Genomic DNA, 132,965 nt, shown 5'->3' with positions numbered 1-132,965 from the left:
CAAATAACTTGTCATGGAGGTGGCGTCTAATTGTAGTTTTGGAGACTTTCTGACCCCAAGATGTGACCAACTTATGCAATTCTCCAACTGTGATCATTGGAGGGTTTTTTTGCCACTTGAACCCTCCTTCTGACTGCGTGGGTGCAAAATACCGTTGCGTCCTCTTCCAGGCAGGTTCATCAGAGCTCCGGTTTTACATTTCTTAATTATTACCCTAATAGTGATGGGTATTTTCAGGGATGTAGCTAGCTAACTTTTTATAGCCATTACCTTATTTGTGAAGGTCAACAACCATTTGTCTAATTTCTTGTGTGTTCTCTTGCCTTTCACATGTTGATGGATGACTGAGTTTAGCCTGGCGTCACCTCATATTTATACTCCAGTGAAACAGGAAGCCATGGATGACCATTTAAGAGTTCCCAAAGACTCAGGTGAACTTTGTATTTTTTAATCTTAATCAGAATATACATCAATAAGATTTTATTCATAGGAATGTCTAGGTGTGCCAATAATTGACATGTGTGTTTTTGAATAAAATAATTTATTGACGTTAGAGGTTGTTGAGTGTAACATACTTTTTTTCTTCATATTTACCTAGGTTGCCAATAATTCAAGTCACTGTACATTAAAATGGAGTGTAGTTTAATAATACAGTAGATACCAGAGGCACAAATACCATATGTAGTACTGAAGTTACTCGACGTAACAGAGGGAGAGCGAGCGAGAGAGAGACGCAAAGAGAGTACTTGGAAAGACTTGTGAGCTCCAGTATTTCAACTAATTTCAGTTCTACTGTAAACACTGAGCTATGCTGAAGATAAACACTTCATGTCTCCGTAACCGTCTGTCTTATGTAATGTGGCCAATGTCCCTACTTTGGCATCAGCTAGCTATCTGTCCATCAGAATAAACACGATGTGAGGAGTCTTTTGGGAGAGCTTCAAACCCCACAAAACATGACAAATGCCGGGCTTCTGTGAGGTATATATATATAATATCTAATTGTCACTGAATCAGGTCGTATTGGCCTTAGATCCATTCAGCTTGAGAGTTATAACTTCTAAGGTCTAAACAAATCCATATTTACTTGTAAAGCTCAGAGGAAGCTAAAAGTGCTGTATCTGGAAAGCATTGGCTGTGTGGTTCCTCTCCCTCCACATGCACGTTCCCATGGTGTAATTCATCAACAGGATCAGATAGGAATGCAGCTCATTCACTTGATGTGGAGGATGCCTGTCACCCCATTGTGCTTATGGAGCCCACTGTCATTTGGGCTTGGTTCCAATTAGTTTCTAAAACCAGGCCTCACTCAATTGTTCACTCACTCATTCCATCTCTCCTTTCTTCAGTGCATTCCTGTCCTCCCCTTCCATACGGTACCAACCTGTTGTTTCTGACAGCTGGGATTTGTAGTGTCTTATTGGATGGGTGCCTGTAAAACCTGGGGTTAAGCACTCTACATACTAGGGTACTAAAAATTGGCATGTCAGTTATTCCCTATCCACCTTTGGAACATTGCCGCTTGAAAGATGCAGCTGAACTTGAAAGATGGAAGAAAATAAAAAATCTATATATATGTATCTCAATGTATGATCTTTGAAATGGTTCCATTTCTAAAATGTCTGGTGAAATACATAATGTAATTGTGTGTAAACATTGTTTGAATGATAGAGGTTAAATAGAAACTCTTTCTATGTTCAGTATCAGAGGACATTTCTGAGAGGCAACCAAATTCCATTCCGATATGCCTGTCACTACGACAACACTTGATTTTGGGCTTTATTTGATCCTTGCACCATTAGCAAATAAGACTTAAGTTTAGATTCCTTTATTGTGCAATGTGAGAATGCAAGAATAGCAAGGCTAGAGGAGCATCATGCCCCATCTTGTGTGTTTTGTTTGGTTTTGTTTATTCAACCCCCTGTATACAGAGACTTGTGCCCTGAAAGTTGGAAGCAGTTTTGTTTGGGAGGATTCTGGGAAAGAAAGCCATAATGATCATCCAAATGTTTAGCTAGTTCTTGTTGGGAGGAGCTGTGCTCTTAGACTCATGAGAATGAGATTGAGAATAAAGAGTGACCATGACCCCCCCCCAACTCTTGGGAAAGGAAACTACATTACTATTGAATAAGAATTTAAAGAAAGGCTGTCCATCAGTGGAAAAAGCACGAATGCATATGGTATTTTTGGTATTGTTGAGGACACATTGAGCGTCCATTGCCCTGTAGTTAATATGACAGAGGGAATCTATCCTTAGGAGTTTGTTTACATCCAGTATGAGCAGCCAAGGTCTGATAGTGGCTGAGATCCATCTTTGAGATATGTGGTTATAGACCCATGCAATACACTAAATCTCTACCTTCTTAGAGTTGTGTACATAAAACTGGATATGAAAACCAAACAGATGGCTTTAGGTTTGAGAAACATGTCAGCCCCACCAAACATGGCTAAAAGACGAGGAAATTAGTCAAATGGGATGACACCGGACACAACCTCTCCCTTGGAGTACCTTTCACCAAAAAAATCCCATTCTAATAGTTAATTCCACTCCATTTCCAATCTGTGATTTGACTGCTTAGATAAAGTAAAACATCATCCAAGAGCCCTCAAACATACAGTATATCCAAAATATTCACATATACAGTACCAATCAAACGTTTGGACACACCTACTCATTCAAGGGTTTTTCTTTATTTTGACTATTTTCTACATTGTAGAATAATAGTGAAGACATCAAAACTATGAAATAACTCATGGAATCATGTAGTAACCAAAAAAAGTGTTAACCAAATCAAAATATATTTGAGATTCTTCAAAGTAGCCACCCTTTGCCGTGATGATAGCTTTGCACACTCTTGGCATTCTCAACCAGCTTCATGAGGTAGTCACCTGGAATGCATTTCAATTAACAGGTATGCCTTGTTAAAAGTTAATTTGTGGAATTTCTTTCCTTAATGCGTTTGAGCCAATCAGTTGTGTTGTGACAAGGTGGGGGTGGTATACAGAAGATAGTCCTAAGTAGAGTTGCAATTCAACAGCTCAGACACGAGAGGTATGTGGCAGGGTCTACAGTCAATCACGGATTACAAAAAGAAAACCAGCCCCGTCGCGGACCAGGATGTCTTGCTCCCAGACAGACTAAATAACTTTTTTGCTCGCTTTGAGGACAATACAGTGCCACTGACACGGCCCGCTACCAAAACCTGCGGGCTCTCCTTCACTGCAGCCGAGGTGAGGAAACACATAAACGTGTTAACCCTCGCAAGGCTGCAGGCCCAGACGGCATTCCCAGCCGCGTCCTCAGAGCATGCGCAGACCACCTGGCTGGTGTGTTTAAGGACATATTCAATCAATTCTTATCCCAATCTGCTGTTCCCACATGCTTCAAGAGGGCCACCATTGTTCCTGTTCCCAAGAAAGCTAAGGTAACTGAGCTAAACGACTACCGCCCCGTAGCACTCACTTCCGTCATCATGAAGTGCTTTGAGAGACTAGTCAAGGACCATATCACCTCCACCCTACCTGACACCCTAGACCCACTCCAATTTGCTTACCGACCCAATAGGTCCACAGACGACGCAATCGCAACCACACTGCACACTGCCCTAACCCATCTGGACAAGAGGAATACCTATGTGAGAATGATGTTCATCGACTACAGCTCAGCATTTAACACCATAGTACCCTCCAAACTCGTCATCAAGCTCGAGACCCTGGGTCTCGACCCCGCCCTGTGCAACTGGGTCCTGGACTTCCTGACGGGCCGCCCCCAGGTGGTGAGGGTAGGTAACAACATCTCCACCCCGCTGATCCTCAACATTGGGGCCCCACAAGGGTGCGTTCTGAGCCCTCTCCTGTACTCCCTGTTCACCCACGACTGCGTGGCCATGCACGCCTCCAACTCAATCATCAAGTTTGCGGACGACACTACAGTGGTAGGCTTGATTACCAACAACGACGAGACAGCCTACAGGGAGGAGGTGAGGGCCCTCGGAGTGTGGTGTCAGGAAAACAACCTCTCACTTAACGTCAACAAAACAAAGGAGATGATTGTGGACTTCAGGAAACAGCAGAGGGAGCACCCCCCTATCCACATCGACGGGACAGTAGTGGAGAAGGTGGAAAGTTTTAAGTTCCTCGGTGTACATATCACGGACAAACTGAATTGGTCCACCTACACAGACAGCGTTGTGAAGAAGGCGCAGCAGCGCCTCTTCAACCTCAGGAGGCTGAAGAAATTTGGCTTGTCACCAAGAGCACTCACAAACTTCTACAGATGCACAATCGAGAGCATCCTGTCGGGCTGTATCACCGCCTGGTACGGCAACTGCTCTGCCCACAACCGTAAGGCTCTCCAGAGGGTAGTGAGGTCTGCACAACGCATCACCGGGGGCAAACTACCTGCCCTCCAGGACACCTACACCACCCGATGTCACAGGAAGGCCATAAAGATCATCAAGGACAACAACCACCCGAACCACTGCCTGTTCACCCCGCTATCATCCAGAAGGCGAGGTCAGTACAGGTGCATCAAAGCAGGAACCGAGAGACTGAAAAACAGCTTCTATCTCAAGGCCATCAGACTGTTAAACAGCCACCACTAACATTTAGTGGCCGCTGCCAACATACTGACTCAACTCCAGCCACTTTAATAATGGGAATTGATGGAAATTATGTAAAAATGTATCACTAGCCACTTTAAACAATGCCACTTAATATAATGTTTACATACCCTACATTACTCATCTCATATGTATAGACTGTACACTATACCATCTACTGCATCTTGCCTATGCCGTTCTGTACCATCACTCATTCATATATCTTTATGTACATATTCTTGATCCCTTTACACTTGTGTGTATAAGGTAGTAGTTGTGGAATTGTTAGGTTAGATTACTTGTTGGTTATTACTGCATTGTCGGAACTAGAAGCACAAGCATTTCGCTACACTCGCATTAACATCTGCTAACCATGTGTATGAGACAAATAAAATTTGATTTGATTTAGATTTATTTGGTGAAAGACCAAGTCCATATTATGGTAAGAACAGCTCAAATAAGCAAATAGAAACAACAGTCCATCATTACTTTAAGACATGAAGGTCAGTCAATCTGGAACATGTCAAGAACTTTTAAAGTTTCTTCAAGTGCAGTCGCAAAAACCATCAAACGCTATGATAAAACTGGCTCTCATGAGGACCGCCACAGGAAAGGAAGACCTAGAGTTAACTTATACTCTGCAGCAGAGGTAATTACAGTTACCAGCCTCAGAAATTGCAGCCCAAATAAATGCTTCACAGAGTTCAAGTAACAGACAAACCTCAACATCAACTGTTCAGAAGAGACTGTGTGAATCAGGCCTTCATAGTCGAATTGCTGCAAAGAAACCACTACTAAAGGACACCAAAAAGAAGAGATTTGCTTGGGCCAAGAAACACGAGCAATGGACATTAGACAGGTGGACATCTGTCCTTTGGTCTGATGAGATATTTGGTTCCAAACGCTGTGTCTTTGTGAGTCGCAGAGTAGGTGAACGGATGATCTCTGCATGTCTGGTTGCCACAGTGAAGCAGGAGGAGGTGGTGTGGGGGTGCTTTGCTGGTGACACTGTGACTTATTTAGAATTCAAGGCACACATAGCTGTCATTAAGGCAAAGGGTGGCTACTTTGAAGAATCTAAAATATAAAACATATTTTGGTTTAACAACCTTTTGGTGACTACATGGTTCCATGTGTTATTTCATAGTTTTGATGTCTTCACTATTATTCTACAATGTAGAAAATAGTAAAAATAAAGAAAATCACTTGAATGAGAGTAGATGTGTCAACTTTTGACTGCTTCTCTCTCTCTCGCTCTCTCTCTCTCTCTCTCTCTCTGTATATATATATATATTTCACTGTAATTAGAGCAATGTAATAATTTGATATCGAAGTTGTACATTATCGGTGACTGTGCAACCTGATTCCCTGGTTGAACATGCACATTAAAGTATAGCATACATACTTCTACTAACCTCTGAAAAACAAAAACACAGCTATCAGGGCAGACTTTCTTTGGTATTTTTTGGTCATCATTGTTAGAGGATGTTTTCCCTAAATTCCTGCCGAGTGTCTGAGGATAAGTGACTGATGCAGACAGGAAACAGGAAAGACCAGCTCAGCTGTCCCAAACATCAGGCCAGAGCAGGCTGTATAGCCGGAGATCCCCTCTCAGGAACAATAGGAGCTGCTCGCAGGAGCTGCTATCCCGCTCGCTCTACTTCTCCTCCCTCTTTCTGTTTCTTTCACATTGATACACTCTGCCCCTACTCCTCCTCTCTCTCTTTCCCTCTCCCTTTCTCTCTCAGAGCAGCTGGCAACATGTTTTAGTAGTGTCCATAGCAACCGCATGAAAAGTGCCACACCAGCGGGCAGTGAGACAAACAGGTCAGTCGTGGGAGTGCCCCTCTGCCACTGTGAGAAAAGAGACAAGGCTTCCTTTTCCTCAACAACTTGGTCTCAACTTCATAAAATGGTCCCATGTGGCTCAGTCGGTAGAGCATAGCACTTGCAACTCCAAGGGTTGTGTGTTCGATTCCAGCTGGGGCCACCCATATGTAAAATGTATGCACGCATGACTGTAAGTTGCTTTGGATAAAAGTGTCTCCTAAATGGCATATATTAGATAGCCGTGATACAATCATCTGACGGGTCAAGTCTGGACTAAATACAACAGGGGAGTGCCTTTTGATCTTGAAGAGAGAGGAAAAACAAAGAGAATGTCTGCTTTGTCATTTAGACCCAGGTGAAGTTGTTCCTCCAAGCATCAAATAATTGGAAAAATTCCAACTTATCAGGCATACATGAAGAGTAAATCTAATTTAGCCTTGCCAAAAATGTATATTCATGAGATTTCCAAACATATTTTCTTCTGCACGCTACTGGTAAGAATGATCATAGTCTTTTTATGTGGAATGTATACAGCTTCCATATGATTTTGCACACATCATTATTCGTTCTTGTATGACTTGCGTTTTTCTTTCTCTTCCCCTTTTGGCAGCTACTAAAACACTGACCACAATATGAAGATCATGAAAAGAAAATAACTTCCTGGACGTACATCCAGAACACCAAAAACCCTCGATACATCTCATCCAGTGTGCTACTCTCTGAAATTACATGGGTGGTGTAATTATAGCTGAGTTAATATGACATAATGGCCAAGCCATCCGCAGATGTGCCGAGGTTTCCTAAAGACAGCATGAGTTAAACCAAGTCTGTATATTATGTCGTTAGAAAGCATTAACTCATTACCAGCCAATGGCAAAAGGAGACTTGCAGCCCTAGGAGGCTGAAAGTTTGAACATTGAGCAAGAGGGAAAGTGTGTTGAAACAATGAGTTGTTACTGTGAAGATGCACAAATCATGGCACTCCAGTTGAGAGGATGCCATGATCCTCTGAGGGGTAATTATGAGGTGGCTGGATGAATAGAACCAGAACCAGAGAATAGAGGCAGGGATCCAGACATGCTGCTGGGATCCAAACACAGACAGTCTCTATTGATTGATGTCCTTGAGGTGCTTACTGCTCCACACTCCTGCCATGGAACCCAATACAGACCCTTGAGGAGCACCCAGCCCAGCTCCACCTGCTACTGCAGGTGTTCCATACATTGGAGGTTCTAATAGCTCTTGATCTTTTTTCCTTTACTTCTTTAATAATTTTGCAGATCCTGGTCAATGGCATACTACAGTTTCTTCTACACATTTGCAATAAGGCTGAGTGAAAATGTTGCTGTTTTAAAGCTATTTTTCTGCAATTCTACACACATTGCCATGGGGCAGAGAGAATATTATGCAGTTTTATCACTAACCTCATGCAATTCTACGCATTTTTAAATGATGCTGAGAGAATTTTGAATTTTTTTACTAATTTCCTGCAATTCTAGATATATTGCCATGGTGCTGAGAGATTGTTACAGTTTTACAGCTAATAGACATTATTTATTTTGTGGGTTGGGGCCCCCAGAGCCCGTGGTCCCCTCCTCCTTGTGGGGGCTGTAGGGGTGTGTGGTACGCCAATGATGCTGGTGCCATATGTTCATATCTGCTACGAATCAACTTCCTGCCCAGGAAGGGCATTGCTGAGAGACATGATGAGATGCTACTTATACCATCACCCCCCTCCAGCCCCATCTCCTCCCAATGCTGTTTGTGTAGCCTTGCTGCTTACAGTGGTAAAGACATATGCTTCTATTGAAACAATAACAAAGTAGGAACCCTGCCTCTGTTTTTGTAAAAAGCTGAGGGATGGGCCTGGAGAAATGTAACCACTCTCAAATTCATAGACAGCGTTGTGGATGCAAGGACTGACCATCCATGATATCAACATTATCATCAGGACCATGTTTTGGGGCTATACTGTGTTTGTTTACATTTACAATGTTTACAAACATTGAAGTAACACAAACTTTGGGTTCTGATGGAGTGTTATAGTTGAACTAAGATCACGCAGCATTTCTAAGTTACATTCTTCAAGAATCAATGGTGTATCATTCATTTATAAGTCCAAAAATGGATGTAGCAACGGCAGATTGCCCTGTTGAGGACAGAGGGCGCTGTTTTCACTTTGGGGGAAAATCGTGTCCAATTTAAACGGCCTCGTACTCAATTCTTACTTGTACAATATGCATATTATTATTACTATTGGATAGAAAACACTCTCTAGTTTCTAAAACCGTTTGAATTATATCTGTGAGTAAAACAGAACTCCTTTTGCAGCAAACTTCCTGACAGGAAGTGGAAAATCTGAAATTGATGCACTGTTCTAGGGCCTGCCTATTAAAGTCCTTGATATTTATTAGTTTAGATGCACTTCATACGTCTTCCACTAGATGTCGACAGGCAGTGAGAGAAGAAATGGAGTGTGTAACTTGATCTGGGCTCGAATAATAGCTCTCGGCATGACGTGTCACCAGTTTCCTGTTTTCTGGAGAGCGTGTGAAGGGACCTGGATTTGCCTTCTGATAAGCTGTCGTTATGGACGACTAATATCTCTGGCTTTGATTTTATTTGATACATGTGACAATATCATCGTAAAGTATGTTTTTTCAATATAGTTTAATCAGATTATTGAAACATTTTTGGGAGTTTTGCCGTGTTCCGTTCTCTGAGTTTGTTGACGATGGAGAGATTCGCACCACTTGGCAAGTGTGCTTGCTAAATCGAGAGGGAAAAAGGCCGTTCTAAAATCAAACAACGATTGTTTTGGACAAAGGACCCCTTGTACAACATTCTGATGGAAGATCAGCAAAAGTAGGACCCATTTTATGATGTTATTTCATATATCTGTCGTACATGTGAACTAGTAGTTTGCGGCCAGGTTTTGGGATGGCTCTCGCCATAACGTAAACTGCATATCGTAATGAAGTTATTTTTAGAATTCTAACATGGCGATTGCATTAAGAACTAGTGTATCTATCATTTCCTATACAACATGTATTTTTTAGTTATGTTTATGAATAGTTATTTGGTCAGAATATGTGTGTCAGAAAAAGTGTCAGAAAAATATCCGGACGTTGTGGGAAAAAGATGCTACGTTAGCACAATGTATAACCACTGATTTCAGCTCTGAATATGCACATTTTCGAACAAAACATAAGTGTATGTATAACCTGATGTTATAGGACTGTCATCTGATGAAGCTTATCAAGGTTAGTCAAAAATTATATATCTTGCTGGTTTATTCGCTATCGCTAACGTGCCTATTGCTATCGCTAACGTGCCTTGATGAATGAATGCGGTAGTGTGGTAGGCTATTGTTGTAAGCTAATATAATGCTATATTGTGTTTTCGCTGTAAAACACTTAAAAAATCGGAAATATTGTCTAGATTCACAAGATGTTTGTCTTTAATTTGCTGTACACCATCGATTTTTCAGAAATGTTTTATGATGAGTATTTAGGTATTTGACGTTGGTGCCTGTAATTACTCTGGCCGCTTCGGTTCTATTTCTGACGGTAGCTGTGATTGTAGCTGCAATGTAAAACTGATTTATACCTCAAATATGCAAATTTTTCGAACAAAACATAGATTTATTGTATAACATGTTATAAGACTGTCATCTGATGAAGTTGTTTCTTGGTTAGTTTGGTTGGTTCTTGGTTAGTTAGGTTGGCTTTGTGCATGCTACCTGTGCTGTGAAAAATGTATGTCCTTTTTTGTATTTGGTGGTGAGCTAACATAAATATACGTGCTGTTTTCGCTGTAAAACATTTTAAAAATCGGACATGTTGACTGGATTCACAAGATGTGTATCTTTCATTTTCTGTATTGGACTTGTTAATGTGTGAAAGTTAAATATTTCTAAAAAATATCTTTTGAATTTCGCGCTCTGCCTTTTCAGTGGAATGTGGGAGGAGTTCCGCTAGCGGAACGCCAGAGCCAGACAGGTTAAAGAAATGGTTCTAAAATCAATAAACTTCATTCATCTCTGTCATGTTGTCCTGTGCAATGAAATGAAAACAACATCAGGGCCTGCCGATGTTTCCCCTTTGGATGGTCAAGCAATGTGTTAGCTAGGCTACAATTTGCTTGTGGAGATGAATCTTCAAGTATGGAAAAAAGTAATATCTAATCATCACATAGTGCTATCTGCACTAAAGACAGCTGCTGCTCAGCTCTATACACAAGTATTTAGCGGAATTCAGAATACATTTCTCTTCTCTTTCATGGATCACGTTATGAAAAGCCCCCCACTTCAACTGTGCTGAGTCAGACATCTCTGGCAGCAGGATCACAGGACACATCCTATTTTCAAGGGGGGACGGACGGGACGTTTTCCTTGGGTCTTGATGTGGGGGGGACATCTAAAAATACATTTTGTGTGTTGTATATAAAAAAGCCGGTCTCTCCCATCAATCTCCCCACAGTGAGCCTGCCTCGTCTGGGCCTGTCTGGCAGACAACCCAGCAATATGGTCTGACTCTGGGGTCTGCTCCTGCAGTCATGAGAGGAGAGCTGTAGTTCTGTAAACAGTGGTAGAACTCACAGTCCCGAGCAGCTGCTGCTGCAGCCAAACCCATATACCACACAACTGCTTTAATTAAGGGGATGCCTGGCCTAAGGCTCTAAGCAGTGAACGGAATGCTTTCACATATTGACATACTGTATCATGGTTGGAAGACATGGAAATGTTTTGTGTCCATGTTGCAATCATACAATGCATAGTAAATGAACAGCAGAACAGGGATTATAGATCAAGAGTTTCTGGGGGATTCATTCATTGGCGACCCGTCGTTCAGGGCAGGTGGGGCAGAGCAAAAGTACCAGTCAAACGTTTGGACACACCTAATCAAGTTCATTTTTTGTGGGGACTATTTTCTACATTGGAGAAAAATAGTGAAGACATCAACTATGAATTAACACATATGAATCATGCCGTAACCAAAAAAGTGTTAAACAAATCAAAATCTATTTTAGATTTTAGATTCTTCAAAGTAGCCACCCTTTGCCTTGATGACAGCTTTGCACACTCTTGGCATTCACTCAACCAGCTTCATGAGGTAGTCAACTGGAATGCATTTCAATTAACAGGTGTGCCTTGTTAAAAGTTAAATAGTGGAATTTCTTTCCTTCTTAATGCGTTTGAGCCAATCAGTTATGTTGTGACAAGGTGGGGGTGGTATACAGAAGATAGTCCTATTTGGTAAAAGACCAAGTCCATATTATGGCAAGAACAGCTCACAAATAAAGAGAAATGACAGACCATCATTACTTTAAGACATGAAGGTCAGTCAATGCAGAAAATGTCAATAACTTTGAAAGTTTCTTCAGGTGCATTTGCAAAAACCATCAAGCGCTATGATGAAATTGGCTCTCATGAGGACCGCCACAGGAAAGGAAGAACCAGAGTTACCTCTGCTGCAGAGGATAAGTTAATTACAGTTACCAGCCACATAAATTGCAGCCCAAATAAATGCTTCACAGAGTTCAAGTAACAGACACATCTCAACATCAACTGTTCAGAGGAGACTGCGTGAATCAGGCATTCATGGTCGAATTGCTGCAAAGAAACCACTACTAAAGGACACCAATAATGAGAAGAGACTTTCTTGGGCCAAGAAACACAAGCAATGGACATTAGACCAGTGGAAATCTGTCGTTTGGTCTGATGAGTCCAAATTAATGATTTTTGGTTCCAACCGCCGTGTCTTTGTGAGACGCAGAGTAGGTGAATGGATGATCTCCGCATGTGTGGTTCCCACCGTGAAGCACGGAGGAGGAGGTGTGATGGTGTGGGTGTGCTTTGCTGGTGACACTGTCTGTGATTTATTTAGAATTCAAGGTACACTTAACCAGCATGGCCACCACAGCATTCTGCAGCGATACGCCATCCCATCTGGTTAGTGCTTAGTGGGACTATCATTTGTTTTCCAACAGGACAATGACCCAAAACACACCTCCAGGATTCCTCATGAAGCTGGTTGAGAGAATGCCAAGAGTGTGCAAAGATGTCATCAAGGCAAAGGGTGGCTACTTTGAAGAATCCAGAATATATTTCGATTTAACACTTTTTTAGTTACTACATGATTCCATATGTGTTGTTTCTTAGTTTTGATGTCTTCACTATTTTTCTACAATGTAGAAAATAGTAAAAATAAAGAAAAACCATTGAATGAGTAGATGTGTCCAAACTTTTGACTGGTACTGTATGTGTATATATTTATTTATTTTTTGGGGTTGTCTCTTTTGCATGTTATTTTGGCATTAGTACGTGTCACATATCAGTTTGCAAACAATGTAGAAATAATAATAATTATCATTGAGTTAATAAAGTCTCATGGTCTGTTTTTTGGTTTTCTTGAGTAAGGCAGCTCCAACATGCAGGGTTTTCAGTCTAGCTCAGTGCTTTCTGTGGTGGTGGGGCAGCCAGCGGAAAATATGGAGCGTAGGGGTCGGTAATGTTCTCTAGTTGTGCTGTGATTGGCTCAGTGTTCTGTCACTCAGGGGACTGCTATAGAGTTACATTAGAAGTGCCCATCCAAGAAGGCTCAAGGTCATTGGCCACCGATAGTATGATGTAAAATCACGTTATACCGTATCTACGGTAGCTTTGATTGGACTGATCATGTCAACATCATACTTTCAAAATCTTAGCTAGCAGTCATCATCATGAATCAAGTCGACAATCTACTGGTAAATCTTTTTTAATCCTTGTCATATGAAGAGTAATTATAGATTAAACCTATCGGTGCTCATCATCCATTGGACATAAACAAGTTGGAAATTCAACAATGAGTGGTTTGGAAGGAATCAGTGACTTAACTGCAAGCATTGCAAAGCAATCACGAGCCTGCTATTCAGTGGAGTGGGTGTGTGGTCCCAATTCTTGGTTTAAGGTTCTCTTTTCCAAGCTTAAAATTATAAACATTCAAACATTGGCCATGCTGTCAATCCAGTATGATTTCTGTTACGCTCAAAACAACTGTTAACTCAGAACTGAGAAATCTGACTTCAGTGAGTTCAAGACAGCTGAGAACTCAGGAAAAAAACTAGCTCAGACTGGGAAAATACGCTTTGAACGGTCATCCAACTCGGAATTGTAAGTCGGGCCTCTTTTTAGAGCTATGACCTGAAGATCACTGACGTCATCATGATTCAAACTTGTTTTGTTTTTTTGTTGTTTTTTTTACACCCTTTTTCTCCCCAATTTCGTGGTATTCAATTGTTAGTAGTTACTGTCTTGTTTCATCGCTACAACTCCCGTACGGGCTCGGGAGAGACGAAGGTCAAGAGCCATGCGTCCTCCAAAACACAACCCAACCAAGCCGCACTACTTCTTAACACAGCGCGCCTCCAACCCGGAAGCCAGCCGCACCAATGTGTCGGCGGAAACACCGTGCACCTAGCAACCTGGTCAGCGTGCACTGCACCCGGCCTGCCACAGGAGTCGCTAGTGCACGATGAGACAAGGATATCCCTACCGGCCAAACCCTCCCTAACCCGGACGCTAGGCCAATTGTGCGTCGCCCCGTGGACCTCCCGGTCGCGGCCGGCTCTGACAGAGCCTGGGCTCGAACCCAAAGTCTCTGGTGGCACAGCTAGCACTGCGATGCAGTGCCTTAGACCACTGCGCCACCCGGGAGGCCCAAACTAGTTTTTTTTTTGAGTTCCCAGCTGCCTTGAAAGCACCATAAATCCAGAGAATGCCAGACTTTGATGATAAAGTTTGATTTAAAAAATTGCCCTTGAAGGACCACCGCGCCACCTTCCTGTTCAAGTGAGCACAGCACAACAAGGTGCATAAATGATGTAATATGTAAGGGAGATATGTACAGTGGCAAGAAAAAGTATGTGAACCCTTTGGAATTACCTGGATTTCTGCATAAATTGGTCATCAAATTTGATCTGAACTTCACAACAATGGTGTGCTTAAACTAATAACACACAAATTATTGTATTTATCTGTCTATATTGAATACATAATTTAAATATTCACAGTGTAGGTTGGAAAAAGTATGTGAACCACTAGGCTAATGACTTAGGAGTCAACATACCTGGAGTCCAATCAATGAGACGAGATTGGCGATGTTGGTTAGCGCTGCCTTGTCATATAAAAAATATTAACAAAATTTGAGTTTGCTATTCACAAGATGCATTGCCTGATGTGAACCATGCCTCGAACAAAAGATCTCAGAAGTCCTAAGATTAAGAATTGTTGACTTGCATAAAGCTGGAAAGAGTTACAAAAGTATCTCTGAAAGCCTTGATCTTCATCAGTCCACAGTAAGACAACTTGTCTATAAATGGAGAAAGTTCAGCACTGTTGCTACTCTCCCTAGGAGTGGCCGTCCTGCAAAGACTGCAAGAGCACAGCGCAGAATGTGAAGAAGAATTCTAGTGTCAGCGAAAGACTTACAGAAATCTCTGGAACATACTAACATCTCTGTTGACGAGTCTACGATACGTAAAACACTAAACAAGAATGGGGTTCATGGGAGGACACCACAGAAGAAGCCACTGCTGTCCAAAATAAATATTGCTGCACGTCTAAAGTTTGCAAAAGTGCACCTGGATGTTCCACAATGCTACTGGCAAAATATTCTGTGGACAGATGAAAAAAAGGCAAAGCACAGCACACCAACATCAAACCTCATCTCAACTGTAAAGTATGGTGGAGGGAGCATCGTGGTTTGGGGCTGCTTTGCTGCCTCGGCCTGAACAGCTTGCTATCATCGACAGAAAAATTAATTCCCAAATGAATCAAGACATTTTGCAGGAGAATGTAAGGCTATCTGTCCGCCAAATGAAGCTCAACATAAGTTGGGTGATGCAACAGGACAGCGACCCAAAACATAGAAGTAAATCAACAACAGAATGGCTTCAACAGAAGAAAACACGCCTTCTGGAGTGGCCCAGTCAGAGTCCTGACCATTGAGATGCTGTGGCATGACCTCAAGAGAGCAGTTCACACCAGACATCCCAAGAATATTGCTGAACTGAAACAGTTTTGTAAAGAGGAATGGTCTAAAATTCCTCCTGACCATTGTGCAGGTCTGATCCATAACTACAGAAAACATTTGGTTGAGGTTATTGCTGCCAAGGAAGGGTCAATCAGTTATTTAATCCAAGGGTTCACATACTTTTTCAACCCAGCACTGTGAATGTTTACAGTGTGTTCAATAAAGACATGAAAATGTATAATTGTTTGTGTTATTAGTTTAAGCAGATTGCGTTTGTCTATTGTTGTGACCTAGATGAAGATCAGATCAAATTTGATGACTAAATTTATGCAGAAATCCAGGTATTCCAAAGGGTTCACATACTTTTTCTTGACACTATAGCTAAGAAAGTAATACTAGGTGTATGTTGTGTAGTAGGCTGTTAGTGGCCCATGTGACTCACCCTAATAATTTGGTCTATTTTATTTTATTTTTCTCTCCTTAATTTTGCCTACTGCTCTGACTTGTTGGTGCACATGTAGCCTATAACCTGTTTTAGAGAAATGTAATCATATAATATTGTAAGAGCTTTCATTGTCTGGTTATATGCCCCCTTAATTTATCTTACGGTTCTGACTTGATGTACAGGGAGAACACAAAGAACGGCCCATGTTCTGAATTCTGTTGCTGCCCATGTTCTGAATTCTGTTGCTATACATTTCAAATGTCTCAATCGAAATTACGGATTGCCACTTATCAAATAAAAGTTTATTTGTCACGTGCGCTGAATACAACAGCTGTAGTAGACCTAACAGTGAAATGCTTATTTACAGGCTCAAACCAATAGTGCAAAAAAAGGTATTATGTGAACAATAGGTAAGTAAAGAAATAAAAACAACAGTAAAAAGACAGTGAAAAATAACAGTAGTGAGGCTACATACAGACACCGATTAGTCAGGCTGATTGAGGTAGTATGTGCATGTAGATATGGTTAAAGTGACTATGCATATATGATGAACAGTAGCAGTAGCGTAAAAGAGGGGTTGGCGGGTGGTGGGTGGCGGGACACAATGCAGATAGCCCGGTTAGCCAATGTGCCGGAGCACTGGTTGGTCGGGCCAATTGAGATGGTATATACATGAATGTATAGATAAAGTGACTATGCATATATGATAAACAGAGAGAGCAGCAGCGTAAAAGAGGGGTTGGGGGGAGGGCACACAATGCAAATAGTCCGGGAAGCCATTTAATGACCTGTTCAGGAGTCATATGGCTTGTGGGTAAAACTGTTGAGAAGCCTTTTTGTACTAGACTGGGCACTCCGACAACACAGGTATCTTTTGGTTATCACTACGGCAACAGCTTCCAGGAACAACACAATATTTACATCTTACAGTTATTCAGAAAATAAGCAAAAGGAATAAAATAACAATATGTACATAACAACTGCCAAGTGGTACAGTATTTGGAATTTCAAGTACAGAAGAAAGATATTTGGTATTGTGGTAAACATTGGTCAGATATAGAGCTATGGGTAAACAGAGTTAGAATCCTTTGGAAGGTTAGTGATCATTTATTATCCAATGATTGCACGTTGGCGACCCGCCTTCTGCGGGTCCTCACGAGACATCTGGCTCTGTGTCCTCTGTCCCTGCGCGTCTTCCTCTTGCAAATAACGGGGATGTCGGCCCTGTCGGGTTTTTGGAGAATGTCTTGTGTGTCCTGCTTGCTGTAAAAAAATGTTTGTCTAATCCGAGGTGAGTGATCGCTGTCCTGATATCCAGAAGCTCTCAGTCTAATCCGAGGTGAGTGATCGCTGTCCTGATATCCAGAAGCTCTGTCTAATCCGAGGTGAGTGATCGCTGTCCTGATATCCAGAAGCTCTGTCTAATCCGAGGTGAGTGATCGCTGTCCTGACATCCAGAAGCTCTCAGTCTAATCCGAAGTGAGTGATCGCTGTCCTGATATCCAGAAGCTCTCAGTCTAATCCGAGGTGAGTGATCGCTGTCCTGACATCCAGAAGCTCTCAGTCTAATCCGAGGTGAGTGATCGCTGTCCTGATATCCAGAAGCTCTCAGTCTAATCCGAGGTGATTGATCGCTGTCCTGATATCCAGAAGCTCTCAGTCTAATCCGAAGTGAGTGATCGCTGTCCTGATATCCAGAAGCTCTCAGTCTAATCCGAGGTGAGTGATCGCTGTCCTGACATCCAGAAGCTCTCAGTCTAATCCGAGGTGAGTGATCGCTGTCCTGATATCCAGAAGCTCTCAGTCTAATCCGAGGTGAGTGATCGCTGTCCTGACATCCAGAAGCTCTCAGTCTAATCCGAGGTGAGTGATCGCTGTCCTGATATCCAGAAGCTCTCAGTCTAATCCGAGGTGAGTGATCGCTGTCCTGATATCCAGAAGCTCTCAGTCTAATCCGAGGTGAGTGATCGCTGTCCTGATATCCAGAAGCTCTCAGTCTAATCCGAGGTGAGTGATCGCTGTCCTGATATCCAGAAGCTCTCAGTCTAGTCCGAGGTGAGTGATCGCTGTCCTGATATCCAGAAGCTCTCAGTCTAATCCGAGGTGAGTGATCGCTGTCCTGATATCCAGAAGCTCTCAGTCTAATCCGAGGTGAGTGTTCGCTGTCCTGATATCCAGAAGCTCTCAGTCTAATCCGAGGTGAGTGATCGCTGTCCTGATATCCAGAAGCTCTCAGTCTAATCCGAGGTGAGTGATCGCTGTCCTGATATCCAGAAGCTCTCAGTCTAATCCGAGGTGAGTGATCGCTGTCCTGATATCCAGAAGCTCTCAGTCTAATCCGAGGTGAGTGATCGCTGTCCTGATATCCAGAAGCTCTCAGTCTAATCCGAGGTGAGTGATCGCTGTCCTGATATCCAGAAGCTCTCAGTCTTATCCGAGGTGAGTGATCGCTGTCCTGATATCCAGAAGCTCTCAGTCTAATCCGAGGTGAGTGATCGCTGTCCTGATATCCAGAAGCTCTCAGTCTAATCCGAGGTGAGTGATCGCTGTCCTGATATCCAGAAGCTCTCAGTCTAATCCGAGGTGAGTGATCGCTGTCCTGATATCCAGAAGCTCTCAGTCTTATCCGAGGTGAGTGATCGCTGTCCTGATATCCAGAAGCTCTCAGTCTAATCCGAGGTGAGTGATCGCTGTCCTGATATCCAGAAGCTCTCAGTCTAATCCGAGGTGAGTGATCGCTGTCCTGATATCCAGAAGCTCTCAGTCTAATCCGAGGTGAGTGATCGCTGTCCTGATATCCAGAAGCTCTCAGTCTAATCCGAGGTGAGTGATCGCTGTCCTGATATCCAGAAGCTCTCAGTCTAATCCGAGGTGAGTGATCGCTGTCCTGATATCCAGAAGCTCTCAGTCTAATCCGAGGTGAGTGATCGCTGTCCTGATATCCAGAAGCTATTTTTTGCTGTAAGATATGGTGGTAGAAACATTATGTAAAAAATAAGTTACAAATAACACCAAAAAAAACAATTAATAGCACCATTGGTTGGGAGCCCGTAAAACTGCTGCCATTTCTTCCGGCGCCATTTTTTTTATCCGCTCGTAGTCCCCTTATGCCATAGTTTGTGCATCTCAATTGTCAGTAGAAACGACATTTGTTTAAGCAAGTCAGCCATATCAGCTTAGCTTTTTTTGAAGGCAGTAAATGAGGCTGAAGGAACTGTTTCGCTGCCAGACAAGGTTCCACTGATAGCAGGTGTAGCAGTGGTAGGTAAGGTGTTAGGACTCTGCAGTTGGGACAGCTTTATTTATGCCCTAACAGTTTGTGGGCACCGTTTGTCACTGTTATAGTACAATTAATGTATTGTTTAGTGTTGTGTAGTGGCTTTGCTTGCATGCATCACCTTCAAAAAAATCGCCACTGGATTTATTACACCATGACACACTTAAATACTGTATGCCAGTACAAGGCATAGGGCTTTGCTAAGCATTTCAGCTTTGTGTGTGTTTCTCATAAATCATGTGTGGATAACCAACATCCACACCCTATCTACCTCCCTCCCACACCCACTTTAACCATGTTGATTGAAGTTCCCTGCCTCAAAATATAACCATCCGTGGGCCAAAAAGGAATCCACCAATGTCTAATACCCGACTTGTCTTTGGTCATCTGAACGTTGTGCTCTAATGAACGGTTTGAAGTTACTTTGGTGTTTTCCCCATGAACACTGACACAGCAGCAGACCATAGAAGCCAATGCCAGAGAGAAGAAACCTGCCAATGTGGGCACTACTTGTTTTCTAGTCAACTCCATGGTTTCAGAGGAGAGAGGCAGCTCCACTGCTCTCTGCCAGTTGGCTATTAGCTCTGTATCCATGGTGACACAAGACCATTTGGATGTTGATTCAGTCAAAGGCCTTTCCTACAAAGGTTGTGTCACAAATGGCTCCCTATTCTCTACCTAGTTCACTACTTTTGAACAGTGCACTACATAAGCAATAGGGTGTCAGTTGGGACTTAGTGACGTAATGCGACTGCTTCTAAGGTCTAATTATGCATTCAAGGGGTCAATTTGGGTGGCCACCGTACACTGGCTCCTCTGTTTTCCCAGACACTGCTGTGTGAATAAGTTATTGACTGGGACACGTTTGGAGACATGACTTGAAACACATTGCTGGCCGTGGTGAAATGAGTGAGCATGACAACACTTAACAAAGAACTGCAGTTAGTTTCGGAATTGGTAGCAAGGAATAAGTTAGTCCTAAATAGTCCTAAATATTTCCAAAACTAAAAGCACTGTATTTGGGACAAATCATTCACTAAACCCTAAACCTCAACTACATCTCGTAATGAATAATGTGGAAATTGAGCAAGTTGAGGTGACTTAACTGCTTGGAGTAACCCTGGATTGTAAACTGTCATGGTCAAAACATATTGATACATCATTAGCTAAGATGGGTCATCTGTCCATAATAAAGCACTGCTCTGCATTCTTAACAACACAATCAACAAGGCAGGTCCTACAGGCCCTGGTTTTGTCGCACCTAGACTACTGTTTAGTTGTGTGGTCAGGTGCCACAAACAGGGACTTGGGAAAATTGCAGTTGGCTAAGAACAAATCAAATCAAATTATATTTGTCACATGCGCCGAATAAAACAGGTATAGACCTTACAGGGGAATGCTTACTTACAAGCCCTAAACCAACAACACTTTAATAAAATAAAATAAAAAAGTGTTAAGTAAAAAATAGATAAGTAAAAAAAAATGAAAATAAAAGTAACAAATAATTCAACAGCAGCAGTAAAATGACAAGCGAGGCTATGTACACTGGCTACCGGTACAGAGTCAATGTGCGGGGGAACCGGTTAGTCGAGGTAATTGAGGTTATATGTACATGTAGGTAGAGTTAAAGTGGCTATGCATAGATTATAAACAGAGAGTAGCAGCGGCGTAAAAGAAGGGTCTAGGTAGCCTTTTGATTAGCTGTTCAGGAGTCTTATGTCTTGGGGGTAGAAGCTGTTAACACCTGTTATGGCTGCAGGGGGCGTATTGAGTAGCCAGATAAAATGTGCCCATTTCAAACGGCCTCGTACTCAATTCTTGCTCGTACAATATGCATATTATTATTACTATTGGATAGAAAACACTCTCTAGTTTCTAAAACCGTTTGAATTATTTCTCTGAGTGAAACAGAACTCCTTCTGCAGCACTTTTCCTGACCAGGAAGTGGAATGTCAGAAATCGATGCTCTGATCAACTGCATGCCTATACATGGGAGTGATACGTAAGAGTCTACATACACTTCATACGCCTTCCCCTGGTTGTCAAGATGCGGTGAGAGAAGAAATTTTGTGTCTATCTTGGTCTGAGGTGGAATAAAAGGTCTCTGTTTGACGTGACCGTCCATATCCTGTTTCTGGAGCGCGCGAAAGAGGACATGGATATGCCTTCTGTTTAGCTGTCGTTATGAACGACGAACATCTCCGTCTTAGATTTTATTTGATACATGTGACCATATCATCGTAACGTATGTTTATTCAATATAGTTTAATCAGATTATTGAAATTTTTTCGGGAGTTTTGCCGTGTTCCGTTCTCTGACTTTGTTGACGTTGGAGTGATCCGTGCCACTTGGCAAGTGCCCATGCTAAATGAAGAGGGATATTTGCCGTTCCAGATCAAAACAACGACTGTTCTGGACAAAGGACACCTTGTCCAACATTCTGACGGAAGATCACCCAAAGTAAGAAATATTTTATGATGCTATTTCTAATATCTGTCGTGCATGTGAACTGGTCGTGGGCGCCCAAGTGTTTCTGGCTATTGTGGCTACGCTAATATCACACTACATTTTGTTTGCGCTGTAAAACATTTAATAAATCGGAAATATTGTCTAGAATCACAAGATGCCTGTCTTTCAATTGCTGTACACTATGTATTTTTCAGAAATGTTTTATGATGAGTAATTAGGTATTTGACGTTGGTGTCTGTAAATATTATGGCTGCTTTCGGTGCAATTTCTGATTGTAGCTGAAATGTAAACTATGATTTATACCTGAAATATGCACATTTTTCGAAAAAAACATATGCTATACAATAAATATATTATCAGACTGTCATCTGATAAGGTTGTTTCTTGGTTAGTGGCTATTTTTATCTTTATTTGGCCGAATTTGTGATAGCTACTGATGGAGTCAAAAACTGATGGAGTAAGAATATTGATGTCTTTTGCTAACGTGGTTAGCTAATAAATTTACATATTGTGTCTTCCCTGTAAAACATTTTAAAAATCGGACATGTTGGCTTGATTCACAAGATGTGCACCTTTCATCTGGTGTCTTGGACTTGTTAAATATTTAAAAAAAAATATCTTTTGAATTTCACGCCATGCACTTGAGCTGGATGTTGTCATAAGTGTACCGGTGTCGGGCTGCATCCCAAACAGGTTAAGAAGCCTTTTGGAGCTAGACTTGGTGCTCCGGTACCGCTTGCCGTGTGGTAGCAGAGAGAACAGTCTATGACTAGGGTGGCTGGAGTCTCAATTTTTAGGGCTTTCCTCTGACACCGTCTGGTATAGAGGTCCTGGATGGCAGGAAGCTTGGCCCCAGTGATGTACTGGGCCGTACGCACTACCCTCTATAGTGCCTTGAGGTCAGAGGCCAAGTAGTTGCCATACCAGGCAGTGATGCAACCAGTCAGGATGCTCTCTATGGTGCAGCTGTAGAACCTTTTGAGGATCTGATGACCCATGACAAATCTTTTCAGTCTCCTGAGGGGGAATATGCTTTGTCATACCCTCTTCACGACTGTCTTAATGTGTTTGGACCAAGATAGTTTGTTGGTGATGTGGACACCAAGGAACTTGAAGCTCTCAACCTGTTCCACTACAGCCCTGTCAATGCGAATGGGGGCATGCTCAGTCCTCCTTTTCCTGTAGTCCACAATCATCTCTTTTGTCTTGCTCACATTGAGGGAGAGGTTGTTGTCCTGGCACCACACTGTGAGGTCTCTGACCTCCTCCCTATAGGCTGTCTCATCGTTGTCGGTGATCAGGCCTACCACTGTTGTGTTATCGGCAAACTTGATGATGGTGTTGGAGTCATGCCTGGCCATGCAGTCATGAGTGAACAGGGAGTACAGGATGGGACTGAGCACGCACCCCTGAGGGGCCCCTGTGTTGAGGATCAGCGTGGCAGATGTGTTGTTACCTACCCTTACCACCTGGGGGCGGCCCGTCAGGAAGTCCAGGATCCAGCTGCGGAGAGAGGTGTTTAGTCCCAGGGTCCTTAGCTTAGTGATGAGCTTTGAGGGCACTATGTTGTTGAACGCTAAGCTGTAGTCAATGTATAGCATTCTCACATAGGTATTCCTCTTGTCCAGGTGGGAAAGGGCAGTGTTAGGTGCAATATAGATTGCGTAATCTGTGGAATTGTTGGGGCGGTATGCAAATGTAAGTGGGTCTAGGGTTTCTGGGATAATGGTGTTGATGTGAGCCATGACCAGCCTTTCAAAGCACTTCATGGCTACACACATGAGTGCTACGGGTCGGTCGTCATTTAGGCAGGTTAACTTTGTGTTTTTGGGCAGAGGGACTATGGTGGTCTGCTTGAAACATGTTGGTATTACAACCTCAGTCAGGGACTGGTTTAAAATGTCAGTGAAGACACTTGCCAGTTGGTCAGTGCATGCTCACAGTACACGTCCTGGTAATCCGTCTGGCTCTGCGGCCTTGTGAACGTTGACCTGTTTAAAGGTCTTACTCACATTGGCTCGGAGAGCATGATCACACAGTCGTCCGGAACAGCTGGTGCTCTCATGCATGTTTTAGTGATTCTTGCCTCGAAGCGAGCATAGAAGTAATTTAGCTCGTTTGGTAGGTTTGTGTCACTGGCCAGCTCACGGCTGTGTTTCCCTTTGTAGTCTGTAATAGTTTGCAAGCTCCGCCACATCCGACGAGTGTCGGAGCCGGTGTAGCTTTGCCTGTTTGATGGTTCGTCGTAGGGTATAGCGGGATTTCTTATAAGCTTCCGGGTTAGAGTCCTGCTCCTTGAAAGCGTCAGCTCTACCCTTTAGCTCGGTGTGGATGCTGCCTGTAATCCATGGCTTCTGGTTGGGGTATGTACATACTTCACTGCGGGGATGCTGTCATCGATGCACTTATTGATGAAGACAGTGTACTCCTCAATGACATCGGAAGAATCCCAGAAAATATTCCAGTCTGTGCTAGCAAAACAGTCCTGTAGCTTAGCATCTGCTTCATCTGTGATCTTGATCTTATTGATAGTGATCTTATTGATGAGTCACTGGTGCTTCCTGCTTTAGATTTTGCTTGTAAGCAGGAATCAGGAGGATAGAATTATGGTCAGATTTGCCAAATGGAGGGCGAGAGAGAGCTTTGTACGTGTCTCTGTGTGTGGAGTAAAGGTGGTCTTGAGTTTTTTCCCCCTCTGGTTACACATTTAACATGCTGGTAGAGATTAGGTAGAACGGATTTGAGTTTCCCAGCATTGAAGTTCTCGGCCACTAGGAGCGCCTCTTCTGGATGTTTTCCTGTTTGCTTATGGCGGTATACAGCTCATTGAGTGCGGTCTTAGTGCTAGCATCGGTCTGCGGTGGTGTATAGACAGCTATAAAAAATATAGATGTAAACTCTCTTGGTAAATAGTGTGGTCTACAGCTTATCATGAGATACTCTACCTCAGGCAAGCAAAACCTTGAGACTTCCTTAGATTTCGTGCATCAGATGTTATTTACAAATATACATAGGCTGCCGCCCCTTGTCTTGCCAGAGGCCGCTGTTCTATCCTGCCGAAAAAGCTTAAAACCCTCCAACTGTATGTTAATCATGTCGTCGTTCAGCCATGCCTCGGTGAAACATAAGATATTACAGTTTTTAATGTCCCATATGTGCTTGTAGTTAATCTATTTTTATTATCGATTGATTGTGCATTGGCTAGTAGGAGAGTTGGTAAATGTAGATTACCCTCTAGGCGACGGATCCTTACAAGGCACCCGGACCGTCGTCCACGATATTTCCTCCTGCGAATGACGGGGATGAGGACCCTGTCAGGAGTCCAAAGTAAATCCTTCCCGTCCGACTCGTTGAAGAAGAAGAATTCCTCCAGTATGGGGTGAGTAATCATTGCAATGATATCAAGAAGCTCTTTTCAGGTCATAAGACACGGTAGAAGAAACATTATGTACAAAATAAGTTACAAATAACGCGGAAAAACATACACAATAGCACAATTGTTACGGGATCGTAAAACGGCAGCCATCTCCTTCGGCGCCATTATAACAGCTCAGCAGGGCAGCATGGCTGGCCCATAAAAGTACATGGAGAGCTAACATTAATGACTTACATGTCAATCTCTCATGGCTCAAAGTGGAAGAGAGAGTGACTTCCTCATTACTTGTTTTTGTAAGGTGTTGACAAGCTGAAAGTACTGAACTGTCTGTTTTAAATAAGAAGCACAAAGCTCAGACACCCATGCATACCCCACAAGACATGCCACCAGAAGTCCCTTCACAGTCCCCAAGTCCAGAATAGACTGTGGGAGGCGTACAGTACTACATAGAGCCATGACTACATGTAACCCTATTCCACATCAGGTAACTGATGCAGCAGTAGAATCAGATTTTAAAAGCAGTTAAAAATACACCTTATGGAACAGCGGGGACTGTGAAGTAACACAAACATAGGCACAGACACATGCATACACACACATGATAAGATACGCACTTTACACACACGTACACATGGGTTTTGCGTTGTAGATATGTGGTAGTTGTGTATGGGCCTGAGTGCACACACTTAGTGCACACACTTAGAAATCTGTAATGAAATTGTAATGTTTTTAAAATTGTATAACTGCCTTAATTTTGCCGGACCCCAGGAAGAGTAGGCAGCAGCTAATGAGGATCCATAATAAATACAAATATAAATGTCAGGAGCATAATACTGCATCCCAAATAGCACCCTATTCCCTTTATAGTACTGGTCAAAGGTAGTGGTCAAAGGTAGTGGACTATAAAGGGAATATGATACCATTTGGGAGGCAGACTAACTTAAAGGTGAAGTAAGGTTGTTCTGCTGCTCGTACTGTATGTGGCAGTCTGGTGAAGTCAACCTTTTTCCCCCACATGATTTTCCCCAAGCCTCTCCTGCTCTTTATGGATGGGTGGTGGGGAAACTGTAAAGACTTCAGTGATCAACTACCCTTTGTTGGTGATAACATTTACATTACATTTAAGTCATTTAGCAGACGCTCTTATCCAGAGCGACTTACAAATTGGTGCATTCACCTTATGACATCCAGTGGAACAGCCACTTTACAATAGTGCATCTAGATCTTTTAAGGGGGGGGGGGGGGGGCAGAAGGATTGCTTTATCCTATCCTAGGTACTCCTTGATAAGAGGCCTCGTTGTCTCAATGGCCCTGAGAAGTGGTGAGTTAGTCTGGCCACTGGCTACTTACTTCAGTATGTGCATGGCCACGTCCATTACAATGCCTCTGGACCTTGATCCCACTATCTACTTACAGCTAAGGAGACAGACTCCAAACAAATAATATGTCCAGTGGGAAGGGCGAGGGAGGGAGGGCTGGGACCGGCAGCAGGCCTGTTTAAATTGATGGAGGAGATTGTGATAAGGAAGACGTATGACAGGAAGGCGCTCTTGGCGTGTTCTTGGAATGGAACACAAGCATTGTTGACCAACGATGAGTGGACAGGATTGGCTGATATATGCTGACCAACCACCGCCCTCTGACACTGAAGTCAATATGAACTCCATCAGGAGACAGACTGCTCCCATAAAGAAGACAAAACAGACGGCCCAGAAGAATGACAGGTTTAACTGTGGAGACGACCCAGAAGATTGACAGGTTTAACTGTGGAGATGACCCAGAAGAATGACAGGTTTAACTGTGGAGACAACCCAGAAGAATGACAGGTTTATCTGTGGAGATGACCCAGAAGAATGACAGGTTTAACTGTGGAGATGACCCAGAAGAATGACAGGTTTAACTGTGGAGACGACCCAGAAGAATGACAGGTTTAACTGTGGAGACGACCCAGAAGAATGACAGGTTTAACTGTGGAGACGACCCAGAAGAATGACAGGTTTAACTGTGGAGACGACCCAGAAGAATGACAGGTTTAACTGTGGAGACGACCCAGAAGTAGCCAGATCCAGTATGGATCCCAAATGGCACTTTATTCTCTATTATACTCTGGGTGGTTTGAGCGCTGAATGCTGATTGGCTGACAGCTGTAGTATATCAGACCGTATACCACGGGTATAACAAAACAGTTATTTTTACTGCTCTAATTATGTTGGTAACAAGTTCATAATAGCAATAAGGCACCTCTGGGTTTGTGGTATATGGCCAATATACTCCGCGTTGTGTCGTTCCTAAGAACAACCCTTAGCCGTGGTATATTGGCCATGTACCACACATCCTCGGGCCTTATTGCTAATTATACAGTATATAGTGCACTACTTCTGACAAGAACTCTACGTGCCTTGGTCAAAATGAGGTGCACTATAAAGGGAATAGATTTAGAACACATACCTAGTCATTTCTCTCAACCATGATCCTAAAATGGAAAGAATGAATATCATTTTCCATCAAATGTATATAAAATGAGTATTACTCTAGCTAGCCAGACATTGTTAAGAGGGTTCCAGGAGTACAGTCCCAGCCAGGCGAAGAGAGGGCCATACTCTATTTGTAGCTGCTGAATGTGGGTTAGTACGTTAACACTCCTATCACGTTCCACTTTCTCATCTGGATGTCCTTCAGAGCCTTATTGTGATGCTGAGCCCTAGATGGATGGGGCAAAAGCAGCAGCAGCAGCAGCAGGAGAACAAGAGAGAGCAGCTAAATGGAGTCATTGCCTTTACTGAGCCCAACTGATTTGATTATTTAGAGCTGTAACCCAATTATTCCCAGGCCACATGTTTTCAGAACAGAGGCGTCGCCGGGGGAAAGCCCTTCTGGTCTCCGCAGCGGTCGTCTTTAATAAAAGAAGAAGAAAAAAGGTTCTGTAAGTGTTATTCCATATGACTCATGTCTAGTGTTGCCTCCAAATGTAGGGACCATGAATGAGGGAGCCCATAAACGGGGGTTATTACTAAAGTTTGAGAATAGACGCAACGGGAATTCTCTTAAGAACTGAGCAACGAGCTGAGCATTGGCTTCTCCAGGTGGAATAAAAATCGTCTGACTGGCTTTCATCAAGAAACTCTGCAAGGTCCCTCCCATGAGACAAAGAGAGAGCGGGGGGAGAGTGAAAGGGAGAGAGAGAGAGAGAAAGAAAGGGAGAGAGAGAGAGGGAGAGAAAGAAAGAGGGAGAGAGACAAAGGGAGAGAGACAAAGGAAGGGATATAGAGAGATGTTGGTCAGGGGAGGGAGCATGTGGTTAATGTACAGGGATGAGGCAATTAATGATGTGAAGCTGAGTAGACATTACAGAGAACTACACACACAGGTCATCATATCTCTCTCTATACTCCCCTTTTCCTTTTCACTCTCCTTCTTCATCCCACCTCCCTCCTTCCTTCTTCCCTAGGAGTCCTGCCACCACAACAACATAGTCTCTTCCCATTTAACCATGCCAGAAACACTCTGTCAAATGTCTGAGCATAGATGGCATTGGATAAGTCAGTATATAGTCCATCCTGGTTCATTCTAACTGTTTAACTAGTACTTGCTCAGGGGGACGTTGTTGAGAAATAGTGATGTATTGTTGAGATACTCTTCGTTTCACAATAAGGGTGTCATGATATCTTTATTTGTAATTTTGGCAAGTTGTTCCAAATGTGATCTCAAAAGAAAATAAACAGTAACCAGGAGATGGTTTAGGAGATGTGCAGGTGTTGGAACGGATTTGAATCCATTCTTACAGTATGTTGTGATTGTGATCATTGTCTCATGTTCTGGTGCCATAGGCTACTAGTCACCTCCCTAATCACTTCTGGATCAGGAGTACCCTCTAGTGGATAATGTGTGCTGTTACACATGTCATCTAACTTATCAGTCTCGCTAAGAAGCCAATTGTCTTGTTATCTATGGACATGGTTCAACAGCAAATATCCAAACAAGGAAAGTAGGTCACCATGGCAGTAAGTGTTGTCTTGTCCATGGATTCACCCTGGCCATAGGTGTGTTTATGATATGTTGGGGAAAACAAGTGTATATTTTTAACTGTTCTCTTTCACACATTTTTAAAATGTATTTCACTTTTATTTAACCAGGTAGGCTAGTTGAGAACAAGTTCTCATTTACAACTGTGACATGGCCAAGATAAAGCAAAGCAGTGTGAACACAAACAACAACAACAACAGAGTTACACATGGAATAAACAAACATACAGTCAATAATGCAATAAAAAAAGTCTATTTACAATGTGTGCAAATGAGGTAGGATAAGGGAGGTAAGGCAATAAATAGGCCATAGTGGCGAAATAATTACAATATAGCAATTAAACACTGGAATGATAAATGTGCAGAAGATGAGTGTGCAAGTAGAGATACTGGGGTGCAAAGGAGCAAAATAAATAACAGTATGGGGATGAGGTAGTTGGGTGGGTTATTTACAGATGAGCTATGTACAGGTGCAGTGATCTGTGAGCTGCTCTGACAGCTGGTGCTTAAAGCTAGTCAGGGAGATATGAGTCTCCAGCTTCAGTGATTTTTGCAGTTCGTTCCAGTCATTGGCAGCAGAGAACTGGAAGGAAAGGCGGCCGAAGTAGGAATTGGCTTTGGGGGTGACCAGTGAAACATACCTGCTGGAGCACGTGCTACAGGTGGGTGCTGCTATGGTGACCAGTAAGCTGATATAAGGCGGGGCTTTACCTAGCAAAAAACTTGTAGATGACCTGGAGGCAGTGGGTTTGGCAACAAATATGAAGCGAGGGCCAGCCAACGAGAGCATACAGGTCGCAGTGGTGGGTAGTATGTGGGGCTTTGGTGACAAAACGGATGGCACTGTGATAGACTGCATCCAATTTGCTGAGTAGAGTGTTGGAGACTATTTTGTAAATGATATCGCCGAAGTCAAGGATCGGTAGGATAGTCAGTTTTAACGAGGGTATGTTTGGCAGCATGAGTGAAGGATGCTTTGTTGCGAAATAGGAAGCCAATTTTAGATTTAATTTTGGATTGGAGATGCTTAATGTGAGTCTGGAAGGAGAGTTTACAGTCTAACCAGACACCTAGGTATTTGTGTTTGTCCACATATTCTAAGTCAGAGTAGTGATGCTGGATGGGTGGGCAGGTGTGGGCAGCGATCGGTTGAAGAGCATGCATTTAGTTTGACTTGCATTTAAGAGCAGTTGGAGGCCACGGAAGGAGAGTTGTATGGCATTGAAGCTCGTCTGGAGGTTAGTTAACACAGTGTCCAAAGAAGGGCCAGAAGTATACAGAATGGTGTCGTCTGCGTAGAGGTGGATCAGAGAATCACCAGCGGCAAGAGCGACATTGATGTCGGCCTGAGAATTGAACCCTGTTGCACCCCCATAGACTCTCAGAGGTCCGGACAACAGGCCCTCCGATTTGACACACTGAACTCTGTCTGAGAAGTAGTTGGTGAACCAGTCGAGGCAGTAATTTGATAAATCAAGGCTGTTGAGTCTGCCGATAAGAATGTGGTGATTGACAGAGTCGAATGCCTTGGCCAGGTCGATGAATACAGCTGCACAGTGTTGTCTCTTATTGATGGCGGTTATGATATCGTTTAGGACCTTGAGCGTGGCTGAGAAGGTACCGTGGGATTCGAAATGGTTGGTGATCTGTTTGTTAACTTGGCTTTCGAAGACCTTAGAAAGGCAAGGTAGGATAGATATAGGTCTGTAGCAGTTTGGGCCTAGAGTGTCTTGACCGCGGCAGCGCACATATGACACAGCAGCAGTGGCGTGTATTCATGGATGCCAATAGAAGCCAGGCTTCCCCAAATATTTGACCAATAACACAAATTATAAAATAATTTATCTTTGTTTCTCTGTGTTTTCATACTTTTATGTCAATTCACAAGTGGCTGAATCTCACCGGAGAAATCATCCAATCGAGGGAAACAGCGCCCCCGCTGTCTCAGTATATGTTGTGGCGGTAGCATTTGATTGATTAATAGCAGAAAGCATGTGGCCTTTCTTGATAAAAACAATTATAAAATAAATAGCCACTCAGTGATGAGCTGAGCAACTGTGGGTTGTCCTGGTGAACGAAGTCGGCGATTTGGACTTGTGGTTTTGACCTAATTCTCTGTACAGGCCAATGTTTATGATGGCAATTCTGATCAATCGTCTCAGGTCAGTGGCACAACATATTAATTTATGGTTAGAAGTTCAATATGTCGCCTATCCCTTATGGGCTCACTTTAACTAGCTAGCTAACTTAGCCGGTTTATTGTTGCCCGTGCAAGGAAGTTAGACTAACAAGCATTATAGCTATGTAGCCTATGACAACAAAAACTAAAAGCACACTTTATGACAGAGCCATGGACCGTGCTGCCAACATGAAAGGGAGGAGGATGGCATTGGCGTTCAACTAGTCTACAATTACATGCTGACCACACCGCTCGCGCGCATCACCGTGCGTCTGCGTAGCCAGGCGCTAAAATAGAACTTGGTTCTATTTGTGATGCTTGACACGCTGCAAGTCCCATCTCTCCCTACTCCTCATTGGTTTTTAGGAGCATATTACCACGTGGGGGATTGAAAGATGAACTGAGGTCCACACTCCAGTCCAGTTGGTTGTGGTAATGGACCTTAAAGTTGGTTGCCAACCGCCATATAAAGTCCAAAGAAGAAGAAGAAGAAGCCTAAAGGAGGAGAGATTACTAGAAACAAACTCTGTTTACCCTTTTATCTGTGAATTAATTGTCGGAGTAGAGGACCTTGTGCATTTCAGGTAAAATAACAACCCAATGTTTATATCCCAGGACAAATTAGCTAGCAACAGCAAGCTAGCTAGCTAAATTGCCATAAATGTTTAATGTTTTTCGACCTTAATATTGTTGGTTCAGGGTTCGTTTTGATATTTCAACCTGTGTGTCCTGATCATATCTGGTGTGGGTGGCCAAAATCAACATGCGCTCGCCCGGTTTAGTCAGCATGTTAGGTTGAGAACAAAAAATGGTATCATTTAGGCAGGTTGCCTTAGTGTTTGTGGGCACAGGGGCTTTGAGATACTCTACCTCAGGCGAGCAAAACCTTGAGACTTCCTTAGATATTTTGCACCAGCTGTTGTTTACAAATATACATAGACCGACACCCCTTGTCTAACCAGAGGCTGCGGTTCTATCCTGCCGATAGAGTGTATAACCCGCTAGCTGTATGTTATTAATGTCGTCGTTCAGCCACAACTCGGTGAAACATAAGATACTACAGTTTTTAATGTCCCCGTTGGTAGGATATTTGTGCTTTTAGTTCATCCCATTTATTTTTCAGCGATTTTACGTTGGCTAACAGTACGAATGGCAAAGGCAGATTAGCCACTCGTCGCCTGATTCTCACAAGGCACCCCGATTTCCTTCAGCGAAATCTCCATCTCTTTCTCCTGCAAATGACGGGAATGAGGGCCTGTCTCTCGAGTAAATCCCTCTCGTCCAACTCATTAAAGAAAAATTCTTCGTCCAATTCAAGGTGAGTAATCGCTGTTCTGATGTCCAGAATCTCTTTTCGGTCATAAGAGACGGTAGCGGCAACATTATGTGCAAATTAAGTTACAAACAATGCGAAAAAACGAACAAAATATCACAGTTGGTTAATAGCCAATAAAACGTCAGCCATGAAACTGGCTCTCATGAGGACCGCCACAGGAAAGGAAGACCCAGAGTCACCTCTGCTGCAGAGGATAAGTTACCAGCCTCAGAAATTGAAGCCCAAATAAATGCTTCACAGAGTTCAAGTAACAGACACATCTCAACATCAACTGCTCAGAGGAGACTGTGAGAATCAGGCCTTCATGGTCGAATTGCTGCAAAGAAACCACTACTAAAGGACACCAATAAGAAGAAGAGACTTGCTTGGGCCAAGAAACACGAGCCGGTGGAAATCTGTCCTTTGGTCTGATGAGACGAAGTTTGAGATTTTTGGTTCCAACCACTGTGTCTTTGTGAGACGCAGAGTAAGTGAACGGATGATCTCCACATTTGTGGTTTCCACCATGAAGAAAGGGAGGAGGAGGTGTGATGGTGTGGGGGTGCTTTGCTGGGGACACTGTCAGTGATCTATTTAGAATTCAAGGTACACTTAACCAGCATGGCTACCACAGCATTCTGCAGCAATACTCCATCCCATCTGGTTTGCGCTTAGTGGGACTATCATTTGTTTTTCAACAGGACAATGACCAAACACACATCCAAGCTGTGTAAGGGCTATATGACCAAGGAGGAGAGTGATGGAGTGCTGCATCAGATGACCTGGCCTCCACAATCACCGGACCTCAACCCAATTGAGATGGTTTGGGATGAGTTGGACCGCAGAATGAAGGAAAAGCAGCCAACACGTGCTCAACATATGAGGGAACTCCTTCAAGACTGTTGGAAAAGCATTCCAGTGAAGCTAGTTGAGATTATGCAAAGAGTCATTATGGGGTATTGTGTGTAGATTGATGAGGGATTTTTATTTATTTAATACATGTTAGAATACGGCTGTAACATAATAAAAAAGGGGTCTGAATTCTTTCCGAATGCAGTGTATTAGAATGCTGAGTAAGTAACCTCTTACCTACTCATTTGAGCACTTACCCCTTTGTGATAAACCCATGCTTTCTTTATCCAACAGGGAGCTGATGTTAGGGAAGCTGTAGATGCAAGGCTGAGAGAGAAGATAGAGCAGCTGACTCTGTCTGTGAAAGATGACTGAAATGAAGCATCATCTCAACACCTTTGTAGTGGAAGAGCTTTTCTATGGAGAGCAGACCCTTCCACTTACTTGCAGGCGGTATTGCCTGACTGACAGTGACATAAGAAATGTCATGTTTAAGATCAAGGAGGGCACAAGAGAGTTCAACATTGACCAGGAAACTTGAAGGTGCAACAATAGATATTTATGTGACAGGACAGGTCGATGTTAGGGGATGTTAGTCTGTTCCGTTAGTAATTCAGAATGAATAGTCATTATTTTGTATGTCTATGCACCGGGTCATTACCTGTTCCACAGGCCTTGGTTGAGAAATGGCCTTCCGAGCTGGGCTACTCTGTCCACTACAGCTAAATACATGTATGCAACCAATAAGATTTGATTTAATTTGATTTACAGGCCATACCAGGTCAACGAGGGGCCATGAAACAAAGCTTCTGCCGTGCATGCAGCCTGCCTGGCAAAAGAAAATACTACACCTATATGCCCAACAAATATGTCTTTAAGACGCAAACTACACTCTGTAACACTGTGTTTTCTGTGTGTCCGAACTAATGTTTGTTATGCAGTTGTCACACAGACAAAGACGACATCGGACGTAAGAGAGGCTCTCCGTGTGTTCAAGATGTCACGCCCTGACCATAGAGAGCTTTTTATTCTCTATGTTGGTTGGGTCGGGGTGTGACTAGGGTGGGTCATCTAGGTGTTTGTGTGTCTATGTTGGCCTGTTATGGTTCCCAATCAGAGGCAGCTGTTGATCGTTGTCTCTGATTGGGGATCATATTTAGGCAGCCATTTCCTCTTTGTGCTTTGTGGGATCTTGTCTATGGATAGTTGCATGTCAGCACTATTATTAGCTTCACGTTTCGTTTGGTATTTTATTGTTTTTGTTCGGTGTTCATTTAATAAAGGAAAATGTACGCCTATCACGCTGCACCTTGGTCCATTCCTTTTGAAGCGCGTGACAGAAGATCCCACCACAAACGGACCAAGCAGCATGGCCAGGAGGAGCAGACATCCTGGACATGGGAGGAGATCCTGGACGGTAAGGGATCCTGGACATGGGAGGAGATCCTGGCTGGAAAGGATCGCCTTCCATGGGAGCAGATGGAGGCAGCAAGGGAGGAACAACGATGACACCGGGGTTTGCAACCAAGACGCAAGCACGAGAGGCAGCCCCAAACATTTTTTGAGGGGGGGGGGCACACGGGGTGGTTGGCGGAGCCAGGTTTCAGACCAGAGCCAACTCCCCGCACTCACTTTAAGGAGCGTGTGACCGTTCAGGCACCATGTTATGCGGTGATACGCACTGTGTCTCCAGTGCGCATTCACAGCCCGGTGCGCTCGGTGTCAGCTCTCCGCACTTGCTGTGCGAAAATGAGCATCCAGCCAGGACGGGTTGTGCCGGCTCAGCGTTCCTGGTCTCCAGTACGCCTCCTCGGACCAGGATATCCTGCACCGGTTCTACGCGCTGTATCTCCAGTGCATCTCCACAGTCCAGTACGTCCTGTGCCTCCTCCCCGCACTCGCCCTGAGGTGCGTGTCATCAGCCTGGTGCCACCTGTACCGGTTGGTCCCACGCATCAGGCTTCCAGTGTGCCTCCACAGTCCAGTACATCCTGTGCCTCCTCTCCGCCCTCGCCCTGAGGTGTGTGTCATTAGCCCGGTGCCATCTGTACCGGTTCCACACATCAGGCCTCCAGTGCGCCTCCACAGTCCAGAGCTTTCGGCGACAGTTCCCAGTCCAGAGCTTCCGGCGACAGTTCCCAGTCCAGAGCTTCCGGCGACAGTTCCCAGTCCGGAACCTCCGACGACGGTCCACAGTCCGGAACCTCCTACGACGGTCCACAGTTCGGAACCTCCTGAGACGGTGTGACTATGTCCAGTCTCTTGACAACAAGGTAGACGACATCCGAGCAAGGGTTGCCTTCCAGAGAGACATCAGACATTGTAACATTCTGTTTCACAGAAACATGTCTCACTTGGGATACGTTATCAGAGTCGATACAGCCACCTGGTTTCTTCAAGCATCGCACCGACAGAAACAAACATCTCTCTGGTAAGAAGGGTGGGGGTGTATGCCTTATGATTAACGAGTCGTGGTTTGATCCTAACAACATACAGGAACTCAAGTCCTTTTGTTCACCTGACCTAGAATTCCTTACAATCAAATGCCGACCGCAATATCTACCAAGAGAATTCTCTTCGATTATAATCCCAGTCATGTATACCCCCCCCCCCAAGCAGACACCTCGACGGCCCTGAAAGAACTTCATTGGACTCTATGTAAACTGGAAAACACACATCCTGAGGCTGCGTTTAATGTAGCTGGGGATTTTAACAAGGCTAATCTGAAAACAAGGCTCCCTAAATTTTATCAGCATATCAAATGCGCGACCCAGGCTGGCAAAATTCTTGTTACTCTAACTTCCGCGATGCATACAAAGTCCCTCCCCCTCGCCCTCCTTTCAGGTAAATCTGACCACGACTCCATTTTGTTGCTCCCAGCCTATAGACAGAAACTAAAACAGGAAACACCCATACTCAGGTCTGTTCAACGCTGGTCCGACCAATCTGATTCCACGCTTCAAGATTGCTTCGATCACTTGGACTGGGATATGTTCCGGATAGCGCCGAACAACAACCTTGATGTATACGCTGATTCGGTGAGCGAGTTTATTTAACATGTGCATCGGTGATGTTGTACCCACGGCGAATATTAAAACCTTCCCTAACCAGAAACCGTGGATTGATGGCAGCATTCGTGCAAAACTGAAGGTGCGAACCACTGCTTTTAATCAGGGCAAGGCGAACAGAAACATGACCGAATACAAACAGTGTAGCTATTCCTTACGCAAGGCAATCAAACAAGCTAAGCGTCAGTATAGAGACAAAGTAGAGTTGTTATTCAACGGCTCAGACACGAGAGGTATGTGGCAGGGTCTACAGTCAATCACGGACTACAAAAAGAAAACCAGCCCCATCGCGGACCCTGATGTCTTGCTCCCAGACAAACTAAACAACTTCTTTGCTCGCTTTGAGGACAATACAGTGCCACCGACACGACCCGCTACCAAAACCTGCAGGCTCTCCTTCACCGCAGCCAACATGAGTAAAACATTTAAATGTGTTACCCCTCGCAAGGCTGCCAGCCCAGACGGCATCCCTAGCCGTGTCCTCAGAGCATGCGCAGACCAGCTGGCTGGTGTGTTTACGGACATATTCAATCAATCCCTATCCCAGTCTGCTGTTCCCACATGCTTCAAGAGGGCCACCATTGTTCCTGTTCCCAAGAAAGCTAAGGTAACTGAGCTAAACGACTATCGCCCCGTAGTACTCACTTCCGTCATCATGAAGTGTTTTGAGAGACAAGTCAAGGATCATATCACCTCCACCCTACCTGACACCCTAGACCCACTCTAATCTGCTTACCGCCCCAATAGGTCCACAGACGACGCAATCACAATCACACTGCACACTGCCCTAACCCATCTGGACACGAGGAATACATATGTAAGAATGCTGTTCATTGACTACAGATCAGCATTTATCACCATAGTACCCTCCAAACTCGTCATTAAGCTCGAGAACCCGCCCTGTGCAACTGGGTCCTGGACTTTCTGACGGGACGCCCCCAGGTGGTGAGAGTTGAAAACAACATCTCCACGCCGCTGATCCTCAACACTGGGGCCACACAAGGGTGCGTTCTCAGCCCTCTCCTGTACTCCTTGTTCACCCATGACTGCGTGGCCATGCACTCCTGCAAACTTGATGATTGAGTTGGAGACGACACTACAGTGGTAGGCTTGATTACCAACAACGACGAGACGGCCTACAGGGAGGAGGTGAGGGCCCTTGGAGTGTGGTGTCAGGAAAATAACCTCACACTCAATATCAACAAAACAAAGGAGATGATCGTGGACTTCAGGAAACAGTAGAGGGAGCACCCCCTTATCCACATCGACGGGACAGTAGTGGAGGCGCAACCTCAGGAGGCTGAAGAAATTTGGCTTGTCACCAAAAACACTCAAACTTTTACAGATGCACAATCGAGAGCATCCTGTCGGGCTGTATCACCACCTGGTATGGCAACTGCTCCGCCCACAACTGTAAGGCTCTCCAGAGGGTAGTGAGGTCTGCACAACGCATCACCGGGGGCAAACTACCTGCCCTCCAGGACACGTACACCACCCGATGTCACAGGAAGCCCAAAAAGATCATCAAGGACAACAACCACCCAAGCCACTGCTTGTTCACCCCGCTACCATCCAGAAGGCGAGGTCAGTACAGGTGCATCAAAGCTGGGACCAAAAGACTGAAAACAGCTTCTATATCAAGGCCATAAAACTGTTAAACAGCCATCACTAACATTGAGTGGCTGCTGCCAACCTACTGATTCAAATCTCTAACCACTTTAATAATTACAAATTGGATGTAATAAATGTAACACTAGTCACTTTAAACAATGCCACTTTATATAATGTTTACATACCCTACATTATTCATCTAATATGTATATACTGGACTCTATACCATCTACTGCTTCTTGCCTATGCCGTTCGGCCATCGCTCATCCATATATTTAGATGTACATATTTTTATTCATTCCTTTTTTGTTGTGAAATTGTTAGATTACTTGTTAGATATTACTGCATGGGCGGAACTAGAAGCACAAGCATTTCGCTATACTCGCATTAACATCTGCTAACGATGTGTATGTGACCAATAAAATTTGATTGTATGTTTGTTTATTCCATGTGTAACTGTGTTGTTGTTTGTGTCGCACTGCTTTGCTTTATCTCGGCCAGGTCGCAGTTGTAAATGAGAACTTGTTCTCAACTAGCCTACCTGGTTAAATAAAGGTGAAATAAATTAAAAATAAGAAATTAGATATTTCTGTATTTCATGTTTAATAAATGTGCAAACATTTCTAAAAACATGTTTTCACTTTGTAATTATGGGCTATTGTGAATAGATGGGTGAGACATATTTTTTTTAAATAAATGTTGAATTCCGGCTGTAACACAACAAAATGTGGAATAAGTATAAGGGGTATGAATACTTTCTGAAGGCACTGTATGTTTGCCAAACTGAGTGTGGCTTGAGATGGCAGGGAGCCTAGGGCGGAAGGGAAGAGGAATGAGTGCAGGTCATTCCACCAACTGAGTCGTGTAACATTTATTTAACTTAATTTTAACATTCTGTCATAAAAAGTTCAACGTAATAAAAACATGTCTCCTCCTCAAGATGTTAAATAAATAAATTGCTATAGTAAGTTCCAAATAAAGAAACAGGGTTGAAGTTACACTAGATGATCAAAAGAATGTGGACACATGCTCATCGAACATCTCATTCCAAAATGATGGGCACTAATATGCTGCTATAACTGCCTCCACTATTCTGGTAAGACTTTCCACTAGATGTTGGAACATTGCTGCGGGGACTTGCTTCCATTCAGCCAGAAGAGCATTAGTGAGGTCGGGCACTGATGTTGGGTGATTCCAATTCATCCCAAAGGTGTTCGATGGGGTTGAGGTCAGGGCTCTGTGCAGGCTAGTCAAGTTCTTCAACACCAATCTCGGCAAACCATTTCTGTATGGACCTTGCTTTGCACGGGGGCATTGTCATGCTGAAACAGGAAAGGGCCTTCCCCAAACTGTTGCCACAAAGTTGAAAGCACAGAATCTTCTAGAATGTCATTGTATGCCATAGCGTTAAGATTTCCCTTGACTGGAACTAAGGGGCCTGAACCATGAAAAACAGCCCGAGACAATTATTCCCCTCCACCAAGCTTTACAGTTGGCACTATGCATTGGGGCAGGTAGCGTTCGCCTGGCATCCGCCAAACCCAGATTCGTCCGTCAGACTGCCAGTTCACTCCAGGGAATGCGTTTCCACTGCTCCAGAGTCCAACGGCGACGAGCTTTACACCACTCCAGCCGACGCATTGCATTGCACATGGTGATACTAGGCTTGCGGCCATGGAAACCCATTTCATGAAGCTCCCGACGAACAGTTATTGTGCTAATAGACGTTTCCACTTCACAATAACAGCACTTCCAGTTGACGGGCAGCTCTAGCAGGTCAGAAATTTGACGGACTGACTTGTTGGAAAGGTGGCATTCTGTGACGATGCCACGTTGAAAGTCACTGAGCTCCTCAGTAAGGCCAGTCTACTACCAATGTTTGTCTATGGAGTTTGCATGGCTGTGTGCTCGATTTTTTACACCTGTCAGCAACGAGTGTGGCTGAAATGTCCAGACAATTTCAAAATGTGAAATTTCTGTGAACATTTTTGTGAAACTGTGTATGTTTTACTTGTGGATTTTGAAATAAAAATGTATCTCAAGATGTGTCAATGTGTTTGTCTACATTACATTTTAAAAACAATGCAGCTATTGGAGTAAACCTATTTTGGGTTAAGACAAGTAACTATGAGTAAGGGCAAACATCATGAGAAGATTGCAAGCTAAGTTCGAAAAAGACAACCCATTACCACAATATTTTTTCTTATTTTTATTAATATAAAATGTATAATTATAATACAATAACAAAAAATATATAGGACGTTACGACACGTAACGTTATATATATTCTCTGAAGAAACATAACATAACATTAAAAGTAAAAATAAATAAAACACACAAGAATTGATTTTCAAAAGTTAAAGTACCTAAAATAAAGGCCAGAGGTGACAGTTGTACAAACCTATGATAGAGTTGTAAGAATGTCGTTTTTTTTCTTCTCGGTAATATATGCATTCCAGAAGAATTTCCCTCTAGGAGAGATCTTGTTGTTGGTTATCTTATTCATAAATTATCTTATGAATGTATTATTGCATCCAGCGGGAGGCAGTATTTCCACGTATGCGCTTAGCTAGCCAAGGTCGCCATGACATCGCCTACAAGCGTGATTGGGGATTTCTATTGGAGCAGTTTTAGCCTGTCTTTGACTTTGTGGCTGTGGTGACGACCCATCTCTGCTGATCAAGTCTGCCAATCACGTTCTCCTTATCCAAGGTATTAAACACACACCGTTTTTGAAAGCTGGAGAGGGTTCTCCATCCGACAAACGTTAACAGGTAAAGTATTTATTGTATTTGTAATCTAACTATTTAGTTATAGAAACGTGATACCATCAATGCAAGCTGTAACATGAATCCCAACGCAGCAACCTTAGTATTAAAATACCAATAGTAATGTAGCTAGCGAGGAGTAGTTAGTTACAATTAGCATTGACATGAAATTGGTCAAAACAAGACATGGTATCAATAACAAGATGAAACGAGCCACATTGCAGTTTCTTGTCCTTCTTGCCAGAAATCTGACCATCCAGAATCACAACAGGCTGTCCCATGGAAGTACATATATCGTTTTCGTGACGTTGTCAGCCAACCCATCTACTAGCCTCATACCATGAATACACATAGCCATCTCCGATATAAAGTGTTTTTTTTCTCAAAGTTGCCGGGATGTCACGTGTTCTACTTATATAATTACACATGCAACGAATTAAGCATGACAAAACATATATCCGAACTTCAAGTAGAAAGTAAGCCAATCGTTTTTTTGTTGACCAAATTCAACACTCATTGACCTCTGTACAAAACTCCTTGCTCATTGGGCGAAACAACCCAAAAAATGCCACCTGCTGGAGGGAGACTGATTTTCCGCCGAGTTGAGCCTCTCTTCCTCTCTGGATTTAATCACTAGCAAACAAGTCGTCATTCCCGGGACAAGGAGCGTTTTAGCTATCAGTTTATTCCAAGTAATAATTTAAGACTACAAAAATCTATAGAACAAGTAGTGTAAAGCTAATAGTCATCAAGGCAGGAACCAGTAATTTCCTTCACACTAACAAATAAGAAATGACATATTTCCTGTCAATAGTTGGGGTAGGATGATTGCAGAGCACCCTGCCTCAGACTGTCAGGATGTTCATTTTCTAGCTCAAACTAAATTACATGTTTTGCTGTGATTTATTTGATTAATTGTCTCGCATTGCGTTTTCAGCTCTCCTGTGTCCAGCTCCCCACCAAGCATGAGCTGATTCATTCACCTGTGAGGAGAACCATCCTACAGCAGGTTGAACTAGACCTGCTGTCCCTATTTAGACATTGAGACCACATATGAATTTTCCTGTTGTCTTTTGTTGTGTGGATTGTCTTAGTCTAGAGCATTTTAGAGTTGAAGAACACCAACTACAGATACACATCCTTGTTTGAGCATCTCAAAGACTATATTCAATGTAGAATCAGTTTAACAGGTAACAAACATATAACAAACACATTGTCCCCATCAGGAGCACAGGCTTTTGCCATAGATGGTAGAGTTATTGTCTCTGGACCACACAAGCATTCTGCTAAGGCACTTGTCTCTCACAACATTGGTCAGCTACATTGGTGACCAGGGTGGGATCCTTTCAGGATGACTATGGGGCCGGGGTACACACACTCCTAGAAGAGGAGGAATACTGAAGCATGTGTTATGACAGTTTTACAGTCTCCATCAGAGGCCCAGGCTTTTGACATAGATGGTAAAGCTCTCATTTCTGGATTGCAGCATTGTAAGATTGTGCCCTCCACTGCACTTGATATACATTGATTGTTAGGTTACACTATATTTATATGCTTCAAATACTGCCTGAGAGACACCTTTGCTATTTGTCTCTGTACTCAAATGGTGAAACACTATTTGTGATGGTGTTCTTTGTTTGAATGTATGTGCATGGACTGTACATTATGGAAAACATGTCTCACACTTGGTCATACTTAGTAGAAATCCCGTAGTTAGTAGGTTATGTGTCGCTCAGTTGGTAGAGCATGGAGCTTGCAACGCCAGGGTTGTGGGTTCAATTCCCATGGGGGGCCAGTTCAGATTTAACAAATAATGTAATGTATGCACTCGCTACTGTAAGTTGCTCTGGATAAGAACAAAATAAATTGGCAAGATTTTGGCACCGTCCACTTTTAGGTTAGTAGGAAAGTTAATCATTTAAACCACCTAAATATACTCATTCACTGAACATTTAGTATTTGAAACTGAAACAATAATTTCCCAACTGCTATTTCTATAATGCCACAGGCTCTTTATCATTATCCATACCTTATATTCCAATGACTCCAACATTATGCGTGCCCACCATGGTATTGGGCAGCTGCTTTCTGAGAACTCATCTGGTTCTCATTGCAGAGCATATTATTTTTTAGAGAAGATCGTATTGCAAGGTATTCAATATATATTGGCTAATATGAATATGCAGCTCCATTCTAGCATACGACACACACACCGTTACATCTACATGCTTTTATTCGGGGTTTTATGCAAATTATATGATTGAATGTTACTTTAAGCCTGCAGCTAGTTACTTGAAATACGACGATCATGCCAAAACATGATTCAACATTGAATTCACTGACAGATATAACTAATGAAACGCTAGTTTCCTGAGCATGCACATTACGTTTAACTTACAGTATTAACTAGCTCGTTAAGCTTGTCAACTGTAACTTTGCCTAGCTTTCAATAAATTGGCTAAATGGTCAACGGAGTTACCTCTTCGTGTTTTTGTTCACCTTTATTTAACCAGGTAGGCTATGTGATCAAGACCATTCCTATTGCATCCTGCATATTTCAACTACACTGAATTAAAAAAATTATAATAATCGTATTTCTGTCGTTGGGGGCTAACGTTAGTTCCTATTAACACACTGCCAGGAGATCAGAGGCTGTGTTTACATGGTAGATAGAAGCAGCCATGGTATATACCTGGAACCAATCAGAACACGTACGGGATTTCCGATTGGTTCCAAGTTTAGCAGTTCGCAAATTTGCCTGAGCAGACAGTTTTGAAATGTACTTTTTCTGAGAAAATATGTAATAATTGAAGCTGTAACAAAACATTTACAGTAATCATAAGAATATTTCATTGTCATTATACAAAAAAAATCTGCTCCTCCCTCGACGTAGTTCGATCACCTTCACTTTATTTCGGCGTCCGGCCACCACCTATTTTCTTACAAAACAAAAACTGCTTTTAGAGAGACAAGTGAGCCAACACCAAATATTATGGATATTGCCATGTCTCTCCGCCTTAACAGTCGTCCACAAATCGGCACCGAGGGCTGTCTAGCTCCCGTGTACCATTTGGATTGGTGGATACCTCTCATTATTGTAATCTATAAAAAATATTCTGTGAGGTTTGATGACGTCAACCTCGTGTATTCAATGGAGAGAAATGCTACGCTCACTGGCCTCATGTCATGAATATGCATAGGCACTCGAGACAACACCGAGATATAGTTTTTTCTCAAAGTTGTCGGGATGTCACGTGTTCTACTTATATCAGTACACTCGTAACAATTTACGCATTACGAAACTTCTATTTGATCAAATAAACCTCACGTAACAAATAAGCCATTCATTTTTTGTTGTTGTTGACCAAACCCTATACTCTCTCATTGACCTCCATACAAAAACGAATTGCTTGGTGGGCGAAACAACGAAAAGAACACCACTTGCTGGGGATACAGATTTTCAGCAGATTTGGTTCCCTCCTCTATACCGACACACCCAAAACGCGGTCAAGCCATACACTCTTCAATTTCCTCCTGAATTCGTGTGCGTGAATGCTCAACACTTTACGGTATCGCGTGTTTTATGTTTGTGAAACAGTCGGATGTACTGTCATGCACAGATAGACAGACGATAGCTACAAATCATTGCAAGCAAACAGTTTGAAGCACACTTATTTCATCTTTCATAACCAAATTATACCAAATCTTTATTTCATTCATTTTCGCCCCTTATCAAAAAATACTTTGATATCACGGTTAGGGTGAGGCTGCATAGGCTGCAGTAGCCTAACCGGGGTGCTGTTTAGCAAATGTTAAATTATTAAATCAAGATGTGTGTACAGTCATGACATACAAGCAGTACACAAACACACACAACAACATCTAAGTGTTTTTTGTACTTCTTCTATTGTATTTCATTAAAGACAGATTTAAAATGTTAAAACTTGTTAAATAAATACTCTTGGTCTATCTCAACATTCTTTATATATTTTTTAAGTAGTTATATTACAGTGAACTTTTATGACCTCTATGTTAAAACAAATATATATACAGTCGTGGCCAAAAGTTTTGAGAATGACACACATATTAATTTCCACAAAGTCTGCTGCCTCAGTGTCTTTAGATATTTTTGTCAGATGTTACTATGGAATACTAAAGTATAATTACAAGCATTTCATAAGTGTCAAAGGCTTTTATTGACAATTACATGAAGTTGATCCAAAGAGTCAATGTTTGCAGTGTTGACCCTTCTTTTTCAAGACCTCTGCAATCCGCCCTGGCATGCTGTCAATTAACTTCTGGGCCACATCCTGACTGATGGGAGCCCATTCTAGCATAATCAATGCTTGGAGTTTGTCAGAATTTGTAGGTTTTTGTTTGTCCACCTGCCTCTTGAGGATTGACCACAAGTTCTCAATGGGATTAAGGTCTGGGGAGTTTCCTGGCCATGGACCCAAAATATCAATGTTTTGTTCCCCGAGCCACTTAGTTATCACTTTTGCTCCATCATGCTGGAAAAGGCATTGTTCGTCACCAAACTGTTCCTGGACGGTTGGGAGAAGTTGCTCTCGGAGGATGGGTTGGTACCATTCTTTATTCATGGCTGTGTTCTTAGGCAAAATTGTGAGTGAGACCACTCCCTTGGCTGAGAAGCAACCCCACACATGAATGGTCTCAGGATGCTTTACTGTTGGCATGACACAGGACTGATGGTAGCACTCACCTTGTCTTCTCCGGACAAGATTTTTTCCGGATGCCCCAAACAATCAGAAAGGGGATTCATCAGAGAAAATGATTTTACCCCAGTCCTCAGCAGTCCAATCCCTGTACCTTTTGCAGAATATCAGTCTGTCCCTGATGTTTTTCCTGGAGAGAAGTGGCTTCTTTGCTGCCCTTCTTGACACCAGGCCAAGAGTCTTCAAAAGTCTTCGCCTCACTGTGCGTGCAGATGCACTCACACCTGCTTGCTGCCATTCCTGAGCGAGCTCTGTACTGGTGGTTCCCCGATCCCGCAGCTGAATCAACTTTAGGAGACGGTCCTGGCTCTTGCTGGACTTTCTTGGGCGCCTTCTTCACAACAATTGAACCGCTCTCCTTGAAGTTCTTGATGATCCGATAAATGGTTGATTTAGGTGCAATCTTACTGGCAGCAATATCCTTGCCTGTGAAGCCCTTTTAGTGCAAAGCAATGATGCCGGCACGTGTTTCCTTGCAGGTAACCATGGTTGACAGAGGAAGAACAATGATTCCAAGCACCAGCCTCCTTTTGAAGCTTCCAGTCTGTTATTCGAACTCAATCAGCATGACAGAGTGATCTCCAGCCTTGTCCTCGTCAACACTCACACCTGTGTTAACGAGAGAATCACTGACATGTCAGCTGGTCCTTTTGTGGCAGGGCTTAAATGCAGTGTAAATGTTTTTTGGGGATTCAGTTCATTTGCATGGCAAAGAGGGACTTTGCAATTCATCTGATCACTCTTCATAACATTCTGGAGTATATGAAAATTGCTATCATACAAACTAAGGCAGCAGAATTTGTGAAAATTTATATTTGTGTCATTCTCAAAACTTTTGGCCACGACTGTATATAATCACTGTTAAAATGGCTGGTATACTTTGTTTAATGTGTGCCACTAGCAGATCAATAATCCATTGTCATTAACATTGCAAAACATAACATTCCCGTATTATGCCAGCTCCAACATTGGAAAAACACTAGTTTACTGTATATTACAGTGAAATGTTAGGAAACCTAATTCAATTTTAAGAGGTTTGAACACAGTAAAAATGGATGGTAAACATTTTGTCACATGTGCCACTAGTAGATCACTTATCCATTTCATTAACATTGTAAAGCATAACATGCTCATATAATGTGAGCTTCAACAATAAAAAAACACTCGTTTACTGTATATCACTGTGAACTTTAAGGTAACATAATTCAATTTTAACACAGTAAAAATGGATGGTAAACATTTTGTCATGTGTGACACTAGTAGATCAATAATACACTCCTCCTTTGTGATCTCGGGGGAGAAGTTGAAGATGAGAAGAGTGGAGAATATACACCATTGAAGCCAACAGACAGAAGAGGAGAAGAGACTCCAACCTCTTACAGGTCTCCTTGGGGAACTATGAGGTACAGACAGAATAGTGAGGCATCAGGCACATGACAGGAGAAAAGAGAGGGAGAGGACAAACAGAGAAGAAGTGTTGCCTAGGGGCTGAAGACACACGCCGGAACCAGCCCCCTGCACTCCTGATCTGAGGACACATGCTAGAGTCAGCTATACCCTTCCTGTGACATTAGAGGCTTGCTTTCTATCCAAATACATAATCATGTAAGAAAGAAGATATACATGTTTGCTGTGTGTGAATATTATATCATATGATCTGTTTTTTGACTGACTTAATTTCAGTCTTTTTAAAGAATTGTAATACATTTGTTATAGCTAGAAAAAAAATGGAGCCCTGTTCAGTAGGAATATTGGAGGTGAAAACTAAATGTCTTTTTTTCCCACCAGAAATGAGTATAGGTGATTTCAAAAGACTTTAGGTTTTTATGCCTATATTTGTATAAGTAAGTATATTGCATTGAAAAATATATTTTAACTTTGTACTTGGATAAGGGCAGGGAGGGGTGGGATATGTGCTAATAACCATGATTCTTGCTCCTTTCCAAATGGATGACGGATGTTAAGGATCTGGAAAGATCCGGTATGAAGAAATAGTCTAAGATCCTTTCCAATATGTTCTCCAACCTGATAAAGCGTTTTATAAAAAGCTGTGCTGTTATCCTTGCAAGTGGAGGGTGCCGGAGTATTAAAAACAGGTGGCAATACTTTTGCTCCATATCTTTTTATAGATAAAATAATAATACATGTATTAGTATAAAATAATATAATACAATATAGCTCAGTATTTTTATGATTTATTTAATAGTCTCTTCTTTATCAAGGGTGCCAATAATTTCTCAGGTGACAGTATCTACAGTACACTAGGGTTTGGTTTGGAACTGGGCATATCTTTTATTACTCAAGTCAAGTGCACTGGGTTTGTGACTATGTAATAGGCCATATAATAATGATGTTTTATATTATAATGATGTTAACATACCTTTGGGATGTGTACGTACAGTTGAAGTCGGAAGTTTACATACACTTAAGTTGGAGTCATTAAAACTGAATATTCAACCACTCCGCAAATTTCTTGTTAACAAACTATGGTTTTGGCAAGTCGGTTAGGACATCTACTTTGAACATGACACAAGTCATTATTCCAACAATTGTTTACAGACAGATTATTTCACTTGTAATTCACTGTATCACAATTCCAGTGGGTCAGAAAATTCCAGAAAATGTCATGGCTTTAGAAGCTTCTGATAGGCTAATTGACATCATTTGACTCAATTGGCGGTGTATCTGTGGATGTATTTCAAGGCCTACCTTCAACCTCAGTGCCTCTTTGCTTGACATCATGGGAAAATCAAAATAAATCAGCCAAGACCTCAGAAAAAAATTCTAGACCTCCACAAGTCTGGTTCATCCTTGGGAGCAATTTCCAAACGCCTGAAGGTACCACGTTCATCTGTACAAACAATAGTAAGTATAATAGTAAATATAAATACCATGGAACCACGCAGCCGCCATACCGCTCAGGAAGGAGACACGTTCTGTCTCCTAGAGATGAACGTACTTTGGTGCAAAAAGTGCTAATCAATCCCAGAACAGCAAAGGACCTTGTGAAAATGCTGGAGGAAAAAGGTACAAAAGTATCTATATCCACAGTAAAACGAGTCCTATATCAACATAACCTGAAAGGCCGCGCAGCAAGGAAGAAGTCATTGCTCCAAAACCCCCATAAAAAAAGCCAGACTACGGTTTGCAACTGCACATGGGGACAAAGAACTGTTTGAACTATAGAACTGTTTGGTCATAATGACCATCATTATGTTTGGAGGAAAAAGGGGGATGCTTGCAAGCCAAAGAACACCATCCCAATCGTGAAGCACGGGGGTGGCAGCATCATGTTGTGGGGGTACTTTGCTGCAGGAGGGACTGGTGCACATCACAAAATAGATGGCACCATGAGAGAGGAAAAGTATGTGGATATATTGAAGCAACATGGCATACATCATCCAAGATGGCGTAGCAGTCAGACGTCTTTGTCCTTCGTCTTGTCATGTATAAATCTTTTTATATATTTTTCTTCGCAAATCTTTTTTATATTTTTCTAAACCTCAACTTCAAAATACTCTCCTACAAACCGCCTCACCCAATGTGGTGTGGATCTGTTTTTTCTAAAGTGTTTTTATTTACCTCGGAACCGGAATCCCCCAACAGAAGCTAGCCAGCTCACTAGCTACTAGCTAGTAGTCAGCTAACCACTGCTAGCGGTCATCAGTGAACCTTTAGCTCAGAAAGCTCTCGCCAGTTTGTACAACGCGACTCAAACCAGAGCACACCGGAACTATTTTCTCTCCATTTCCCCGGATTACTATCGCAAGATCTGAACCTTTTCACCTGGATCATCGCAGATAGCTAGCTGCAATCCGAGTGACTACTCCTGGCTAACGTCTGTCCCGAAGCAAGCACCAATTAGCCTGGAGCTATCCCATGCTAGGCCCATTCTCCCGGCTAGCTGAAGAAGCCCATCAGCCACTCCTGGGCTACAATACCCGGACCCATTCTTCTGCCGGTACGGGGCACGGAACCCCGCCGATCCTTCACGACTGGACTACCGAAGTAACCTGCTCGAGGGGGTACTCAACTGGCCCCTATGTCGTGACGTTCCCTGAATGTCCATCTGCTAGCCTGCTAGCCGTGGCCAGCTATTTGCTAGCCGTGGCCAGCTAGCTGCTAGCCGTGGCCCGCTAGCTGCTAGCCGTGGCCAGCTAGCTGCTAGCCGTGGCCCGCTAGCATCTAGCTGCGGCCCTCTAGCTGTCTAGAGCATATTGGACTGTTAGCTGAATAGATCCATATGCAAATTTCTTGGGCTACTATACCTATTTTGCCAATTGAACTTGGACCCCTCTGCTACTCGCAACCCTACTAATCCATCACAACTGGTCTATCGACGTCACCGCACGCGGAAGCTAAAACAGACTTTCCTCCATCCTCCATCCATCTTCCGTCCTTTTAAGGCCCTTCTGCCAGCTTGCTAGCTCCGGCCTGCTGGCTGTCTGAATCGCTGTGTCTCCAGCCAGCCCAACCACTCACTGGACCCCTATGATCACTCGGCTACGCATGCCTTTCCCTAATATCATTATGCCTTGTCCACTACTGTCCTGGTTAGTGATTATTGTCTTATTTCACTGTAGAGCCTCTAGCCTTGCTCAATATGCCTTAACCAACCATTTAGTTCCACCTCCCACATATGTGGTGACATCACCTGGTTTAAACGTCTCTAGAGACAATATTTCTCTCATCATTACTCAATGCCTAGGTTACCTCCAATGTATTCACATCCTACCATATCTTTGTCTATACATTATGCCTTGAATCTATTCTACCGTGGCCAGAAACCTGTTCCTTTTACTCTCTGTTCCGAACGTACTAGACGACCAGTTCTGATAGCCTTTAGCCGTACCCTTATCTTACTCCTCCTCTGTTCCTCTGGTGATGGAGAGGTTAATCCAGGCCCTGCAGTGCCTAGCTCCACTCCTACTCCCCAGGTGCTCTCAATTGTTGACTTCTGTAACCGTAAAAGTCTTGGTTTCATGCATGTTAACATTAGAAGCCAAATCCCTAAGTTTGTTTTATTCACTGCTTTAGCACACTCTGCCAACCCGGGTGTCCTAGCCGTGTCTGAATCCTGGCTTAGGAAGACCACCAAAAAAACGGTGTTGCAATTTACTGCAGAGATAGCCTGCACAATTCTGTTCTACTATCCAGGTGTGAATGTTGACGTGTTTAATGGTCTTGCTCACATCTTCTATGGAGAGCGTGATCACACAGTCATCCGGAACAGCTTGGGCTCTCAAGCATGTTTCAGTGTTACTTGACTCAAAGCGAGCATAAAATGCATTTAGCTCGTCTGGTAGGCTCGCGTCACTGGGCAGCTCGCGGCTGGGTCTCCCTTTGTAGTCCGTAATAGTTTGCAAGCCCTGTCACATCCAAAGAGCATCAGAGCCGGTGTAGTAGGATTCAATCTTAGTCCTGTATTGACGCTTTGCCTGTTTGATGGTTCGTCTGAGGGCGTAGCGGGATTTCTTTTAAGCGTCCGGTTTAGAGTCCCGCTCCTTGAAAGCAGCAGTTCCAATATTTAGCTCGTTGCGGATGTTGCCTATAATCCATGGCTTCTGGTTGGAATATGTAAGTACGGTCACTGTGGGGACAACGTCGTCGGTCCACTTATTGATGAAACCAGTGACTGAGGTGGTATTCTCCTCAATGCCATTGGATGAATCCCGGGAACATATTCCAGTCTGTGCTAGCAAAACAGTCCTGTAGCGTAGCATCCGCGTCATCTGACCACTTCCGTATTGAGTGGGTCACTGGTACTACCTGCTTTAGTTTTTGCTATTAAGCAGGAATCAGAAGGATAGAAGGATATGGGAAACACATATTCTCTGTTTGTCCTCCCCTCTATCCCCTCCCTCTCTTTTCTCCTGTCATCTGCTTGAAAACTTTTAAGAGAGAGGGAAATAGAGAGACATGAGAGGTTAAAATCTTAGGGACAATTCTAAGGGGTAATTATTGAAATGAACACCATGCAAGAGGCTACAAAGAATGTGTGTGTGTCCTGTCCCCACGAGTTGGTTTTCTCTTCCAGCAGTCTGGTTGGAGTCTCTTCTTTTCTATTCGTTGGCTTCAGTGGTGTACATCCCCCTCTCCTTTCCTCTTTTTCAACTTCTCCCCCACGTTCACAAGGAAGCAATTGTGTGCCATGTTAATCACACTGTATTATTGATCTACTAGTGTCACAAGTGACAAAATGTTTACCATTCATTTTTACTGTGTTAAAATTGAATTAGGTTCCCTAACATTTCTGTGTAATATACAATAAACTAGAGTTGTTCCAATATTGTGCTTTGCAATGTTAATGAAATGGATTAGTGATCCACCAGTAGCAAACATGACAATGTTTACCATACATTTTTACTGTGTTAAAATTGAATAAGGTTCCCTAACATTTCATTTTAATATACAGTACACATTTATTTTCCAATGTTGGAGCTGGCATAATATGGAAATGTTATGTTTTTCAATGTTAATGACAATGGATTATTGATCTGCTAATGGCACACATATAAAAAATAACTATACCAGTCATTTTTACAGTGATATTTTTCTCACACAGGGGTCATCAAAGTTCACTAATATAAATACTTAAAATGACGAATATTGGGATGGACCAAGAAAACATTGTTATTTAACACTTTTTAAAATGTGTAATCTTTCTTTAATGAAATCCTCCACCCCCCTTTGATATGTATCATATCAAGCTCTCTTAGATCTTGCTGTGAAGTTGTGAGTGTGTGTTTGCAAAATATTACCACGTTAGTCTACTGCCTCACTACCCGTGATATCAAAGGAATTTTTAATTAAGCGTGAAAATGTATTTGGTATAATTTTGATTAAGGAACATTGAATAAGTGTGCCTCAAACTGTTTGCTTGGAATGATTAACAGCTATCATGCATGAGAGTGCATCTGACTCAGTTTCTAAAACAGAAAACACTCTGTACCGTAAAGTGTTGTGTATTCACGCACAAACATTCACTGCAAACTGAAGAACAGTGTCGGCTCACTTGACTGTAGTCTCACTGTGGGAAGGTCTAGGCCAGCTAGGTACAGTAATAAGACTCTGATTCGGCTATATTAAACAACCTATCTTACATCTGGGCGCAGCTTACACTTCTAAAAATGGGTAATTCTAGTTGAGGAAGTTTTTAGATACAGGCCAAGTTGGTTTAAGGTTGGGTGTTTTGGTCCCAGTCTGATAGTGTCTGAGGGAGTGCCAGTCAGTCACACAGATGTGGACAGTTAGTCGATGCTAGAGGCTGTAAATCATTAGTGTGATGGGGTTATGTAGACAAAGGTCAGAGCAGAGAATGAAAAGAGTGTTCCCTGGCTGACTTAGATTCCTGGCTGCCATTGACTCATTATTATCCTAGAAATCAACAGTGTTGAGGGGAGGAAGCCAGGCAGCGGTTAAAGTTTACAGGTTACAGCTGCAGCTTTACTCCACAACAACACCCAGCCACGAGAGGAGGCCGTGGCTCAGCATGAGAGGCTATGAGGATAACACAGCCTTCCTGGGGGAGTGGGGACCCTTTCAACAGACTGTCTTCTTTCTGCTCTGTGCCAGCACCATTCCCAACGGATTCAGTGCCTTCTCCGTCATCTTTCTAGGGGACAGCCCCCCGCACCACTGTTTTGTCCCAGACTCGGGCAACCTGAGCGAGGCATGGAGGAAGGCCATCATTCCCATAGAGGTGGTGAACGGACAGGAGGAGGAGAGCAAGTGCAGCAGATACAGGCTGGATGTGGTCAGAAACCTGTCTGCTCTGGGCTACATCCCCGGCCTGGACGTCAACCTCACTGGGGTGGAGCAGGAGGGCTGTGTGGATGGATGGAGCTACAGCAAAGATATATACCAGTCCACCATAGTCACTGAGGTCAGTATACACACATTATCTCTCTATAAGCTGCTCCTGAAAATGCCCAGGGCAGTTGGTGGCTGATTCTGACCCGAGTGAAGCGTGCTTAGATGGAAGGTAATTCCCATTTTGTGCACTTTTCTCTCCATGCTATTCTGACCATGAACATAAAGGGATACTTTGGGATTTTGGCAATCAAGCCCTTTATCTACTTTCTCAGAGTCAGATTAACTTGTGGATTCCATTTTTATGTACCTGTGTGCAGTTTGAAGGAAGTAACAAGCCCCCTACCTGTACTTCCCACAGAAACCACCGTTTTTTCTCGCAACCCTGTCCCTGGTTGCCACTACTCTTGCTTAAAAAAAGGTTATATTTTAACAAACCTAACACAATGGTAAATCTAAGCGCAGGCGGTAGCGCTATAGGTTCAGGAGTGCGTCAGGAATATTTTTGCTATTTTCATTATCACAATTATCGGCACATTTGCTGGCATTCGTGCAAAATGGATGAGATTTGATGAATAAACAACTTGTCGAGGCTTGGCCCCTCACTGGCCAATCAGAATGTGCTCTATGGAGAAATATGTAGTTGCTTCAGGTTGTGTATTTACAGTCTTATGTATTGCATTGGAATCAAGTACAATTCCAATGTTAGTCCATTATAGTTTGTTAAATGGCTTACAGAAACAAAATAACAAAATGTAGACCTATCCCATCTTTGCTACATTATATATACAAAAGTATGTGGACACCACTTCAAATTAGTGGATTCGGATATTTCAGCCACACCCGTTACTGACAAGTGTATAAAATCGAGCACACAGCCATGCAATCTCCATAGACAAACATTGGCAGTAGAATGGCCTTACTGAAGAGCTCAGTGACTTTCAACGTGGTACCGTCATAGGATGCCACCTTTCCAACAACTCAGTTCATCAAATTTCTGCCCTGTTACAGCTGCCCCGGTCAACTGTAAGTGCTGTTATTGTGAAGTGGAAACAGCTAGGAGCAACAACGGCTCATCCGCAAAGTGGTAGGCCACAAAAGCTCAAAGAACGCGACCGCCGAGTGCTGAAGCGCGTAATACGTAAAAATCGTCTGTCCTCACTACCAAGTTCCAAACTGCCTCTGGAAGCAAAGTCAGCACAAGAACGGTTTGTCGGGAACTTCATGAAATTGGTTTTCGTAGCCGAATAGCCGCAGATCACCATGCACAATGCCAAGCGTCGCCGGAGTGGTGTAAAGCTCTGGAGCAGTGGAAACGAGTTCACCGAAGTGATGAATCCCGCTTCACCATCAGGCAGTCCGATGGACGAATCTGGGTTTGGCGGATGCCAGAAGAATGCTACCTGCCCCAATGAAAAGTGCGAGGGCTTACATGTCTTACATATATATACTGTATGTTACAGGAGAAGGTCAATTTGGGAAATATATACGTTCCCCATAACAAATTTGAAACAGGACAGGAGCCAGCATATATTACAAGTTAAATCAGTTGACAGACAGTGAGCTGGTATGGGTCGTATCAGGACAACTTATCTGGGAAACAAATAACACAAAATGATTCAAGATAGACTGGGGCTGTTTTTCATGGATTGGGATAGGCCCCTTAGTTCCAGTGAAGGGAAATCTTACCGCCACAACATACAATGACATTCTAGACGAACTGTGTGACAACAGTTTGGGGAAGGCCCTTTCCTGTTTCAGCATGACAATGGTCCCTTGCACAAAGCGAGGTCCATACAGAAAGGGTGTCGGGGATCAGTGTGGAAGTACTTTACTGGCCTTACACAGAGCCCTTTGTAATGTGCTCAATTTGGCTGGGCAGCCAGCTAGCTCATGGAAGAGTTTTGGTGGTTCCAAACTTCTTTGATTTAAGAATGATGGAGGCCACTGTGTTCTTTGGGACCTTCAATGCTGCAGAAAGGTTTTGGTACTAAGAAAAGTCAGCCAAAACGTAAAACCTTAATGTCAATATGGAGTCAACATACAAGTGTAAGTAAAACGAATGTAAATAAGTTCGTAATTGTGTTACTAACGCACAAAACGCCTCGTAAAAGTAATGATGTTTTTGTTTGATTAGCTTTTGGAAATTGTAGAAATAAAACATTTTCCTTCTTCAGAAGTAGCTAGGCAGGCTAACGTTAGTTAGCTAATCAATTTGCTAGCTATCATACAGTAGGCGTATATTAATAATTATATAGTTTATATAAGTAGACATGGAATCATAATTGACTGTAGCGTATATAAAGCACCAACAGTCTACCGGTGGCTGAAAAAACAATCGTCGCGGGATGGACGAGTGACGTATTTTCCGGCCATGGCGGTCCATTTAAAAATCATTCCTTCGTCCATCGCCCCTTGCCCTGCAAGTTTATACTCGTCAGACGTCATAATACTTTATCAGAAGTGTCCACTTAATTTGAGGGCTGAGGGGATAAGGTGTGTCTTTTAAGTGTTTGAAATACAGCCAAGGTCTCTGGAGTCTGATGCCCTGGCCAAACGGCAAAAACAATGTTTTTAGACATGTTAAAATTGTGAGATAGGCTTACACTTGGACATGCACAAATGACTATTAAGCTTGGTTGAATAATGATTTATAAATCCACGTAAAATTGTCATAAGACAAACTCGTATTCCATCATGCAAGAGTTTCACGAACATTCCAAATTTTGGATGGGATGTAATGGTGAAATTATTTATTTATCCAAGGAATTAAGGCATCATGTCTAGATCTGCCCATCTGCGCAACAAGCTCGCAGAAGCTCGCACCAGAAGCTCGCAACAAGCTCCCATCTTCCCAGAACCCTGTTCTCTTGGTAACGTTATCCATTACCGAAGGGTATTACTTGAGACACACCCAACATGTTAACGTTAGCCAGTCAACACACTTTGAGTAACGTTAGTTCTTTTTCAATGTAGCTAACTAATTAGTGTTAGCAAACTATTGTAACGACCCTGTGTTTATAAGCGCGGAAATCGACTCTGCCGCTCGAGCATGCTTTTGCGGCACAGTCGATAGCGCGCCGGACCTCGGGCTAGGAGGTCGAGGGTTCGAGACCTGCTCCCTGCTGTTTCATTACATTGGTGTCGGAAGTGATCGGACCTCGCATCCACGACAGTGCGTGTGCTTGGCCGATGAGCGCGTTCCTGTAAGACGTAAAGTCGCAAGCTAGCGCGAGGACGCGTTCTTTGAAAGGAGGGAGTAGTGTAACGACCCTGTGTTTATAAGCGCGGAAATCGACTCTGCCGCTCGAGCATGCTTTTGCGGCACAGTCGATAGCGCGCCGGACCTCGGGCTAGGAGGTCGAGGGTTCGAGACCTGCTCCCTGCTGTTTCATTACACTATATTATTTCTATCTGGATAACCCAACAACTAGCTAGGTAACGTTAGCTAGCTAGGCCTAGCTAGCTATATGCCTAAACTATAGTAATCATGATGATAACTTTGTAGAGTGTTTATGTTAAAGAGTCATATTATTATTCTTCTCTACCTCATATTCACACAAAGTTTCAGACTCCAGGATGGGAAAATGCTTACAAGAAAGAAACGGACAATGAAAGTTGGCGATTTCCATTGTTACTTGTAATGTTAAAAATGGACGATAAAGACAATCACATTTTTCTAAATTAGCAATCTAGGCTACTCACCATACTATAGGCTACAGATTTGAGTAATCCCTTAGAATAGTTATTTTTATGTTTTTGAGTAGCCTGAAAGATTTGTTTAATCTAACAATACAAATCTTTATTATTTTGTAAGAAATGTAAGGTATTTTTACATGTTGCAATAAACTTGACAAAGGTAGAAGCTCAATGAAAATGGCGCCGAAGAGGATGGCTGACGTTTTCATGCCTGTAATCAATTGTGCGATTTTGTTCGTTTTTTTTGCGCTTGTAACTTATTTTTAAACTTATTTTATTATTATTTTGTTGCTGCTACCGTCTCTTATGACTGAAAACTTCAGGACATCAGAACTGGGATGACTCACCACAAACTGGAAGAAGCTTTTTCCTTTAACAAGTCCAACAAGAAAGATATACTGCTCTCTCGGGAACAGGCCCAGATCCCCGTCACTTGTGTGAAGAAAAGACAGAGGAAAAGAGGAAGCAGATCAGGCTGCGTTTTGAGAATCCGTAAGGCGAGCGAGTAAACTCCCATTATCATGAATTCTACTTGCTAACATGCAATCATTGGAAAATAAAATGGATGACCTTCGATTACGATTATCCTACCAACGAGACATTAAGAACTGTAATATCCTATGATTCACCGAGTCGTGGCTGAACGATGACACGGACAATATAGAGCTGTAGGGATTTTCAATGCACCGGCAGAACAGAGAAGCTATGTCTGGTAAGACGAGGGGTGGGGGTGTGTGTCTTTTTGTCAATAGCAGCTGGTGCGCGATGTCTAATATTAAAGAAGTCTTGAGATATTGCTCGCCTGAGGTAGAGTACCTTATGATAAACTGTAGACCACACTGTCTACCAAGAGAGTTCTCATCTATAATATTCATAGCCGTCTATTCACCAACACAGACCGATGCTGGCACTAAGACCGCACTCAACCAACTCTATAAGGACATAAGCAAACAAGAAAATGCTCATCCAGAAGCGGCGCTCCTAGTGGACGTTAATGCAGGCAAACTTAAATCAGTTTTACCACATTTTTACCAGCATGTCACATGTGCAACCAGAGGGGAAAAAACTCTAGACCACCTTCACTCCACACACAGAGATGCATGCAAAGCTCTCCCCCGCCCTCCATTTGGCAAATCCGACCATAATTCTTTCCTCCTGATTCCTGCTTACAAGCCAACATCCGCATCGAGCTAAAGGCTAGAGCTGCCGCTTTCAAGGAGAGGGACACTAATCCGGACGCCTATAAGAAATCTCACTATGCCCTCAGACGAACCATCAAACAAGCAAAGCATCAATACAGGATTAAGATTTAATCCTACTGCTCCGGCTCTGACACTCGGATGTGGCGGGGCCAGATGGATTACCAGGACGTGTACTCAAAGCATGCTCGGACCAACTGGCAAGTGTCTTCACTGACATTTTCAACCTCTCCCTGACTGAGTCTGTAATACCTACATGTTTCAAGCAGACCACCATAGTCCCTGTGCAATCTCAATCGCACTCCACACTGCCCTTTCCCACCTGGACAAAAGGAACACCTATGTGAGAATGCTGTTCATTGACTACAGCTCAGCATTCAACACCATATTGCCCACAAAGCTCATCATTAGGCTAAGGACCCTGGGACTAAACACCTCCCTCTGCAACTGGATCCTGGACATCCTGGCGGGCCGCCCCCAGGTGGTAAGGGTAGGCAACAACACATCTGCCACGCTGATCCTCAACACTGGGGACCCTCAGGGGTGTGTACTTAGTCCACTCCTGTACTCCCTGTTCACCCACGACTGCTTGGCCAAACATGACTCCAACACCATCATTAAGTTTGCTGACGACACAACAATGGTAGGCCTGATCACCGGCAACGATGAGACAGCCTATAGGGAGGAGGTCAGAGACCTGGCAGTGTGGTGCCAGGACAACAACCTCTCCCTCAATGTGAGCAAGACAAATGAGCTGACAGTGGACTACAGGAAAAAGCGGGCCAAACAGGCCCCCATTAACATCAACAGGGCTGTAGTGGAGCAGGTCGAGAATTTCAAGTTCCTTGGTGTCCACATCACCAATGATCTTTCATGATCCAAACACACCATGGCAGTCATGAAGAGGGCACGACAACACCTTTTACCCCTCAGGAGACTGAAAAGATTTGGCATGGGTCCCGAGATCCTCAAAAAGTCCTACAGCTGCACCATCGAGAGCATCCTGACCGGTTGCATCACCCCCTGGTATGGCAACTGCTCGGAATCTGACCGCAAGACGCTACCGAGGGTAGTGCATACTGCCCAGTACATCACTGGGGCCAAGCTTCCTGACATCCAGGACCTATATAATAGGCGGTGTCAGAGGAAAGCCCATAAAATTGTCAGACTCCAGTCACCCAAGTCATAGACTTTTTTCTCTGCTACTGGACGGCAAGCGGTATCAAAGCGCCAAGTCTAGGACCAAAAGGCTCCCATAAACCTCAAAAGCTCCCCTTCTACCCCAAAGCCATAAGACTGCTGAACAATTAATTAAATGGCCACCGGACTACATTACATTGACCACCCCCCCACCCATACATTTGTTTTGCACACTGCTGCTACTCGCTGTTTATTATCTATGCATAGTCACTTCACCCTTTAGTCACTTTAGTTTATTTGGTAAATATTTTCTTAACTCTTCTTGAACTGCACTGTTGGTTAAGGGTTTGTAAGTAAGAATTTCATGGTAAGGTCTACTCTTGTCGTATTCGGCGCATGTGACAAATAAAGTTTGATTTGATCAATTTGTTTGCAGGTATTTTCACTTGATAACGAGTAATAAGTAAATATATAGAAATTGCTATAGGTTTTTTGTAACAACTAGCGACAACCTTGTACTTATGCAGATATTACAGATATGTACTCTGTGCTGTATTAGTGTGTTTAATTTCTCACTTGGATGGTGCTTTCAGAATTTGACGATTAGATTGTCAGAATGGGTAACATACTTTTTGGTACACAATAATTACAAGTAAGTACACTTCAAGATACACTTCATTTTAACTATAAAAATTCTGTGCAACACCTAGTAATTTTGCAGGTATTACATGTACTCTGTGGTGTACTAGTGTGTTTTTCCTCCCACTTGGATGGTGCTTCCTGAATCCTTCAAATAAGGGTCAGGTTGTCAGGTGGGTAATGTACTATATAAGTACACATTAATTACAAGTAAGTATCCCTTAAGATACACTTAATTGTAACTAGCTAAATACTGTGTAACATATAGTAATGACGTTGTACTTATGCATATAATACATGTACTCTGTGTTGTACTTGAGGGGTTATCCTCTCACTTGGATGGTAACGAGGTTCAGGTTGTCATAATGGGTAATGTACACATTAATTATAAATTATTATTTAAATTATAATCTGGGATGACAGCCGTATGGTAGACCCCAGTCAGTGAGATTGACCTACTGTATATCTGATCTGTTTTTGTAAACTCAACCAAGTTAAACCAGATAGTTCACTTTTTGGGGGCAAGTGCTAGCAACAACATTGAGTAGAGATTTTGACTGTAATAAGGACCCATGAAAATGAAGTGTTACCGAAAGGGGTGAATTCCTAAGTGGGAATTGTCCCGTACGATTCTTTGAGGATTTGGAAATACAATATATTATGCTTTAAAAGATCAGGATGACCTCAGGTAAATGAGTGACTTTACTACTCTAGTATCTCATTCTACTCACAGGATGATTATCTATGTTCAAAACCATGTGACCATAACATCAGCGTGAGGTGTGAAGAGTTTCCTCAACAGACCAAAGTCAGTTAGGTCATCACATGACAAAGAGAAATGCAAGCCTGAGTAACAACACCTAGACAGACAACATGGAATGCCCCCCCCCCCCACCCCCCCTCACTCCATAGAAGCCTTTAGTAGAACCAGCATGTCTGAACTTGATTTGTCTGATGGGAATTTTCTGTTGTATGTTGATGCACTGAAGTTTGCACCATTGACTGTTCACCCAATATGTATAACAATCAATATTTTTTTTCTCACTATTCCCTGAATGCTGTTGTGTTTCAGTTTGACTTAGTGTGCAATGACAAATGGAAGCAGCCATTCACTTCCTCTGTGTACTTCCTTGGGGTGCTGTGTGGCTCCTTCTTCTCTGGACAGCTCTCTGACCGGTACTCCACCTCATGATGATCACTAAACAGTAAGGATGCATCCCAAATGGAACACTTTTACCTTTATAGTGCACTATAGTTCATAGTGCACTAGTTCATAGTGCACTATAAAGGAATAAAGTGGGATGGGGTGCAGCCTAATCTTTGTTGATCTGTATGGATGGACTGACTAGACTTATTGGCAGCTTCATAAAATCCACAATAACATCTTTGGAATACTAACTCTTTGACTGAAGAAAGTCCCCTCTCTTCTGATCTCTAAGTCCCTTGTGTGTTTAATAGGTTTGGGCGAAAGCCTGTCCTTTTTGTGACCATGGCAGTCCAGACACTCTTTACCTTTGTTCAAGTCTTTTCTCAGTCCTGGGAAATGTTCTCAGTCCTCTTCTTCATTGTGGGACTGGGGCAAATATCCAACTATGTGGCAGCGTTCGTATTGGGTGAGTCATGCAAATCACAGGTTTAAGTGATGCCATTCTTACAATCTTGGGTGAAATATAGTAAAACTGTAATAAAGCCTCATGTCTGGATTTCTTTGTTTATTTATTGCTTTATTCAGGCACAGAAATCTTGACGGCCAAAGTGCGTGTCCTATACGTTACACTGGGGGTGTGTCTGTTCTTTGCCTTCGGCTACATGATGCTGCCTCTCCTGGCATTCTTCATCCGGGACTGGAGGTCGCTCCTTCTGGTTATGTCCGTGCCTGGCCTGGTATACATCCCCCTCTGGTGGTAGGTCATGGGTAACACACCTTAGACATCAACCAATGGTCACAGGCAACAGTCTTCATTCATAAACGGTCACAAAATGCATAGACATTTTTACATGAGAAATAAACTGTACATGAGAAAATAGTTCTGAAATAGGCTGTAGATCCTTCCTCATTCTTGGCTTATTTTAATCATGTTTATGAAACCTAGTGTATTGTTTTGAACATTTACTTCAAAAAGTCATTGTGCAACAGGTTCATCCCAGAGTCCCCCAGATGGCTGCTCTCTCAGGGAAGACGGGAGGAGGCTGAGGCCATACTGAGAGATGCTGCCAGGAGGAACAGAGTAACAGCACCCGAGGTCATCTTTGAGGAGTCAGAGGTACCTCCTTATTAAAGTACTAAGCAGGTGCATCTGACTGACATCATAATCTCTATGAGATGGAATAAATTATTCATTTTGTGGAATTTTTTAAAATCCTTCACATTTGGAAAGGTATGCAGTCTGACTGAGTTAACATAGAATTCATCTCGGCAAAGCAGATGAATGTGTGCTACTAACACTATGATTTACAGGGTGAAGAGAAACCTAAACCTGAGGAACATCACAGTCCTCTGGACCTCCTGAAGACTAGCAACATTCGTAAAATCACCCTCATATTGGCTCTAGTGTGGTGAGCATCCATGAAAGTTCACACAGGGACACTCCCGAAGTCCAATTTTTTAAACCCTATCTTGTGATCATGGCATGCCATTCAGACATATGTAAAGCATTATTTACAGGGAAGTTATACCTGCAGCGACAGTTAGGATCCGCTTCTAACTGACTGGCCTATTGCCATGATCTCCAGTCTGTGAATATCTTTGACCACAGCCATAGTAGCCATGGTTACGGTAGCATGATGTAATAGTAGAAGCTGTTCTTGGTTTCTCGCAGTCATAGACTGAATTGTACACCAACTTACAATAATACATGATAGTAACATGATTGTAACATTATGTATTTACTTTACACAACCAGCTCATCCCAGGACAGATGTTTGACAACAGGGGGGTTGCATGTGGAAGTGCATATGTTGAGAGACACTTAACTACACAGGTCAATGTTTGACGAGGTTAACAGATAGTAACAATGTTAATGTGTCAACAGTTCGAAAGATCAGGTTGAAGGGGCAACTAAGAAACAAAACAATGTTATCCAAAACGTTATGCAAAACCTGGTTAACGAAGCAACCTTGACCATACCACTTCACTCTGCCTCTCCACAATACTATGTACTGTAGGCCTACAGTGGCTTTACCTGGCTGTCCTCACCTATTGTGAAAAGTCTCACTTCAGACGGCTGATATTTGCATTGTTTTCGTGTTTCATACTTTCAATGTGCTATCCAGGTTCACCCTGAGTATGGGCTACTTCGCCATATCCCTGAACACATCCCGTCTCCATGGAGACCCCTACGTGAACTGTTTCATCTCTGCTGCCATCGAGGTGCCTGCTTACGCCATCAGCTGGCTCTTCTTGCGCTACCTACCCAGGAGGATATCTGCCTCTGCTAGCATGCTGCTAGGAGGGGGAGCGCTCTACTTCATCCAGCTGGTACCGCCAAGTAAGACTGTGTACCAAATGGCAGCCTATTTCCCAATAGGGCTCTGGTCAAATGGAGTGCTCTATAAAGGGAATAGGGTGTCATTTGGGATGCACACAGAAACTAGCCTGACTCGCAGTTCTTGGTCCCACAATACAGTATCATAACCTTGAAAATGATCACCAATCGTGCACAAATAACAAAAAGGCACACAAAAAAAGATTTAGGCTTTGATTAACAATACTATATGTATCTCTCTGGCCCAGATCTACCTAGCCTATCCATAGCCCTGGAGATGTTGGGTAAATTTGGCATGGCCATTGGTACTGCACTGATGTATGCCTACACTGGAGAGCTGTATCCCACAGTGATCAGGAACACTGCGTTAGGCTCCTGTGCCATGATCTCTCGGGTAGGCAGTATCATCGCTCCCTACATCATGACCTTGAGTGAGTGTTTATTTTAAATGCAACAATTGACCACACGGTGGTGCTTAAAAGAGCCACATTCATATTCTGCTTTTCTGGCTATATATTATGTCAAGTCCCTTGCAATGTTTGAAATACATGAATAATTGTGTTCTCTTTCTCTCTCTCTGAAGGTACCTATTATAAGTATTTGCCATACATTGTACTGGGGAGTCTTCTTGTGCTGTCAGCTATGGCCATTCCCCTTTTACCAGAGAGCTTTGGCCATCCTCTACCAGAGACCATTAAGCAGATGCGCAAACGAGAGTGGTGAGCAATACGCATCACCTCATACTGTAGTTTAGTTTATTGGTCTTTCAGCATTATTACACGTTATTTATGAAACAGTTGTTATTAAAAACACTGAATGACTCAGCTGATGTTGATTATGAGTGAAAACAATCCTTTAATAGTGTGTTAATATTTCCTACAGGCTAAAGTGCCCATCTCTGAAGAGGATGAGACCTGAACAGCCCAATGATGAAGCCAAATGACACTAGATTGTGATTACTTTATAACTGCTTTGAAAATACACTAAAAGTATGTGGACACCGTTTCAAATGAGTGGATATGGCTTTTTCAGCCACACCGGTTTCTGACACGTGTATACAACTGAGCACACATCCATGCAATCTCCATAAACCTACATTGGCAGTAGAATGGCCGTTACTGAAGTGCTCAATTACTTTCAACGTACCACCTTTCGCCCAGGATACCACAAGTCAGTTCGTCAAATTTCTGCCCTGCTAGAGCTGCCCTGTTCAACTGTAAGTGCTGTTATTGTGACGTGGAAATGTCTAGGAGCAACAACGGCTCAGCCGCGAAGTGGTAAGCCACACAAGAATTGTTCGTCGGGAGCTTAATGAAATGGGTTTCCATGGCCAAGCAGCTCTACACAAGCCTGAGATCACCATGTTTAATGCCAAACGTCGGCTGGAGTGGTGTAAAGCTCGCCGCCAGTGGACTCTGGCGCAGTGGAAACGCGTTCTCTGGAGTGATGAATCACGCTTCACCATCTGGCAGTCCGACAGAAGAATCTGGGTTTGGCGGATGCCAGGAGAACGCTACCTACCCCAATGCATAGTGCCAACTGTAAAGTGGTCTGGTTGAGGAGTAATAATGGTCTGGAGCTGTTTTTCATGGTTCGCGCTAGGCCCCTTAGTTCCAGTGAAGGGAAATCTTAATGCTACAGCATAAAATGACATTCTAGACGATTCTGTGCTTCCAACTTTGTGTCAACAGTTTGGGGAAGGCCTTTTCCTGTTTCAGCATGACAATGTCCCTGTGCACAAAGCAAGGTCCATACAGAAATGGTTTGTTGAGATCGTGTTGACTGGCCTGCACAGTGCCCTGACATCAACCCCATCGAACACCTTTGAGATTAATTGGACTGCCGACTGCGACCATGGCCTAATCGCCCAACATCAGTGCCCGACCTCATTAATGCTCTTGTGGCTGAATGGAAGCAAGTCCCTGCAGCAATGTTTCAACATCTAGTGGAAAGCTTCCCCAGAAGAGTGGAGGCTGTTATACCTGCAAAGGGGGACCAACTCCCTATTAATGCCCATGATTTTGGAATGAGATGTTCAATGAGCAGGTGTCCACATACTTTTTGCCATACAGTGTATTTTATTTGGTGTTTTGTCCAGTGAAAATATACATTATTTTTCTTACATTTTGTATTGCATTGATCATGCCATAGATTGTATAAGACAAGTGTTTATTGTTGGCTTTCATATGAATGTCTTCATAGCGTGCTAATTGAAAAAATGTGACACTTTGCTTAACCTAGATGAAGGGAAAAGAGTCATTTTAAATTAAATGTAGGACGTCTTTCGAGGAGAGGCTTTGATACCAAGAGCCTGCCAATGCAATTTTGAATTTGTTATTTGGTTATCAAGAAGCCAAGAAAACACTCCTGGCCTCCCGAGTGGTGGTCTAAGACACTGCATCGCTGTGCTAGCTGTGCCACTAGAGATACTGGTTTAAGTCCAGGCTCTGTCGCAGCTGGCCACAACTGGGAGACCCATGGGGCGGTGCATAATTGGCCCATCTTCATAAGGGTTTGGCCGGCAGGGATGTTCTTGTCCCATCGCGCACTAGCGACTCCTGTGGCGGGCCGGGCGCAATGCACACTGACACGGTCGCCAGGTGTTTACTCCGACACGTTGGTGCGGCTGGCTTCCGGATTAAGCGGGCATTGTATCAAGAAGCAGTGCGGCTTGGCTGGGTTGTGTTTCAGAGGACGCACGGCTCTCGACCTTCGCCTCTCCCGAGTCCGTACAGGAGTTGCAGCGATGGGACAAGACTGTAACTACCAATTGGATACCACAACATTTTTTAAGACACTTATACCAATTCTCAATGTAAGAACAAAAACTCTGTTCAAACTCTAATATATACAGTACCAGTCAAAGGTTTGGACAAACCTACTCATTCAAGGGTTTTTCTGTATTTTTACTATTTTCTACATGTTTTGGTTACTACATGATTCCATGTGTGTTCTTTCATAGTTTTGATGTTTTCACTATTCTACAATGTAGAAAATAGTGAAAATAAATAAAAACCCTTGAATGAGTAGGTGTCCAACCTTTTGACTGGTACTTGTATATATATATTACAAATATCTATTTGCTGTCTTTATGTTGATCAAAAAACAAAAAAAACATGAGCTGGCACACACCCAGAATAATAGTTTGTGTGGAGGTGCTGACTAACTGCGAATAAACTATAAACTATCAAAATAAAGAAAGTCGCACACTCCAGGTGTAATCTCCCAGCAATTTAATGGGTATTTACCAACGTTTCGGCATCACTGTGCCTTCCTCAGGGTAATGTCATGAATACTTGAACCAGGTTATGTAGACAAACAGTGCAATTAGTGTAACCAATGACAATAGTGAGGGGTGTGTCATAATGGTTAAGTTAATTAAAATTAATGAAACTGTTAAAAAATAGTAAATGGCATATTAAATATATTATGCTATTGTTATCATATAGAAACATAATGGAATATTGTACATCATATTAGCATCAACATACATTATTGTTTCATTTAATTACACATAATAATTTTGTATATCATTTTTTTTACATGTAATCTTTTGGTTCAACCTTAATATATAAATGTTTATGTTGATATTTTTATGAGAAGTTGTGAAAGGGCTAATCTCTGCATTTTACTATGAATTCATTATTTTGTTAGGACATTCGTTGTTGTCCTCTAGCTCTGTGAGGTAAAAATCCTAGCAAGAGTCTATATAAAAATAAAACATGTGCAGTTATAAAATCAGTGAGTACAAATAAAGTACAGTTGAAGTCGGAAGTTTACATACACTTAGATTGGAGTCATTAAACTTGTTTTTCAACCACTCCACATATTTCTTGTTAACAAACTATAGTTTTGGCAAGTCGGTTGGACATCTACTTCTGCATGACACAAGTCATTTTTCCAACAATTGTTTACAGACAGATTATTTCACTTTATAATTCACTGTATCACAATTCCAGTGGGTCAGAAGTTTACATACACTAAGTTGATTGTGCCTTTAAACAACTTGGAAAATTCCAGAAAATGATGTCATGGCTTTAGAAGCTTCTGATAGTCTTATTGACATCATCTGAGTCAATTGGAGGTGTACCTGTGGATGTATTTCAAGGCCTACCTTCAAACTCAGTGCCTCTTTGCTTGACATCATGGGAAAATCAAATGACTTCAATCCTATAGAAAATTGGTGGGCATATGTCACGTTCCTGACCTGTTTTCCTTTGTTTTTGTATTTGTTTAGTATGGTCAGGGTGTGAGTTGGGGTGGGCATTCTATGTTATGTGTTTCTATGTTGGGTTCTTTTCTATTAGCCTTATATGGTTCTCAAGCAGGGACAGGTGTTTGACGTTTCCTCTGATTGAGAACCATATTAAGGTAGGCTGTTCTCACTGTTTGTGGGTGATTGTTCCTGTGTCTGTGTCTGTCGCACCACACGGGACTGTTTCGTTTTTCGTTTGTGTATGTGTTCGTTCCTGTTAGTGCGTTATGTTCTCTAGTTCAGGTTTGTTCACATCGTTTATTGTTTTGTAGTTATTCAAGTGTTCTTCGTGTTCGTCGTCTTGTTTAAATAAATTTCATCATGTATTCCACCTACGCTGCATTTTGGTCCGATCCTTCTTGCCTCTCCTCATCCGAAGAGGAGGAAGAAATAGATGAACGTTACAGCATAACTGGAAAAAGCGTGTGCGAGCAAGATGGCCTACAAACCTGACTCAGTTACACCAGCTCTGTCAGGAGGAATGGGCCAAAATTCACCCAACTTATTGTGGGAAGCTTGTGGAAGGCTACCCGAAACGTTTGAGCCAAGTTAAACAATTTAAAAGGCAATGCTACCAAATATTAACTGAGTGTATGTAAACTTCTGACCCACTGTGAATGTGATGAAAGAAATAAAAGCTAAAATAAATCATTCTCTCTACTATTATTCAGACATTTCACATTCTTACAATAAAATTGTGATCCTAACTGACCTAAGACAGGTAATTTTTACAAGGATTAAAAGTCAGGAATTGTGAAAAACTGAGTTTAAATGTATTTGGCTAAGGTGTATGTAAACTTTCGACTTCAACTGTAAGTACAAAATATGCTAATCAATACTGATACTTCGCACATATAAAATGCATAGAAAAAGCTTTATAAGCATCTTGGTTAGTTACACAACGTGGTAATACAAATCCATGTTGAAAGAACAACTGCAGTGTCCAGTAGCTGTCACAAAGTATCGGACACATCTTCCTCTCCTGTAGTTTGGCTCAGTTTATACACTGGTCTCTTTTTCCATCTAAGGGAAAGGCAAAAAATAGACCATTGACATATCAGACATGCATCATCATCTCAGAAACATCCTCTCTGTAAGTGTGTGATTCTGGTTTCAAGTAAGCTTCAAATAATGGTTGGTTATTGATAAACTAAGTTGATAAAAATGCTTTTCACATTCTCAAAGTTTTGGGTTCAAACTTCTTGAATATAAACTGTTAAATATGAAACATGAAATATTTCCACCTGTACAATTGTAGAGCTCATGTATTATAACTCCAGTGCCCCGTGCCTTTTTGACCAGCTGGGTTGTGTCCCTAGAAACCAACAAAAGAAAACGGACCAAAACATGGAGGGACTACCTGAACTTGTCAATTAAGACTCTTTTTTTCCATTGCAAAAGGTTTTGCTACGGTGTGCACTAAGGAATATGACCCTGTTGTGGCACTGTTACAATACCCTGCCAGCAGAGAGCATCACATATACAGCAGCCTTGGTATTATATGGCCTTACCCTGGGAAGGTCTGCATGTGAGTGATGGCGTCTGGAAGAGGCATACGATGGCTCTCAGGCAGCAGGAGGCTAAGCAACCCAGACAGAGCTGTAAGACTCCCCATTAGAATGTATGGCAGCGACTTGGAACAGCCTCCTGTGTCAAAGACAGCAGCAATACATTGTTTTCAATTAGATCAGCTCAGAACAATGCTATGAACAAAAGGTGAAGAGACTTATGAGTGTTTTATGCTCTGCTTCTGCCTCTATGTCTGGCAGAGGTGGCTGGTGGGAGGAGCTATAGGAGGACGTGCTCATTGTAATGAAATGTAATAAATATAACGGTATCAAACAGATCAAACATATGGAAACAACATGTTTGACTCCGTTACATTAACTGCATTCCAGCCATTACAATGAGCTCGTCCTCCTATAGCTCCTCCCACCAACCTCCTCTGATGTCTGGATGCATAAATCACCAGGTTTGACTGCATTTAACAAGTTTGACCAGGACTGGATACAGTAAAGAGTAAGTGTAAGAAGGTAAAAGGAAGCCGCAGTTGCCAGAAGGAGAGGGGGATGGAGGGGTTCCAAACTCATACAGATTAGACAGGACAGGAGATGGCAGAGTGGACAGAGCCATCACACACATCTGACTAACGAGGGAGAGGGAGGGGGATGTGTGTCTACCCAACAAACAGAGAGGACAGAGGAGAGAGGAGGGGGAGGAGGATGTGTGTCTACCCAACAGACAGAGAGGACAGAGGAGAGAGGAGGGGGAGGAGGATGTGTGTCTACCCAACAGACAGAGAGGACAGAGGAGAGAGGAGGGGGAGGAGGATGTGTGTCTACCCAACAGACAGAGAGGACAGAGGAGAGAGGAGGGGGAGGAGGATGTGTGTCTACCCAACAGACAGAGAGGACAGAGGAGAGAGGAGGGGGAGGAGGATGTGTGTCTACCCAACAGACAGAGAGGACAGAGGAGAGAGGAGGGGGAGGAGGATGTGTGTCTACCCAACAGACAGAGAGGACAGAGGAGAGAGGAGGGGGAGGAGGATGTGTGTCTACCCAACAGACAGAGAGGACAGAGGAGAGAGGAGAGGGAGGAGGATGTGTGTCTACCCAACAGACAGAGAGGACAGAGGAGAAAGGAGGGGGAGGGGGATGTGTGTCTACCCAACAAACAGAGAGGACAGAGGAGAGAGGAGAGGGAGGAGGATGTGTGTCTACCCAACAAACAGAGAGGACAGAGGAGAGAGGAGAGGGAGGAGGATGTGTGTCTACCCAACAAACAGAGAGGACAGAGGAGAGAGGAGAGGGAGGAGGATGTGTGTCTACCCAACAAACAGAGAGGACAGAGGAGAGGGGAGAGGGAGGGGGATGTGTGTCTACCCAACAGACAGAGAGGACAGAGGAGAGAGGAGGGGGAGGGGGATGTGTGTCTACCCAACAGACAGAGAGGACAGAGGAGAGGGGAGAGGGAGGGGGATGTGTGTCTACCCAACAGACAGAGAGGACAGAGGAGAGAGGAGGGGGAGGGGGATGTGTGTCTACCCAACAGACAGAGAGGTCAGAGGAGAGAGGAGGGGGAGGAGGATGTGTGTCTACCCAACAGACAGAGAGGACAGAGGAGAGAGGAGAGGGAGGGGGATGTGTGTCTACCCAACAGACAGAGAGGACAGAGGAGAGAGGAGAGGGAGGAGGATGTGTGTCTACCCAACAGACAGAGAGGACAGAGGAGAGAGGAGAGGGAGGGGGATGTGTGTCTACCCAACAGACAGAGAGGACAGAGGAGAGAGGAGAGGGAGGAGGATGTGTGTCTACCCAACAGACAGAGAGGACAGAGGAGAGAGGAGGGGGAGGGTGATGTGTGTCTACCCAACAGACAGAGAGGACAGAGGAGAGAGGAGAGGGAGGAGGATGTGTGTCTACCCAACAGACAGAGAGGACAGAGGAGAGAGGAGAGGGAGGAGGATGTGTGTCTACCCAACAGACAGAGAGGACAGAGGAGAGAGGAGGGGGATGTGTGTCTACGCCACCGGACAGAGAGGACAGAGGAGAGAGGAGGGGGATGTGTGTCTACGCCACCGGACAGAGAGGACAGAGGAGAGAGGAGGGGGAGGGGGATGTGTGTCTACCCAACAGACAGAGAGGACAGAGGAGAGAGGAGGGGGAGGAGGATGTGTGTCTACCCAACAGACAGAGAGGACAGAGGACAGAGGAGAGGGAGGGGGATGTGTGTCTACCCAACAGACAGAAAGGACAGAGGAGAGAGGAGAGGGAGGGGGATGTGTGTCTACCCAACAGACAGAGAGGACAGAGGAGAGAGGAGAGGGAGGAGGATGTGTGTCTACCCAACAGACAGAGGACAGAGGAGAGATGAGGGGGAGGGGGATGTGTGTCTACCCAACAGACAGAGAGGACAGAGGAGAGAGGAGAGGGAGGGGGATGTGTGTCTACCCAACAAACAGAGAGGACAGAGGAGAGGGGAGAGGGAGGGGGATGTGTGTCTACCCAACAGACAGAGAGGACAGAGGAGAGAGGAGAGGGAGGAGGATGTGTGTCTACCCAACAGACAGAGAGGACAGAGGAGAGAGGAGAGGGAGGAGGATGTGTGTCTACCCAACAGACAGAGAGGACAGAGGAGAGAGGAGGGGGAGGGGGATGTGTGTCTACCCAACAAACAGAGAGGACAGAGGAGAGAGGAGAGGGAGGGGGATGTGTGTCTACCCAACAGACAGAGAGGACAGAGGAGAGAGGAGGGGGAGGGGGATGTGTGTCTACCCAACAGACAGAGAGGACAGAGGAGAGAGGAGGGGGAGGGGGATGTGTGTCTACCCAACAAACAGAGAGGACAGAGGTGAGGGGAGAGGGAGGGGTATGTGTGTCTACCCAACAGACAGAGAGGACAGAGGAGAGAGGAGGGGGAGGGGGATGTGTGTCTACCCAACAGACAGAGAGGACAGAGGAGAGAGGAGGGGGAGGAGGATGTGTGTCTACCCAACAGACAGAGAGGACAGAGGAGAGAGGAGGGGGAGGGGGATGTGTGTCTACCCAACAGACAGAGAGGAGAGAGGAGAGGTGTTGATAGGATAGCACTATATTTTTTACTACTAAATATTTTGTATTTATTGAGAAACTATATGGTAACAAGCAATACTTGCAGTTCGTTATTCATTTTCCTATTTATCGAGAAACTACACGGTAACAAGCAGTATGGAAAAATCAATTTGTTTAAGTGGTGGGGATTGTGTACACTTGCTCTTAAACTCGCTGTTGTTTATTACACAAGACTCAACACCATAGTTAATTTCTAGTTACTGTATGTAATTACACATTTTTCCATGTAGTTTCTGAGAAAATACAAAGTAAAAAGTACTTAACTTCACATCCTAATCTTCAGAATGACAGTGATAGTGTCACGATCGTGTGGAGGATTGACGGACCAATACGCAGCACTTGGAAAATAAGCCATCTCCTTTTTTATTTACGAAGACGGCACACGAAACAAAAACACTTAAACACTAAACAAAACAAGAAAACGATCATGAAGCTAAAACAACGATGTGCACACACTGGCTACAAACGTATCACATAGACAATTACCCACAACCAATGAGAGCCTATGGCTACCCTAAATAAGGCTCCCAATCAGAGACAACCGAAATCAGCTGTCTCTAATTGGGAACTCATTCAGGTAACCATAGACTCTCCTAGATAACTAACCAACATAGACAACACTAGACATATACACTCAACACAAAACCATCTACTACACCCCATAACCCCTTTACCAAATAAACACCCAAAACCAACAAAACATAAACATTACCCATGTCACACCCTGACCTAACTAAAATAATAAAGAAAACAAAGAATAATAAGGCCAGGGCGTGACATAACCCCCCCCTTGAGGCGCGAACTCCGGGCGCACCATACACAGTCTAGGGGAGGGTCTGGGTGGGCTCCCCTCCACGGTGGCGGCTCCGGCTCTGGTCGTAGTCCCCACGTCACCACAGTACCTAACCACCTCCTAGGCTTCCTCCAAACGACCCCCCTCCACATTAACCCCATTGCATTAAGGGGGAGTTCCGGACTAAGGGACAGCTCCGGACTAAGGACCAGTACCAGGGTAAGGGGCAGTACCAGGGTCAGGGGCAGTACCAGGATAAGGGGCAGTACCAGGGTAAGGGGCAGCACCAGGGTAAGGGGCAGCACCAGGGTAAGGGGCAGCACCAGGGTAAGGGGCAGCTCCGGACTGAGGAATGGCAGCTCCGGACTGAGGAATGGCAGCTCCGGACTGAGGAATGGCAGCTCCGGACTGAGGGACTGCAGCTCCGGACTGAGGGACTGCAGCTCCGGACTGAGGGACTGCAGCTCCGGACTGAGGGACGGCCCATGGCTGGCTGACAGATCTGGCTGCTCATGGCTGGCTAACGGATCTGGCTGCTCATGGCTGGCTAACTGATCTGGCTGCTCATGGCTGGCTAACGGATCTGGCTGCTCATGGCTGGCTAACTGATCTGGCTGCTCATGGCTGGCTGACGGATCTGGCTGCTCATGGCTGGCTGACGGATCTGGCTGCTCATGGCTAGCTGACGGATCTGGCTGCTCATGGCTAGCTGACGGATCTGGCTGCTCATGGCTAGCTGACGGATCTGGCTGCTCATGGCTAGCTGACGGATCTGGCTGCTCATGGCTAGCTGACGGATCTGGCTGCTCATGGCTAGCTGACGGATCTGGCTGCTCATGGCTAGCTGACGGATCTGGCTGCTCATGGCTAGCTGACGGATCTGGCTGCTCATGGCTAGCTGACGGATCTGGCTGCTCATGGCTAGCTGACGGATCTGGCTGCTCATGGCTAGCTGACGGATCTGGCTGCTCATGGCTGGCTGACTGATCTGGCTGCTCCTGTCTGGTTGGCGGCTCTGGCAGATCCTGTCTGGTTGGCGGCTCTGGCAGATCCTGTCTGGTTGGCGGCTCTGGCAGATCCTGTCTGACGGACGGCTCTAGCGGCTCCTGTCTGGCTGGCGGCTCTAGCGGCTCCTGTCTGGCGGACGGCTCAGTGGGCTCATGGCAGACGGGCGGCTTTGCAGGCTCATGGCAGACGGGCGGCTTTGCAGGCTCATTGCAGACGGATGGCTCAGATGGCGCTGGGGAGACGGATGGCTCAGATGGCGCTGGGGAGACGGATGGCTCAGATGGCGCTGGGGAGACGAGCAGTTCAGTCAACGCTGTGCAGACGGCAGACTCCTGCCGGCTGAGGCGCACTGTAGGCCTGGTGCGTGGTGCCGGGACTGGTGGCACCGGGCTGGAGACACGCATCTCAGGGCTAGTGCGGGGAGCAGCAACAGGACGCACAGGACTCTGGGGACACACAGGAGGCTTGGTGCGTGGTTTAGACACTGGTAGTAAAGGGCTGGAGACACGCACCATATAGCTAGTGCGTGGAGGAGGCACTGGTGGTACTGGATTGGGGCGGGGAGGTGGCGCCGGAAATACCGGACCGTGCAGGCGTACTGGCTCCCTTGAACGCCGAGCCTGCCCAACCTTACCTGGTTCTATGCTCCCCGTCGCCTGACCAGTGCGGGGAGGTGGAATAACCCGCACCGGCCTATGTAGGCGAACCGGGGACACCATGCGTAAGGCTGGTGCCATGTACGCCGGCCCGAGGAGACGCACTGGTGACCAGATGCGTTGGGCCGGCTTCATGACATACGGCTCAACGCTCAGTCTAGCCCGGCCGATACGTGGAGCTGAAATGTACCGAACCGGGCTATGCACACGTACAGGAGACACCGTGCGCTCTACTGCGTAACGCGGTGTCTGCCCGTACTCCCGCTCTCCACGGTAAGTACAGGGAGTAGGCGCAGGTTTCCTACCTGACTTCGCCACACTCCCTTTAAGGCCCCCCCCAAGAAATTTTTGGGGTGTACTCACGGGTTTCCAGCCTTGTCTCCGTGCTGCCTCCTCATATCGCCTCCTCTCGGCTTTCGCTGCCTCCAGCTCTTCACGAGGGAGGCGATATTCTCCAGGTTGATCCCAAGGTCCATCTCTTTCCAATTCGTCCTCCCAACTCCAGAGATCCTGTGTAGGTAGGTCCTGTTGCCGCCTTCCATGCCGCTTGGTCCTATGGTGGGTAATTCTGTCACGATCGTGTACTGGAGAGAATGAGGACCAAGGCGCAGCTGGATATGAATACATCTTCTCTTTTTTTATTTAAAAAGACGACGAAGATGAACACGAAACAAAAACACTTAAACACTAAACAAAACAAGAAAACGATCGTGAAGCTAAAACAACGATGTGCACACACTGGCTACAAACGTATCACATAGACAATTACCCACAACCAATGAGAGCCTATGGCTACCCTAAATAAGGCTCCCAATCAGAGACAACCGAAATCAGCTGTCTCTAATTGGGAACTCATTCAGGTAACCATAGACTCTCCTAGATAACTAACCAACATAGACAACACTAGACATATACACTCAACACAAAACCATCTACTACACCCCATAACCCCTTTACCAAATAAACACCCAAAACCAACAAAACATAAACATTACCCATGTCACACCCTGACCTAACTAAAATAATAAAGAAAACAAAGAATAATAAGGCCAGGGCGTGACAGATAGGCTAAACAATAACAAAGGGGTGATATTACTGCTCTGCAGTGCTTCCATGTGCAGATCAGTCTTTCCTTTAGCTTCGCTTTGAGTCCTACTCACCCAGATAGATGAAGTATGGGGCAGAGATGCTGCCCACTCTGGAGGCCATGGAACAGGCTCCTATGGCTGTGTTCCTCACGACAGTGGGGTAGAGCTCAGCCGTGTAGGCGTACACGATGGAAAAAGCTGCAGTCACACCAAACTTCCCCAGCATCTCTAGTGCAGTGGACACGGAGCTCAGATCTGCCATGGACACAGCAATGAGGGGCCAATGAAGGTCATGTCATAGATTCTTATAGAAGGGTTCATTTGTTTTTGTAATATACTATTCTATACCTGAAATCTTGTCACCATTCTATGCCATCAATTTTCCATTTTCAAACTCAATATTGTTGATTCAATCTGATTTTTATCTGCATGTCTATTTCTCTCTGTTATTAAGGGTGATGTGATAACAAAATGCCTTTATGAATACATCTATCTTTGTTTGAGTCTTACTTGGTGGTATGAGGTTTATGCAGAGCAGCACCACCCCACCCAGAAACAGAGTGGAGAAGAGACACAGGCGCCGGGGGCAGCAGCGGAACATGAGCCAGGCCATGGTATAGGCAGGGACCTCAATGGCAGCTGACAGAAAACAGTTCAGATAGGAGCTCCCCGCCAGGTTGGACGTGTTCAGTGACAAGGCAAAGTACCCGATGGACAGAATGGTCCTGAAGAGACAAACATGGGTTGCGTCCATCATTGTTTGCGTCCCACCTAATTTCCTATACAGTGCACTACCCATGACCAGGGCCTGTAGACATGGCCTTTTGAAGTGACAATCAACACACATTACTGGACCATGCTGGTGCAGGGAATGAAACCCTCTGTCATAACGGTGCAGGGAATGAAACCCTCTGTCATAATGGTGCAGGGAATGAAACCCTCTGTCATAATGGTGCAGGGAATGAAACCCTCTGTCAAAACGGTGCAGGGAATGAAACCCTCTGTCATAATGGTGCAGGGAATGAAACCCTCTGTCATAACAGTGCAGGGAATGAAACCCTTTGTCATAATGTTGCAGGGAATGAAACCCTCTGTCATAATGGTGCAGGGAATGAAACCCTCTGTCATAACGGTGCAGGGAAGGAAACCCTCTGTCATAATGGTGCAGGGAATGAAACCCTCTGTCATAACGGTGCAGGGAAGGAAACCCTCTGTCATAATGGTGCAGGGAATGAAACCCTCTGTCATAATGGTGCAGGGAATGAAACCCTCTGTCATAATGGTGCAGGGAATGAAACCCTATGTCATAATGGTGCAGGGAAAGAAACCCTCTATCATAATGGTGCAGGGAATGAAACCCTCTGTCATAATGGTGCAGGGAAAGAAACCCTCTGACATAATGATGCAGGGAAAGGAACCCTCTGTCATAATGGTGCAGGGAAAGAAACCCTCTGTCATAATGGTGCAGGGAATGAAACCCTCTGTCATAATGTTGCAGGGAATGAAACCCTCTGTCATAATGGTGCAGGGAATGAAACCCTCTGTCATAATGGTGCAGGGAATGAAACCCTCTGTCATAATGGTGCAGGGAATGAAACCCTCTGTCATAATGGTGCAGGGAAAGAAACCCTCTGTCATAATGGTGCAGGGAATGAAACCCTCTGTCATAACGGTGCAGGGAATGAAACCCTCTGTCATAATGGTGCAGGGAAAGAAACCCTCTGTCATAATGGTGCAGGGAATGAAACCCTCTGTCATAATGGTGCAGGGAAAGAAACCATCTGTCATAATGGTGCAGGGAATGAAACCCTCTGTCATAATGGTGCAGGGAATGAAACCCTCTGTCATAATGGTGCAGGGAAAGAAACCCTCTGTCATAATGGTGCAGGGAATGAAACCCTCTGTCATAACGGTGCAGGGAATGAAACCCTCTGTCATAATGGTGCAGGGAAAGAAACCCTCTGTCATAATGGTGCAGGGAATGAAACCCTTTGTCATAATGGTGCAGGGAAAGAAACCATCTGTCATAATGGTGCAGGGAATGAAACCCTCTGTCATAATGGTGCAGGGAAGGAAACCCGCTTCATAATGGTGCAGGGAATGAAACCCTCTGTCATAATGGTGCAGGGAAGGAAACCCTCTGTCATAATGGTGCAGGGAAGGAAAGCAACAATTCAAGCACCATTACTTAGCTCCTCATACAAGAAGTCAGACTGAAAAAGGCATTTATTTAGTCGACTGAAACATCAACCAAATAGATTACCCCTAGCTAACAGAATCTGTGTGGGAACCCCTAGATAACATTATCTGTGTGGGAGTAATTCTTGTATGAGGTTGGAAACCAAGATGGGGATAATAAAATCAGTTATTTAAGCATTTTTGACCACGTATCTGGGTTTATGGGGCAGAGGAGTTTTGTTTGTTTGTTATTGGCGATGCAGGGTGTCAGGGGAACGGACAAGACTCACCAGACCAGCCACAGCGTGATGGACACCCAACGGATGTTGCTGGACCTCACCAGATCACAGATGTTGTGGGCCACCAACTTCCCAGCCTTGGGCTCTAACTGCAGTACAGTAAAGCACACTTGTCACAACAGGCATGCTTGATTAAACTTGTGCAATGGGTTGACCTACAGGCTCAGCCATGAGTTTCAAAGGACAGTTATACAAATTATGTCAACAATCTACCATCTGTGTGGACAGAGATGGAGTAGGATGGGGATGAGAAATACAAAGGGCCTTTTCTGTTACGGAACAAGTTGACAGCTCATATGTCAGGTAGACTAACCTGGCTTGGATAAAGCAATATATGCTGAGCAAAAATATAAACGCAACATGTAAAGTGTTGGTCCCATGTTTCATGAGCTGAAATAAAAGATCCCAGAAATGTTCCATATGGACAAAAAGCTTATTTCTCACAAATGTGTTTACATCTCTGTTAGTTAGCAATCTCCTTTGCCATCCACATGACAGGTGTGGCATCAAGAAGCTTATTAAACAGCATTATCATTAGACAGGTGCACCTTGTGCTGGGGACAATAAAGGCGACTCTAAAATGTTCAGTTTTGTCAAAGAACACAATGCCACAGATGTCTCAAGTTTTGAGGGAGCGTGCACTTGGAATGCTGACTACAGGAATGGCCACCAGAGCTGTTGCCAGAGAATCCAATGTCGTTTTAGAAAATTTGGCAGTATGTCCAACCGGCCTCACAACCGCAAACCATGTGTAACCATACCAGGCCAGGACCTCCACATCCGGCATCTTCACCTGTGGGATCGTCTAAGGAAGGGGGGTGCTGAGGAATATTTCTGTCTGTAATAAAGCACTTTTGTGGGGGAAAACTCATTCTGATTGGCTGGGCCTGGCTCCCAAGTGGGTGGGCCTATGGCCCCCTGCCCAGTCATGTGAAATCCATAGATTAGTGCCTAATGAATATATTTCAATTGACTGATTTCCTTATATGAACTGTAACTCAGTAAAATCGTTGAACTTGTTGCATGTTGTGTTTATATTTTTGTTCAGTACACAAAACAAATGAATTATATTTCTATCTCAAAGCAAGTGACAACCAATGTGCTCATCTTATGGACTACAACCACAAGTTTTTTTTTATTTTTTTATTTTCACCTTTATATAACCAGGTAGGCAAGTTGAGAACAAGTTCTCATTTACAACTGCGACCTGGTCAAGATAAAGCAAAGCAGTTACAAATGGAGTAAAACAAACATACAGTCAATAACACAGTAGAAAAATAAGTATATATACAATGTGAGCAAGTGAGGTGAGATAAGGGAGGTGAAGGCAACAAAAGAAAGGCCATGGTGGCAAAGTAAATACAATATAGCAAGTAAAACACTGGAATGGTTGATTTGCAGTGGAAGAATGTGCCAAGTAGAGATAGAAATAATGGGGTGCAAAGGAGCAAAATAAATAAATAAATAAATAAATACAGTAGGGAAAGAGGTAGTTGTTTGGGCTAAATTATAGATGGGCGATGTACAGGTGCAGTAATCTGTGAGCTGCTCTGACAGCTGGTGCTTGAAGCTAGTGAGGGAGATACGTGTTTCCAGTTTCAGAGATTTTTGTAGTTCGTTCCAGTCATTGGCAGCAGAGAACTGGAAGGAGAGGCGGCCAAAGGAAGAATTGGTTTTGGGGGTGACCAGAGAGATATACCTGCTGGAGCATGTGCTACAGGTGGGTGCTGCTATGGTGACCAGTGAGCTGAGATAAGGAGGGACTTTACCTAGCAGGGTCTGTAGATGACCTGGAGCCAGTGGGTTTGGCGACGAGTATGAAGCGAGGGCCAGCCAACGAGAGCGTACAGGTCGCAGTGGTGGGTAGTATATGGGGCTTTGGTGACAAAACGGATGGCACTGTGATAGGATGCTTTGTTGCGGAATAGGAAGGAAATTCTAGATTTAACTTTGGATCGGAGATGTTTGATATGAGTCTGGAAGGAGAGTTTACAGTCTAACCAGACACCTAGGTATTTGTAGTTGTCCACATATTCTAAGTCAGAACCGTCCAGAGTAGTGATGCTGAGGGTGCCTGTGTTTACGGCTTTGGGGTGGTACCTGGTAGGTTCATTGATAATTTGTGTGAGATTGAGGGCATCAAGCTTAGATTGTAGGATGGCTGGGGTGTTAAGCATGTTCCAGTTTAGGTCGCCTAGCAGTACGAGCTCTGAAGATAGATGGCGGGCAATCAGTTCACATATGGTGTCCAGAGCACAGCTGGGGGCAGAGGGAGGTCTATAGCAGGCGGCAACGGTGAGAGACTTGTTTTTAGAGAGGTGGATTTTTAAGAGTAGAAGTTCAAATTGTTTGGGTACAGACCTGGATAGTAGGACAGAACTCTGCAGGTTATCTTTGCAGTAGATTGCAACACCGCCCCCTTTGGCCGTTCTATCTTGTCTGAAAATGTTGTAGTTAGGGATGAAAATTTCAGAATTTTTGGTGGTCTTCCTAAGCCAGGATTCAGACACGGCTAGGACATCTGGGTTGGCAGAGTGTGCTAAAGCAGTGAATAAAACAAAGTTAGGGAGGAGGCTTCTAATGTTAACATGCATGAAACCAAGGCTATTACGGTTACAGAAGTCATCAAAAGAGAGCGCCTGGGGAATAGGAGTGGAGCTAGGCACTGCAGGGCCTGGATTCACCTCTACATCACCAGAGGAACAGAGGAGGAGTAGGATAAGGGTATGGCTAAAAGCTATGAGAATTGGTCATCTAGAACGTCTAGAACAGAGAGTAAAAGGAAGTTTTTGGGGGAGATAAAAAAGTTTCAAGGTATAATGTACAGACAAAGGTATGGTAGGATGTGAATACAGTGGAGTTAAACCTAGGTATTGAGTGATGATGAGAGAGATATTGTCTCTAGAAACATCATTGAAACCAGGTGATGTCATCGCATGTGTGGGTGGTGGAACTGAAAGGTTGGATAAGGTATAGTGAGCAGGGCTAGAGGCTCTACAGTGAAATAAGCCAATAAACACTAACCAGAACAGCAATGGACAAGGCATATTGACATTAAGGAGAGGCATGCTTAGTCGAGTGATCATAAGGGTCCAGTGAGTAGAGGTTGGTTGGGGTCACGGCGATTCAGACAGCTAGCCGGGCCGAGCCATCGGTAGCAAGGTAGCATAGGATGGAAGTCTGTTTTTAGCCACCTTGTGCGTTTCCGTCGGTAGATTAGTGGGGTTCCGTGTGGTAGAGGGGATCAATCCAATTGGCAAAATAGATATAGTTATAGTGACCCAAGAAAAATTGTCCGATAGACTTATTCAGATAGCAGCCGATAAGACAGCTAACGATTAGCGGGCCGCAGATGGGCGTCCAGGTAACGTCGTGACGGAGGTGCCAGTTGGATAACTACCTCGGGCAGATAACGTCGGTAGTCTAGTCGTGAAGGCCCGGTGAGGCTCCGCATTGGCAGTAAAACGGGTCCGGATAGGTGATTGTAGCCCAGGAGGGGCTGATGGAACTCTTCAGTTGGCTAGCTCCGGAATAATTGATGTTTGCTCCGGCGTAAGCCAATAGTCACATGGGTAGCAGCTAGCTAGCTGCGAAATCCAGGTGTAAATGTCCAGAGCTTGCGGTTGAAATCCGGGGATATGGAGACAAATAGGTCCGATATGTTCTGGTCTGAGTCGCGTTGTACAAAAGTGCCGATAGATTTTAGAGCTAAAGGAATAGCTGATGACCACAAACTGTGGTTAGATTGAAATACTAACGTTAGCCAGTAAACTGGCTAGCTTCTGGGTAGCTTCTGGGTAGCTTCTGGTTAGCTTCTGGCTAGCTTAGCAAGTAAGGGTATGTCATAATGTTATAGGCTTAAATGACAGCATGCAACATTGAGAAGTGAAGGAGATAAGCAAATACACATGACACAAGTTAGCCTGGAGGTAATTTTACGGGTCATGTACACCACAGCAGGTCAAACACACTGGATTGTATTCCTTAATAATCTTAGAGTAGGAGTGCTGATCTAGGATCAGGTCCCCGTGTCCATTAAATATCCTAGATCAGTACCTGTACTCTGAGATGCTTTAAGAATAAAGGCCAAGGTGACAAGGTAAAAATCTGTCATTCTGCCTCTGAGCAAGGCAGTTACGCCACTGTTCCCCGGTTGCCGATGACGTGGATGTCGATTAAGGCAGCCCCCAGCACCTCTCTGATTCAGAGGAGTTGGGTTAAATGCGGAAGACACATTTCAGTTGAATGCATTCAGTTGTGCAATTGACTAGGTATCCCCCTTTCCTTTCCTTTGTCTTACAACTCCATAGACTAAAACTTCAGAGGAAAGTAGTAGCTACCTGTAGGCCTGCAATGCCATGCATGATACCTCCAGAAAAGGTTAGAAACTCAGAAACAAAAGCTTGAGAAACCTTGACTGGACTAGTCGAGTTCAAAGTGAGAAGCCTTGACTGGACTAGTTGAGTTCACAGTGAGAAGCCTTGACTGGACTAGTCGAGTTCACAGTGAGAAACCTTGACTGGACTAGTCGAGTTCACAGTGAGAAACCTTGACTGGACTAGTTGAGTTCACAGTGAGAAACCTTGACTGGACTAGTCGAGTTCACAGTGAGAAGCCTTGACTGGACTAGTCGAGTTCACAGTGAGAAGCCTTGACTGGACTAGTCGAGTTCACAGTGAGAAACCTTGACTGGACTAGTTGAGTTCACAGTGAGAAACCTTGACTGGACTAGTCGAGTTCACAGTGAGAAACCTTGACTGGACTAGTTGAGTTCACAGTGAGAAACCTTGACTGGACTAGTCGAGTTCACAGTAAGAAACCTTGACTGGACTAGTTGAGTTCACAGTGAGAAACCTTGACTGGACTAGTCGAGTTCACAGTGAGAAGCCTTGACTGGACTAGTTGAGTTCACAGTGAGAAACCTTGACTGGACTAGTTGAGTTCACAGTGAGAAACCTTGACTGGACTAGTTGAGTTCACAGTGAGAAACCTTGACTGGACTAGTCGAGTTCACAGTAAGAAACCTTGACTGGACTAGTTGAGTTCACAGTGAGATTAGTAAACAGCCAGCCAGACATTCCAAACACCATGGTGTACTTTTATTTGTTTGTTCCTATCAGTAGGCTGCTAATAATCATAAATCACACAAATGGAGAGAGATGAATGAACAAATAGCGGAACAATTCCAATGACATAAGAGTGTTTTGAAACTTGACCAGGTCCATAGGCTGTCATTGTGGCAATAACTCTCATGCAGCCTGATCCAATCAGACTGAACTGATTACTGTCCAGCCAATCATAATGAAGATGACTGCGGTGTGTAAATCAATGACAAAAGTTTCCCCAGGAGATGTTCTGACCCACACTCTAAAATCCCAAACACAAATTGATCTATTTCACATTCACTGATGTGAAATAGAGTTCACATGTACAGTAAGTTCACATGTAAGTGTTCTGAAGTGACCTGTGAAGTTTAGTGTTTGAAGTCCTTTTTGATAATTTAATTACTTGTTTTTACCTCCACAGGATGCTGAAAAACTCAAGATTGTAAGAATTAAAGCTAAAGGGGAAAAACCACAGAAGGATACCAGTGAAATAGAAGCTAGACAAACATCTTTAGAGTAATACAAACAAACAACTTGTCCAAAAACAAAATTACTTTTGTGTGACTGAGAGGATTCTATGTGATCAATTTGGTAAGAATTCCACATCATCTAGAGAGCATGGCTATAGCCATATTGTTATTACCTTCACAATCTTTTCAGAGCTCCAGTATGTGCATAACGGTAAAAGCTAAAGGTTGATCTGGGATTGGGAGTGAAGAAATCACCTGTACAGGCCGGAAGATGACCTCGGGTGCTGTGACTCTGTTCCTCCTGGCAGCATCTCTCAGTATGGCCTCAGCCTCCTCCACTCTTCCCTGAGAGAGCAGCCATCTGGGGGACTCTGGGATGAACCTGCAACATCACAAAAAATAACCAGGTTCATATCAAAGCTAGCCTGGTCCCAGATCTCTTTCTGCTCTTGCAAACTCCCTTGCCGTTACTGTCAAGCCAAAAACAATTGGCATGACAATGAGTGACATGGAGTTAGGATGATAGCACAGACAGACTGACACTCATGCTATATCAGAGTCAAGTAATTGAATGGGCTTTAGGGAAGGATTGAATACCCGGCATACAATATATTACACACACCTACCACCAAAAAGGGACATAGAGGAAGCCTGGGAGGCTGAGGGCTAGCATCAGCATCCTCCAGTCTCTGATGAATAAGGCCACTGCTGGAAGGAGCGTGTAGCCAATGGTGTAGAACATACAAACTCCAAGAGTGGAGTAGATTATCCGTTTGGATGGAGATAAAATTTCAGTTCCTGTAGATGAGAAGAATTTCTAAATGTATGAGAAGTTAAATGGTGCATCGGGCTGAAAGAAAACATTGTGCACATAAACACCAGTAACAACTGTGTAATAATGCCATTGGATAAATTCATGAATGAATGATCAAGATAAATAAAGATACCTAGCACAAATGCAGCCACATAATTTGAGATTTGCCCCATCCCGACAACAAAGGATAAGGCACAGAATACAACCCAGGATGGAGAGAAGACCTGGATAAATGTGAACACAGTCTGAACTCCCATGGTGGCAAAGAGAACATTTTTCCTCCCAAACCTGAGAGAAATAAAAGTTAGGTTGAAATCATCCACATGCAGATTTTGAGTAGGCTATTCCTAAACATCTTCAATCAGGTGAAGAATTATAAATGATCCTCCAATAAAGTAAGGATATAAAATGTTTTTATGGGACACTGTGTAACAGTTCTCTGTGCTTACTGCTAAAACTAATCTCTAAGGAAATTATGAAAAACAGAAAACGCATAGCCATGCATTGGGGAGGAAGTGTCCAAACTAAAGATGACAGCAAAGCTAAACATGTGACATAGGGTTTGTTCCAAATGGCACCCTTTTCCCTATATGGAGTACTCTTATTGAACAGAGACCTATTGAACCTGGTCAAAATAGTGCATACTATGTAGGGAAAAGTGTGCCATTTGGGACTCACAGAGGCCATCCATTACCTGTCAGAGAGCTGGCCAGAGAGGAAGGAGCCAGTGAGGACACCACAGAAGAACACAGAAGAGGTCAATGGGTTCTTCCACTTATCAGCACACACCAGGTCCCACTACACTCATACAAACAATCACACACACACACACACACACACACACACACACACACACACACACACACACACACACACACACACACACACACACACACACACACACACACAGAGAGAGAGCATTAGGCCGATAAAATGAACGCATTAAGGGATAATGAATGATGGGCAAAATAATTGGACATACAGTGGACATAGTAGTTGGGCAATATGAACAATCATTGGGCTAAATCATAAAAAATAACATTTAGGTGAGAAGTTTGGGAAGATCAGATGAATAGGTTTAGTTTAAAAAAAAAGTAATTTGTCGTTATGGATTATTGGTAGGTTGTACAATTACATTCTTCATCTAGGCCTACTGTGGACCACATGTAGGATGTCTGTTCATCTGAGATCAATAGCCTTTTGTGAAGCAGCCAACCGCAAACATTTCAGAACGTGAGTTCATCGTATAGCCTATGCAATATGCAGTTGGAACCCGTATGGTGAATAGCCTACATTCCCAAACGTTGATGATGGAATATGCTAACAACTGTGCAGTGATGCATAACTTAATACTTTGTTCAATGCATGTGATGTCAAAGATGCCAAATACTTAATTAATTTGCCACGGAATAGCTACAAAATGACAGCGAAAGCAACGCAACAAAGTTTCACTTGCTGCAACAACATTTTACTCCCATAAAAATGTGTCACAGTATAGCTACAAAGTGAGTGGGAGCAATGCAACACTGTTTCACTCGCTGCAACAATGTTTCACTCCCATAGAAATGTGTCACAGTAGAGCTACAAAGTGAGTGGGAGCAATGCAACACTGTTTCAATGCAACACTGTTTCACTCGCTGCAACAATGTTTCACTCCCATAAAAAAAACATCGTATCCAGACAGACAACCGAAATAAAACAAAACCCCCACCCGTTGTAACCGTCGCAAAAAGTGGATGCGTACCATCTCTCATCTCATCATACCTCGGACACAATAGTTGAGATGTACGTCCCCCGATCGTATTCCCAGCCATCCAAACAGGTCTCGTGTTGTATTTCGGAAACGTTGACATCGATCCCTGGGACATAACCTCTTTCTGAGAAACTCTTTATGACATCGAGTTTGTATCTGGCGCATTTACTGAGCACAATAGTCCCGCTTTCCTCCTCCAAAGGAATACTGTGATTTCTCCATTCGCCAGTAATGTTCGCATTTGCGGGTATGAGGCAATGGTGGGATGGTGTATCACCGATGAACACAATAGACATACCTGTAAAGCCGTTGGGGATGATACTCAAACATAAGAGAAAGAACACCATCTGTTGGAAAGGTCCCCATTCTCCAAGAAAGGCAGTGTTATCCTCATAGCCAGTCTCAGTCATTATAAAGATTGGAAGTGGGTTATTAGTGCGGCCCAGCGGAGAGAACAGCTTGTCCTTTATAGGGGGAGTCATTTGGGGTTGGAGTACCTCGCATGTGAACCTCAACGTCAAAAGAGTGACATATGACCCCGTTATTTCTCAAGGCTCACTTGTTCTCTCACCCTGGTATTTAGCTGTTGGTTTCATTTTGCATCAGCTAAATCCATCATCTTTAAGAGGGTAGGTAAATCTAGAGAACACACACAGTCTAATACTACAGGCAAATGTGTATTTACACATGATGCATTTTCAGTTATCATTGCATTCATAACTCTAAATAGCTATGATAAGACCTTCCCAGGTTGTGAAAATAAATAGCATTCTTTTGGAGACTGTAAGAGCTGTTGTATGGTGTATCTCGAACCTAATCTGAGTACAATGATAGATTAAAGGGAAATGCTTGTTTTATGCTTGGCTAATATATCCAGCATGCTGCTCTAAAGAACTGTTGGTGACTGAAGTGATGCGTTCACCTTTTCCTATGCATTTATTTGAGTGGTATCAAAAACATATGTAGATGTTGTGTTAAATTCAAATGTTCTCCTCTCTCTTTACCAAGCACACTGACAGAGGAATGAGAGATTACACTGAAGTCATTGCTTTCCTGCAGCCTGAAGGGACTTTACTTCTGGAGGGTTTTCTTCCTTCTGAACAGTTGACCACTGTCTGTCTTCATGATGACCATGTGGTCAGCATGATATCTGACACGGAATCATTAAAGAGGTGCAGAAAGTTCCTAATGCCTCCTCGACATTGTACTTTGAATTTCTGGTTGGTTCCCTGGTCTGAGGCCAGCTGTCGGACAGTTATATATACGGCATTGTAACGGCTTTCTTCCTGGGATGAAGGAGAGGACCAAAATGCAGCGCAGTTAGTGTTCAACATGTTTAATAAAGAATGACAATAACGTGAACACTATACAAACTACAAAATAACAAACGTGAAAACCGAGACAGTCCTATCTGGTGCAGAACACAAACACAGAGACAGGAAACACGAAGAACACTTGAATTGATTACAAAATAACAAACGACGTAGACTGACCTGAACAAGAACTTACATAAACACGAAGAACGCATGAAACAGGAACAGACTACCTAAACGAACGAACGAACGAACGAAACAGTCCCGTGTGGTGCAAACAGACACAGACACAGGAACAATCACCCACAAACAAACAGTGAGAACAGCCTACCTTAATATGGTTCTCAATCAGAGGAAACGTCAAACACCTGCCTCTAATTGAGAACCATATCAGGCAACACATTCATCCCAACATAGAAACACATAACATAGACTACCCACCCAGCTCACGTCCTGACCAACTAAACAAAGTAAAACAAAGGCAAATAAGGTCAGGAATGTGACAGGCATTATGTCTGTTATGCACAGTCATTTGAGATAAAAATCAGGATTAGATTACGCTGCTCAAGGGTAGATCATATAATATTTAAAATAACCTTAAGTATCTATTGTACTGTATCAGACTGTTGTTTTTTTGTCCACTTTGGAAGTCCTCTTCGCCCCTCTTTCTGCTGTGTTTTTCCTCATTCTTCTCTAGTCCTTATCTCCCTCGTGGGAGGTCTTCTGTGTTATTTTTTTCTCTGTTGGTGCCTCTGTGATATCCCATAATGCCACTACATGTGTACTGGGTAAGCAAAGGAATGAAGTAGAGAACCTCTACTAAAGATGTTACTGAGGTAACAGCTGGCTTCTTTACTTTGCTTATCAGGAACTCACTCCAACTGCCAATTAGGGGCCATACTGTCAACGAGGGTTTTGTCCTAGCATATCTAGTATCTACATGGCTTTTCAGAAGGAGACCCTTCTGTCAACCTTTCGTCTCTTGTGAACCTCTTTCTGTTGGAGATGTTCCGCAAAGAGCTAGCAGAGCAGATGCAGTCAAAAGGGTATGTCCTGACATTCAAGGTCACAACACCTTTATGAGTTCATCCTAATATAACTTGATCGTGTCCCCAGGTTGTGCCAAAGGGAGAAAAGATTAGGACTACATAAGACCTGAACAAACAGGAAAGATAAAACCCTGATTGTATCATTTATTTGTAAGTGAACATTCTAATAAAGGCCCCGTAATGACCTAATCCACATATCTGATTAGATATGACAAAGGAAAAACACTTCTTCTATTATGTATAGCGTTATGTAATATTTGTAGTGAGGCAGGTAGCCTAGTGGTTAAGAGCATTGGGCCAGTAACCGTAAGGTTCCTGGTTTGAATCCCTGAGCCGACTGACTAGGTGAAATGTCTGCAGATGTGCCCTTGAGCAAGGCACTTAACCCTAATTGCTCTTGTTAGTCACTCTGGATAAGAACATCTGCTAAATGACTCAAATGTAATAATGATGTGCAAGATTCTAAGATGTTGGGGAGGGAGGTGCTAAGCTGACATATGGTATTGTTTTAAGATGGTCATACTACATATGGATCATTTAGCTATTTGATTTAGACATTTAGGACCCCTTTAGGTATCAAAAAATATATAAATATTGATAAAATGGAGAACACCATCATGTTCGTGAGAATTTTTTGTTACAGCATGTAACTTTGATAACCGGTGCATCAATGGACTCTAGGGGGATAGCTTGAGGGGATCTAACAAACTGAACTGTCAATGTAATATAACATGACTTTATGTAATCCGGGATCCTCATCTCTCCCAAGTGGTCATTCTCTCTTTCTCCCCTTACCCATCTGTCTATCGCCTCCTTTGAATTCCACGCTGTCACAGTTACCAGCCCTTTCAAGCTTAACATCCTTATCATTTATCGCCCTCCAGGTTCCCTCGGAGAGTTCATCAATGAGCTTGATGCCTTGATAAGCTCCTTTCCTGAGGACGGCTCACCTCTCACAGTTCTGGGTGACTTTAACCTCCCCACGTCTACCTTTGACTCATTCCTCTCTGCCTCCTTCTTTCCACTCCTCTCCTCTTTTGACCTCACCCTCTCACCTTCCCCCCCTACTCACAAGGCAGGCAATACGCTTGACCTCATCTTTACTAGATGCTGTTCTTCCACTAACCTCATTGCAACTCCCCTCCAAGTCTCCGACCACTACCTTGTATCCTTTTCCCTCTCGCTCTCATCCAACACTTCCCACACTGCCCCTACTCGGATGGTATCGCGCCGTCCCAACCTTCGCTCTCTCTCCCCCGCTACTCTCTCCTCTTCCATCCTATCATCTCTTCCCTCTGCCCAAACCTTCTCCAACCTATCTCCTGATTCTGCCTCCTCAACCCTCCTCTCCTCCCTTTCTGCATCCTTTGACTCTCTATGTCCCCTATCCTCCAGGCCGGCTCGGTCCTCCCCTCCCGCTCCGTGGCTCGACGACTCATTGCGAGCTCACAGAACAGGGCTCCGGGCAGCCGAGCGGAAATGGAGGAAAATTCGCCTCCCTGCGGACCTGGCATCCTTTCACTCCCTCCTCTCTACATTTTCCTCTTCTGTCTCTGCTGCTAAAGCCACTTTCTACCACTCTAAATTCCAAGCATCTGCCTCTAACCCTAGGAAGCTCTTTGCCACCTTCTCCTCCCTCCTGAATCCTCCTCCCCCTCCCCCCCCCTCCTCCCTCTCTGCAGACGACTTCGTCAACCATTTCGAAAGAAGGTCGACGACATCCGATCCTCGTTTGCTAAGTCAAACGACACCGCTGGTTCTGCTCACACTGCCCTACCCTGTGCTCTGACCTCTTTCTCCCTTCTCTCTCCAGATGAAATCTCGCGTCTTGTGACGGCCGGCCGCCCAACAACCTGCACGCTTGACCCTATCCCCTCCTCTCTTCTCCAGACCATTTCCGGAGACCTTCTCCCTTACCTCACCTCGCTCATCAACTCATCGTTGACCGCTGGCTACGTCCCTTCCGTCTTCAAGAGAGCGAGAGTTGCACCCCTTCTGAAAAAACCTACACTCGATCCCTCCGATGTCAACAACTACAGACCAGTATCCCTTCTTTCTTTTCTCTCCAAAACTCTTGAACGTGCCGTCCTTGGCCAGCTCTCCTGCTATCTCTCTCAGAATGACCTTCTTGATCCAAATCAGTCAGGTTTCAAGACTAGTCACTCAACTGAGACTGCTCTTCTCTGTATCACGGAGGCGCTCCGCACTGCTAAAGCTAACTCTCTCTCCTCTGCTCTCATCCTTCTAGACCTATCGGCTGCCTTTGATACTGTGAACCATCAGATCCTCCTCTCCACCCTCTCCGAGTTGGGCATCTCCGGAGCGGCCCACGCTTGGATTGCGTCCTACCTGACAGGTCGCTCCTACCAGGTGGCGTGGCGAGAATCTGTCTCCTCACCACGCGCTCTCACCACTGGTGTCCCCCAGGGCTCTGTTCTAGGCCCTCTCCTATTCTCGCTATACACCAAGTCACTTGGCTCTGTCATAACCTCACATGGTCTCTCCTATCATTGCTATGCAGACGACACACAATTAATCTTCTCCTTTCCCCCTTCTGATGACCAGGTGGCGAATCGCATCTCTGCATGTCTGGCAGACATATCAGTGTGGATGACGGATCACCACCTCAAGCTGAACCTCGGCAAGACGGAGCTGCTCTTCCTCCCGGGGAAGGACTGCCCGTTCCATGATCTCGCCATCACGGTTGACAACTCCATTGTGTCCTCCTCCCAGAGCGCTAAGAACCTTGGCGTGATCCTGGACAACACCCTGTCGTTCTCAACTAACATCAAGGCGGTGGCCCGTTCCTGTAGGTTCATGCTCTACAACATCCGCAGAGTACGACCCTGCCTCACACAGGAAGCGGCGCAGGTCCTAATCCAGGCACTTGTCATCTCCCGTCTGGATTACTGCAACTCGCTGTTGGCTGGGCTCCCTGCCTGTGCCATTAAACCCCTACAACTCATCCAGAACGCCGCAGCCCGTCTGGTGTTCAACCTTCCCAAGTTCTCTCACGTCACCCCGCTCCTCCGCTCTCTCCACTGGCTTCCAGTTGAAGCTCGCATCCGCTACAAGACCATGGTGCTTGCCTACGGAGCTGTGAGGGGAACGGCACCTCAGTACCTTCAGGCTCTGATCAGGCCCTACACCCAAACAAGGGCACTGCGTTCATCCACCTCTGGCCTGCTCGCCTCCCTACCACTGAGGAAGTACAGTTCCCGCTCAGCCCAGTCAAAACTGTTCGCTGCTCTGGCACCCCAATGGTGGAACAAACTCCCTCACGACGCCAGGACAGCGGAGTCAATCACCACCTTCCGGAGACACCTGAAACCCCACCTCTTCAAGGAATACCTAGGATAGGATAAAGCAATCCTTCTGCCCCCCCCCCTTAAAAGATTTAGATGCACTATTGTAAAGTGGCTGTTCCACTGGATGTCATAAGGTGAATGCACCAATTTGTAAGTCGCTCTGGATAAGAGCGTCTGCTAAATGACTTAAATGTAAATGTAAATGTAAATGTAATGTACTATGACAAGTGATATGTTTTTAGATGTCTTTTTGTTTGTATTTTTCAAAATGTCGAAAAGCAAATGACAGGATTCCAATACAAGTAGAATAACTTAAAGGGAAGTATCTCTAAATGACCCCAAAAAAACATTAAATAACTAACATTTGGCATTATATAACGAAACAGTCTCTTCTTGTTTTGAAGACCAATAGATACAGGGGTATGCAAATGCTGATGTGGCACAATACAAAAACAAAGTCCATCAAAATCAATGATCAACCAAGCAGTTAAACTAGTCATATTACCACTCAAGGAAGTCCATTATCTGCCCTCTCATTGGTGTTGATTAAACCAGTCAACAGTCAAAAGTATTACTTCCACATGTCAAAGATAGCTACCATGTATCTACTATATGTTGTGTCTATTGGATATAGAAATAAACATAATTCAAGGAACAATTATATCTGGTGCTAAGAACATGGGTCTTTACATTCCATCAGCAGGAGTCACCTAAATGTAGAGAAACATTTGAGGAGTTGTTTAAACAGATGACAATTAGGCTCCTTCCCAGCACTCTGTCCCCCCCCCCCCGCCCCCCCCGCCGCCCCGCCCCAACCCGACAAAGGGTTTCCACAATCAACTCAAATCTGTTGAGTCAGGGGACAACTCTAATGATGTTGTTGTACTTCAACAATTGATTACCCAGGAAAATAATATTGTCAGCTATTAATTAATTGAATCACTGATTGTAAGAGAGAATAAAAATCCCCAAACTCCAGCGAGGGAGGTTAAATCAGGTCTGAAACCCGACTGAGCACATCTGGTTGAGTACGATCTCAAAAAAAGACAAGAAGCAAGAATGTAAGTACAGTTGAAATTCCTTGATATCAAAGCTTGGTGCCCTAACCCTAACCCTAACCCTAACACTAACCCTAACTCTAACTCTAACCCTAACCCTAACCCTAACCCTAACACTAACCCTAACCCTAACCCTAACCCTAACACTAACCCTAACCCTAACCCTAACCCTAACCCTAACCCTAACCCTAACTCTAACTCTAACCCTAACTATAGATGTGCCTTTTCCAATGGCAACTTCAAAACCACCTTGTTTATGAAAGTATTAGCTATTTGAATAGACAAAAACTTTCAGTATGCTACCAACCGTTCATTATGTATGTATTTTACTGAAGTACATTATTGTGCCATGAATTACATATGTTGACATACAGTGAATTACATTTCAACTTGTCACCTTTAGAAAAGTCTGTACATTTTTAATGCTATCTAAGCCGTTCACAGTATAATCCCATGCAATTTCTAAGGGTATTTGTGAGAGAAAGGAATGATGTTTAGAGAAAATTATACAAGGTATTTAGTACCAGAACTAACTTTGTATACATATTAATATGCCAGTTAAAACCCCCTTGCAGTCTTTAACATTTTATTTTGATATCATCACTGTATGTATAATAAATCACTGTGTTTGTTAATTTAATGAAAATAACTCCAAATATATTTTTGATCATTTATTTCCCTGAGCCTCCTTTGCCATTGAAATGCTCAGTCTGATCATGCAGGCTTATCAATACACATTTAAAATATATTTACATACACAGCCCTGAGTGGCGGATAGGATCGCCTAGAGCAGGGGTACTCAACTCTTACCCTACGAGGTCCAGAGCCTGCTGCTTTTCTGTTCTACCTGATAATTCATGGCAAATACCTGGTGTCCCAGGTTAAAAAGCGCAGTGGCAATGGCTTCGAGGTCCAGAGTTGAGTTTGAGCGGTCTAGACTCTAGAACATGTGTCAAACTCATTCCATGGAGGGCCGAGTGTCTGCAGGTTTTCACTCCTCACTTGTACTTGATAGATTAATGAAGGTCACTAATTAGTAAAGACCTCCACTCACCTGGTTGTCTAGGTCTTAATTAAAAGGAAAAAAACAAAAACCTGCAGATTCTAGAGCCGCCATGGAATGAGTTTGACACCCCTGCACTAGGGCCTACCCCACTTACCCCATCAAAGTAGGAGGATACATATGCAAATAAAAGATGAATAATAATAATCAGAATAATCAGATCAGATTGTCATGATCTGGGCCAAAAACTCTGAAATTCCAGGCATTTTTTCCCAAACAGCTCTTACACAAAAAGGGCATTATCATAATTTTCACAATTTCAGACTGTTATTTCGACCTCATCAAAAATCCAATTTTTAACTGAACTGCCACTTTAATATGGTCAGTATGTCTTTGATGATCGACTATATATTTCAGCTCAATCAGAAATATGAGTTAGAAGTCTTTCACTGATGTTTAACAGGTTATGTTCTCTACCATTTTTTGAACAGAGAAAGGTGGATACAACCGTTCCCTGCTGGGGATTAACACTGGGATCAACTCTCTGGGACGGGGGGAGCGGAACAGCTGTGCTCTGTGGCTTGTTGTTAAGGGGCCCTGGACTTACCCAGGTCTGTACACTGCAGCTTGGAAGTTGTAATTCTGTCCTGTTGAGCATTTGCTAGAAGAGAACTTAACTCTTCACTACCCTCCACATCTCTGAGACACATGTATCAAACCGTTTCAGGTGCTCCACTTTTCCTCTTACTGCCATAAGAATGGGAGATTATGATGACGTTACTGCCTTCCTGGGTCAGAAAGGACCTTATTTCTATAGGACTTTCTTTCTTCTGAATACAATTTTCATCTCCACTGGATTCTTTGGGCTGTTCATTGTATTTGTTGGAGCAACTCCCCCACACCACTGCTTTATCCCGGACTCGGGCAACCTGAGCGAGGCATGGAGGAAGGCCATCATTCCCATAAAGGTGGTGAACGGACAGGAGGAGGAGAGCAAGTGCAGCAGATACAGGCTGGATGTGGTCAGAAACCTGTCTGCTCTGGGCTACATCCCCGGCCTGGACGTCAACCTCACTGGGGTGGAGCAGGAGGGCTGTGTGGATGGATGGAGCTACAGCAAAGATATATACCAGTCCACCATAGTCACTGAGGTGAGTATATGATGCCCAGGGCAGTCATGTGTCACAAACATTTGGCCATGAAGTAGTGAATTGGTAGTACTACACAGAGTATGTTTCTTGCTTAGATAATTACCAGAAACATGATTATCTAATCAAACATGCATGCCACTGATATTGGATTTGGAATTACGGTATTGGGAATTGTTGAGTGATCAACATCACTGGGGAGGTGTTAACGGCTTTGGTAATTGCCTGAAACTTCCATTGGCATCAGTGAAAATGTGCAACATCCCCAGCTCCTGTCCTTCTTTTACACTTTTGGGGCAAATCAAATGTTGTTTTCCAGCATGGGTTTGTTACTAGAGCCTTCTGCTGCCACGGGTGCTGTCACTTCAGGAATAATAGGTTTGTTTTCCTGCAGTGGGACCTCGTATGTGACAATGAGTGGAAAACTCCTTTTGCTTCGTCGACTCTTTTTGTGGGTTTCCTGATTGGATCCCTGTTGTCTGGCCAGTTTTCTGACAGGTACTGTTTCTCCCTGCAATCACTATGTTCCGTCCTCTACCTGTAGATTGCATGTGGAAAGTCATACATTATCTGTTAACTCTGCCGACTAAACTGCTGTCCTATGAATGTAGCGCCCTCTGCTGTCAAATTATAGACTTGTCTTACATCGACAACCCTATTCAATCAAAACTGGTAACCTGGTCATTAGTAACTGGTAACCGGACTGATTATGTCTGATACATTTTTTAAATAGTTTTTCTCTATGAAATGTTTGTTTCATTTAACATTATTTTATTTTTCATTTAGGTTTGGGAGGAAGAAAGTTATTTTTGGCTCTCTTGTTGCCCAGTTGGTCTCTGTGCTCATTCAGGCCTTCTCTCCCTCGTGGGAGGTTTTCTGCATTATGTTCACGCTTGTTGGGGCCTCTCAGATATCCCTCTATATCAGTGCATTTGTACTGGGTAAGCATGAACATTAACTCATTTTATACAAACATAAACTGTTATATTCTATGAAATTCATTGAATAACTTGTAGCAATGTAACGATGACCATGATCATAAATACAGACCACAGTCAACTTTAATTAGCTGCCCGTAAAGTAAATACCATAAAACCCAGGTATCATTTGAAAGTTATGCAAGGCATTGCTTCCGTCACTAAAGGTGTTTCTTTCGAACAGCATGCCTACAGAATGGCTGGTAGTGAATTAATCATTAGAAATTATAAACCTCATTGAAAATAGCTTGATGTTTAATTATTCGTTGGACTTTATGTCAAGTAATATTCATATAACAAATGACAGCATGTAGAAATCTCAGATTACATATACCGTATTTGGAGTAAAACCATACGTGACTTTAAATGTCCTGTTCATTTGTTTATTAGCCTATTTATTTTTGTGGAATAGCAGGACTACTCTAACAAGGCTAAATATCTGATTAATACGGTTTAAAAATTGAACAATAGAAGAGCGAGTGGACGTCCTTTTTGTACCCCTTGACAAATCAAATATTGTTTACAATAGGACCTCATATATGACTATTTACTTTTAAAAGAGGCAAAAGATGGGATCATTTTTGGTTCAATTGTTTATGCTCAATCAGAGACAAAACTTGATCCCAGCAGATATTTAAAAAACATCTAAATAATGATTCAATATAAATTCTCTTCAACAGGAACAGAGGTGTTGAGTAAGTCCATGCGTGAAGTTTTCACTACTCTGGGGGCTTTTCTGCACTACTGTATCGGCTATATGGCACTGCCCTGGATCGCTTACGCAATGAGGGAATGGAGAACACTTCTCATAATCCTGTCCAGTGTGTCCGTAGTCTATATCCCATTGTGGTGGTATGTTCTCAGTAAAAACACATGTTTTAATCTTCTGTATGTCTAAAGAAGTATTTATACAACTTAACCAAAACTATAACGCCATAAAAACACAAGCACTGTCACTCACCTCACTATAAACACTGTCTATGTCAGGTTCATCCCAGAGTCTCCACGATGGCTATACTCTCAGGGAAGAGTAGAGGAGGCTGAGGCCATACTGAGAGACGCTGCCAAGAGAAACAGAGTCACAGCACCAGAGGTCATCTTTAAAGACACTGAGGTCAGTTTTACCATTTGTGTTTGTGAAATAAATATAGTTCAGTAATTCAGCTTATAAGAAAGAAACAACATGGCCTAAAGAGCATCTCTGTAGCCCGTTCATACCTGGTGCTAACCTTTGTCCCGATCTGATTGTGTCAACATTTTTAGACAGGTGTAAACAATCAAAGGACATATTGTGATCTGATTGTGATTAGATCTTCTTGACCACCTCCAGTGGTAGAAACATTGTGTCTGGATGCTTACAAGTGTAGACAGATCTGGACACTGAAACCATTTAAATCATCGATATAGCCGCCCTCTAAAATCATTGACAGGTCGCACCATTGACTTATGGCATCAATGTGTCAAAATAAATGTAATTTATTTTTTATTTTTTTATATATTATTATATTAAGAATACCTGTCAAATAACTTCCATACGTAAGGGACCAGGAAATCTGGTCACATTGCAGACATAGTGGATGGATAAGAGACACATTTTAATACCATGTGTAGACACATGAAAATATGGGCACAATCAGAATGTGGACAAGATCAGGGCACATATTAGAACCTGGTATAAACAAGTCTCATTACTGTACTTAATAGATGCTTATTTCATCATTTCAACAGTTGGACGTGGAATCGGCACCGAAAAACAAATATAGCATGATTGACGTTCTGAGAACCAGCAACATCAGATGTGTTACATTGATGTGTTTGTTTTTATGGTGAGTGTTATTATCAGAAATAATAATAATAATAATAATAATAATAATAGATTGGATTTATATCATATTAGGTTATAGCATAATGTTTTGGTTTGAAGCACTTTGACACACACACACACACACACACACACACACACACACACACACACACACACACACACACACACACACACACACACACACACACACACACACACACACACACACACACACACACACACACACAGACAGACACAGACACAGACACAGACACACACACACACACACACACACACACACACACACACACACACACACACACACACACACACACACACACACACACACACACACACACAATAATTTGTAATGAATAAACTGGTGGTGGTGGTAACTTGATCGTTTTGAGTTTCATTCAAGCCATCTGTGTTGTGTCTTTTCAGGATGGCAGTAAACATTGGATATTATGGACTCTCTCTAAACACATCCAATCTGAGTGGAGATCCTTATCTAAATTGTTTCTTATCAGCTCTTACTGAAGTCCCAGCATATGTAGTATCTACAGTGCTCCTCAGGAACTGTCAGAGAAGACCCTTACTGTCCGCTTTCCTCTTAATAGGAGGAGTAATGCTTTTCCTGATCCAACTCATCCCTGAGAGTAAGACTTTGAATTTTGATTGTTTAAAATTGTATAATGTTTTATAAGATCAAATCGCTTGACAATAAGACATAATCAAAATAACGTAGTGTCTGATAATCAAGTTAGATATGTTTTTCAACATATATAGTTATTCATTAATTGTAATAATTGTAAATCAACAAACGAACATGTGACCAGTTAAAGTTTTCTAGTAGAACTATACCACCTTTTTTTTATAGAGGTGAGGTCCTGTGATGAAAAACAATATTACTAATAAGCACACAGGTTCAATACATCCTGTGTGAAGCATGGAAATTAGCAAACAGAGATTGCAATGTACAGCTTGTTTTATTGATTTATTTAATAGCTTGACATAGCCTAAATGATTCAATCAATATTCAAGGTTGAAAACGGAGAGCTCCATACACAACAGTTAACATCTTCAGCGTCAGCGCTCCTACAGTCCTGCAGTGATCCCTCACACCAAGTTACATTATTAACAATTCTATCAACAAGTTCACAAACAGAAGCATAAAAGTTAAGAAGGGCATGCCCAGGGAGAAGGAGAGCGGATCTTGGCAAAATGGGCACGCTTGAGCAATTTATAATTCGCTACCAGAACTGCTACTACTGGAATTTGAACTGCGTGCACATTCATCCCTCCCGTCTTCCCAGGGCACGCCAACCTCATACAAAGAATGGGGAAGATCTGCTGAGCACTGGGTGAATACATAGGTCAATCACACTCTGAAAAAAGCTCACATGTATCTCAATGTCTTTCTCTATCCTGTAGATCTGCAAGGTGTTGCTATAGCTGTGGAGATGGTTGGGAAGTTTGCCTTCACAATGTCGTTCACCGTGGTCTACATCTACACCGCAGAGATCTACCCTACTGTTGTCAGGAGTGCTGGTGTCGGGATCTGTTCTTCAGCTGCTCGGATCGGGACTATTGCAGCCCCATACGTTATCTACCTAGGTACAATCACAGACAAACTATTTAGTGTTTATACAGTGCATTTGGAAAGTTTTCAGACCCCTTGACTTTTTCCACATTTTGTTGATCACAATGATCACTCTGACAGAGCTCCAGAGTTCCTCTGTGGAGATGGGAGAACTTTCCAGAAGGACAACCATCTCTGCAGAACTCTACCAATCAGGCCTTTATGGTAGAGTGCCCAGATGGAAGCCACTTCTCAGTAAAAGGCACATGACAGCCCACTTGGAGTTTGTCAAAAGGCACCTAAAGACTCTCAGACCTTGATAAACAAGATTCTCTGGTCTGACGAAACCAAGATTTAACTATTTGGCCTGAATGCCAGTGTCATGTCTGGAGGAAACCTGGCACCATCCCTATGGTGGAGCATGGGAGGCAGCATCATGCTGCGGGGGATGCTTTTCAGCGGCAGAGACTGGGAGACTATTCAGGATCAAGGGAAAGATGAACAGAGCAAAGTACAGAGAGATCCTTGATGAAAACCTGCTCCAGAGCACCCAGGACCTCAGACTGGGGCCAAAATGTACCTTCCAACAGGACAACAACCCTAAGCGCACAGCCAAGACAATGCAGGAGTGGCTTCGGGACAAGTCTTTTAATGTCCTTGAGTGGCCCAGCCAGAGCCCAGACTTGAACTGGACCGAACATTAATGGAAACCTGAAAATAGCTGTGCAGCGACGCTCCCCATCCAACCTGACAGAGCTTGAGAGGATCTGCAGAGAAGAATGTGAGAAACTCCCCAAATACAGGTGTGCCAAGCTTGTAGCGTCATACCCAAGAAGACTCGAGGCTGTAATCGCTGCCAAATGTTCTTCAACAAAGTATTGAGTAAAGAGTCTGAATAATATATATATTTTTTTTAATTAGCTAATATGTCTAAAAAAACAGTTTTTGCTTTGTCGTTATGGGGTATTTTCTGAAGATTGATGAGGAAAAAACATATTTAATACATTTTAGAATTAGGCTGTAATGTAACAAAATGTTGAAAAAGTCAAAGGGTCTGAATACTCTCCAAATGCACTGTATACATAATTGGATACTTACAGAATACAAACCCCATTACATTTTCATTGCACGTCATCCATGCATTCATTGTACCCAAAATCATGTTTTACAATGAATGTTTTTCACAAAAAATATTTTCATCAGATATGGTCTCTCTGTCTTCATGGACAATGTTCTTTTGGTGTTCACAGGGAGCATTAACAAGTACCTCCCCTACATTATAATGGGAAGTTTGACTGTCACTTCGTCCGCTGTGAACCTCTTCCTGCCAGAGACATTCCGCAAAAAGCTACCAGAGACAGTAGAGCATATGCAGCAATGTAAAGGGTATGCCCTACTCTGAAATACAGCATTGGAATGTTCATTTCAATTAAGTGTATGTTATGATAATAACAAATATGAATTTTAAATCCAACTTTAATATCTTCACAGTTTGTGCAGAAAAGAGCCAAGGAATGCCAATATCCTGAAGAAAGGAGGAGGAGGAGATACCCCAGCAATATTAAATGAGGTCAAATTCTGATAAGAAACCCTGAATTGCCCAATCAACTCTCCTTAATATGACTCAACAAAACTGTGCAAAGCAGGATACGCTCTATGATAATGTAGACGTAATGTGTGGGGCACCAGATGCTGCAATGCAGGACTGTACCACAGAACAAGCTACCTATTCTGAGGTGACATGGTTATGGAAATGCTTGTACTGTGTACGTGTGAGGATTCCTGATGGAACAGGGGTTCCATTTTCTGTCAGCAAATAGCAATGTATAACTGCAAAAAATACAGCAAAAATACTGTATTACCCACAACGGTTGCAACAAGATTTATCTCAAAACTTCTTTTTTTATGATACCCTTGGTAAAGCTGAGAATAATGACTTGGATGTAAAGTAAACAATGTAACAATGTGTTGCACATGATGCAAGAGAGAGCTGAAGTTTTCTAAATTAGTTTTGTTCCGGGCAATCCTGCCTATTTATATTCTTACCTATTTATATTCTTATATTCTTACTTTGGGTAACTTTTTGCACTGGAAAAGGCTGTTCAGAAAATAATTGGTTAGACTTGCTTGTTTTGTTGCTCAGAGTTAGACTGCTGTACAGAATATGGTAAAGTGTTTGTAGTGTAGAGGGTTAGGAATTTTTATTTGAAATAATGTGTTTTTTATCTATTGTTTTCCTGTGGCACATGGCCAATAAGTATTTCTATTAGCATTGCTGGTGAACTAATAATGAGGTATTTTTCTCATTCTAGTGGTGAGTACCGCAAAAAATCCCTGAAAGTGAATATTTTAATAAACGTTTATTATTGTCATTTATTGTGATGTGAAGTTATTACACCATCAAAATTGTGAACAGACTCATTCATTGAATAAGACTGAAAACTACTACTAGGCAGGGCAAACCCATGTTGGTGATTTCTAATATATCATCAAAATAGATCAATCGCAGCACGCTTATGGACTCATTCAATAAGTTTTTACCTGGTTAAGTACAATACCATTGGAAAATGTATGTTTAAAGATAAATATACAGTACCAATCAAAAGTTTGGACACACCTCACCTACTCATTCCAGGGTTATTTTTTATTTTTACTATTTTCTACATTATAGAACAATAGTGAAGACATCAAAACTATGAAATAACACATATGGAATCATGTAGTAACCCAAAAAATGTTAAACAAATCAAAATATAAAGTAGCCACCCTTTGCCATGATGACAGCTTTGCACACTCTTGTCATTCTCTCAACCAGCTTCATGAGGTAGTCAGCTGGAATGAATTTAAATTAACAGGTGTGCCTTGTTGTGTAGTCTTTATATAACTAGGCAAGTCAGTTAAGAACAAATTCTTATTGACTATGACGGCGAAACCAGGCCAATGCTGGGCCGCTCTATGGGACTCCCAATCACAGCTGGAAGTGATTCAGCCTGGATTTGAACCAGGGACTGTAGTGTTGCCTCTTGCAGTGAGATGCAGTGCCTTAGACCACTGTGCCACTCGGGAGCCCCAACTAGAGAGCATTACCAACCCCTACGCTCTGTATTTTTCTCTGGCTGCCCCACCACCACAGAAAGCACTGAGCTAGAATGGAACAGCTGCATGTTGGAGCTGCCTTACTCAATCAAGCAAAAAAGAGACCATGTTTGTATGTGGCTTTATTAACTAAATTACAGTTGAAGTCAGAAGTTTACATGCACCTTAGCCAAATACATTTAAACTTGGTTTTTCACAATTTCTGACATTTGATCCTAGTAAAAATTCCCTGTCAAGGTCAGTATGTGCCAAAATTCACCCAATTTATTGTGGGAAGCTTGTGGAAGGCTACCCAAAACCAATTTCTAATTGAGTGTATTTTAATTTCTGATCCACTGGGAATGTGATGAAAGAAATAAAATATGAAATAAATCATTCACTCTATTATCATTCTGACATTTCACATTCTTAAAATAAAATGGTGATCCTAACCTCCTGACAGAGCTGGTGTAACTGAGTCAGGTTTGTAGGCCTCCTTGCTCGCACACGATTTTTCAGTTATGCCCATGTAACAGTTTTACTTTACGTCCGTCCCCTCGCCCTGACCCGGGCGCGAACCAGGGACCCTCTGCACACATCAACAACAGTCACCCACGAAGCATCGTTACCCATTGCTCCACAAAAGCCACGGCCCTTGCAGAGCAAGGGGAACCACTACTTCAAGGTCTCAAAGCGAGTGACGTAACCGATTGAAATGCTATTAGCACGCACCACCGCTAACTAGCTAGCCATTTCACATCCGTTACATCCACACATAATGTGAATGTGAAGAATGTGAAATTTCAGAATAATAGTAGAGAGAATGATTTATTTCAGCTTTTATTTCTTTCATCACATTCCCAGTGGTCTAGAAGTTTACATACACTAAATTAGTATTTGGTAGCATTACCTTTAAATTGTTTAACTTGGGTCAAACATTTCGAGTAGCCTTCCATAAGCTTCCCACAATAAATTGGGTGAATTTTGGCCCATTCCTCCTGACAGAGCTGGTGTAACTGAGTCAGGTTTGTAGGCCTCCTTGCTCGCACACAATTTTTTAGTTATGCCCACACATTTTCTATGGGATTGAGGTAAGGACTTTGTGATGGCCACTCCAATACCTTGACTTTGTTGTCCTTTGCCACAACTTTGGAAGTATGCTTGGGGTCATTGTCCATTTGGAAGACCCATTTGCAACCAAGCTTTAACTTCCTGACTGATGTCTTGAGATGTTCCTTCAATATATCCACATAATTTTATTTCCTCATGATGTCATCTATTTTGTGAAGTGCACCAGTCCCTCCTGCAGCAAAACACCCCCACAACATGATGCTGCCACCCCTGTGCTTCATGGTTGGGATGGTGTTCGTCGGCTTGCAAGCCTCCCCCTTTTTCCTCCAAACATAACGATAGTCATTATGGCCAAACAGTTCTATTTTTGTTTCATCAGACCAGAGGACATTTCTCCAAAAAGTACGATATTTGTCCCCATTAGCAGTTGCAAACTGTAGTCTGGCTTTTTTATGGCGGTTTTGGAGCAGTGGCTTCTTCCTTGCTGAGCGGCCTTTCAGGTTATGTTGTTATAGGACTCGTTTTACTGTGGATATAGATAAGATATTGTACCTGTTTCCTCCAGCATCTTCACAAGGTCCTATGCTGTTGTTCTGGGATTGATTTGCACTTTTCACACCAAAGTACGTTCATCTCTAGGAAACAGAACACGTCTCCTTCCTGAGTGTTATGACGCTGCGTGGTCCCATGGTGTTTATACTTGTGTACTACTGTTTGTACAGATGAACGTGGTGCCTTCAGGCATTTGGAAATTGCTCCCAAGGATGAACCAGACTTGTGGAGGTCCAGGTCTTGGCTGATTTATTTAGATTTTCCCATGATGTCAAGCAAAGAGGCACTGAGTATGAAGGTAGGCCTTGAAATACATCCATAGGTACACCTCCAATTGACTCAAATTATGTCAATAAGCCTATCAGAAGCTTCTAAAGCCATGACATAATTTTCTGGAATTTTCCAAGCTGTTAAAGGCACAGTCAACTTAGTGTATGTAAACTTCTGACCCACTGGAATTGTGATACAGTGAATTATAAGTGAAATAATCTGTCTGCAAAAAAAATGTTGGAAAAATTACTTGTGTCATGCACGAAGTAGATGTCCTAACTAACTTGCCAAAACTATAGTTTGTTAACAAGAAATTTGTGGAGTAGTTGAAAAACGAGTTTTAATAACTCCAACCTAAATGTATGTAAACTTCCGACTTCAACTGTATATATTTATTATATATTGTTTGCAAACTGATCTGTGACACGTATTAATAGCACAATAACATACAAAATAGGCAATTTTTTAAAACTTTTTTTGCTAAACAGGTGGGGCTCAAAACAGGTGCTGCCCTGAATGACGTGTCACCACTGATTGTACTCCATAATTGATTATTCATATACCTCCACTAAACTACTTTGATACGAATCAGTAGCGATTAAGAACAAGTGTATCTTTAATTCTCTGTAAAACAAGTATCTTTCATCAAAGTTTATGATGAGTATTTCTGTTATTTGATGTGGCTCTCTGCAATTTCTCCTGATATTTTGGAGGCATTTCTGAACATGGCGCCAATGTAAACTGAGGTTTTTGGATATAAAAATGAACTTTATCGAACAAAACATATATGTATTGTGTAACATGAAGTCCTATGAGTGTCATCCGATGAAGATCATCAAAGGTTAGTGATTAATTTTATCTCTATTTTTGTGACTCCTGTCTTTGGCTGGAAAAATGGCTGTGTTTTTCTGTGATTTTGCGGTGACCTAACATAATCGTTTGTGGTGCTTTCGCTGTAAAGCCTTTACGAAAATGGACACTGTGGTGGGATTAACAAAAAGTGTATCTTTAAAATGGTGTGAAATACTTGTATGCTTGAGGAATTTTAATTATGAGATTTCTGTTGTTTGAATTTGGCGCCCTGCACTTTCACTGGCTGTTGTCATATCGATCCCGTTAACGGGATTGCAGCCATAAGAAGTTAATGCAACCGCTGTGTCAGATTTCAAAAAAACTTTACGGCAAAAGCACAATATTCAATCATCTGAGAACAGCGTTCAGCCACAAAAGGAAGCCATACAGTTACCCGCCAAATTGTGGAATCAACAAAAGTCATAAATAGCATTATAAATCTTCACTTACCTTTGCTGATCTTCGTTGGAATGCACTCCCAAGAGTCCCACTTCCACAAGAAATGTTCATTTTGTTCGGTAATGTCCATCATTTCTGTACAAATAGCTATTTTTGTTAGCGTGTTTGGTAAACAAATCTAAAGTTAGGAAGCGCGTTCACTAAAAGCAGACGAAATGTCAAAAAGTTCCGTAACAGTCAGTAGAAACATGTCAAACAATGTATTGAATCAATCTTTAGGATTTTTTTAACATAAATCTTCAATAATGTTCCAACCGGAGAATTCCATTGTCTTCAGAAGTGCGATGGAACAGAGTTCCCTCTCATGTGAACGCGCATGGTCAGAGCATGGTCAGCTCATGGTAGACCTTACTCATTTCCGTCTCCTTCGGCCCCACTTCACAGTGGAAGCATCAGACAAGGTTCTACAGACTGTTGACATCTAGTGGAAGCCGTAGGAAGTGCAAACTGACCCATATCCCAATGTATTCGATAGGCGATGAGTTGAAAACCTACAAACCTCAGATTTCCCACTTCCTGGTTGGATATTTTTCTCAGGTTTTTGCCTGCCATATGAGTTCTGTTATACCCACAGACATCATTCAAACAGTTTTAGAAACTTCAGAATGTCTTCTATCCAATACTAATAATAATATGCATATATTAGCAACTGGGACTGAGGAGCAAGCAGTTTACTCTCGGCACCTCTGGGCACCTTTTCATCCAAGCTACTCAATACTGCCCCTGCAGCCATAAGAAGTTTTTAAGAAGTGGATATAAGCAATGCCCACTGAAAAAAAAGTGGGTATACTGTTTATACCTGCGTCTACCCTCCAGTACACCACTGGCCCTTTGTGTTTTACAAAAAGTGCACTCTAACATGAGTGTGCTGGTATTACGGTTGCTGTCCTTTCATAATCACAAACCTTTCACACACTGAAAGCATATAGGTTCATGTCTATAATAGATATAAAGGCTGTTAAGATATTCATGTTTCAAGAAAGGAGTGTATATATTTGGCCTGGCGAAGTCCTCACTGTCCAAAACTGAGTCAAGACCAAGTACAAATGTATCCGACACTGAGACACTCAATATGTGGTCTTGAGACCATAATACTACAACACTGCCTCAATACCACACCAGTGCACTGGTCGCCGGCTTATCGACTCTTCGCGCGGCCCAATCAGCCACTCAAAATGGCCTTGAGTGGCAACAAATCTGCCCAATTAGCTGATTCGCTTTCCAAACACCCACTCCTTTCGACACACCCACTCACCCATACTCGGTCGCCATATTGAGCTGGAGCTACCCATACTTGAAAAAATCTGGCGCTGTCAGACTTATAGTGCGGAATTTTAATTCCGCACTATAAAAAATCTGGCGCTGTCAGACTAATGCACACTCACTTGTCTGTTGCTTTTACAGAGCAAACTCTGACATGTGTCTTAGCCAATCATTAACTAGGTCTGGGAAGGTGTGTGAGATAAGGCTGCAGTTAGAGTGTTGTTGAGGTGGGCCTTTCTGGCCCCCTTCCCAGACGTTTCATCCCTTTTCAACTGTTGTCCTTACATCGAGGTTGAATTCCACCACCAGCGGACAGCGTCATCCTATAATATATTAACCCTCACTTTTAATGACCTTCCAATACATTACCAATACCGAGTGGGGCAATTCAAGATGCAATGATATGTTATCTACCTGCTTTCAAGAGGGGTTGGTGCATGAAAGGAGAGAGCTCTGCTGTTTGTTGACGGTGTCAGATGGTGATGGATAATATCCGACAACACTACAACAACGTCTGGAGCAGCTATACAATGCAGGCAGTTTTCCGCAAGTGAATAAGTGACTGGACTCAAAGGTCAACTGAACACAGCAGCAACATGAGAGATTACGATGGAATCACAGCTTTCTTGGGAACATGGGGACCCTTTCAGCTGACAATCTTCTTGGCATTGGCCATCAGTATCCTGCCCAATGGGTTTACTGGTATTTATATAGTGTTTGTAGGTGATACACCGCCACATGAATGCTATGTTCCTGAGGAGTATAATATCAGTGAGATGTGGAGAAATGTGACCATCCCAATGGAGACAATAAATGGTGCATCGCAGCATAGCTCTTGCTCAAGGCTCAAAGTGGAGACAGTTAGAAACTACTCTAGCCTAAATATCATTCCAAATGTGGATGTCAACGTGAGTGAAATTGAGCTGGAAAGTTGCTTGGACGGTTGGAAATACAGCAAAGACGTCTACCAGTCAACATTCGTCACTGAGGTGAGAAATATATTGCAAATCAATGCAAACATTATTAGCTATTCCCAAAGACAAAACAATTCTGTGATAAAAAGAGTATGAAAAACAAATATGTGAATGATGAACTTGAAATGCTTACACAAACACTTTGGATTGCACTGTTGGGTTACCCAAACCCTTACAACAACAAATTGCAGTTACAGTACAGTACGTTGCAGTTATGTTGGAGTTGTACTGCAATTACTGCATCCAGAAACAAACTGCTGTTTTACTTTGCTGTCTAGTGCCATAATTTAGCAATTCACCTGTGTTTATTTTGCAGTTATAGTGCAACTACTGGCATTTAAAATAGCACTGTAACTGCACTGTAACTGCAGTTTCACTTTTTGTAAAAGGAGAGAAAGGGCATTTGTGTAATTTAGGAAATATATGTATTTTGCAGTGGGATGTGGTGTGTGATAATGCATACAAAGTTCCCTTGACCACTTCAATTCACTACTTTGGTGCGCTGGTGGGAACGTTCATCTCTGGCCAGCTGTCTGACAGGTCTGTACTGTATACGGTGTACTTCAGTCCTGATGGAGAATCATCTCAGACAATGTGAACTTACATCATTTTTCATCAACAGGTTTGGAAGAAAGCCAGTGCTCTTTACTATGATGATAATCCAGAGTGTGGCCATTTTCGCACAAATATTCTCCCCAAACTGGCAGGCATTCACTATTTTTTTCTTCTTTGCTGGTGCTGGATCAGTCTCAAACTACGTCATAGCGTATGTTCTTGGTAGGTTCAAAATAAGCATAACTTGTATCTACAGTATCTCTTGCACATTTGGTAAATTTACTGAACTTGCATATCTGGTCTTCAGGGACAGAAATACTGAGCCCTGGAGCTCGTGTGGTATTCTCCGCACTTGGAGTGTTCCTGAGCTCTGCGATTGGCTACATGTTCATGCCGGCTGTGGCATACTTCATCCGTGATTGGAGGTGGTTGCTGGTTGCCATGACAGGCTCTGGAATAATATACATCCCGCTATGGTGGTAAGCAAAATGTATCCCCACGGGAATGTGTTTGCCACAAAACCTTCTACTATGGTTAATGCTCTGTGTATTCTTCTTTTAGCGAAGGGACTTCTTATCTATGTCAAATACAAACATTAGCCTGATTTAACATAGGGCCTCAGTAGCGTTTATATAACTGTGCATATGTATTGGTATAGGTTCATCCCAGAGTCCCCCAGATGGCTGCTCTCTCAGGGGAGAGTTGAGGAGGCTGAGGCCATACTGAGAGATGCTGCCAAGAGGAACAGAGTTGAAGCACCAGAGGTCATCTTCACTCCCTCAGAGGTGAGCAAGCTTACTTAGCTACAGTTTAGCTTGCATCATTTAATAAAAATAAACCTTCCCAGGGACATGGAGTAACAAAAAACATATATAGAGGAATTATAAAAAAGTGCCTATGTCTTTGTTAATATATTTTTAGGCCCCTATCCAGTTGAAGTCAAAGTCCTTTTTGCAGGTGCTGCAATACATCAACTGAATGAAGTTGATTAATAACCATTGTTAAATCATTTGAGAGACTAATGCATCCCTTCCTGTTTTATGGTGTAATCCAGGTCATTCATCAGACTACTTGACCACTCACTCTGGCCTGACTCTAGTTTAGGTTTCTGAAGTGTTATCTTTTAACCAATGCAGTGTAGAACTGCAGAATAATGAAAGTGAGACAGTGGACTCTGTGCTTACGGTGATGAAGGAGAGACACGGGGAATAAAATACAAGGGCAATCTACTCTCAGCAATTTCATCCATTATGCATTTTGCTCTTCTAAATGGTGTATCCTAATGATGATCCTAATGATGACTTATCTCCAGGTAGAAGATGCTCTGGCCATGAAGGACAAGAAATACAACATTCTGGATGTCATGAGGAGCAGCAATATGCTTTCAATTATAATTCTGTGTTCCCTTCTGTGGTAAATCTTGGCATCTGTTAACACAAATCCTACACAATCTTAAAGGAAAACTCCACCCCAAAAAACTATCTTTTGGTATTTGTCCATTGTTGACATAGTCCCAAAATGTTTTGCTTGTCAGCAATCAAGTTTTCATGATATGTAACTTTCAAAATACAGAAATCCTCACATGATGCAATTTGCATCATATGATACAAAACGCAGCATCATATTATGCAAAATGCAAAGTAAATGATGACTTCTTTATTTTGAAAGTGACATATCTTGAAAACTTGATTGCTGACAAGCAAAACATTTTGGGACTATGTCAACAATGGACTAATGAAACAAATACCACAAATGTTTTGAGTGGAATTGTCATTTAATGACTCTGAATATTACTTTGAATATTACTTTGTTTGTGCCTGTTCATCTACAGTTGAAGTCAGAAGTTTACATACACCTTAGCCAAATACATTTAAACTCAGTTTTTCACAATTCCTGACATTTAATCCTAGTAAAAATTCCCTGTTTTAGGTCAGTTAGGATCACCACTTTACTTTAAGAATGTGAAATTTCAGAATAATAGTAGAGAGAATGATTTATTTCAGCTTTTATTTCTTTCATCACATTCCCAGTGGTCTAGAAGTTTACATACACTAAATTAGTATTTGGTAGCATTACCTTTAAATTGTTTAACTTGGGTCAAACATTTCGAGTAGCCTTCCATAAGCTTCCCACAATAAATTGGGTGAATTTTGGCCCATTCCTCCTGACAGAGCTGGTGTAACTGAGTCAGGTTTGTAGGCCTCCTTGCTCGCACACAATTTTTTAGTTATGCCCACACATTTTCTATGGGATTGAGGTAAGGACTTTGTGATGGCCACTCCAATACCTTGACTTTGTTGTCCTTAAGCCATTTTGCCACAACTTTGGAAGTATGCTTGGGGTCATTGTCCATTTGGAAGACCCATTTGCGACAGAGCTTTAACTTCCTGACTGATGTCTTGAGATGTTGCTTCAATATATCCACATAATTTTATTTCCTCATGATGCCATCTATTTTATGAAGTGCACCAGGCCCTCCTGCAGCAAAGCACCCCCACAACATGAGGCTGCCACCCCCGTGCTTCATGGCTGGGATGGTGTTCTTCGGCTTGCAAGCTTCCCCCTTTTTCCAAACATAACGATGGTCATTATGGCCAAACAGTTCTATTTTTGTTTCATCAGACCAGAGGACATTTCTCCAAAAAGTACGATATTTGTCCCCATGTGCAGTTGCAAACCATAGTCTGGCTTTTTTATGGCAGTTTTGGAGCAGTGGCTTCTTCCTTGCTGAGCGGCCCTTCAGGTTATGTCGATATAGGACTCGTTTTACTGTGGATATAGATACTTTTGTACCTGTTTCCCTTAGCATCTTCACAAGGTCCTTGTTCTGGGATTGATTTGCATTTTTCACACCAAAGTACATTAATCTCTAGGAGACGCATCTCCTTCCTGAGCGGTATGACGGCTGCGTGGTCCCTTGGTGTTTGTACTTGCGTACTATTGCTTGTACAGATGAACGTGGTACCTTCAGGCGTTTGGAAATTTCTCCCAAGGATGAACCAGACTTGTGGAGGTCTACAATTTTTTTCTGAGGTCTTGGCTGATTTATTTTGATTTTCCCATGATGTCAAGCAAAGAGGCACTGAGTTTGAAGGTAGGCCTTGAAATACATCCACAGGTACACCTCCAATGGACTCAAATTATGTCAATTAGCCTATCAGAAGCTTCTAAAGCCATGACATCATTTTCTGGAATTTTCCAAGATGTTTAAAGGCACAGTCAAATTAGACCCACTGGAATTGTGATACAGTGAATTAGAAGTGAAATAATCTGCCTGTAAACAATTGTTATAAAAATGACTTGTGTCATGCACAAAGTAGATGTCCTATCCGACTTGCCAAATCTATAGTTTGTTTACAAGAAATTTGTGGAGTGGTTGAAATACGAGTTTTAATGACTCCAACCTAAGTGTGTGTAAACTTCCGACTTCAACTGTAATTCATTCGACTTTGTATATTTGATTTCCCTCTGCAGGATTATTATCACATGTGGCTACTTCGCCCTGCTTTTGAACACTTCCAACCTCAGTGGAAATCCCTATATCAACTGCTTCCTGTCTGGAGCTGCAGAAGTGCCAGCCTATTTCATTGCCCTGTTGCTGCTCAGATACTGTTCCAGACGGTTTTGCCAGTCCTCCACTCTCTTCCTAGGGGGAGCTGTTATTCTCTTCATTAACATGGTCCCAACAGGTAAAATTCTTTGACCGTCTCAGAGGGAGACCTCATTTACAGATCTTTATAAACATCCCCTAATTTACACCTGGTTGTCTCTCTATGTTTCAGATCTCCCAGGAGTGGCTATCTTCCTGGAGATGGTGGGGAAGTTTGGCATCACGGCAGCGTTCTGTGTAGTGTACGCAGTCACGTCGGAGCTCTTCCCCACCGTGGTGAGGAACATGGCCATGGGAACGTGCTCCATGGCAGCACGCATCGGAACCATCCTCTCCCCCTTCATCATCTACCTCGGTAAGACCAATCAATCAGTTCATCATTCAATCAGTTAATTCATCAATCATCAATGTCAATATTGGACTGTTAAAGTATATATATCCAATCTTGTAAGACCTGGATCACTACCCATTTCTTTGTTCAGTAGAGATAAACAAGATTGAGTGGATGTATTCGACAATGTCTCTCACTGTTAATTTGGTTTTCTGATGTTCAGACCTCTCCCTTGATATTGAAAATGTCTGTTTTATTTATTTGCAGGAAATTACTACAAGTACCTACCATACATATTCATTGGTAGCCTTGCAATACTTGGGGGTCTGTTCTGCTTCGTTTTACCTGAGAGTTACGGCAAGGATTTGCCAGAGACCATCTTACAGATGCAGCATATCAAAGGGTGAGTTTGACTGTCCGTCCGTCTCTACGTACATTCCTCCATCCATCTTGATGAAGAATTGTTTCAAACATGTGTTTTCATCTTTTCTACAGGTGTCGATGCAACACAGACCAAGACACCGAAAACGTAGATAGCAAATCAGAGTATAGGAAGGAATCTAAATTGTAAATCTTGTACTTTTTCTTCTAAGGATCATTTAACTATTTGATTTTGAATTTTAGGACCCATTTAGGTATAAAACAATATACTGTATATAAAAAAGCTAGTTGATAAAATATTGAAATGTGGCCTTTACTACTCTAACCCATAGAAACACATTGAATAACACGTTCATAAATGGCAAAAAAGACAGTCAAAAATAAATAATAAGGAATAAGGTTTTGAAGTGTCTGTCCTATATCTAGGCGATATAAGAAAGTTCAGGAAATATATTTTTTGGGGACAAATATTTAACCCCTTATTTTTGTTGGCACAAAACTACCTCCATACTTCCATTCATTGGTATGGATTACCTTTAGACTAGCCCCGTGATACTTATGGGGGTCGTAAAGCAAAACGGAGAACACCATCATGTTCATGAGAGTCCCCTTTCCACAGTCATACAGTATAAGCTTGTAGCCCAAACGGATCTGACACTACAGACAGAAGTTGGCACATCAGCATTACCAAATTCAGATGAGTCATGTGGAGCTTGTGGGGGTCATAGAGAAAGATGGAGAACCATCGTGTTTGTGAGACGTTTTCATGAGATGACCGATTTTCAGGATGTATCAAGGTCTGACAAACACTGCTGTCGCTCGGCCACCTTCCTCTGCAGATGCGGAAGGACAACATAGCCTGATGTTGTGGATTGAGAAACAGCCCAATGCAAAATACATACAGTATCTCTAGCATAAACTGACAGATGTTGATGGGGATTATTATGTAACTTCGATTGATGCACAGGTACGTCAAAAGACTGTTAAGGATTTTTATATGAATGTACTGTACACCTAAACTTCATAAAACCAGCAGGCAAAATGAATGGCTAAGTTACAAAACGTATCACAGCATTTGGACATTAATCGTGTAGAGGTTAAAAGATAAAGACAAGTTCCTCTTGAATTAATGTGGGTGCCTGGCTGAGACAAGATAACTACATAACTCTTGAGTTATGCATGAAGAGTCCCATAACCTTGTAGCACTATTGTCAGAGAGGGGTAAACAAAGATTTTGTTCGGGCACCAGGCAGGTATTAACCCTGCCGAAAGGAAAAGAGTAGGATAGATAGAGTACCACTACCACAGACACACCAGCAGAAGAGACTGCCTTGAGTGTAGCTTGTTTGCCAGATAGTCAGTGGAGAGAAAATATAAGACAAACCATATGAAACACACATCACAGCACAGGGGTAACCCAACCAATAATACCCCATACAATAATAATGGGAGAGAAATTTAACTGCAACTTCCTAGAAACAATTTACAAGAAATAACTCAGTCATCAACATTAGAAGATTTGCAATAATCTGTATTACCTCCCAGTGGAGGAGCACAGAGGGTTTGAATGGGGGGAGGGTGTGTGGGTGTTTATAGACAAAACCAAGGCTTTAATTAAAATGTCCAAAATCTTCTCAGCCACATGTCAATAGTACCACACCGCATCAATACAGTTCAAATAACAAGACACAATAAACTCACAAGCAACCTCCCTTTAACTAAAATGTCAACCCAAATACGTCTGGCAGGGCAATAAGAGTCCAGCGACACTGAACATCAAAGGGAAGCGCATTGCGGGGGAAATAAAGTCTGCTGCAGCGAAAAGCACTATAGAGGGAAGAGAGAAGGGGGGTTGTTGACTTCAGGCTTGCAGTTGCACTGTCTGTCAGTCTTATGGTTTGTATGTCAAAGCTTCGCAACAATGTTGCTACTAATCAATGCGATCTATAACCGGTGCAGTCCCTTAAGATAACAACCATGACGTAGAGCGGTAACACCGGTGATCGAGTTAAAGACTTTACAAACTAAGCACTCTGAAAATAAACAAGACTTTCTGACTGCTGATGCGCTCTTGAAGTTGCAGCGCACCGTGAAGGCTCCGTGCAGGATTTCTCCACAACCTCTCTAGCCTCATCATTGGCTGCTGATCCAGTTGTGCGCAATGGCCAAGCAACTGACAGACAGTGTAAGCGGGAGTAGCGAAGTTCGTTATTATTATAAAATAAAATCACATTGTGGACCCTTTCAGTGGACGATTTTCTTTGCATTGGCGGCCAGGATCCTTCCTAATGGGTTTGTGAGATTGCCGGCCGATGCTCTCTCACATTGATAAGACAGAAATGTTGATATTGTAATAAATATATTATTTTAAAACGTGCAGACATACCAGCAGTCCCCTTCACACACTGAACATTTAAACAAACTGAAACGTTTCAGGCAGCAGGCCACGGGTGTAAGCAATACCCTAATTAACAAGAAAAGGACTGGAGCTAAGCACGGGAAAAATAATAGAGGAAAATCTGGTTCAGTCTGCTTTCTACCAGATACTGGAGAGATGAATTCACTTTTCAGCAAGATAATAACTTAAAACACAAGGCAGAATCTACACTGGAGTTGCTTAGCAAGAAGACAGTGGATGTTCCTGAGTGGCCTGGTAACAGTTTTGACTTACATCTGTTTGAAAATCTATTGCAATACCTGAAAATTGTTGTCTAATAGAGATTAACAACCAATTTGACAAAGCTGGAAGACTTTTGTGAAGAATAATGAGCAAATGTTTCACAATGCAGTTGTGGAACGTTCTTAGAGATGTACCCAGAAAGACTCAGAGCTGTAATCACTGCCAAAGGTGATTAACAAGTATTGACTCAGGAGGTTGAATACTTGTCTAATTAAGATATATTAGTGTTTTATTTTTCATGATTTTGTTTTACTAATGTTTTAATTTTTCTTCCACTTCGAATATTTTGTGTAGATCTAAATCCATTTTCATCCCACTTTGTAACACAACATAATGTGGGAAAAGTCAAGGGCTGTGGAAACTTTCTGAAGGCACTGTGTGAAGGGGATCTAGATCTAATGAAGCTAGCCATTCCAGCTCAGGCTTCATCAGTACTATGACGGTGGAATGGCCATAACTATATATACAGAATATAGTACACAATCAAATAAATTACCGGTCAACATCTAAATATTGCTCCCAGCGTTGATCAAAGCTCAGAAAGCTTATATTCTTGACCTGACTGAGTTGGAATCGTGCTTGCCTCTTTGTGAAGAAGTAGAATCATAAACAGCGGTTTGATCGTTATCTTCACCTGGGTAGACTACTGAGTTCTCATAATAATTTTGCTTTACAGAGAGAAGGCTACTGAGACAGACAATGATGTGATGCTCAGTGGTGAGGCTGAGGCAGGCTACAATGCATGCATGAGGAAGCAGAGGAGACAGAGAGAGGAAGCAAGCAGAGAGAGAAGTTAGTATAGTGGTTCCCAAACTAGGGTCGTCATTAGTTACCACACACACAAAGTCATAATTATGCCTAAAACCTGCCTATTTCTAAAATGTCTCTACTTAAAATCTGATTTTAAACCTAACCCTAAACCTTAACCCTAACCACACTGCAAACCTTATGCCTAATTTATGCAAATTTTTGTGGCTGTGGTAACCAGTGACAACCCCAAACTTGGGGTCGGGGCCCCATGTGGGGCCTCCTGAGAAAATCTGTACTAATCTTATCAAACAAGTGAGAAATTTAACAAAACAAACAACAACATACAGTACTAGTCAAAAGTTTGGACACACCTACTCATTCAAAGGTTCTTCTTTATTTTTTTTACTATTTTCTACATTGTAAAATAATAGTGAAGACATCAAAACTATGAAATGAGACATATGGAGTCATGGAGTAACCAAAAAAGTGTTAAACATATCAAAATACATTTTATATTTGAGATTCTTCAAATTAACCACCCTTTTCCTTGATGGCAGCTTTGCAATTCTCTAAACCAGCTTCACCTGAAATGCTTTTCCAACAGTCTTGAAGGAGTTCCCACATATGCTGAGCACTTGTTGGCAGCTTTTCCTTCACTCTGCGGTCCAACTCATCCAAAACCATCTCAATTGGGTTGAGGTCGGATGATTGTGGAGGCCAGGTCATCTGATGCAGCACTCCATCACTCTCTTTTTTGGTCAAATACCCCTTACACAGCCTGGAGGTGTGTTGGGTCATTGTCCTGTAGAAAATAGTCCCACTAAGCGCAAACCTAATGGAATGGCATATCGCTGCAGAATGCTGTGGTAGCCATGCTAGTTAAGTGTGCCTTGAATGCTAAATAAATCACTGACTGTGTCACCAGCGAAGCACACCGACACCTCCTCCTCCATGCTTCATGGTGGGAACCACACATGCAGAGATCATCCGTTCACCTACTCTGTGTCTCACAAAGAAAATCTCAAATGTGGACTCATCAGACCAAAGGACAGATTTCCACCGGTCTAATGTCCATTGCTCATGTTTCTTGGCCCAAGTAAGGATCTTCTTCTTATTGGTGTCCTTTAGTAGTGGTTTCTTTGCAGCAATTCGACCATGAAGGCCTGATTCACACAGTCTCCCCTGAACAGTTGATGTTGAGATGTGTCTGTTACTTGAACTCTGTGAAGCATTTATTTGGACTGCAATTTCTGAGGCTGGTAACTCTAATGAACTTATCCTCTGTGGCGCTCCTCATGAGAGCCAGTTTCATCATACACCCCCCCACACACACAAACACCTTGTCACAACACAACTGATTGGCTCAAACACATTAAGAAGGAAATAAATTCCACAAATTAACAAGGCACACCTGTTAACTGAAATGCATTCCAGGTGACTACCTCATGAAGCTGGTTGAGAGAATGCCAAGAGTGTGCAAAGCTGTCATCAAGGCAAAGGGTGGCTACTTTGAAGAATCTCAAATATAAAATATATTTTGGTTTGTTTAACAGTTTTTTGGTTACTACACGATTCCATATGTGTTATTTCATAGTTTTGATGTCTTCACTACTATTCTACAAAGTAGAAAATATTAAAAATAAAGAAAAACCCTTGAATGAGAAGGTGTTCTAAAACTTTTGACTGGTAGTGTATTTTTTGAAAAAAATATATGTGGGGGATTGGAAATGATGCAGACAATTATATTGATAAAAGCCACTATCAATCTGCAATATTAAATGCACAAATAACTTGGCTGACTATCAAGCTTAGATTAAACAGAACACAGCTAGCTGCATTTACTATGTTTTTAATCAGATGTTGTTCACATGTCTTGCCTCCAAACCAGATGGACACCATCTTTACATTTGGACATTTGGACATTTTCACCTAGGGGTGTACTCACTTTTGTTGCCAGCGGTTTAGACATTAATGGCTGTGTGTTGAGTTATTTTGAGGGGACAGCAAATTTACACTGTATTACAAGCTGTACACTCACTACTTTACATTGTAGCAAAGTGTCATTTCTTCAGTGTTGTCACATGAAAAGATATACTCAAATATTTTTAAAAAATGTGAGGGGTGTACTCACTTTTGTGATATACTGTATGCATTTTGGAACATAGCCCCTGTGTTCAAGTAGGCTACAAGTAGCTATGTGTGTGGAAAACATTTAATTACAGGTAAGATATTTAACTTGTTAAGTATAGTCCGTTTGAAACTCCTCCCACTACTTGTAGCTTTATAGTCTGTTTGTTTGTGTTGTTGGTCTTGGCTAGCTTAATGTTCTGGTCGGTAGCTAACTAGCACTCACTCACATGGCTGCTAGCACGTCATGAAAAGGGGCATGAGGGAAGCCCTACAATATTATATTTGTCTAAGTAGTGAGAACACTCAGGAGCAGGCAATGTTAAAAAGTAATCTTTAGACATGTTTTACTTTTCTTCAATATAGTTTTATAATTGATCAAAACAAGTAGACAACAAGAAAATTGCATTTGAAAAAGGTCAAGTATTTGCTCTGAGCCAATGGGGTAACCTAGGTAACCACAGGTTGTCTTCGCCACAGGCGGGCGGGCCACGACATTCTATCTAATACCAACTGGGACTCTAGGAAGTCCTACCCAGTTGACTACTTTAAAATGGTGGAAGCCCTCAATGGCAATGTCCATGCTAAAACAGGTTTTATCCATCTAGAGTTCTCTTTCTAACTCTATGGTCAGTCCCTAATGGTTTATTTTTTTGTTTTGCAGTGTTATGTGACATTGAGTACAAAGAGCCTCTGACTTCCTCAATATAGTTCCTTGGTGTTCTGGTGGGAGACTTCATCATAAGTCAGCTGTCCGACAGGTGTGTATTACAAACACAAGTTTGGAAAGAACAAAGAAGAATAACATTCGTAAGGAATTCGGTGGTTCTTACGTTGAGTTATCAGAATGAAAAGTTTGACAAAAAGGATGTAATGACCTAACAGTTAAAAAATAAAAAATACAAGTTTTATTTTACCATTATTTAACTAGGCAAGTCAGTTAAGAACAAATTCTTATTTACAATGACGGTCTAAGAACAGTGGGTTAACTGCCTTGTTCAGGGGCAGAATTACAGATTTTTACCATGTCAGCTTGGGGATTCGATCTAGCAACCTTTTGGTTACTGGCCCAAAGCTCTAACCACTAGGCTACCTGTCGCCCCCCCCCCCAAATGTAAAATGCAAAAAAATGACAAACAAAAAAAAGTTGGTAGACTTGATTTGGAATGGAGCAGTTCAAGAGGAATACTTCCATACCTTCACTGTGTATCTGTTCATTTCCATAAATAAGACAAATAATAATAGCCCATTAGAGATTCTTATACCAAAAATGTATGGAATCATCAACCATGACTTTTAAAGGGTATTTGTATTTATTATGGATCCCCATTAGCTGCCGCAGCTACTCTTCCTGGGGTCCAGCTAAATTAAGGCAGTATATACAATTTTAAAAACATAACAATACATTCACAGATTTCACAACACACTGAGGGCCCTCAGGCACCTACTCCACCACTACCACATATCCACAGTACTAAATCCATGTGTATGTTATCGTGTGTGTGCCTGTGCCAATGTTTTTGTTGCTTCACAGTTCCCTCTGTTCCATAAGGTGTTTTTTTATCTGTTTTTTAAATCTAATTTTACTGCTTGCGTCAGTTACTTGATGTGGAATAGAGTTCCATGTAGTCATGGCTCTGTGTAGTACTGTGTGCCTCCCATAGTCTGTTCTGGACTTGGGGACTGTGAAGAGACCTCTTGTGGCATGTCTTGTGGGGTATGCATGGGTGTCCGAGCTGTGTGCCAGTAGTTTAGACAGACAGTTTGGTACATTCAACATGTCAATACCTCATAAATAGAAGTAGTGATGAAGTCAATCTCTCCTCCATTTTGAGCCAGGAGAGATTGACATGCATATTATTAATATTAGGTCTCTGTGTACATCCAAAGGCCAGCCGTGCTGCCCTGTTCTGAGCTAATTGCAATCTTTCTAAGTCATTTTTTGTGGCACCTGACCACATGACTGAACAGTAGTCAAGGTGCGACAAAACTAGGGCCTGTAAGACCTGCCTTGTTGATAGTGTTGTTAAGAAGGCAGAGCATCGCTTTATTATAGACAGACTTCTCCCCATCTTAGCTACTACTGCATCAATATGCTTTGACCATGACAGTTTACAATCTAAGGTTACTCCAAGCAGTTTAGTCATTTCAACTTGCTCAATTTCTACATTATTTATTACAAGTTTTAGTTGAGGTTTAGGGTTTAGTGAGTGATTTGTTACAAATACAATGCTTTTAGTTTTTAGAAATATTTAGGGCTAACTTATTCCTTGCCACCGACTCTAAAACTAACTGCAGCTCTTTGTTGTGTTACAGTCATTTCAGTAGCTGTAGTAGGTGACGTGTATAGTGTTGAGTCATCCGCATACATCTACACTCTGGCTTTACTCAAAGTAGCGGAATGACTTTAGCTTCCCTCCAGGCCTGAGGGCACAAGCTCTCTATGAGGCTTAAATTGAAGATAGACAACAATAATTATTTCACCTTATCCACACTGACTTTACAGAATTCAAAAGTACAATTCTTGTCTTTCATAATTTGGTCTGATATACTTTGATGTGTAGTGTCAGCGTTTGTTGCTGGCATGTCATCCCTAATATTGCTTATCTTACCAATGAAAAAATCATTAAAGTAGTTTGCAATATAAGTGGGCTTTGTGATGAATGAGCCATCTGATTCAATGAATGAAGGACACGAGTTGGTTTTTTTCAACCCCAAAATTTCATTTAAGGTGCCCCAAAGCTTTTTACTATCATTCTTTATGTAATTTATCTTTGTTTCATAATGTAGTTTATTTTTATTTAGTTTAGTCACATAATTTCTTAATTTGCAGGTTTGGAAGAAGCCCAATACTCTTTTCCATGATGATGTTACATCTTCGCCCAGGTATTCACCAAAACTGGAAGGCATTCAGCGCCAGCTCCGTCTTTGTGGGCTTTGGTGGATTCTCCAACTATTTGGTAGCTTATGTGTTAGGTTTGTGACAAACTTTAATAATAAACTAACAATAATTCCTAACTGTACAACTTCTATGCAAATATCGGATTTATCCAATAAGCACAATACACCTTTGACCTGTGTACTGGTTGGTGCCTGCAAAATCCAAGATTCTGCATTGGGTTCGGCTCCCTGGGGGTTTTCATGGGATCTGGTTTGGGCCAAATGTTCATGCCAGCAGTGACCTACTTCATCCGTGACAGGAGGTGGCTCTTGGTGCCCATGGCAGAGTCTGGACGGATGCACATCCCCATCTGGTGGTAAGTTGACGAATTGACACTCAACGTGGTCTAGTTGAGGACCCTGGGCCTGGTCTAACTGTACTACCTAATGTACTGTATGTTTGACTGGTTACATCCAGAGTTTCCGAGAAGGCCCACCCATGACATTGAACTCTGAACTGGTTTGAGTCTTATCACTCAGTCCAGGCATTAAAAGGTAGACTCAGCGTTATGACATTTGCCACGAGCAGCACCGCAGATATTGAGATAAGCTCACACAGAGGATCTACGCATGTGCACGAGTGTGCTTCACGCTGATATAGTATTGTAGCTGCTGGGCCAAAACAGCAGATCATTTTAGCCTCATGCTTCAATGCTCTTAGTTGTTGTGGAAATACCGATATTTTGCTTACTTTGTGAGTCGCAGTCTGCTTTTAACTACTATGAATTACATTTACATTTAAGTCATTTAGCAGACGCTCTTATCCAGAGCGACTTACACATTGGAAAGTTCATACATATTCATCCTCGTCCCCCCGTGGGAATTGAACCCTGGTCCCCCCGTGGGAATTGAACCCACAACCCTGGCGTTGCAAGCGCCATGCTTTACCAACTGAGCCACATGGGAATTAAGCTAGTCCTCTGTCCAATCCATGCTAAAGTTATAACATGCAACAACTACTAAGCATATAGGACCAGTAGGATTGCTAGGAGCAGTACGTGTATTGTTTAATAATGAATTGTAGGTCTACAGTCCCTCTACACCAGAGAGTGTAGGAGCAAACCAGTTCAGAGTTCAATGTCATGGGTGGGTCAACTTTTAATTTGTCAACGACAAAAACTGTCATAGACTAAATGAACTGCAATACACTTGTCTCAAAAACAATAGCATAGCTATTAACACAGAACGACCGTGGACCCCACTTTTGCCCTCAAAACAGTCTAAATTCATCGGGGCATGGACTTTACAAGGTGTCAAAAGCGTTCCACAGGGATGATGGCCCATGTTGACTCCATTGCTTCCCACAGTTGTGTCAAGTTGGCTGGATGTCCTTTGGGTGGTGGACCATTCTTGATACACATGGGAAACTGTTGAGCATGAAAAACTCAGCAGCGTTGCAGTTCTTGACACAAACTTGTGCGCCTGGCACCTACTACCATACCCTGTTCAAAGGCATTTACATTTTAAGCCTATTCACCCTCTGAATGGTAAACATACACAATCCATGTCTCAGTTGTCTCAAGGTTTAAAAATCCTTCTTTAACCTGTCTCCTCCCCTTCATTTACACCGATTGAAGTGGATTTAACAAGTGACATCAATAATGGATCATAGCTTTCACCTGGATTTACCTGGTCAGTCTATGTCATTAATGTTTTGCACACTCAGTGTATATTTGCAATATCATCAGTAATATGAGCTGATCAAATAGCCACAATATTTTCTACTTCCTTTTTATAGATGCGCACAGCTTCCATACCAGAGCCCTCCCCCCATTTGATCACAACAAAAAGTGAAAGTAAAATTGACTGCCATTAAAACATTGTGCGAGACTCTTATCCTTGGGTCCCTCAAACTTAATTTATATTTAGGATATTTTACTATGGAATACGGTCGTCTCACTGCATTTTAAGGTGAGTTTGTTTGATGTAAATATCAAAGGATAGGATAAGAATTATTTAGGTCTTAGTGGCTACCTTAGCTATGTTTTCATAGAAAATTGGTAAAAACATGTATTTTTTGTGTTTCGGTTAAGAATATAATACTATAATACACTCAAAATCGTGTATTGATAATAAAGCAGTAATACATGTTCATGCTTTGTTATAATCTGTTAGCCATATGCTATGTGAAAAAGTAAAAGTGAAAATGGTCATCTCATAGGCTGCTAGGAAACTCATCCCCACATACCTTGACTTGCTGTAGGCTTAAACATAAGCAACATTGTTTCATTCAGGCTTTATTAGTGATCAATGTTTAGAATTTATAGGACCTTTTTTTAAATGTATGGCATTTTCAAATACAGCTCTTTGACTGTCGCGTTTCAAGGCCTGTGTGTGTGTGTGTGTGCCATGTGTGTGTGTACTTACGTGTGCCATGTGTGTGTGTACTTACGTGTTGCAGATAAATGTGAATATTATAACAGAACATTTGTTTTTCTGTACTTTAAAGTCTCTTTGGTGTCAGAGTTTGTGTATATTGGAAGCCTAGGCAAATTGTGACTGGTGGGGTTTAATTTTCCCCCATGATGAAATCTGTGAGGGGACTGTGGATAGGTCTCTGTCCATCCGTTTGTTCGTTATTCACACGAGATATCTAAGACAGCACTGGCCTGATTTTGACTAAACTTGGGTGAATGATACGTCTTGACATAGGCATTTACAAAATGACACTGATTGGCCCAAGGTGGGAGCTATAGTAATTAACTGAAATTTGTGAGTCACACCAGAAAGGAAGAGGCGAAGTGAGAGGGATAACTGGGCCCAAAATCTGTCTTCTCCAGTAGGTGTTTTTTTTTTACATGGAATACAGGGAGTGGGTTAGCAAAAGAGACTGTAGGGCTTGACATTCAGGGTTGCCTGCTGGCCCGGCATCATCTGCCGAGCTAACCGGGCCAGTTAATCAAGCTTTCACATTTTCAAACTCCAAAACGTAATAAATAAGTAGATTTTCCCAACGCCTGACACTTCACACTTGTTATCAACCAGCATTCGGTTTCCAAGCAGAGGCACGAATGTCAAAGCCTTCCCTCTGCCTAGAGTGAGCCCTGCCTCAGTAGGCTAGGTCCTGGATACTCAGTCTCAGTGGATGTAGGAAGCCAGGAGCGTAGCCACAGGTGGGTAGCCAGGCCCACCACTCAGCAACAACAAAACATTTGTTTTTATGCCCTTTACTTGTCAGTGTTCCAAACGGGACATTATTTTTCTTTTTACCTAAACATCAAACACCATCAGATACATTTCATAGCAAGCGGTGCACTGGGTTAGTCAGATTTGATTAAACATAACAGAACAGATGCCCTGGAATGACATTCACTCCCATGGCATGGTTTGCCAAAAATAACTAACTGAAGGCCATGAATATGACTGCATTGAGACATATGTCACTGTGCTTCTATGGCTATATGCAACATGCCACTACCTATTTCCTTTGTTCATTTAGCAAACAAGACAGCTCATAATCCAGTGCCTTTATCATTCAACATGAACGCCTGATTCACACAGTCTCCTCTGAACAGTTGATGTTGAGATGTTTGTCTGTCACAGAACTCTGTGAAGCAGTTATTTGGGCTGAAATGTATTTGGGTTGGTAACTCTAATGAACTTATCCTCTGCAGCAGAGGTAACTCTGGGTCTTCCTTTCCTGTGGTGGTCCTCATGAGAGCCAGTTTCATCATAGCGCTTGATGGTTTTTGCAACTGCACTTGAAGAAACTTTAAAAGTTCTTGAATATTTCTGGATCGACTGACCTTAATGTCTTAAAGTAATGATGTATTGTCATTTCTCTTTGCTTATTTGAGCTGTTCTTGCCATAATATAGACTTAGGCTTTGTCACATATACTCCCTCTCCGGCGCTCGGTCGTCAGGCTGCTCATTATTACGCACACCTGTCACCATCGTTACGCGCATCAGCGCCTCATCAGACTCACCTGGACTCAATCACCTGCCTGATTACCTTCCCTATATATGTCACTCCCTTTGGTTCTTTCCCTAGGCGTTATTGTTTCTGTTCCGTTGTTTCATGTCTGTACGCAACTCGTGTTTCTTGTTTTATTCCTTGTGTTATTTATTATTAAAAGTCACTCCCTGAACTTGCTTCCCGACTCCCAGCGTATACATTAGTATTTTACCAAATAGGGCTATCTTCTGTATACCAACCCTACCTTGGCACAACCCAACTGATTGGCTCAAACACATTAAGGAAAGAAATTCCACAAATTAACTTTTAACAAGGCACACCTGTTAATTGAAATGCATTCCAGGTGACTACCTCATGAAGCTGGTTGAGAGAAGGCCAAGACTGTGCAAACTGCTATCAAGGTAAAGGGTGGCTACTTTGAAGAATCTAAAATCTATTTTGATTTGTTTAACACTTTTTCGGTTACTACATAATTCCAAATGTGTTATTTCATAGTCTTGATGTCTTCACTATTATTTTACAATGTTGAAAATTGTTTTTTTTTTTAAGAAAAACCCTTGAATGAGTAGGTGTGTCCAAACTTTTGACTGGTACTGTACATTTTTGCTTAAGTTAGCTTTAAAATACTCAATTTTCACTCAGACTCATGGCAAAATGTGTAGAATAGAATGAGATGAGCTATCAAACTGCACATGTTCCTCTCTGCCTCGTGGCAAAATGTGCAGAATTGCAGGAAATGTGCTTTTAAACAGCCACATTTTCTCTCACGGGGAGGGAAAATCTGCAGAGTACCATGAGATTAGTTATAAAACTGCACATCAGCACAGGCATTCTAAAGTCCTCCCCGTTTTTCAGTCTTGAAAAATGGAATGCTTCTAACCGAAAGAGTCAACTTACTTAAAGCCAAACTGTCATTAACGTTAAAGCCAAACTGTCATTAACGTGGTTCTTCAATAGTTATGCACAATACTTGTTGGATGCACATTTGGTGTAGAGCTGTTTATTACGCAGTGATTTTTTCATACATCATCCTCTGATCCAGGAAGGTATTTTCCAAATGATAGCCAAGTGACAAACAGCTGTTGTGATTGCTAACCCTCCCCTAACCCAGACGACGCTGGGCCAATTGTGCACCGCTCTATGGGACTCCCGGTCACGGCCGGGTGCGACACAGCTTGGGATTGAACCCGGGTCTGTAGTGACACCTCAAACACTGTGATGCAGTGCCTTAGACCACTGCGCCACTCGGGAAGCCCAGGGTCTTGTTCGATTTAACAGAGAAAGCATCAAGGTAATGAGTTCATACACCCTAAAAAAATGCTGGGTTGTTTGGATGACCCATTTGCTGGGTTGTAGGCATTGGGTCACTTCGTTGGATTGTTTTCTTTAAAAAGAGCACAGTTGGGTTGTTATTGCTGGGTTATTGATATATGACCAGTGGCTGGGTTCACCCACCAAATTAAGAAGATCAATGTGATCTGGTAAACTTGTGAATCAGGATTGTTGCAGGATTGTTGAGTGGAATTGCTTTTCGACAAATGGGCAAGGCATTGTGGCTGACCAAAAATGGTGAGTAAAAAGCTAGCTAGCTAACATTGCAAATTATCCATTCAAGTTAAATAGACCTAGCTTTCATAATTACATATTTCATTGACACTTTTAGATAATCTTAGCTGGCTAGCAAACAACCCCATGCATGCTAGCTCAAGCATTAGCTAGCTAGCCAGTGCTGTGTGTGGTAGCAAACATTTTCATTTTTGTTGAATTTTGTATAGCTAGCTAACTATGTCAGTGTCTGTAAAAAAGCTTGTCTCCTGTAAGCCTAACGTTAACGTTACTGTGTGGTGCATTGTTCCACGTCAGTTAGCTAGCTAGCTTAGCTTGCTAGCTCAAACAAGGTTTCTCACCCAGTTTGGCTAGCTAGAACAGCTAGCTAGCTATAGATTATATTAAGATAGCTAGGCCTAGTCCCTGTCTCTGAGTTAATTTAACATGGTTGTAGCTAGTTGGCAAGCTTATAACTCGTGCTTTTATGGTGGTCCAGTTACTGTATGTGTTTTATCCTAATTGTTAAGGTCAGGGTTAAGTGTAGGAGTTAGGTTAAAGGGTTAAGATCAATGTTAGGGGAAGGGTTAGCTAAAAGGGTGAAGGTTAGCTAACATGTTAGTTAGATTCCAACTCTCAACCTTTCAGTTTCTAGATGTTTGCGTTATATGCCCACCCACCCAACCTACTTTCGTTTTTGTCTTAAGTAACCATCGGTCTTATGTAACCATACCAAATGTAACATATCATGCCCATTTTGGGTCCCGGATTTACATTTACTATGTTACGTCTAGTCTGAGACCAGGCTGCAACATCAGGCAGGTGTATTTTAGCAATCAGCATTATGATTGCTATGATTGCAGCATTATGATTGTCTGATGCAGCATCGTGGCTACATGGATGAAGCATGGGGCAGCTGCTCTGCATTGTTTACCCCAATGGGCTAATCATTAGCTACATCACCGACTCTATGATCTTGTTGTTTGTTTAATGTCCAAAGAACAACTCACACTGGCACAAATTAAATCATGTGATTTTTCCAGTGTGTATAGGCTTACAGTTTACGGATCTTTCTATAAATAATGGGGCCAAAGTGTGACATTGGGATCAACACTTCAAAATGTTTTGAAACAAAAATTAAATGGGTTTTCATGCAGTTCCACATGTGCACTTAGAGGAATTCAAGTGAATGTATGCAAATTGTCCCACAACTCCACCTATACACCAACATAGGCCTAGGAGGGTCAAAATATACTATACATTCTTTAAGCAGGGTTCATACAGACATTGGCAAGTCAAATTCAATGAGTTTTTCAAGCACTTAATTGTAATTTTCAATGACCTAAATGTTATACAATTGTATAATGTATATAACTGTAAATATAGGGTCTAAAATAGAACCCCACTCCCACAAAAAAAGCATGCAAAAAGTATAAAAGAAAAGTAGGCCATTACCATTTTAAGAATAAAACATTTTTAAGGCCTTAATTCAAATTATTATTACATTCTAAAATATGTGAGAATAATGTGGACATTGTCTAACTAAATATATAGATAGAACACATGAACAGTGGCAATTTTTTTGTAGTCTATCTGGCCAATTTAGGCAAACGTAATAAATCCATGAATAGCGGTAGTATTCATCTCACCATCACTGTTTTTATAATGAGAAAGTGGGCAAAAACAAGGTTCCTTTTTTAATGGAAGGATTTGTATGGAAAGCCAAGTTGAAGCCGACATTGCATGTTGTCATCTCCAATAACCGCACGTGGTTTTACCGCTATAGAGTAGCGAAACACCCTTGATTTGAAGTGGCGGGAAACAAAAAAAAGTGGCCACATCTCTCACAAACTAGGCAAGTCAGTTAAGAACAGATTCTTATTTACAATGATGGCCTACCAAAAGGCAAAAAGCCTCCTGCGGGAAAAGGGCTTGGATTAAAAATAAAATATAGGACAAAACACAAATGTTATTTTGACCTAGCACTGTTGGGTTATGAGAATGACCACGCACGCGCACGCACGCGCGCGCGCACACACACACACACACACACACAGTGGCCTTTCCTATTGCTCAGAACATGCTATACTCCTATACAGTCTATTGTTGTGTGCAGGTATTTCATCTGCATCGAGTTCAGCCACTTTGTGCATGGTTTTAAGCAAGGGTGAGAAGAGTAATGAAATTGCCTGCTCAAGTAGCAGTACTGTTACTTCAATGATATTTTTTTTGTAGTGGTTTAGATGGTACATTGATTCTCTACACTATACTTGCTTGTTTTGTCACATAAACTGAAATTAGGTGAACTATTATAATTTTAGCAACCAGTAAATGGTGTAGCGATTTCTGCATAGTGCATCTTTAAGTGGAGAGTAAAAATGGAAGGCCTAAACTTCGATGAACAATTGAGAAAATAATTTTCATTTGATTATGTTAAAGTAACTGTCTGCATTCAGACTGAGACTAACTAGCTAGCTAACTCAAACCCCTAGCCTAGCCAACGTTAGCCAGCTAGCTAACATTAGCCACCTAGCTAGAAATCGTAACATATATGTTTTGCAAATTCGTAACATATCTTACAAAAATGGGTGATGGACCTCCACAAATTAATACATAGCATATGAAACAACATATACTAAATGGAATGTCTCGAATTTACATGGACCATGTACAGGCCCTAAAGATATTGCTTTATATCAATATGTTATCGGGCTCATTTCTGGAGGAAATATTAAATCGTCAAGGTTTTAATATAGGCTATGTCATCATTGAGGGGGGGTATTTTGGTTTTTCAAACAACCAGCGTAAATATCAGATTTTATGGTTGGCTATAATATAAGGTACTTTCCTATACTGCAAATGAAAGATGAAATCACCCACGATTGAAATTCTGCGTGCAGAACTGCTTTCATGTGATCTTGGCCCGGGACCAGTGCTTAATTTGTAAATCGGTTGCAGGACCAAAAGGTGAGAGGGAGAATGGGGTGACCTGGTGAGTTATGAGGTACCTGAACGCATGAGAAAAAAATCACCTTTAAAATAATGCATTGCATGCATATCATCGTGTAACGGATGTGAAATGGCTAGCTAGTTAGCGGGTGCGCGCTAGTAGCATTTCAATCAGTTACGTCACTTGCTCTGAGACTTAAGTAGTATTGCCCCTTGCTTTGCAAGGGCCGTGGCCTTTGTGGAGCGATGGGTAACGACCGTGCTTCGTGGGCAACAGCATCAATGTAACAGTATAACTTTACACCGTCCCCTCGCCCCGACCCGGGCGCGAACCAGGGACCCTCTGCACACATCAACGACGGTCGCCCACGAAGCATCGTTACCCATCGCTCCACAAAGGCCACGGCCCTTGCAAAGCAAGGGGCAACACTACTTAAGTCTCAGAGCAAGTGACGTAACTGATTGAAATGCTACTAGCGCGCACCCGCTAACTAGCTAGCCATTTCACATCCGTTACAATCGCATTTGCGAGGTGTAACAGTTTTAACTTTACGTCCGTCCCCTCGCCCATACCCGCGAACCAGGGACTCTCTGCACACATTAACAACAGTTACAGAGCAAGGGGAACCACTACTTCAAGGTCTCAAAGCGAGTGACGTAACCGATTGAAACGCTATTAGCGCGCACCACCGCTAACTAGCTAGCCATTTCACATCCGTTACAGAGGCACTTACAGAAGTTGCACACCTGGGGAACATTTTAGTAGCCTAGGCACGGGAAAAATGTGGCCTTTTATAAACGCATGTCATGCAATTCTACATCATTTTACATGACTGGAGACAAATAATCTAAATGACAGGCTACTTTGACATTGATAAACTAAGAATCTGAGATCAATAAAAACAACCCTGTCTTATGTCCATCAAAAGCCCAGGCCAAGGTGTGTAGGCTACAATATGCGGAGGAAATTATAGTCCTAAAAATGCTTTCCAGCTTCACTGACTCACCCAATGATGCACAGCTCACTCACTGGTTATTGCCGATATGCTTGTGCCGAAAGACTTTTACTTTGTTTTACTTTGTAAAACAATATTTGGAAGTTGACCAAATATTTTGGTAGCCTACAGCATAGAGTTTTCTATTTTCAGCAGGAGCCATTTGCTTTCCAATCTGTGTGTCCCCTCGATTGTATTTTAAATATTGTGAAAGGCCTGTTTTGTATACATGCAGTTTTTTCCACTGACAGATTTGCCACGCGTTCCCTGCTGTAGGCCATTCCTTGTTATTGAGCTACAATCAACAGCTAAGTTAGGCAATTTTTTAAAATAAACTATATAGGCCTGCTCATGGTGTAGTAGAATATTCTGAATTATTTCATTTATTTCTTAACAGAAAGCAGTAATAATGACAAATATATTTCAATTTTTCAGGGGTGCTACAGTTCCTTCAGAACCATTCGCGCGATTCTATACGGAAATCAATTATGAAGTGCAACACTGGAGAGATGAGAGTTGCACGTTTATTTCGCTACAATGTTGCGTAAAACATAAACCCGACCGGTCCAACCCGAATCAATTACAATATTAGGCTTGGGCTGAAAATCTACTTTTTCACATAGTTTTTTTTTTGTGGTGGCAGGATAATTAACGAAGAGTCAACTCGCATGAACTTTTATCGCTTTTGTTCAGATTTTTACATTGCAAAAAGTGACAATTATTTTTCACGCCACGAGAGGTACCGGGTCCAGCCAAATAGGTTCAAGAAAAAAAAACAGTCCAAAACGGAGAGGTGGGGATCCGGCTCAAATTAAGCACTGCCGGGCCGGGACAGTAATTTTCACTTCTTAATAGCCTGGTGTGGCACTGGCAAATTTACCTGAATGTCAAGTCTTGGACTGGTACCCAGGCTAACTGCCTTCCATTTTCGAATACATTAATTTACATTTTTAGATTGGCAATTTGAGTATCTGGTCAATATAATGGCTAATCTGCATCATCCGTGGGGGACGACATGTTTAATGTTGTCTTGTTTAAATGTGTAGGGTGGTGTTTTATTAATTCCCAAATATTCTGTGTAGGCTGGCCCATTGTAGAATGTATTAAATCAATCCATCATATTACATATTTCCTTGTGACATATGTGATTGATGTAACAACATGACATTTTATTGGCAAGAAATGCACCACTTCACAAAAAAAATACTATTTAATAAAAGACCACAAGATGTCGCCAATAGTATACTCTAAAAATATTGCTTGCCCTTAAACCTGCTCTTGCGAGGACTCTAATTCAGTTTATGAAAACACAGATAAACTTATCTTGACCATGTGTCATATGGTTATTACCATGACAGTATTGTTCTTGTTAAACAATGTGTGTGGTACTTGCATTACTGTTAAGAGAGACATGGTGTTTGGAGGGCTAGTTTTTTCACTAAGCCTAAAGTTAGTTAGAAATGGCATGCTTGTCTACAATGCACTGGGAGGCCTTTATGTATGCAGGTAATTATATTGAATCATAAATAAAAACCTATTAGTCATCAAAGTCAAGATGATGATCTCTCACTCTGTTTGCATATGGAGCCAGAACACTGAGATGCTTTTTATAGCGTTTTGCATGTGTGGATCGATGCCAAGCAGGATGTTTGTCTTAATTGTAAGGCAATGATAGTGATCAAGGTAATTGTGACCAACTAGGTCAGAAAATGCAGTACACCCAGAATTGTGAGCCAAAATTCCAATGTGAGGTCTAGTACTTATGTAATCCTGATGTGTACCAGTCTACAGGTATTCACCTCAAACAATAAGCCTACAGAAAACAAACTATATCCTACTTAAATCCACATTCAGATTCACA

The 132,965-nt window shown here is 42.7% G+C and overlaps 5 protein-coding genes and 1 long non-coding RNA gene across 8 annotated transcripts in view; 5 read left to right on the top strand and 1 right to left on the bottom strand.

Annotated features, from left to right (window-relative positions):
- Nucleotides 1-40,513: 40,513 nt before the first annotated feature.
- On the top strand, nucleotides 40,514-43,297 carry LOC129867779 (uncharacterized). Its single transcript, XR_008761681.1, has 2 exons — nucleotides 40,514-40,833; nucleotides 41,765-43,297. It is a non-coding gene; the product is annotated as an uncharacterized LOC129867779 (long non-coding RNA).
- Nucleotides 43,298-52,583: 9,286 nt separating this feature from the next.
- Nucleotides 52,584-67,316, top strand: LOC129868204 (organic cation/carnitine transporter 2-like). The gene is made up of 10 exons (XM_055941963.1): nucleotides 52,584-53,448; nucleotides 61,125-61,228; nucleotides 61,511-61,665; nucleotides 61,785-61,956; nucleotides 62,190-62,316; nucleotides 62,511-62,608; nucleotides 63,326-63,540; nucleotides 63,786-63,968; nucleotides 64,121-64,256; nucleotides 64,420-67,316. Exons 1-10 carry the CDS (start codon nucleotides 53,056-53,058, stop codon nucleotides 64,478-64,480), a joined length of 1,644 nt encoding a protein of 547 aa, XP_055797938.1. The 5' UTR covers nucleotides 52,584-53,055; the 3' UTR covers nucleotides 64,481-67,316.
- Nucleotides 66,756-87,063, bottom strand: LOC129868203 (organic cation/carnitine transporter 2-like). 2 transcript variants are annotated; one of them, XM_055941961.1, is made up of 11 exons: nucleotides 86,578-87,063; nucleotides 85,508-85,611; nucleotides 84,947-85,101; nucleotides 84,626-84,797; nucleotides 84,255-84,381; nucleotides 78,416-78,513; nucleotides 76,458-76,672; nucleotides 76,020-76,202; nucleotides 69,304-69,439; nucleotides 69,037-69,107; nucleotides 66,756-68,815 (listed from the first exon to the last, which is right to left on the bottom strand). In XM_055941961.1, the coding sequence occupies exons 1-11, from the start codon at nucleotides 87,046-87,048 to the stop codon at nucleotides 68,787-68,789; spliced, it is 1,761 nt and encodes a 586-aa protein (XP_055797936.1). In that variant the 5' UTR covers nucleotides 87,049-87,063; the 3' UTR covers nucleotides 66,756-68,786. The 2 variants fall into 2 exon arrangements, with proteins under 2 accessions (XP_055797936.1, XP_055797937.1); XM_055941962.1 differs by lacking the exon at nucleotides 69,037-69,107.
- Nucleotides 87,064-93,082: 6,019 nt separating this feature from the next.
- Nucleotides 93,083-102,180, top strand: slc22a5 (solute carrier family 22 member 5). Its single transcript, XM_055941960.1, has 11 exons — nucleotides 93,083-93,297; nucleotides 94,789-95,448; nucleotides 95,840-95,943; nucleotides 96,232-96,386; nucleotides 97,103-97,274; nucleotides 97,410-97,536; nucleotides 98,151-98,248; nucleotides 98,671-98,885; nucleotides 99,661-99,843; nucleotides 101,059-101,194; nucleotides 101,300-102,180. The coding sequence occupies exons 2-11, from the start codon at nucleotides 95,056-95,058 to the stop codon at nucleotides 101,388-101,390; spliced, it is 1,674 nt and encodes a 557-aa protein (XP_055797935.1). The 5' UTR covers nucleotides 93,083-93,297; nucleotides 94,789-95,055; the 3' UTR covers nucleotides 101,391-102,180.
- A 5,655-nt stretch (nucleotides 102,181-107,835) lies between these two features.
- LOC129867777 (solute carrier family 22 member 4-like) lies at nucleotides 107,836-113,573 on the top strand. 2 transcript variants are annotated; one of them, XM_055941284.1, is made up of 10 exons: nucleotides 107,836-108,339; nucleotides 108,761-108,864; nucleotides 108,947-109,101; nucleotides 109,187-109,358; nucleotides 109,538-109,664; nucleotides 110,192-110,292; nucleotides 112,354-112,568; nucleotides 112,662-112,844; nucleotides 113,088-113,223; nucleotides 113,316-113,573. In XM_055941284.1, the coding sequence occupies exons 1-10, from the start codon at nucleotides 107,947-107,949 to the stop codon at nucleotides 113,389-113,391; spliced, it is 1,662 nt and encodes a 553-aa protein (XP_055797259.1). In that variant the 5' UTR covers nucleotides 107,836-107,946; the 3' UTR covers nucleotides 113,392-113,573. The 2 variants fall into 2 exon arrangements, with proteins under 2 accessions (XP_055797259.1, XP_055797260.1); XM_055941285.1 differs by lacking the exon at nucleotides 113,316-113,573 and having other exon boundaries at nucleotides 113,088-113,227.
- A 9,944-nt stretch (nucleotides 113,574-123,517) lies between these two features.
- Nucleotides 123,518-132,965, top strand: part of LOC129868200 (long-chain-fatty-acid--CoA ligase 6-like) — a 105,734-nt gene continuing 96,286 nt past the window's right edge. The window contains exon 1 of the mRNA XM_055941959.1: nucleotides 123,518-123,609. The gene's annotated coding sequence lies outside the window, so the exon portion shown is untranslated. The remainder of the gene's footprint in view (nucleotides 123,610-132,965) is intronic.

This window comes from Salvelinus fontinalis, chromosome 13, assembly GCF_029448725.1.
Source record: "Salvelinus fontinalis isolate EN_2023a chromosome 13, ASM2944872v1, whole genome shotgun sequence".
Lineage (NCBI taxonomy): Eukaryota > Metazoa > Chordata > Actinopteri > Salmoniformes > Salmonidae > Salvelinus > Salvelinus fontinalis.
This window is presented reverse-complemented; position numbering and strand designations above follow the sequence as displayed.

Coding starts and splice junctions, on each gene's coding strand:
- LOC129868204 (XM_055941963.1), top strand. CDS start 53,056: ATGAGAGGCTATGAGGATAACACAGCCTTCCTGGGGGAGTGGGGACCC. Junction 61,957..62,189: donor GTATACATCCCCCTCTGGTG/GTAGGTCATGGG, acceptor ATTGTGCAACAG/GTTCATCCCAGAGTCCCCCA. Junction 64,257..64,419: donor CAGATGCGCAAACGAGAGTG/GTGAGCAATACG, acceptor TATTTCCTACAG/GCTAAAGTGCCCATCTCTGA.
- LOC129867777 (XM_055941284.1), top strand. CDS start 107,947: ATGAGAGATTACGATGGAATCACAGCTTTCTTGGGAACATGGGGACCC. Junction 109,102..109,186: donor CGTCATAGCGTATGTTCTTG/GTAGGTTCAAAA, acceptor TCTGGTCTTCAG/GGACAGAAATACTGAGCCCT. Junction 109,665..110,191: donor TCATCTTCACTCCCTCAGAG/GTGAGCAAGCTT, acceptor ACTTATCTCCAG/GTAGAAGATGCTCTGGCCAT.
- LOC129868203 (XM_055941961.1), bottom strand. CDS start 87,048: ATGACTCCCCCTATAAAGGACAAGCTGTTCTCTCCGCTGGGCCGCACT. Junction 76,673..78,415: donor ATCACGCTGTGGCTGGTCTG/GTGAGTCTTGTC, acceptor TTGTCTCTTCAG/GACCATTCTGTCCATCGGGT. Junction 69,108..69,303: donor CACATGCAGACCTTCCCAGG/GTAAGGCCATAT, acceptor GTTGGTTTCTAG/GGACACAACCCAGCTGGTCA.
- slc22a5 (XM_055941960.1), top strand. CDS start 95,056: ATGGGAGATTATGATGACGTTACTGCCTTCCTGGGTCAGAAAGGACCT. Junction 98,249..98,670: donor TTGATGTGTTTGTTTTTATG/GTGAGTGTTATT, acceptor GTGTCTTTTCAG/GATGGCAGTAAACATTGGAT. Junction 99,844..101,058: donor CCCATACGTTATCTACCTAG/GTACAATCACAG, acceptor TGGTGTTCACAG/GGAGCATTAACAAGTACCTC.